At 39.8% G+C, this 127,272-nt stretch overlaps 1 protein-coding gene across 1 annotated transcript; it reads left to right on the top strand.

Moving 5' to 3' along the window:
* The first annotated feature begins 19,269 nt into the window (after nucleotides 1-19,269).
* Nucleotides 19,270-113,633, top strand: DCHS2 (dachsous cadherin-related 2). Its single transcript, XM_056490751.1, is given in 21 exon segments — nucleotides 19,270-21,984; nucleotides 49,783-49,974; nucleotides 55,672-55,903; nucleotides 71,577-71,813; nucleotides 73,150-74,169; nucleotides 75,524-75,699; nucleotides 76,016-76,115; nucleotides 81,498-81,655; nucleotides 82,769-83,603; nucleotides 84,519-84,758; nucleotides 88,486-88,620; nucleotides 88,842-89,051; nucleotides 90,951-91,808; nucleotides 96,450-96,554; nucleotides 99,341-99,552; nucleotides 101,044-101,195; nucleotides 103,968-104,098; nucleotides 105,548-105,834; nucleotides 108,673-108,811; nucleotides 110,184-112,781; nucleotides 112,784-113,633. Coding segments are annotated over 21 exon segments (9,855 nt in total). The 5' UTR covers nucleotides 19,270-20,172; the 3' UTR covers nucleotides 112,810-113,633.
* Nucleotides 113,634-127,272: the final 13,639 nt, after the last annotated feature.

Here is a 127,272-nt window from a genome sequence, read left to right as displayed (position 1 = left end):
GATACTATTGTGATAAGTAAGAATGTAGCTTGTGCAATCAGAAAAACCTTTGTGCTGCATCCAGAAGTGCTTTTTTTAGCTGGGAAAAGCTACCAAAAAACCCATTATAAATCATTAACATGACTTAACTACTTCCAAGTAAATTGCCTTGACAAGCAAACTTCCTGCATTAACAACTAGGGATCTGTCTCAATAAAGCAGCAATGTACACAATTGCTGCAAAAATTCCATACAAAAATTTGAGTATGGCTTTACCTGCCAAATTTCATGTCCTGTAGATATATTAATTCTTTCCTCCTCATTCAATTACTTTTCTTCCCATGCAAGATGCTAATGAGCATGTTTGTTTTAAAGAAAGCTTGCCAATCCAAACAGACCAGAATCTATTAATTCTATTAATGACTTTTTTCTATTTGGAACTGAAAATCCCAGTGAAGGAGTTTTGTGTTGCTCTAAATCAAACTTTAACAGGAAATTCGAAAGTAACTAGCAATCAATCACAGTAGATAAATGAAAGCATAGATAATATTACTTGCTGCATACATAAATTAATGAAGTTCATTAATAAAATTAATTAATTTAAATTAATGCATATATAAATTAATTAAGTGCATGCATTAATGAGGTGTGCTGTTTGTCTTCCTGGACAAACCCTATTAATTATTTTTGGTTTTGTGATTTTTTTGTTGGTTTGTTACATTTTGTTTGTTTTTTAATATGTAGGTGAGGTTGTAAATGTCCTTTAATTATATAAGAGGAAATAAAATAGCTCCTGGTGTTTCTGCAGTTTTTTTTTGCCATGCAGTTGCCAGTTCAGTGATGCAGTTTTTCTGGAGTGATTAAAATAGAAAGACTCTGCTTAAAATGGCACAGTGAGTTTCAAAGATTCACATGCTAAAGAGAAGGTCCACACCCTTCGTGTAACATAACCCTGTGGCAGTGCAATTTTAGTTTTGTATTCTCTCACAGGTGTCAATTACTCAGTTTTTGTTCTTGGGAAACTTCAATAGTAAAAACACTGATAAGAAATTGGAAGCTATCTCTAGCTTGTATCTCCAGCCTGATTAATTACGATCTGGTAATTCCTTTAGTTTTTCCCTTTCCCCCAAACTTCTCCAGGCCTTCTTCCATCAACAACATCCCTAAGGAGCCTGTGAGATCCTCAGCTGTTCTGGAGAGTTTCATGTTGTCCAGGTGCAGTGTGCAGTGCTATCGATCACTCTTTCAGGTCCCTGTGTTGTTTGGCCTTGCTGCATCAAACCCTCTGACAGAACTATGTGGTGGGTGTGTTTTGTGGTGAGAAGTTGTTCTTGGAAACAGAAAATACTGACTGGATAACCTGCTATGCAACCTGATGTCAATAGATAATTGTTCTGCCTCCATTGTCCCAGTTCCTCTCACCCTACTTGATTTTTCTTGAGAAATCATAGTAATACAGCACACTGTGTATAAGATGCACCACTGGTTGTTAACAATGCCCCACACTGATTTTAATAACAAAATCTGCCAACAGTTTTCACCTTCTTGACAGAAATAGGAAAACGGTAAAGCCTGAGATTGAATGAGGCACATACAAAGGAATCATAAGCCAAAATGAAGATGTTAAAGTAAGTAACGTTTTTTGTCTTTTTTTAACGTGTTCAGCTCAGCACTGAAACCTCAGCATTCCACTAGGAGACGTTCAGGCCAACCTGGCTGAGTGTCATTGCAAATGCTGAAGCTGAGGAAGGGATATTCTGGTGAACTTGTATCATGTATCAGGAGATACATGAGACTCTTATGTCCTGGAATATTTTTGAGTTCAAAATTTCAAGACAATTTAGAAGTTTGATGACAATTTAAAGGTCTTTATTACCTGCAATACTAGATCTGTTTACTGTTCATAGTAACTATTTATGGGGTTTAAGAAACTGTATGTCAAGGATTTAGCGTTGGCCAAATTACCTGTGCACTCATTAGAATTATTTACTCATTTCCTGCTGTGAGATAGGATTAGGAGAAAGTCAAAATAGGCTCAAACTTTTAAAGGGTACAAAAAAACCCCTTTATTACTAAAAACTATAAGAAAAAAAAAAAAAGAATAAAACTCAGAATAAAATTTTCAGAACACTTCTCTCCCCACAACTTCTTTTCTGTCACACACTGACCACGTACAGATACAAATCAGTCTACCATCTCTAAAAATAGTCTTTCACCAATTTACTTGGGAGAGGCGACTTCTGTCTATGGAGATTTCCTCAACAAGAAACAGTTTTCTCATGGCCTCGAAGTCACAGTGATCAGCCACCCCAAGAGAATGGAAATCTGATCACTATGTAAAAATCCCTTCCTCAACTAACAGTCTTCCCACAATCATTATTGAGGACCATATCAATTTATAGGGGACACTTTTAAGGATTATAACAGTTCAAACAAAAACTATCTTCATCTTTGAAAACAGAGGTCTTTCATTTTCTTCTTCCCTGGGGGGGGGCAACAAGAATCTTCATCTCCTCTCTATTCAAACTTTTGGGATCACAGCCACTTCAGCATCTACTTACTTCAGCACCAATGCCTTTGCTCATATCTACAGTTAAAACACTCACCCACCCCATAATGCATTTCTATGAGTTATAGGGAAACAAGTTCTCCACAGTTAAAAAAAAAAGAGAAATTTCAGTCTACGACTCTCCTCTTTCCCTCATCTGGGACCTGACTCTTCACTTTGTCTGACCTCGGTGTTTTCGTGCTGTTTCTGTGCATATCTTCATCTTGGTCCTTTTCTTTTGTTCAGGACAGAGAACAAGGTGTCTGCAAGTCTCATTCTGGGCAGTGAAAGAGTTAATATCTTGCCCGGGCAGTGGATAGTCTCTTCAGGTGGCAACCAGAGCTATTTACTATAAACAGTCTTTCAAAGCCGTGCTGGGGCTGGGCTAGAATCATAAGGGCCCAGCCTTTTTAAAAGTGGCGGTGGTTGTTCTGGCTCCGCGGCATTTGCCACATTCAGTTCCAACCGCGGGCTGATGGTATTCCCTGCCCTGTGCCCAGCAGGCAAGGGAGAAGCAGGGGGCCTTGCTGGGCCCAGCTGTCTCTCCCCCAGGCCGCGCGGGTGCCACGACAGGTGGGCCTGGCCCCAGAGCCGCTCCGGGCCAGTGGCCGAGCAAGGCTCTGACGAGCCGTGGGCTCCCTGGCCGCAGCGAGGGTGGGGGACAAGTAGGATTTTAGCAGCCATGCAAGCCGCCTCCCCGTTTCCATCGGGGGCCCCGGCCGAAAACGGGGGCCTGCCCCCAGCCCGGCCAGGCCCCTGGGCCCAGGCTGGTGTTACCTGTACCGACGCTGGAAGTGAAAGAGAGCTTTCCTTGGCTTTTTTCGTCTTTAGATGTGTGTTTGTTCACACAGATGCATAAACTTTCTCATTGGTGTAACAATGTGTCAATATTGAAAAATCAGGCAGTGATTGGTCCTTGTCCGATCCAAAGGAGGCTGCCCAGGTCCTGGCAGGGAAAAAATTCAGGAAATCTTTACAAACCACCGTATTGTGAAACAGTAAAAAGTTGGACTGAACATTTCTTAGTGGAATGCTGAGGTTTAGCAGCCTGTTACTGGGCACGGTCCTGAGCTGAACACGTTAAAAAAGAGAAAAAATATTGTTGACTTGAACATGGTGCCTATAGAGAAATGAAAGAAAAATCACAGACAAAGAGGAAATGGGAGAACTTTCTACTCTGGAGAATATTGCATCTCCATACACGTCTTCCATAAAGAAAAGCCTAAATTTTGTTACTCTCTTCAAAGGGAAGACAAAAGGATTGGTGAGGTGAGGTGAGGTGTGTTAATAAAATAAATGGCCGGAACATAAATGTCTGTGTGCTGTTCTGCAGGTGTGTGCCTTACATCCTGCTTATACTGTAGCAGTTAATTTGAAACAACTCTGGTGGTAACTGATACCTGTGTGGAGAGATGTGTTGGATGTGGCAAACAAAGCTGGGAACACACCTCACACTTAACCACTAGGAGAAGGCATGTTTTAAAATAACACAGCTGTTATCACTCCTACCTCAGGGCAATACTGTGTTTTCACTGTTTTCACACTGTTTTCCTTGCTTTAAGACATGTCTGTTCTCACTTTTTTTAACATGGTGCTTTTCTCTGGTGTAGACAGGACCAGAGTAGTATGTGGTTGAATTTAGAAATGTTCCTGTATAAAGAATACACTTTGCTTATCTTCTTTCCTTTTCTTTCTCCCTTTTTTTATTTATCTTTTTGAAGGTCTTCCTAGTATATTCTCACACGCAGTTCATGTAAACTCACTTCTCTCTTTCAGTAGAAGGGGAACATAATTTGTATTATGCAAGGGAGAATAAAGGTAATGTTCCCTGAGAACCTTACCTTGGAAGAAAATAAAATGTCTTAGCCTCACATTTTGATGATAAGTAGGTATAGTCAGCTAAGCCTCTTTCAAAACTGCGTTTGATTCTCAGCTTTTAAAATTCATTTTCAGTGCTTTTAGTTTTCCTTAGGCTGCTGTAATTTCCCTCTGTGCTGAGACTGATTAGGTCAGTGGTCAGCATAGTGAGACGCTGCTTTCTTCCTTCCCGTGCACACCCTGTCCTTCCTCATTCTCAGCCTGCCCCTTCCAGAATGGAGGGAGATGGTAGGCAGAGACACAGCCACAACACTGTTCTCCCAATCCAGAGCTCCAGAGCTCTGCCCATTCTTCCACTCCTACCAAAAGCTTCTTTTGGCTCATGAGCAGGATAAAGTAAAAAGCACCAGAGACCATCAGAGAAGTGAGTATATTATAGAGGAAGAAGAAATGGGTTTATTTTCTTCCCCTTGATGCCTAGAGGTTAGAAAGGGATCACCTGCTAGAAACACTAGAGTTGTGTTTATAGGGTCATGTCTTCTAAAATTCACTGTGGAGTTTGTAGAGATTCTAAAGTTATTTTGCTGAAAACTTTGTTGTTTCTCCTGTCTGAAAGCATCACAACAATAAAAATAATGGTTGTGATCTATAATTTGCCACAATGGCACACTGAGCATGGAGTTGTATTTTCACATTTTCCTCCAAATACTTTTGTGTGTGTGTATATATATATATATATATATATTTTTTTTTATTTTTTTTTTTTTTTTTTTTTTTTTTTTGAAATGTGACTGAGAAGCATCACTGATTCACTCCATTGGATTTCTAAATTTTGTTTGGCAAGGTCAGTGCCAGTGTTTGGGAAACAGAAATTCTACAGCTGCTTTGCTCATTACCTCCCTGCAGTGATCATAGTCCCTAATAAATATACAGCCTGAGCAGTAACTAAGCATAGCACAGAAATTGATCCTGCCCCATGGTGCTTCACCTAGTTCTGTTCAGGGGCTTGACGACTGTAGTTACTTGCAAAGCTTGTTTCTTACAAATCTCTGGAGGTTGCTAAAATTGTTTTGCATCCAGGTCATTGGTCCAAATATTAGTATTGAAGCATTTTTTGGTACTAAAACCCAAAATGTTTCTTACAGGGCTCAAGTCTACCAGCTGTGGAGGCCATGTCCCAGTTTGGAGGTTTTCTCACAGGTACTGAGTTAGATCGCTGTGCTGCTCCATACGTGTCCCAGCTCGTGCCATCTTTTCCTAGGAACTAGTGGCAGTGACAGCAGCTTGAGCAGGACAGTGTCAACTATTTGGAAATGTGACCAGCTCTTTGGGCTGTTTGTTGCCTGATCATCCATCCCTGCCAAGACACTCTACCAAAACCTGGCCATGCAAACCCCACACAACCATCTGCTTTTCACCCTGGATATTAAACTTGGAGAAAATAAAGCATATGCACATTCCTGAGGAAATAAATTTTGGGAAGCTAAATTTGCTGTTCCTATTTCACATTCTTTTAAATCAAGACATGATTGTTGTGATATGCACTCTGTGTGTATGGTGATCTTTGCTGTTGCATCCCATAACAGGAGAAGGGAGGGGAAGTGTTCTTGTATTTGCTCTGCTCTGAAGTCTTCTTTGTCTTGCCAAAATTTCTTCTTTGGCATTTTTTCCCTATCTGGCTCACTGAAGCCATGCATTTGTTTTCCATTAGTTGCCTCAGTTAATATGATGAGTTTCTTTATTATTCTTTTTAAATACTACATTTTCAATGAAAAAACACTCATTCAATGCTGAGATAAACTGGTTCTTCTCACTCATTTTCCTTCTTTTTCTCTTTGATTCACCTCTTTGAGCCAACTTTGCTCACGCATACATCATTCACTGTGTTTTCATGTGTGTGGTACTGCACACAGAAACCCCCAGTGTGAGCCCAAGTCTGCTGTGAGCTCTGCCCAGCTCATCTGTGTGCTGGGAACAGGTCACTGGAGGTACAGGGACAAGATGGTGAAAAGAGCAAGGTGTGGTTAAGAAGCACTAACATTTTTTAAATATCTGTCTTGGCTGGTTGATTGACTCACTTTCCATCTATCTACGTTTTCCACTTCTGTTCTGGGCTTTTTCTTCTCTGACAGAAGGAAGTAGAAGTAAAAAAGCGCACATGAGAACAAGTATTGAGAAGTAACACTGAAGTGGGATTTTTCATGTGCTTTTTGTGTCCTGTAAACCCACCACAGAAGTAGGGCCATAGGATCAAACCTCCCAAACTTCATATTATAATGCTTCCTCTGTCAAACCCCTATTTTTTCGTCTTTTCCCTTTGTAAATATTTAAGCAAACTGGTAAGTCTTGAGTCTTGCCTCATAGACCAAAGGTAAATAAATCCACCCAGCATACACTGGCAAAGAAATTTAAAAGTTACATTGTCCTTATGGCTGCATTTTCTAAAATGTCTTCTCTGCCAGCACTTCTGGTCATAAGCTCTCTTAAGCAAATTCTAGAGTCACATTTGTGCCTTGAATCTGTACTAGTCATAACAGGGGAGGTGATTTCTACCACACTGAGTGGTTTTGTATGTCAAAGTATAATCAGATACAATCAGTAAATATTTATTGGGGTGAGATAGCCAGAGAAACTATGCTGGGCGTGCTGGGATGAGTGTTTCAATTAATTCTGAAATGTTCTAATTGCATTAATGTACTTCTTTCTTTTGTGTCCTTTCCCACCTCAGAAATCAAGGGAACCGAGGGATTTGTTCTGTCTAAACACCTGTTTAAAATTCCAGTATGAACCATTTTCGCATTTTTGTACCTTTGTCTTTTCTCTGTGTTTCTTCAAAGAGGGAAAGAATCCTCAGGCTGAGATATTAGCCAAAGAGTTTTGTCTCTCTAACAGAGAGATCAAAAAAATGTGAAGTGGCTTCTGTACTTGGGCATACAAAAGCTCCCTGCATTGAATGGCTACTTTAGGTGTAGGTTTTGAAGAGGGAATTGCATCTCCCAGCACTCTGGTGAGGCTTTTTAATACATTAATTGATGGGCAGAGGGAAAGCCAGGCATGAGTTCACAGAGGAGTAATTTAGTAGGAAATCAAAGTCTCCCAAGAAAGAATTTTAACACTCTTTATCCTCCCCTCAAAGATACTTACTTTTCCAGTTATCTTCAACTCTTGGGGAGTTATTTACCTGTGATCAGTAGCAGTTTGATGTCCTTGGATATGCGCCATGTTGCTTCCCGTGACTTGACTCCATGGGAGAACTGGCTGCAATCCCCCAATAATCACCCCTGTACTTGCCTGTCCTCAATGAACAGAGGCAGCTCCTGGCAGAAGCCTGCCTATGTCCCAGCCTGTTGTGATTCACTGCTCAGTTTATTGCTGTAAATTGAGGCAATTGAGGTTAACTCAGGAAGCATGGAGCAGATGAAATGCTGGTCTGTATCTTGTCCTGTGGCTGCAGGACAGCAATCCATGTGGAGGAGCAGCAGAAAGCTGTGAGAGGCAAGGCATGCACTGCTGCCAGGATGGTTAGGCGTCCTCTCTGAACACATTTTTCTGCTCTAGTTTAATCTTCATTGTGCCTCATTGCCCTTTTAATCACTGAGAGGAATTTCGATGCATTTCCTCATCCTCAACCTTTCCACTTTGTTGTTTATTCCTTGCTTCATGATTAACTGTGTTTGAAATTGGACACAGACACATGTATGAGTGGAAAACCAAACGAGAAGTCCCAAACTGTGCTGTTACTATTAATGGCGGGACTAGGAGCCAGCGAGTTCACTTGGTTATGCCAAATCCAGATTAGATGGTACAAACCCAAAATTTTCAGAAGAAATTATTCAAGGTCTATTTTCTATTGGGGAGACAAGACAGGATTTTGCATGAAAAGAATAATTTTCTCTAACTGTTGAGCAAACACAGAGCATCTGTCTAATATATATATATCCAAGAAAATGTAAGCAGAAAGTGTTAATTTTGGAACTTGGATGAAATTTTGTCCCTTTAGAGTAAATGGGAGATTTGCCATTGACTCCAGTCAGGCAGACGTTTTACCCAATACTTTTTACATATGTTTTTATATATTATGATAATTAATGAATGAGCTAAAATAGCCCTGTAGAGAATATATGAGGATTGCTCTTCTCTGGCTTAGGGGGAGCAATCTTCATTTATGCTGGGGTCCTTGGAAAGAAATATGGATGGGAGAGTCTTTCCTACATTAACAATACATAATATTTTGTGTAATCCATCAACAGCAGCAATGCACAGAGTTACCTGAGAAAGGAACACAGATGGGAAGAAAATGTTTGAAACCAAATCTGAAGGAGGCTGAGGTGATGTTGTCCGGATGAGGGTTGTAATCAGCAGAGAAAGCAGAGTATCTTGCCCTTTGAGGGTGTCTGTCTTTGTTCCAAAGGCCTAGTTGGGCTTCTAATCTCATTCTGGCTGGATTTCTAAATGCTCAAGAAATCATTAGTAACCAGAAGCACTTTGGGGGGTTTATTTGTTTGTTACCTGGCATGGGGAGATTCTGAAGAATCCTTGTGGACACAGACCTTGTCATTTCAGTCAGGCTTCTGCCTCCCTGCATCAGGTTCTTTCAGCACCCTCCTTATGAAGATGCGTCTTCTACCTGATGAGAAACAACACCCATGGGCATTATGACCAGATTTATCCCCTGTGAATGCATGATGTCTGTGCTCCACAGTCTGCTTTGGCCACCTCTTGCCTTGATTGGGAAGTTCTAGCAGTCCGAGGGAGCTTGTCCTTTCCTTGCTCAGCCACCAGTTGTTACTGGCTCTTGGTCTGGAAGGCTGCTAATGTAAGAGAGAAAAGGGTTAGCTGGAGAGCCATTTTCTGTTCAAGATGAACAGAAACTTTGACAACTTTGACTTGGAAACTTCCATTCTTGTCCTGGTCAGAACATCTCCAGGGAATGAATAAGTGGTTTGGAACTTAGGGGAAGAAGAGAAAGAGGATGACAATGCCATAATATTTTCTGTTGCAGGACTGTGGTTGGCAGGTAACTGGGAGAATCCTCCATTATTGTAACTGCATTTAGCTTAAATATGCAGTGAAGTGACCACCTAGAGAAAATAGAACCATAGCCCATATAAAGCCCATGTAAATCAGAGCATAAGAAGATATTACAAATAATTGGTAGGATAGAAATGCTGGTGATGCTGTTGACTGCAGAGTAGAGAAGTCCTAAACTTTTACTGACAGATCTGCTTTGCTCAGCTCAGATGTGAAAGCAGTAGTCCCGTTTGGATAGTATTGTGTGCAAGTAAATAAGCTTGTCTTTTCGGTGCAACCTGGGTGTCTTCCTGTTGCTGTGGTATGACTAATCCCAGCCATGATAATTTGCTTCTATGTAGTTGAGAGGCATCTGTATTTCCAAGTGGATCTTGCAATTATGACAATAATTGTATATAATTCTGTGCTTGGGACTGAAAAGTACACATTCTGCTTACCCCTCCAAGATTACTGTAAAGTTTCATTCATTCATTCACATCTGTAGAGAGCTTTAGGACTTGTAAATGAATGCCACTTTCTAAAGTACAAACTATTATTTCGATGTGGATGAATTCATTTTACCATCCCACCAGCTGCCAACAATGTTTAGTGCAATGAAATTCAGACAGCCTGTGCCAACAACTGAAAGCAGCTCATTTATGACAGACAGAAAAAAGAAGAAAATGCAGACCTGAACTCTTCCCCTAGCAGAGAATGGCTTTGTGTAAGAAAATAAAAATTTTGTCTGTCATTTCAAAAGACCCTCTCATAAAAGAAATACACGTTAAATTAAAACTGATGTTATTTTTTCATTCCATTGCACTACAGCCTCCTCCTGGTTCTTGATGAAGAGTGAGGTGAAATGTCACACGACTGAGCTACAGAGAAAACAGCAAGCTGTTCCAAGTGCATAAGCCAAAATGAGCATTCAGAGAGAGATCACCCTGCATGAGCTCATGCTGGCAATATGTTTTTTTCTATGGGTGTAAACTGACATTTGAGCCTGAGAGAGACTCCGTATTCAGCCCTGCAGGAGCACTTTTGTGTGTGTTGTTTTCTTTAGAATAAGTGAGGAAGTTGTGAACTGCTCCCAGACCTAGGAAAATACCTACAGCCACAGCGAGTTTGGCCTCCTCCCCTTCCCTTTCCACCATGCAGCAATAAACTGAAAATGGAGTCGGAGAGAAAGCATGCATGTTTTACTGAAGGCACAATTTCATTTTGCCCTTTGTGATTACTTGGGTTTGTGTGGGGGTCTGAGCATTTTGCCTGCTTTCTTTTGGGAGGTGATGGGCAGATGTAGGTTTGTGGTAGACAGAGGCAGGGATATGGTGGTCAGGGCTGGTAAGCTTAAAGGCAGAGTGAGTCCCTATGTGAGACAGGCATGATATGGAGCCTGATGTCCCTGCCTCTTTGTGGCAGTGGGAAGCCCATCTGTATCATCCCAGCAACAGCTCTTCCCAGGCAAATTGGGGCTGTGGGGTAGCTGTGACATCCCTGAGGGAGGCCCTCTCCTACAGACCAGCCCAGAGGCTAGCTGTAGATAGGGTCCTTCCCCGGTTCGTGTAAAAGGAAAATAATGATCTTGTCAAAGCCTAAAGTCAGCAGAATATGCAGTTTCTCTGTTCTTTGAATTTTCAATTAAGTAAGTATTGTGCTGTAAAGTAAAAATGTATTTTGAATTCACAAGGATATTTTATGCCGTTCACAGTGCTGGTTTGTTTTTGCTAGATCCCCAGCACTGAGATTTCTGGTATAAACTGCCCCTTCCAGGCAGTCATATTTCCCTTTGCATGAGGACTACTCTCAGCACAGTGTGATCTGTTGCACATCCTGTTGTAGAGCTAAACACTTCACAATTCCTTTCAAGACTGTCATATCATTCTTATTTGTAAAGCCTGAAAAGCATGGCTGTTGGGAAGGAAATAGAAAAATCTTATGAATATGAGTGCCTAGCAAGTAGTTCTGAAATAATAGGTAGAATAGAAATGTTAGCATTTTTCGACTTAGAGGCTGAAAACGGCCAGGTGAAGGTTTAGGGCCTCTTCCTTTGTTTAGATGATGCCAAATGCCACAAATACCAAAGAACCAACAAACATCCTGTTCCAAGTATGGCAGGAAAGGTCTGAAGATAAGGGTTACAGATAAGAAAGCCATAAAACATGGTAATTTACTGATTCCTATAGGTAGCATGCAAATATTAGGAAATAAGTATATTGTATTAGACTGGTTAATGGAAATTACAATATTCATCATAGAAGAATACTTATTGTATTGTAAACGGGAAATCGCTCTCTTAATCTCTTACTTCTCTTACTCTTACCCTTCTTATATTCTCTCTACTCTCCATGTTCTACTCTCTCTCTTACACTCTCTCTTATGCCCACGCCCTTATAATAAACTACAAACCTGAAGAACAGAAAATAGAGAGCTCCTGAGTCTGTCCAGCGACCATCCACCCGACAATAAAAACCCCACACATAGCATTAATTCTTTTTCTGAAAAGAAAAAGGCTAGTAACTTTTGTTAGGAAAATAATGTATTTAAAAATAAATGCACTCTTCTAATCCTCAAAGTGCTGGCACCCAGTTTTGGAGTGTGACTGTGCCTGGGGACATCTGGCACTGGGAGAGGCCATGCCAGCTGTGCTATACCCAAGACACCTACTCTAATGAACAAGTTTAGGAATCCTGTTTCATTTTCCTGATCGCATTTTTCAGAGCAGTTCAGAGATTGGATGCATTTTGAAAGAATTAAAATTAAAATTTTGAAAGTTTAAAAGAAGCAGCCACAAACCCTTTGATGCAGGAATTCAGAAACAATCTGGTCAAGTCAGGACTGAACACATGACAAATGTAATTGAAATTGTAAGCTGGGCCTAGAGATAGTTCTTGCCTAAAAGTAGCTGTAGGAATTGTCTTCCTATTATATTTTCGTTCCTGTTGTTATATTCTAGTGCAAGAAAGTAAATGGTTTTAGAAGTCCTGCATTCCTTTTACAGATGCCTATCAGTCCTTCTTTTTCCTCTAAATACATTATAGAAGTTTATCTTATGCCTTACTTAAAGGCTTAAGAAACTTCTCCTTCATATCCTTTTTGGCTGAGTTCACTCTGAAATACACTGATTTCTGTATTTACTCCAGTATGATACATGGAAGTATTGCAACCCATATGTAGATTTATGTTAAAGTTAACATAGTCAAAGATGTAAATATTCATGAATATTTTAGGAATGATGAAAAAAATTTAGAAATATATTTTTGTGGACTATTTTGTGGTGGGGAACAATGCTGTGGACAACAGTGTGATGTCCATATTTGAAGCTTTAAAACCACTACTCTGATGCTGTGATCTCAAACATCTTATAGTTGACGTTCCTGACACCAGAGCAGAAAATACACAACTAAAATTGGTTAAAGCCTGTATTATTTTATTCTTGAACATACATGCACGTGCACACACACACACACACACACACAAAACAAAACAAAAAACAACAACAACAAAAAAAACCCCAAACCAAATCAAACCAAACCAAACCAAACCAAACCAAACCAAACCAAACCAAACCAAACCAAACCAAACCAAACCAAACCAAACCAAAAAGTCAGCAGTGAAATACAGCTAGAAACCTAGAACAGGCTGGAAAAAAGCAAGCAGGGAAAAGCAAGCAGGGAAAAACAAGCCCAAAGCCACTGCCTTGGGATGCTCTCTATGACTGCGCACATGGAGTGAGGGCTCCCCAACCCTACGCATTCACTGGCCGTGAACACTGTCGTTGCAAACTGCAAAGACTGTTTGGCACTAGAAACTGTGATGGTGAGATAGTTGGGGCTTTTCCAGCGTATAATCCCACCCTGGGTCTGTTATTTCAAGCTGGGGCCCCCTTAGGGTGGTGCTGTGACACCTCCAGCTGAAGAGCAGGTTCAGTTTTAACTCAGGGGTCTCTGTCCATTGCAGGATGAAAATGTGCCCTATCTTAGTATCTGCCTGCAGTCCTCTGTGGAATGGTGATTATAAGCCTTCTCAGCCCCATAAAGATTCTGTAGTGAAAAACTCTATTAAAAAAATTATAAGATCTTGGATAATTCTGACAGCACTATAAAAGTAGGATTTTCCCCTGCTGACATGGAGAGGCTCAAGGAAGCTGTCAGAACTGCTTTTAGACACAGCTTATATGACCTAAATTAAAAAAGGCAATCAACCTCTGTCTCAGCGCTCAGTCTGGCTTACTTTCAATCAAATAGGATTAATTAATTAAGATTTGTACAAATTTGTTTTCACATCTAGTAAAAATGAGTGCCTATCAAGAAGGTGCTAGATGCTTCACTGAATAAAATAACATAAGCAGAATTACCCAGCACCAGTTTACTGACAGCTGCCAATACAAACAAACCTGCTGCAGGAAGTAACACAAACATCTGGTCCTCTATGGCTTCTGGGGGGTTTTCACCCCATCCAGCCACACCTCCAGCTGTCACCTCCCCAAAGAAATACATGGTACTGCCTAATACTGTGTGCCCTGAAAATCAGCAGGTCGGTATTTTTACTGGGACTGGGAAGATTGCTTTGTTCTTGTGTCTTTATAGCTTTGTCTTAATAGACTATTTAAGAAAATGTGAATCTTTCAGGAATGTAAATGTGGTAGTGTTAGTTGTAGCACAGCAGCCAAAACTCAGGCATCAAAACTCTTTATGAAATTATCATCTGAAAGAAGAATGCAAAGGCTCAAAAACTGCTGTTAATTCATTACTTTTAGTGTTTGGACATGTGGGAGAGAGAAAATAGCCAGGAGCATTAATTTACACGTGGGTTATGGTATAGTTCACTTTTAAAAGCAAAGATCTTTTCTGATTTACAGCTATTTAAAATAATTACTTAGCTCAGTGCAGGAAGGGAATCAGCTGGCAGAGTGGCTTAGCATATTAAGATACAGCTTTATGTTTAGACCCTCCCTTCTCTCAGTACCATAACCCTGAGTCCTCAGCAGGGACCTCAGCTGATGAAGTGATAGCAGCAGGTTTCCAGTCTCAAGCACACTGTGTGGGATGCTTTTCTGTGATCAGGGCAGCTGCCCTGGGAAGCTGGATTTTCATAGATGTAACAGCCAGAAAGGAACAGCCTAATCGTTTAGCCTGACTTCATTTTACTTGTTAATTCCTGCCTAAAGTCCTGTCATTTGTGGCCAAAATAGAACATGTCTGTTAGCTATCTAACCTTGATTTAAAGACTGCAAGTGACAGAAAATGCATCCTATCCCATAGCATGCCATTGCAATCGTTCTTGCTATTTGCATCTTGTTTGCAGCTTGAACTCTATTAACAGACTTGTAACTTCCAACTACTGTATTTTGGCTTGCTGGCATCACTAGTGCTGTGCACAGTGCTGGACAACGTTAACATCAGCTGACTTAACATCACTGAAGGAAAATCTGAGAAGAGTTAATTCAGAGCAATCCTCTGCTGACTTCTGTGTCTTCAGATGTGGTTGTAATGGTTTTGTTTTGCATGCTCTAAGCCAGTTCTTGATTTTCAAAGCTTCAAAGCTTGGAGTTAGATTGGGAAGCATAGGAAATCTAGGATATCATATCCTGTAGATTTGGAATAACTCCTATGATGTTGCATTCACATCTCTGATTTAAGAGGCTGCATTCAGATGAAGATTATCGGCATTTGGAGCTCCTGCAAATGTGTTTGATCATTGCATACCTTCAGTATCACCTGCAGTTCAGGCAAACACATCAGATAACAGGTTTTGGTCCCATTTTGTTCCTCACATCTGCGTCTTTTTTCACTCTTCTACACATATAGAATTTGACTACTGGATCTGATTGCAGGTTGTGATCTATTATTGTGTGAGAAAAGTTGATTATGTAGATAATCTCACAAATTATATGTGAAAATTCAACATTGTAGTCAAGGGAGATATTATATCCAAGGAATATTAAATCCAGCCTGGGATATATTTTTTCGCACTTTCTGGAGCTACACTTCAGGTTTTAGAGAGGCCACTAAGGTCTGGATTCAGCAGTGGCAAGCAGGTGGCAAAAGACAGCTTTATGTGGAATGCAACACATTTAGTGGGAAGCTGGCCTGTAAGGGTGAACCCTTTGCCATCCTAAAGAGATTGCTTCAAATCTGCATCAGCTTGTTGGAATAACAGATATCTAAAGAAAGAAGCCTTTCTTCTTTTTAAAAGATAACCTCATATCATGTTAATTACAAATGAGGCAATGAACAGCGATCAAATATGGGATCTTTTACTTAGATTTTACTAGATTAAATCTGTGACCAAGTTTATAAAGTAAATATAGGTATAGATATAAAATTGGTTAGGATGTCAAAATCTGAATGAACACCTATCTAGTAGAATCAAATTTAATTATGCTAATATTTATTTTAATATTTTATTTTATATTTTCTATAAACTTTGTTCATAATAAAGGATCAGTGATACATATTGTGCATAAACAAGAAATGTCTTCATCCTGCAGCAGACAATAGGATAAATTTAACACATAGGACACAGCCAATTTTTTCAGGCAAATCTAAGTATATTTGAGCAATCATCTTGACAAGTGATGTGACACTTGGATTTGCAGCTGGGATTGACAGCAAAGAGATTAATGAAAATCCATAAAATGGAAACATGAAATTGGGACAGACAATTAAGTCTGGTTGACAGCATATGAGATAAATGGACTAGAAATAAAGTTAATGTGAAAATATTGATCTGAGTAATCCTACTTAGATAGTTATATCTGAGTGACAAATTCTAAAGTAACTGCCCACAGGAGACAGCAGCAACATGTTCTACAGGCAGAGCAAAGGCATTGTGGTATATTTGGAATGATACTGAAAAACCCTACTACTACTATCTGTAGTACAAACAGAGAGTCCTTCCTACCTTTGAAGACAGACTCAGGTATATTATTTCCAATCAGATTCTGACAACTACATGATTTTTCATCAAAGAAGGCAAAGCATCTATTATTTCATAGCAAAAGGAGTTTGGTAAATTAGCTTGTGATTAAGAGTTAAATGATGGCTGCCAGAGAAAAACAACCTCTTAATTACATTTTTCTGCATATATAAGGAGAGCAGTCCCTACATAGCTTTTTATTATAGTAACCATGACCAGCCTCCATGTGGTCACCAACAAATCTTTTGTGCAGCTGACACTCCTTCAAGGAGGAGTTGCTGAAATCAATATATGTGTGCCTAGAGAGCCATAAATAATGAAACTCTTGATGGTCTGCAAAGTTAACGCTTTCTCCATATATCACATATTATAGGGTGAATATCCATAATGAATCCAGCCAGTGAGGCTAGAAACAAACTTCCTTTCTTAGATCCAGCTGCAATAGCTGAAGATGTAAGTGCTTCCCCAAGCCACAATTTTGCTCGAAAGCTGATTTATATGGGTGTTCTGTAACCCAGCGTAGAAAAAAAAATCACTGGTGTTAATGGAAGTCATTGTCTCAGCATTGCTTAAACTAACCTCTGTCCTTAAACTAAACCTACAGAGGATCAGGGAACACCACCTGGTAGGCAGAAATGGAAGCATGGTGCCCACAGGCTGAAAGGCAGTAACAAGCAGTTGAGACCATGCTATCTTCAAACAGCAGGAAATAGCTTCATGGAAAATTTTTCACGTTTTATTTGCTTCAGCTCTGTCAGGAGCAGTTCAGCCATGCTCTGCCCTCAGCTGGCCACTACCACCCATCTAATGAGCGCTGGAATGGATCCTGCAGTGCTCCCACCCTGCATCAGCCCCGAATCAGGTGGTTTGGCTTAAACTACTGCTGCTGCTGAAGATGGTTTGCAGTGAGCCAGCGAGCGTCAGAAAAAGAAGTGGTCATACTGCTTTACCACCTCAGCCATGTCTTCAGCATGGGAGGGTCACATCTTTGGCTGCCACAGCTGTTGTGTGGGCGAGGCAATATTAGTATGTGGAATTAACTCTGTTATTGGTAGACTTTCATGGTTGTAACACGATCTCTGTTTCAGTGATCTTTTGCACCCTAGTGTCATACCCAGCTTTAGTTTGCTATAGTATAATTCTACTTTAAGGAAAAGGAATTTCCAATTAATCCACAGAGGACTAAGCTATAGTAAAATGTGATTTGCAAATATGGGCAGATTAAATTTGAGCAGCTGATACAGCTATCACCTTCCAAGTTTCCTTCCTTGCTCCTTTCCTCGAGGTTGGGTCCCTGCCACACTACAGCTGAATTTAGCATATGTAGCTGCTCGGGAGCACCAGAGTTCACTGCCTTGCATAGTGGATTAGACGGATGATCATGTAGGGTTGCCTGAAAACACAGGGTTTGAAACTTCTGTGGCTTGAAAGTGGATATCTATGCTGTTCATCTGCCTACAAAGTCAGAGGTGGCTACCTCCAGGGATGGAATGGGAGAACAGCAGAAATAACTTCCTGCTATTTAACTGAGCTGGCTGGCTCACCAACGGACAGTCCCTTCTTAACTGAAATGCTCAGGCATTTTTTGTACTCTAACCCATCTTGTGAACATCCCCCATCTTCAAATAATATGCTTATCCTCCTGTCCACTTTTTACACTGGAAGGCTTTGTAGATCTGAGGGGCTGAGAAGTGTCTTCACTATGAGAGTTATCTGTTGAGGATGTAGGAGGTGGCTAGTGCACTAAAACTTTGACACCCTGCTTCCTTTGGGATAATGTCATTGTGGCAGCTTCCCTCCAAGTCTTAGAAATGTCATTTCTCTTTTTTGTGTAGGTCAGTATGTCACTGAGAAGATGGGGAACAGCAGGGGCAGCTAAATATATCCAGGAGATGGCAAACATCTCAATATTTAGAAACTTCTGTTTGTGATTTGTGGAAGAATGAGGTTATGAACATGGCAAAAGAAAGGAAGAGAAAATGTTTAAGAAAGGAATGGAGGAAGGAATAGACTCAGAGAAGGCAGAAACACAAAGAAGGTGGAAGAACACTTAAGAGGTAAAGCTCATGCTCACAGTAGGCCAAATATCTATACTGTACCAAAGATGTAGTATTTCTGGAAACATGCTGTAGTTGGGCAGTGCTTTCACATGACTTTACTTCATATAAAACTGTTAAAGTGCCCTGGTTTCACAAAATACATGAATACTGCCAGAACCACAGATAACTACATCAGTCTTATTTTTCCCCTGCTATCTTTATGCATGCTGTATCTGAGTACAGAATTTTGCTCCTTAGGCAGTGCCTGACCATGTCAACAGCAGGTTTTGTTTAGTTTTTCAGTGAATGCGCCTGATTGAATATGATTCCCATGTTTTCTTAGTAACAGCATGGGCTGCAGGGGACATGGCTGTTTTTCCAAACTTGCTTAAGTGGATTGATTAAGTGGAATTCAGGCATTTTCATATTGAATATCTGTGACTTGGGGAGGATCCATGTGTTTTCTCAATGAATACGAACCAAGCTGGCAAGGATGCCTGCATTTCCTTCTTGCTTCTATGCTTGTAATTATCACAGTGTATAAATATACAGAGACTTTCTCAGATTCTGCTTAAGATCTGACAAGATCTAGCTTTGCTCTGCCCTTTTTCTCTGTGTAAGGAGTCAAGTCAGATACAGTGGATGTGATCTCGTGTTCCTCCACCTCCATGCAACCACACACATGCAGTAGGACTTCTAAACTTACTTTAGAACCTAGTTCTTCCTCTTTACCTGGATATGTGGTATTGTGTAGGTGTCAAAAATGTTGGAAAAAAAAAAATCCTCTTCTCCTCACTGTTGCAGTGAGTTTGCTCCCTCCTCAGAGTGCTCTGGCAGTGTACTTGGGTAGCTCTTTCATGACTTGGAAAAGAGGCAAATAGTAAAACAGCTGCCTTCTCAAATGCCTCTTCATAGGAGATGAATGAGGTACAGTAACTCCTGCTACTTACTGTCTTTGCCTTGATTTTATTTGTTTGGCCTAGGATGAAGTTTGTTTTCTTTGAACAGGTGTTAGATTCTTACTAGAAAGGTGAAGTTAAGTTTGTAAAGTATCACTGAGAACCGCAAGAGACTGGTAACCACTGAAGTATTGTACTTGGCTTTCATGGATAGATGGATAATTATTTAGGATTTATATGTTGCTGTGTATTCTCAGTGTCATTGAAGAAACACTTATTCATTCTTAAAGCATTCTGAGATAGATATAGAAGTCAGGAGTGGTGGTAAAGGAAACAAGTTCTGGTCTTTCTGAAACTGACTGAAGTTTCTATTTAAAGCTTACTTCTGGTAAATGCTTTTTTGCAATGCTGAGTTTCTATTTACTGACCTAATGCTAGGATAGCAAGCAAGGCTTTTAATGGAAAATGAGTACCAGAATATTAAGGCGAGTCAAATCTTTGTTGAATTGTGCAAACTCATTTATCCTCGTAGATTACTCTTTCATTTAAATTCTTCTCCTTCACGAGGACTGTGTGCTAGTCACACTTTGCCCCATCAGCAGGAAGCCAGCTGACTCCCCGAGTAATGAATTTCGGCGAAGACTTCTCCGAATTCTGGACGGCACCGGAGCAGCGTCACACCATCCCGACCCAGCGCGACACGTCCGTGCGTGGGGGACACGGCTGCCGCCCCCCCCAATCCGCGCTGGCTGGGTAGGTGGGCGGGCGGTGACACCCAGGGCTAAGGGAGGGGGGGGCGGTGGGAGGCGTTCTTCCGCCCCCTCGCAGACGCTTGTCCTTCCTATCACCGGCGGCTGCTGTTGGGAGTTGCTCCCGCGGCGGCGAGTCGGAGGCACCTGCGTGGCGGCGGCGAGTAGCAGGGCGCAGGCTGCCCGTGATGCTGGCTTAGCGGCCAGGCATGGCGCGGCGGCTGCGGGCCGGCAGGTGCTGGGGTGGGCAGGGCGGCTCTGCCCCGACGGGACGGGCGCTAGCGCTGCTGCTGCCGTTGTGGCTGTGCGCGGCGGGCGGCGGCGCGGCACCGGTCTATAACCTCAGCCTGGCAGTCGATGAGGGGCTGCCCGCCGAGACGCTGGTGGGCGACATCCGCGCGGGACTGCCGACGGGCGCGGACACGCCGGGGGGCTTCCTGCTGTCGGAAGGGAGCGGTGAGTCGGCGGTGCTGGCAGACTTCCACGTCCAGCCGGAGACGGGCATCATCCGCACGGCGCGGCGGCTGGACCGGGAGCGGCGGGCGCGCTACAGCTTCGCGGCGGCCACGTTGCGCGGCGAGGTGGTGCAGGTGGAGATCGCTGTCACCGACGTGAACGACCACTCGCCACGCTTCCCGAAGGACAGTCTGCAGCTCAACATCTCCGAGCTCAGCCCTCCCGGCATCGCTTTCCGCCTGCCGGCTGCCATCGACCCCGACGCCGGCAGCTTCGGCACGCAGGGCTACGCGCTGTTGGAGGAGAGCGGCGCGGCGGGGGAGCTGCCGCTCTTCCACCTGCGCTATGTGCGGCCGGAGCCTCTGGAGCTGGTGTTGCTTCGGCGTCTGGACCGAGAACGGGCAGACGTCCACCGGCTGGTGGTGGAGGCGTGGGACGGCGGCAGCCCGCAGCTACGCGGCCGCCTGCGGGTGTCCGTGCGGGTGCTGGACGAGAACGACAATGCGCCTGCATTCAGCCTCGGCGAGTACCGGGTGCGGCTGCGGGAGGACGCGCTGCCGGGCACAGCCGTCTGCCGCCTGCGGGCCACCGACCCCGACCTGGGCGCCAACGGCGAGGTGCGGTACGCCATCAATCGCCGGCAGAGCGACCCCGACGGCTACTTCGCGGTGGAGGAGCGCAGCGGCGTCCTGCGCCTCCGCCGCCCGCTGGACCGCGAGGCGCGGGCCCTACACCGCCTTGTCGTGGAGGCACGGGACGGCGGCACCCAGCCCGAGGTCTCCAGCGTCCTCGTCTCCGTGGCCGTGCTGGACGTGAACGACAACCGGCCCTCCATCCATCTGCTCTACCTCACCGAGACCGGCGGCCCGCGCATCTCCGAAGGGGCGCAGCCCGGCGACTACGTGGCCCGAGTGTCCATCTCGGACGCCGACGAGGGCGGCGGCGCGGAGGGCCGCGACGGCATCACGCTGGCCCTGCTGGGCGGCGACGGCGCCTTCGCGTTGCGGGCGGCCGGGGCCGGCGTCTTCTTCCTCTGCGTGGCGGGGGCGCTGGACCGCGAGAGCCGCGACCTGTACGAGCTGCGGCTGGTCGCCACGGACGACGGCACGCCGCCGCTCTCCGCCGAGGAGCCGCTGCTGCTGCGCGTCGCCGACCTCAACGACGAGACGCCCGCTTTCCCGCAGCCCCACTACCGCGCCGCCATCTCGGAGGCAGCCTCCCCTGGCACCGCCGTGCTCCACCTCAGCGCTTTCGACGCCGATGAGCCGGGCTCGCCCAACTCCGAGGTGCGGTACGCGCTGGAGGGCGACGCGGCCGCCCTGGCCCTGCTGCGCATCGACGCGCGGAGCGGCGCCGTCAGCACCCGCGCGCGTCTGGACCGGGAGCGGCAGGCGGCGCTGGAACTGCGCGTGGTGGCGCGGGACGGCGGGGTCCCGCCGCGCGCCGCCGCGTGCCGCCTCAGCGTGCGCGTGGAGGACGCCAACGACAACGAGCCGCGCTTCGAGCGCGCCGTGTACCGCGGGCGCCTGCCCGAGCACGCCCCGCCGGGCCGCCGCCTCCTCCAGGTGAGCTCCGCACGGCTCCGCACGGCCCGGCCGCCGGGGCCGCTGCCCTTGGAACGCTGCGGTCCAGGGCACCGCCGCCGCGCTCCCGCACTGCCGGGAAGCAGGGAGCGCGGCAGGTGGAGTTCAGATAGCCAGAGCAGTCCTCGTACCGCCACATCCTCACAAGTGCCCTGAGAAATTTGTTCCTTGTCCCATAACACTTGTAGCGTGGGTAATGAGCACAGAAGCTCAGGTCTTCAGAAGGAATCATGTATCAGCTCTGGTTAAACCTCAGAAGGGAGTTAACTGTGATACTTCTGAGGACTTGAGATGGTCTTCTGAGAGCCAGTAGGACCCTACCAGAGGGCAGCAGGGTGCAAACTGAACCAGAGAGAAGGGCAGACAGTGTAAAACACAGTGACTTGAAATTAAAAAGCACTTCAGGGTCTTTGTGATGATTCCCGAGCTTTCTGCTAACGATGTGAATCAACTCACCCTGCCTTTGCAGAAAGTAATTAGTCCTAATAGAGAAAAATATTCTACTTGTCCATAAAACCCCTTTTACTCTTTGCAGGGGAGGCTGAATGGAGGCTTTGGAGGGCCAGAAGTTAACAAGAGAGTCCTTTTGCTTTTAGCTTGGAAAAGCATTGCAGAATGTATACCTTTGACTTGAAGAAAGCCTTTTATATTAGAAGAAAATTCACAGCAGTTGGACCTGAGTGAATGTAGACATGTTTCTGAGTTTGTGCAGAACTTACATGAATTTGGGAAAAACCATTACAAGAGGAGACCTAGGGAAAACTGCAATGTGTTTCCTCAGTATATTTGATGAAAAATCAATCTGTCTTTATCTTCAGGAAACGTACTAAATTAATTATTTAATTATTTTTTCTTTCCAAATCAGGAGTCACTGATGATATTTTGGGTCTGATCACCATTGACTGGAACAAAAAACATTTTCTCCTCTTGTAATTTTCCCCCTTTTTTCCTAATTGCACTCTGGAGCTGAAAAAGTACACAATTTGTACATCACTAATACAATTTAATCTATAAAAACTTCGGGAAGGTTGAGCTAATGGAGCTTTTCATTTTTTATCCCAAGCCAAAAAGAAAATTCCATCGCTGCCCTTTCTTTTTCTTTCAACACCATGGGAAAAAAAAAAAAAAAAAAAAAAAAAAAAAGGTACCGTGCACCGATGGCCTTAGGAATGCCCTGGAGAAAACTGTTACCGTGAGGGGTTTAGGGGTTGGCCATGTCCCGGGGAGGAGTGAGAGGCGTCGCGGCAGCCATGGCCTCAGACCCTGGTCGCGGGCGTCTGTGGTGCTGAAAGGCAGCGGAGCCGTCGCCGTCAGGGAGCGCTGCCGCAGTCTGACGCCGTGGCGGGGCTGACGCATAGCTGTTGTTTGCCTCTGATTGAAACGGATAAAAGCCTCCTGAAGGGTTCCTGAGTATTTTAAATAAAATAACCTGTGATTGTGTTTTTACTATTTTTTTTTTTTCTTGTAGGTTTTGATGCATTAATAGTGCAGATTTTCCAGGGCCACAGGTGCACTGTGATGTCATGGGCGTGGATATCACTCACGGTGCATTGAATTTTGAAAGTGTCACCATGCTGCCATAATTCTGTTTGGAGAGTAGAAAGAAATAGTCATGTCCTGGTAATGGTTGAACCTGGGATAATAAAGCCAAACATGAATGAGAAGGAGGAGGAATGAGAGACATGCGCAGGAGGAATAGCAGATAAGAATCCTATGCTCTGCCAGGAAAGGAAGGTGCTTCTACTTGCAGATTAATCCAGGATCATTGTGATGTCCAAGTTTCATATTATATGGTGTAGCAGGCTTAAACTTTAAACATGTCCACCTTTTACAATTATCCTCTTATCTTTTCCCCCAGGAAAGGAAACCTTCTACTCAAAGATTGTGAGAAGGGAAGGGCTATCATGAAGTAGGCAGTTTTGTTTATGTTGCTGTAGGAGTTGCAGCGAGTGATGATAATGCAGAAAATAGGTTTTGGTTTGGCCAAACTGTTTTTCAGGTTCTGTGGTATAAGTCTCGGCTCCAGGTAGGTTCTTGAACTTCAAAGCTAGCATGAAAAGGAGGCAACCATGGACTCTGTTATTGCTGCTCCTGGAGAATAGGAAACTGTCCTGGTTTGAAGACAGGTATTTGCCAAGAAAGGTAGGAGCTCCTCCCTGAGATGGAGAGTGCAGACCCCCCTCCCTCCTGATTATTATAATTTTGGATTCAGGGGCTCTCAGGCAGAGATAACAGAATAATAGTTCTTTACTGGTGTGTGTATGTATATGTATATGTATATGTATATGTATATGTATATGTATATGTATATGTATATGTATATAACAAGGCAAAGAAAACAACAACAGCTAGGAAATTAACAATAAACGGAACAGGAACCTAGTACCAGTTCTTTCGGTGGTGGACACCTTTCCCTTCGGTGCAGTTACCGTCCCAGCTAGCAGGCAGCGCTGGCCAGCTCCCGGTGAGCAGTGGAGGTGCGGTGATTACACGCGGCTGGAGGGGCGCTGGGGGTGATGGCGGCTGTGTCCCGGATGGGAAGGGTGGAGGAGAGACGCTGCTCATGGATCTCGGGGCAGTGTTGGTCCTGGTGCTCCAACAGGATGCGTGGAGTGGAGGTGGAGGTGGGAGGGCGTCCGAGCAGGGGGCTGCGGCGTCCTCCAGCCGAGGAAAGCAGTTCCCGGCGTCGGTGTGGAAGAGCGGGGTTTTTCCAGCGACCCTTCTCCTCCGAGCCAGATGAGTGAGAGAGAGTGTAGCTACCCTCACCTACTTTACCTGCCCGGCCCCCATCCGTGCTAGGGTGTAGCCAACAAGTTAGCATCACAATGAGAAAAATTCCACAGAGAGAAAAGGGAAACAAAACCCAACTCCCAACAGAAACAAACCAAGATATTGAAGGAGGCTACTCATGTCACATTTTCCTCTGCTCCACAACTTGGGAGGTGGTGATAAACATTTGTTTTATGTTTGAGTAACAATCATGATACCCGGAAGTCTTCTAAACCCTCTAGCCTTTTCCCTCTGCAAGCAGAGGGGCCCTTGCAGTAGGTCATTACTGAAGTAGTCATGTTCATGGTTCATCAGTAATCTTTGCTTGGGGACCAGCTGGTGACAAACCATTGCCTTGAACACTGTTTGTCTAGAGCCTTCTACCTTAGTGCTTTGCTGTGCTTCTGCTCAGCCACTAAATTACTCACTAAAATCAGGTAGGTCAATCAATAAGGCAATTTATTAGTTTGTTGATAAGGAACAGGCAGGCAGCGCTGGGGATGTGGGGAGTCTGCGCTCTACCAGCATGTCCATCTCACCTTTGGTCACTGCCCTTTTATAGGCAGTTTCTTGGTGGGCTGTGATATGCCCCTGTGCTGGGGTACAAGTCTGAGAAAGCCTGAACATGTTGGCTAGGACTCAAGCAGCAGTGGCCACAAGCCCCTGCCAGGTCTGGACAAGGCTCAAACACATTGTCAGGTTACACTCCTAGCAAGAAGGCAACAGCAGGGACAAGCCTGTTCCTGCTCGCACAACCCCGCGTTTCTTTATACATAAAAACTGGAAACAATTCATGATTACAGTGACAAAGTAAAAAAATACATAAAACCAAAAAGCACAGCAAAGTGATTTTAACAAACATAATGAAATCATTATATTTTCCTGTGTCTCATGTCCATGCTTTCCTTTGAATTCAGTATTTTTGTTTATATTGATCCTATGGTGTATTTATATAATGACACGATTCACTATGTAACACGTCACAACTGGACAACTTGTTCCCATATATTCTTGACTTCTTGTTGATAATGGGGAATTTCTTTCCTTCTGGGAAATCTTTAACTCCTACTGTCATTATTCATTTTCATTTCCCCCTTACTCTCTACAGAGGTACCCCATAATATGGGCTAGTCTTATGAAATGGATCAACGTGCATATAAATCTGTATTAGTGGTCCCTCCTAGTCTGTAGGAATTCACCAATTAGAAGGATTAGCCATGTACTTAAAAGACATAATTTTCACTTCTGGAAATTCTGCTTTGTTCCATGTATATGTCTGGGCTTTCCTTGTGGACAAAATAGTCTTCCTTCCAGTGCAGATTGACCAGTAAGGGAGAATCTGAATCCTGAAAAATAAATGGAATTTTTTTGCATTGGCTAATATAAGAAAGAAATATGGCGATGTAATGATTGCATCTTCAGGGTAGATAATGCAGGTGGAGGTCAGAAATCTGAGCAGACAAAAGAGAGAAAGTTAAATGAAGAGAATAAAAATCAGTGGGAAAGTAGTGGGTTTTCAGACATTAGAAAGTAGAGCAGAATTATGCAGAAATAGTAAATAGAATGTGGACATATTTCACAGCATTTATTTAACTTTGGCCTATTTTTTGATACTGAACTTCTGGTTTGTTATCAGTTGTTATAGACACGCCTTTGTTAAAATTTAAGCATTACTGGTGGCATGCCAAAAAAAAAAAAAAAGGTACAGGAAGGTAAAAGTGAACACAACCGGAGATAAATTGTAGATTAATGCAATTTGCAGAAACTAAAAGGGAAGCAACAGAAGCACTCTTGGTGTGATGTGATGTCTGCGGACATCTTAGTAATGCTTTGATTTTTGCAGATGTATCAACATCCTGGTTTCTTCATGCATGTTAATTTTGAATGGTCATTTGCCTTAGGGATGACATCAGTTATGATGATGATCTTTCAGCATAATATGAATCTATTTTCCTGAAGATCTTCAGCATGGCCTAGAAATGGAGTAACATGGAGGAATGAGTGAGAACTCCTTGGGTGCTCTCCTGTCTTTCTTACTATACTTTTTCAAGGATCAATATGGTTACAAATGTCCATCTATGACCTCTGGTGCTCTAGGCACCAACTTTGCTTCTAAAATGAGCGAAGCAGCTAATAGTTGCTAAAAGGTTGATATTGCAGAAGCACATTAGTCTCAAAAGGCACAGCCACAGACATCAAAGTCCATGCTAAGTTTTAATTTAGAGTCCCAAATAGAAGCAGGGGCTTTTCCTGGAGGTCTCTGTGGGGCCGATCTTGCTGTAGTAGCTCATATCTTCTTTTTGAGTGTTGAAGTTGACGGTGAACAAAAGCAAAAGGGCAATGGCAGAAAGAGCAGAAAAGTCAATAGCAAAAAAGCAATGGCAAAAGCACCAACTCTTCCCAATACATACTCTTACATAGAATCTTCCCAACAAGCTAAGACACAAACTCGTACCACCACTCCTTAACTTGTTAGAATTCTAGTTTCCTAACACACTAAGTTATGTGTAGACTAATCATACAACCTATCATGTTCTATCTGCAAAATGTAAGCAGTATTCTTACTATAGCCCTATTATGTCTAAGCACTGTCAACAACCACGGTCCTGAAGCTTCTACTGAAAACATTAGTATGTTTTTCAACCTTCATTAGAACTCACACTTCTACTTTGGTATCTAAACCTTTTACTTACTAAAAGCATTAGAGCTCATACTAAAACTTACTGATTTACTTACTTATCATAAAACTTAAACTTACACCTCTACCTTATGTGTGAGTAGCTTAATATACTTCAATCCATCCACAGGCTTTAATTCAATCCCTGCACTCTGATTTCTCTCTTAAGAATTCAGAGAATCCCCCGACTCATTGACTCCAATATCCATCAACTATTGAGTGATGGTGGTGATGATATCCTATTTCTGTTCTCTTTGGTGTCAGCTTGGCAGTTTTAGGTAGATTTAACCTCTGATAATGTGTAATTCTTTTATAACTATATCTCTGTGACCTCAGGGTAAGGGGTGTGCCAAAGTGTCTCTCTTCTGAGCCATTCACTTACCCTGTGAATGAATTAAGAAATAAAGTTTTGTCATACATCTGCCTTGATTACAGACGTTTAATTCTGATTACAAATTTTATTTTCAAGCTTTTTTTGGTGATTGTAATACTTCTCAATACTCATTGTTATGGTTATGTTTAGCACAATATATCTCCAAATTATAGTACTGTATCACCAGATATGTCAGGATTTCCTTCTTCTAGCTGAAGTCGAGTATTGAAAGACAATATTCTTTCTCTCTCTTTCTGTCTCTGAGCAGGCTAAAACTTTATCTGAATTAGGAAAAATCAGCACATCATGTTGGCATCAGTTTGCCTGGTGTTTTTTACCTCGATGTGATGGAAACACCACATTCTCTTTCTTATTCTCCATGGACTCCTGCATAAAAGAGTATTTCCCTTACTGGCTTCTGCAAAGCTCAAAGATTTGGTGATGGTGACAGCTCTCAGTTCAACTCATATTTTGAACTTAATGAAAGTGGGTTTTTTGTGTTTTACAGCACAGTACATTCTGTATATGTTTGGGGCTTGTAGATTAAACTTGCTTCCACAGCCAGAGCATGCCGTAGCTTGTAGGATATAAATGTGTGACGTAAATGTCATTCTCCTGTAGTGCACATGCATTCTTAAGAAAAGTCTAACAACTTATGTATGTGTAATTGCATATTGAAGAGAACATTGTCATGACTTTGTAACAGTCATGTCAGTAGTTTTTTAGTAAATTTATTTTCTTATATGGTTTATTAGAAAATTCATGCTTATTGGCTGTAGAGTCATCTCTGAAAGAGCAGAGGAAGAGGAAATCTGCCAAATGACAGAACCATATGCATTCCAGTGTTATGACAACTTGCACTTTTCTGGTCCATTAAGGATGTCCATTAAGGAGGACTGTTTCAACTTACTGGGTAGTGCTTCTCTGTTCCTTTCATTTAAAAATAATAGACTTTCTGATGCTGAGATTGTGGGAGGTTTGTAAATGCAATAATAGCAAAGAAAGATTTCGTTCAAAGGTCTTAAAGCTAATCTAGGTATGCCAGGAATTATGGAGTAATAAATCTGTGAGATTTTAGAAAATACTATTTAAAGTTATAATATGTGTAAGAAGGATGCATGTGATTTGAGGATTTTTTAAGTGCTTAGAACATATGAGAGTTTTTACTTTCTTGAAATACACATTTCCAAGAGCTACTTGCAGAAAGAGAGAGTTCTAAAAAAGACATTACGGCATGCGTCTTCTCTAATTTTTCTCTGCCTTCTGAAAAATTAAAAAGAAAACTATGAGGACAAAAAGTAATGGAGGATACATCCCTGCTTTGAGGGATGGAGACTTAGACTGTAATCTGTCACTGAGATGCTAAGCAGGTAGCACCAGCATTGGCTGCAAACCACATTTTTCTTCTTTTCCTTCCCTGAATGTTGAAACAGGGAAAAGGATAGTCCTTTCCCTCATGGTTTTGGTTCTGGATCATTACAATTACCGAAAGCAGAAATGAAACCCCAAAGAAGGTTCATGTAAATTCTAAGGAGTTATGAAATCCAACTCATCCCTGTTAGAGATAAACCAGAAAGAAGCTAAAGATGTCATGCTATTCATCCCTCTGTTTGCTTCTTGAGCTTTCCAGGTCTTATTTTACTGTATTCAATTTTAAGTCAGCTGCAGAAAAGACAGATTTTGCTTTTTGACTTGAAATGCCACTGTGTTTTAGAACTAGTACAATTGACAACAGAGAGCCCAAACCCCAGACTAAGCTGCAGTAACAGCAAAGAAATTTGTCATCTAATCTGTAACTATAATGCAAAACTATTTTTAGGTTCATCCAATTTCTGTTCTTATACTGAGTCTGAATTTCTGTCATAATTTCTGTTCGATGTGTAATTTTGTAGCAATTATTTATTTCTATATTCACAACAAGTATCTCATCGCACTCCAGAAGCTGTTCAGTAGATTCTCAGTATATCATCATAGCTTTGTGGGTATAAAATTGGTTTTCATGGCTATGCACAACTTTTTGTGATCTATTAATATGTAGCTTTAGGAAGTGTGGGTGATCTGGGTTCAAAGATATATATATATATATGTATATGCTTCTTTGAATCTGTGCAGTTGCAGTAGACGGCCATGCTGAGCTTATTGCAGGAAGGAAGAAATATAATAAAAAGAATCAGCCCCCAAAATACATCATTTTAATCATTAGGTAATTTCAGGTGAATGGGAACTCTCCAGATGCTTTTGCTTAAGAATTTTTTTATGGTGGCCTTTTAGCATTTTAAAAATAGAAAAACTGTTCCATTTAATAATTAAAGCATTTGTAAGAATGAGACTCTGTTCCTTGATGCAGTCTTTTCAATCTAGTATCCGGCACTGAATGTGTGCTTTGGAAGCTCCGATCCTGGGAAATCGAAATTGGAAGCCTTTCACTTTTGCTTCTCTTAGTTTGTGGTTACTCTTAAATGTGGAAAGTGTTAAATTTTTAGTGTCTAATACCTGCAAAAAAAAAATTAAAATCCAAAGGTAGTTGCTGCCATCTGTGTAATAAATTTACAGCTGTTTGCTACCTGAATCCATGATTTAGAGAACATATGAGATACTGAAACATCAAAAACACATTGTCATAGAGATGTTTGGATTTTATTTGAGAACTAAAAATTATGTTAAAGTTTAAGAACAAAAATATTTTAAAATTATCGCAGTAAATTACCTTTTCTTCCCAGTTCTCAGCAAGCTAGGTCTGGGAAGACGGAAGTTTTGAAAGCTCATGTGTGACTAATTCCAAAATTTCCTGCATACTTCAGTCTATAGCTGTAATAAGAAAAGAAGCACATGTGATAAAGATATTCTTGTTGGAGAAATTGTATGTGTCCATAACTGTGGAAAAGGAGTAATGATATTAAAAAGTCTTAATTGTAGAGTTTATATTGCAGAGAGCTGTGTATTAAAATATTAGCTAATAGACTACTCAGAGCACCACTGGCAAAGATAGAGTCCTTGAATAACTTTGGCCGCTAATTTTTTAGATTTTTATGAAGCATAATGAATAACATTTAAGTTAAGAGTCCAGCAAGAGTTCATTCATAGCCACTGACCTTCTGGAGTAGTGGTCATGAACTACTTTTTTAGATGGAAGTCATCCCAATTCAGAAACAGATGAGTTTTGATGGTGTTCACTTTTATACAAAGAATTGGCATCAGCAGTTGTCTTACAGTACACTAGACCAAGTTATTAATAAGCTGAAAAGGATGGGTATGGTTGGTCTGTCCATTTATCAAATACTAATGGCATTTCATCATCCTTACAGATTTTCATTAATTGCTGGGTCAGCAGAAGGCTTAATCTTTCCTGGAAGGCTTTAAAGCATTGGGAGAGAGATGAATTAGGAATCCCTTAAATTCCATTTTACTATGCAAGCAGATACATGCAGAATAAACCTTTTTATTTTACTTCACAGCTCAGTTCATTCTTGAAAACAAACTTCTAGTTGCATGCTGAAAAAAAGATAAAATCAATGATTTCCAGAGTCTGCATTTTTCTTTTAAAGTGCATGAGTTTGATTTACAATCTTAGGAGCTTCAGCATCCATATAGATATCCATATAGATAGCTTGGAGAAACTTGCTTTGCAGTGTTTTAATGATAAGAATTTGTCTGAGCAATCTATTCCACACTGAGTGTCAAACTATTGTGAACACTTCTGCAGTGATGAGTGGGGCTCTCTGTCCAACTGATTGTTCAAATCCTGCTGCAGGTGTGAACAGCGCAGAAGCAGAGATATCAGCTAACAAAACCCCTGGGGGAAAAATATCACCCAGCTCATTTGGGACAGGTGTTCTGTGCAAGTGTCAGTGTATGTATTGTATTAGACCAATGTCCCATCTAACTCCATATCCTTCTTCTCTTAGAAGCTAAAAGCATACACCCTGGATAAGTGTTAGAGCAGGGCAAATGTGAAACTTTCCCTCATGGATACTTGGTGTTCAACTATTTTCAGCTTGGGGACATCCCAGGCAAGGTAGTTTCTGCACATTTGTAACCTTGAATGGATTTTTTTTCTTGTGAAAATTACCTCATCTCAGCTTTTCCCAAGTATCATTGGCCCTAATATGCTGTGGTAGTGGGTGTGTCAATCAGCTGCCTATTCCAGATAAAGCACCTTTTGCTCTCAACCTGGAGACAAAGAGTTGGTTGGTCCCAACTCCTTATGATTTCACAGATCTGCTGTAGCACCTCTCCATTTATTTCAAGTACTCATTCTTGTGAGCTGCAAAAGCAAAACAGAACAGAACAAAACAAAACAAAAAGACCCCAAACCCAAACCAAACCAACCAACCAAACAAAACAAAAAAAAAAAAAAAAACAAAAAAAAAAAAAGAAAAAAAAAAAAAAGAAAAAAGGCATTTGGCCAGCAGCTACTCTTTAACACCAAATACTGAAATGTGCCACTGGTGAAAATATGAAATTAAGCCTTGTTTACAAAGGAAATATAGCAGAAGAAAGATCACATTTTATAGAATTGATAGAATATAGTGCCCATGCTCTCAGTCTATGAGAAAAGCATACTAATCTCTGTAAAAAGGCACTTCTTTCAGGAGGAGTAATGAATTTTTAAAATTATACTCATAAATCACAGCTCATTCAATAGTTCTAAGCTCTTTGAGACAACTATATAAGAAGCTGTACAAAATCATTAATTTCATTGGAACTTAAGTGAAATAATTCTTTTCAGAATATTGAATTGCAAGCGATTTCTGTCATGCCTGGAGAGCAGTGGTATATTTAGCATTTCAGATGTGCAGATACTTCTCACCTCTTTGTACTGAACTACTCTCCTATATAAACTTGTAAATATAATTTTATGTTCTATAGAAATAAATGTGCAGCTGATTAATTAGCTCTAGCTTATCTAACACATACGTGACCAAATGTAGTAACTGTAAGCATCTACAGTAACTACTAGTGCACTCTAATGCAGAAGGCATGTTTGTAAGGACCTGTGTGCTGTCTGGCTATGCTTGGATATAAAATCTGCTGATTCCTCTGAATAAATAATACTGTTAAGGATTTTTAGGGGAGCAGGAAATATGTACCAAAGTAGGTGGATTACCGATTAAATTGTGTTATGTATAGAATCAATTAATATTCCTCAGCCAGGCCCATTTAAATGAAATAGTGTAAAGAAAATTTTAACTGGGCTTGCTTTCTGTGGGTGAACTTGACAGTACAACCCAGGCTTCATTGTAGCATCTGATAGGGAGAGTTAGCAGAACGTGTTTTAAGGGACAGTACTCATGTTGCAGTCTCTTTTTGTGCCTATTTCCTCACTTCACAAGCTTCCCATTGATAACTTGGGTTACTCTAGATGGGTCAAATCTATGGACTTTGAAATGTTTTGTTTTGTTTAGAAGTGGGTTTTCATTCTATAACTGAAAGTACATTAGAGATGCAGCTCTAGAGCCTCTCCCTGTTGTCTGTACTAAATGAAAACAAGCATTACATTTATGCCAGACTTTACTAGTTACATTTCCTATGGGATATGACTTAAAATAAAAATCAGGATAGTCATGCCTATTTATTTGTGCTCATGGGCTGCACTGCTTTAAGCATAAACTGTCATAAACTGTTGCAAGTACTGACATTATTTGCTGTAATAAAAGCAAATGTGCTAACTTCCAGCCCTGACAGATGTCTCAATCTCCTGCACTGACCTTGTGTAAAGTGTTTATGTCTTCCCTTCCCCCTCCTTGTCCCCAGCTACTTCCTTCATGCAGGGAATTAGGTTGTCATGCCTGTGTCTGCGCCACTTCCACTGACTTCTGCCTTCGTCTGGTACTGGGAAAGGGGCAACAGGAAGGGCAGTTTTTAGCTAATGTCCAGCTAAACATATGCAAGACAAACAACTTGTGTACGCTCTTTTTTTAACAGTTATAAGGAAACACATATGGTTTAAGGCAGTGTCCAAGGAACTGGATGTATCTTACTAATCAAGGAAACTGCTAGGGATGACTGCACTCTGCTTCTGGTCCATTACCTTCTATATGACCTTTTGTTTTCAGTTGCATAAAACCTCAATAAATAGAATTTTATTCTACACATTCAGTTTTTCCTGCTTTGAACTTTGAGCTCATGTCCAGACAGATCAGAGTAATGATTTACCAAAGCCTTTTCTTCCATGTGTCCTTCTGCATTGTGGCATTATTAGACCTTTCATTTGTATGAAACTGTTTGCTCACAGGCTGTTATCACTCACAGATATATTGATATCTTTAGCTCTGCTTCTTTACATCAGTAAGGTCACATATTAAACACTGCATAGATACATAGACATCTAATTATTTTTACTTAAGGTTATTTCACTAATCATTGGATAGGCTATTGCATTTATATTAATTAGGAAATTTTATGAATACATTTCAGTTTGGTACTTTGATCACTATGATGCTTAAGTGACATTTCTGTAGGATCAATGTGCATTTACATGGATATGGACTCAATAAAGCATGTCTGTTATTCTTTTCTGCAAAGATTGTCTTAAAATGCTCACAAATGGAGAAGAATAATCTCAGAGAGGATTATCCTTCTGTTAATGCTTAAGGCAGACAAGAGACTGCAAATACGTGTTGTAAAGGTAGGGTTTTTGGTGTACTAGTAGAAAATACATTCATCTCAAGATTGTACCAACTCAGAATTTGCAGTTAAATTCAGTGGAAGGGAAGCAGTAACCTTAAAGCAGTAACTCAGCACTTGCTCAGTACAGTACACAAAACACTCAAAACCTGTTTTGAGAGTTTTGTGTACTATGCTGCTACTGCTGCTCAAGAAGATATCCAACACAACCTGATTTACAGCATTTTGAGAAATTAAATCATTGAAGGCCATTCAGATGTTATGGAGCATGCTGTGCTTACACTCGTGGTTATTCTAGTGAGGCTCTGGGGTAGCTGTTCAGCACGAGTAGTACCAAGGCTTACTTGGTGTTTGGAGCCCCACCAGGATCTAGTCTCCAGCTCATGGTGCAAAGGTAGGATGGGGCAAAAAATACCCAAATTGAACACTGTCAATTTAATCAGAGCACAAAATGTGGTAATGATGGGTTTTAAAACAGACAAAACCTAGTGTTTCCTGCCTCTGCCTCATGCTTGTATAGGTCTATAGTAATACTATACAACAACGTAAATCCAGTTGGTGGCTGGACAAGTTGAGAGACAGTGGGGAGAACTGGGAAGGTCTTTTCAAAAAACTTTTGTTGTTCAAACATACAGGGAGCTCAGGAACACAAGCTGCAATGAAATCAGCCACAGCTTGTTCTTTGGGGGTGTTGGGAGTTGAGTGTTTTTCTATTACTGTGTCAATTTAAAGAATTTTTCCCATTATCATGCCAATGGAGCTGGCCAGGTTACACCTAGGACCTTTGATGACTCTAGACAAAAGGGATAGGTGGGAGCTGGGCTTCATGAGGGGCTCTCCTGCTTCTGGAGGGAACTCGTGTTTCTGGGGAGCTCAGAGGAGGATTTCCCGTCTGGAGCCATGCGGCCGAACGCAGGGGAGCCAGACCCTCTGCGATCACCTGCCCTGCATCTGCCCCGCTGCAGCCTCCTGCCTCTGCGGACACAGCTGACCACCAAAACCCAAATGGTGAGCGAGGAGCTGCCCGCTCCAGCTGCTCCCCCCTGAGACCAGCGTGGCCGCTGCTGCCCCCTCCTGCCTCTGCTCCCGCCTGCTCTCTGCAGCTGCCAGGCTTTGCCCATCTGCAGCACCGGGACCGAGTGCAGAGAGAGTGTGCCTGCACCTAAAGAAAGGACTGGAACTGAGTTATCTGTTCTGTTTTGTTGGTAATTTTAACAACTGCTGTTGTCTCTGCTTGTACGGTTAGACATATTAGCAAAAGAGCTGTTATTCCTACCCCCTTATCTCTGCCTCAGAGTCCTTGATTCAAACAATTATAATACTTGGAGGGAGTGGAATTAAAGTCTCTATTTCAAAGGAAAACTTCTGCCTTTATTGGCAGACACCTGTCCTTCAAACCAGGACAAGGGGGATTTTCAGATTCTCTGTATTTTGAAAATCCTAGCTAATTTAATTGTGTCTGTAGGTTTCTGAGGGGAAGAGAGTGCCATGTGCATGACACTGTAGGAGCAAGGGGATGAAACAAACTAATACTAAATAAACTAAATGTGACCTGCTTTCTCAGAGCACAGAACTTCTTAATGTAACACGTTTTAAAACAATGTGTGCTGCTGTCACTCGTAACAGTAGAATAGTTATTTTCCCCAAAAGTTTAATTTGAAAATGAAGTCACAAGTTAGAAAATTCTTTTTCCTTTAGTTTTAGATTTGTATAACTTTTAAAGATTGAAGAAAAAGGATTTCATTTTGGGTTTCAAAAGAAAGAAGAATGGCAACCTCCCATGTATTTGGCCCTTGTTTGTTTGTTTGCTCCCTTTTGTTACTGTGAAAGTAAAATTCCATATCCAGGAATTGGGGTTTTTTTTTGTTTTTTTGGTTTTTTAGCTGTCTTTAAAGTTGGTGTCTTTAGCAATAATTTTGGCAGGGGTACAATTTTGTAATGGTTTTGCTGTAATACCAGGCTGCTTTTTTTGTGTTCTCTTTCCATTTATTAAAAAAAAAGCAACTACAAGTCTCTTAGGTTTGTAATATTCAATTAAGGAAGGAATGTTTACATTTTCTCAAAACTAATAAATTTTGTTTTGTTTTTTAATTTTAAAATCCACTTGTGCATGTATCTGAGGATGGGGGAAAGACCTGACAGCTGAAACAGCTTTTTTGAAAGGCTTACTGCCTTTAATTTTCAGAAATTTTGTCTGAAGGGAGGACCCTAGCCAATATTTGAGAGTTAGACTAGACCATGTATTACATTTCCAGAACCCCGTGGTTGTGGGATACAAATTATCCCTCAGTTTCTAAAACTTCATTGTTGAAATGCCACGTTCAGAAATCACTAGGCAATACAAATGTTTTCCATGTCTATTGCATCTTATTGGAGACCATTTCTAGTGCACTTTTTCAGACTTTGATTTTATCCTATGCCATCATTCTTGCTAATTGCTTCTAATGGAAACTATGTTTTAGGCCTATGAGCAGGCACTAATCATGATAATTTTTCCTAGAAAGTATGGATGAAAGTAAGAAACATTGTTAGGGAGTATCAGGTGAAAATCTGTGTCCTCACTATAGTTATGCTGGCCACAATCACTGCTGTTAGCAGAAGTGGGGAAGGTACTCCTTCAGTTCGAGTACAATGGCCAATTTTAACAGCATGCTCTCATTTCATCTTAGTACACACATTTCTCTTTATTTTCTTTTGACCAGGAATGTCTATAATTTTTTATTTTGATTAACTTAAGTCCTAGACTTTTCTCATATCCAGCCCTTCATTTTTTTGGGTCTGTGTTAACTGTGCATTTGAGCATTATATATTTATCACATAAACTTTGAGATACAGGCTAACTGTTGTTCATTCCTCCATTTAATTTAAACTTAAGGATAGTTACATGATCTGAAACATTCAAGTCCAATGGCTTTGCTATTTTCATTGGTTTATGAGTCTCTGAGAAATCAAAACTCCTTATAAAGAAATTATTCCTGATGATATTCTTTCTCCAATAATATGGTAATTCCCTCTGTGTATCTTCATGTCTAGCCCTGGGGCCAAGCAGTCCTAGAGCAGATATTCAGCTTTATTCCATATGATGCTGGGGGAAAGAATCCACTGAGCAGCAGAATATCCTCTGAGCATTAGTTCAACACTTTGCAGCTGTTAAAATTTCATCTTCTTGCTCCGAGGACTAACAATCTATGTGTCCTAGTTTGAAGGACAGGTGTCTGCCAAGAAAGGCAGAAGTTTTCCTTTGAAGCAGAGACCCAAATTCCCCTCCCCCCAAATATTATAAATGTTTGAATCAAGGACTCTGAGGCAGAGATAAAGGGATAGGAATAACAGCTCTTTTACTAATATATCTAACTGTACCAGCAGAAACAACAGCAGTTGTTAAAATTACTAACAAAACAAACAGATTACTCGGTTCCAGTCCTTTCTTTAGCTGTGAGCACGCTCTCTCTTGGCGGGAGCGGAGGCGGGAAGGGGCGGCCGCAGCCGCGCCGGTCTCGGGTGGGAGCGGGCTGGAGCGGACAGCTCCTCGCTCACCGTTGGTGCCTGGGTGATTCACTGTGTCCGTAGAGGCAGAAGGCTGTAGCAGGGCAGATGCAGGGCAGGTGATCGCAGAGGGTCTGGCTCTCCTGCCTTCGGCCGCGTGGCTCCAAGACCGGGGTGGGGCTCCTCCTCCCAGCTCGCCGGAAACACACGTCTCCCTCCGGAAGCACGAGAGCTCCTCTCCAAGCCGACCCCACCTACCCCTTTTGTCCAGAGCCATCAAAGATCCGCGGTGTAACCAGCAGCTCCGTTGGCATGACAATGGGAAAAATTCTTTAAATTGACACAGTAATAGGAAAACAGTCAACCCCCAACATTATCCACCCCGAATTTTTTCCATGCCAACATGCTACAGCAAAGTAAAACTTTTATATCATATACATACATGCAGTTACAGGCACAGTATCATAGATAGCTTACCCTAGAACAAGGTCTCCTTGGGGTATGCATCAGGTCTGTCCATCCTTTTGCATCACCCACCAGGTGCAACCTGGTCCTTGAGCGAAAACCACCCCATGAACAGGACTGTCTTTGCTGGAGGGAGAGTTCACCCAAACAGTTTTTCCTAACATGCCTCTCAGGTGTACCACTGGGACCTTATCTCCATCTGGTGTTCCCAAGGGCTCAGATTGGGCAGGACCTGCTCCGTTAGTGGAACCTCAGATATTCACTAACCATGTGGCCTTTGGTAAATTGATCTCCCAGTTTTTGAAAGTCCCCCCACCAAGTACCTTTAAGGTGGTTTTAAGCAGGCCATTGCACCGTTCGACTTTCCCAGCTGCTGGTGCATGGTAGGGAATATGTATCACTCAATGCCATGTTCTCTAGCCCAGGTGCTTATAAGGCTATTTTTGAAATGAGTCCCGTTGTCTGATTCAATTCTCTCAGGGGTACCATGCCTCCAGAGGACTTGTTTTTCCAGGCCCAGGATGGTGTTCCGAGCAGTGGCATGAGGCACAGGGTAGGTCTCCAACCACCCGGTGGTGGCTTCCACCATGGTCAGGGACGTAGCGCTTGCCTTGGCAGGTCTGAGGCAGTGTGATGTTGTCAATCTGCCAGGCCTCTCCATACTTTTACTTGGACCACCGCCCCCCATACCAGAGGGGCTTTAACCGCTTGGCTTGCTTGATGGCAGCGCACGTGTCACAGTCGTGGATAACCTGGGAGATGCTGTCCATGGTTAGATCCACCCGTCGGTCTCGTGCCCACTTGTAGGTGGCATCTCTGCCCTGATGACCTGAGGCATCATGGGCCCATCGAGCTAGGAACAATTCTCCCTTGTGTTCCCAATCTAAGTCTATCTTTGAGACCTTTATTTGTGCAGCCTGATCTACCTGCTCGTTATGCCGGTGTTCTTCATTAGCCCGACTCTTGGGAACATGGGCATCCACATGACGGACTTTCACGGGTAGCTTCTCTACCCGAGTGGCAATGTCTTTCTACTCATCAGCAGCCCAGATTGGTTTTCCTCTATGTTGCCAGTCAGTCTTTTTCCACCTCTCCAGCCACCCCCACAGAGCATTGGCTACCATCCAGGAGTCAGTGTAAAGGTAGAGCTTTGGCCATTTCTCTCTCTCAGCAATGTGCAAGGCCAGCTGAACAGCTTTGAGTTCAGCAAGTTGACTTGATCCACCTTCTCCTTCAGTAGCTTGTGCAACCTGTCGTGTGGGGCTCCATACAGCTGCTTTCCACTTCCGGTTCATCCCCACGATGCGACAGGAACCGTCGGTGAAAAGGGCGTAGCATTTTTCATCTGCTGGCAGTTGGTTGTATGGTGGGGCTTCTTCAGCCCGGGTCACTTGTTTCTGCTCCTCTTCGTCAGCGAGACCAAAATCTTCACCTTCTGGCCAGTTTGTAATTATCTCCAAATTCCCAGGGCGATTCGGGTTGCCAATACGGGCACGCTGCGTGATGAGGGCAATCCACTTGCTCCATGTGGCGTCGGTGGCGTGGTGGGTAGAGGGAACCTTTCCTTTGAACATCCACCCCAGCACTGGGAGTCGGGGTGCCAGGAGGAGTTGTGTTTCTGTGCCAGTCACCTCTGAGGCAGCTTGATGTTTCCACAAATGCTTGTAAATGTTCAGATTTAGCCTATTTTAAGACCATGCCACTGTTTAAAAGAGGGTTTAAGCTCTACCTGGACTGAACTTTTCCTGTCACTTCCTTACCATTTGTCTAAGGTCAGCTGCATCAGGAACTGACTTGGCTGAAATCTAATGTTGCACCAATAACAAAGTTTTTATGATGAACTTTTATTGGATCCTGTTCTTGATCTGACTCAAAATCCATTTGCGCAAAACTGTGCCAAAAGGAAAGCAGCTGGGTGTAAGGTTGCTTTTCTACTCAGAGTTCTTCTTTTTCTCCATTGTAGCATCCTCCTGCAATCTGTTTATCAGAGATATGAATATAATCATAAGACTTTTTTTGTCATTAGTATTCTAAGATCACACACATACTCTGAATTCAGGATACGTACTTTGATCATTTAGTCTCTGTTAAATAATCTATCACATTACAGCTTTATAGGTATAGTAATGATGTTAATTGATCTAAGCAAAAAAAAAAAGGAATTATACTACCAATTTTTAATACTATATTACATGCTACTAATAAAAGTTACATTATTGATTTGTTTTTTTATAGTAAGTTGCCCTAAACAATATAGCTAGTACTTTAAGCTGTGCTTTCCAAAACAACTTACTAAATATAATTCTAAAATACTCCTGCCACTAAAAGTCAAACTATGCTCCAGTGTCATTAAAATAACATGTTCAGTATGAATATTTATTTGTGAGATAGATATTCTCAGTTATTAAACCCATCACTCCTTGCTTTATGCAACTAGCACAGAACAGGGAAATTCTTGTGCTCTGCTGTTGCTTTGCAGAGGTATTCAGTCTTGGAGCTCTGTAGCTTGCTAATGAATAAAAATGCATTTATATTTAAACCCTGAATTGTTCATAGCAAGGTTTTAGCATGTTATAAAATATGAAATTATAGCAGAGTATGTAAAAAGCATTAAGAAATGGATGGAGATGCTTTCACTGAAAAGTAGAGAGGTTGACTTAGATTAAATAAGGCTTTAGTCATGCAAATATTTGCTAGTTTCTGTTAATTCCTTTTTCTTTCCTCAGAAATACATTCTCTTTTAATTTCTGTTCTTTCAGTTTATATAGATAATAAAATTAGATTATTTTCTAATTGATTATATTTGCACAATAAGAAGAAAGGCAGTGTAGATCAAACAGACTGACAGAGTAGATGGTCCTTTTAGCAGACGTTTTCAGTGTGGGAACTCAAGCTTTGTACTGCCAAAAAGCCATGTGTTAATCCCTGCTCTATCATGTGTTAAGTAAGCATTTTGCAGTACAACTACTTCCTATGAATTCAGATATTGACAATTGTATTTTGTAGTGGTCCAGATCCTATCTGTGTAATAAGAGTGATAAGGTCAGTCATTCCAGGTTGAACTTGCCTCCCACACCTCTGGATCCTAGCTCACCTCAGTGGGATCTAGCTGCTTGTACTGTTTTGCAGGAGGCATGGTAGCAAAATATAAGGCATGTCAGGAAGTGCTTCATTAAATTGGAGTGAATTCAAGCTCTGACTAGCATCAGAACAGGAATTGCAGATTACAATACAGACTGAAACACCTAGTTCTTCCTGAATCTGGACTTGGCTTGCTGAATGGTGTCTGGTGTTCAGAATGAAAGTGTGATGCTGTAGTGTACTTAGGCTGTTTTCTCCTCCAGTGATTTTCATTTTTTTTTGCTTTTTGTAGACTAACTTAAAGCAGTATATCAAAGATCTGTCAATATTTTTTATTGGCAGGTTTGTTCACAGTTATCAGTTAGATACACAGAAAAGCAAAGAAGGCAAAAAGCTAAGACCTCATAATTATTCATCATGTAAATTAAGTTTCTTTTAATTTGTTTGTTGTGGGGAGGATAGAGAATGTTGTAAAAATCAGTGTATTATAAAGAAGATAAAAATCAGTATCATCTTTTATGAGAGATTCATATGTAAATTGGGATTACCTATTTTAAAAACATGTAGGTGATTGGAATTTCTGTACAACTCATGAAGGCACAAGTGGGAGGGAAAAAAAAAAAACCAATCATATGTATTTGTTTGAAAAACTAAAACCAAAAGCCTTATAATAATTAAGAAATGTAATGTTTAGTTGAGGCAACTGTGAATACTGTGCTTCACATGCTGTCTTTGAGCAGAGAGGGTGTCTGGCCTCTGTCCCTGCTTGCATTTAGGCTTTTCTCTTTTCACTTGAAAGGTTGTTTAGAATTAATTATTGAATGTTTTGATGGGACTTGCTTCTTATTAGCACCTTCACAAAACTAATGGCAATTTCTGGAGTGAATCAGAAATCAGCCGGGGGGAATCAGCATCAGCTTCAGTACAGATCAGCAAGATCATGTCTGTGTAGTGTTTATTGTCAGTTGTCCAGCTGTAGTAGTTTACATCCTATAGCAGATCAAAAGAATGCAGAAAGATTGACATTAGTCAAGTCCATTGACCTCTGCAGCACAGTGGAGATATTTTGCATCAGGGAAAGGATGAGGACTAAGAATTTTCTTATTAACTGGGGATTTATTTGGTATCTGGTAACTGTGGTGGTTGACAAAATAAGCGTCAATGACAGTTGAATGATCAGCTTTAATTCCAGTTGTTATTTTGATTTGTGGCTTTCCAGATGCAGCCCAGTTTGAGAATGAATAATGGGGCTTTTTCTGCTGTCATTGCAATTGTTAAGGACCAGCTGTTAAGTCCTCAGGCAAACAGTTCCTGTTCTTGAAGTCAAGGATCATATTTTTAGGGCTTCAAGTGGATCTGTAGCTTTATACCCATTTCCATGTATTAAACCTGCTGCACAAGGGACATGAGGGTTAATCATAGCTGCTGAGGCAGATAAATAAAATTCCAAAGTAATATATTTATTACACTCTTTAGATTTGGTGTCAGCATTATTTTCTGCCCCAGGCAGCTGTGAGGTAGAGATCATTGGTTTGTATTTGATAATGCTATCTTCTTTCTAACCAGGTTGTAAGTCAGAGCACTGATTTGAAGACATTTGATGATATGTGTTTATGGCAGATGACATGTTAATCTATTGTACAGATACACCCAAGCGACTTGAAAAATATCTTCTGCTGTTGCATCTCTTTCTAGCTTGGGGTGACGACATGTAAGGTAGCAGGAAAGGCCTTTGGGGGGGTTTTACAGAGATGTTTATTTCAGCCACGCATGCATTGTCCAAGGTTCAGGGAACAAAGGCACAAAGGCTTGTGAGGGTGCAAGTTTAGTACATGGAATGAGCAGGTGGGGAAATCCTTAGGGACCAATTATCAGGGGACACGGGGTGCCACAAGGGTGGGGTTAGGGTGGAAAGGCCAACAGTGGAACAGAGTGGGAGGGACCGAAAGGCTGACGGACAGGGAGAGGGTCCAGGACTTGTTCTAATTGGAAACTGGGTCTCCACATTCTGCCAGTAATTTCACTGCCAATATTTCTAGTGTCATGTTTTGCTGACAGCATGTCTCCAGCTCAGACTGCTCCTCTCCTTCCCTGTGGCTGTAGACTTGGCATGAAGGTCTGGCAGAGCAGAAGCTTCCACATAGTTAACCATTCCAGTGGTGCTTGGGTTGTCTATATGAGGAATTAAAACACTTGCCTGGTGAAGGTCTGCTGTCAGGTACTGCCATACTGCCTGGAACAGGCTGCTGTCCTTCAATAGGTCAAATGTAAGGACGCTGGATTTTGAACTGTTGATGACTGCAGGACAGAACCATGCTTATATCATTGGTCAGCAACTTAACTGCTCCCTGGTAGTCTCCTCTGTTGTTTTTTTTAGTTTAGGAGTAGTTTTCGCTGTGTTGTCTATTATGTCCTGAATTACAGTTCGATGATGAATATTGGGGAGTACAGTCATATAGAATCACTAAGGGTGGAGAAGGCCTCCAAAATCATCAAGGTGAACATTTGACCAAACACTACCGTATCAACTAAGCCATAGCACTAAGTGCTACACCCAGTCATTTCTCGAAGACTTCCAGGGATGGTGACTCTACCCCTTCCCTGGGCAGGCTTAACTTTGCTTAACATTGCTTAACTACCTCTTCAGTGAAGAAATTCTTCCTGATTTCCAGCCTGAACTTCCCCTGGTGCAGCTTGAGGCTATGTCCTCTTGTTCTGTCACTTGTTATCTGGGAGAAGAGGCCAACCCCCACCAGGCTACAGCCTCCTTTCAGGCAATTATAGAGAGAAGTAAGGTCACCCCTAAACTTCCTTTTCTCCAGATGCCTCAGTTGCTCCTCATACAATTTACTCTCTAGATTCTTCACCAGCTCTCTTGCTCTTCTCTGGACATGCTCCAGCATCATGATGTCTTTCCTGTAGTAAGGGGCCCAGAACTGGACAGAGGATTCAAGGTGTGCCCTCACCACTGAGTGGAGCTGACAGTCACTGCCCTGCTCCTGCTGGCCATGCTCTTCCTGATACAGGCCAGGATACCATTGGCCTTCTTGGCCACCTGAGCACATGCTGGTTCATTTTGGCTGCTGTTGGCCAGCACCCCCAGGTCCTTTTCTATTGGGCAGCTTTCCAGCCTTACACCTGCACAGAGTTGTTGTGACCCAAGTGTCCGACCCACCACTTTCCCTTATTGAACCTCATACAATTGGCCTCAGTCCATCAATCCAGTCTGTCTAGATTTCTCTGCAGAGCCTTCCAGCCCTCCATCAGATCCACCCTCCCACTCAATTTGGTGTTGTCTGCAAACTGACTGAGGATGCACTCAGTCCCATTGACCAAATTATTGATAAAGACATGGAACAGGGGCAGCCCCACCCAACTGGTTGTGGCACATTTCCCACCACTCTCTGGGCCTGGCCATCCAGCAGGTAATTAACCCAGTGAAGAGTGCACCTGTCCAAACCATAGGCTGCCAGCTTGTCCAGGAGAATGCTGTGGAAGGCAGTATCAAAGGCTTTAATTGAAGTTGAGATAGACATCCACAGCTTTTCCCCTCAATTGCTTGGCGGGTCACTTGCCATAAAAAGAGGTCAGGTTAGTCGAGTAAAACCTGTCTTTCCTAAACCTATGCTGGCTGGGCCTGATCCTCAGTAGTGTAGTATGCTTTTATTTACCCCATATTCTGATTTTCTGTAAACTTGGCTGGTGGCAATTAACTTGCTTTTCATTATTTCAGTAGAACTAAATAAATTAAACAAACTTTTTATGCCCAAAATAAATGCACAAAATATGTCTTGTGCTCTGATATTGAGTCCACCAAACAGATTTTAACAGCTATGAAATCTGTATCTTGGTTAGCTGAAATCAAGTAAAGTAAACTTGACAGAATATGTGGAAGGAGAAAAATTCTTATGCTGTGAAGAACTGATTTAATGTTTCTTAGTCTCATTTAATTGCTATCACAGATGACCACAGTGATGACTTATTTGACTGAATGGCCTGGTCTTTCCAGTGCTCTGGTCTACTTTTAGTCTGTCTATCTGAAAGCATTTCCAGTCAGTCATCTTTAAGGCTGCATACTCTAAATCCTACAAATTATTTTTATATAGGTTCTGAATTTTTGATCTGCAAGTAATAGGATTGTCATTTCTGTTGTTTTTTGTGCACATGACATTTCCTCCATTTGCATATAACGTAAAATATTTACTCTGCTTTTCAAAATATGTTTAGTCATTAGGAAATATCTAGGAAGAAAAATAAAGAAAGCTAAATATAACCACAGGGATGCTATTTTAATGTGTTGAGGATAAAAAGGAGTGGAAATTTAAAACAACAACAACAACAACAAAAACCACGGGAGTTTTTTCTTAAAATGACTTTGGGTTTAAAGCAATGTGGAACTTAGTAGCAGATCTATTTCTCTATAATCTTGTTTGCAAGTAGTTTATTAGTTACACTATTGAATGCCTGTAAAATATGGGGACATATGGTCGGTTACCATGAATTAGCATCATTCTACTGAAATGAATGGAAGCAGCTGAAGATCTGCCAAATGTTTGCTTTCTATAAGCTCTGGAGTCTCTTCATTCTCAGCATAGCACTAAAAATGGTTTGTTTCCTCTTATTTAAGTGTACTGCTATCATTTTTTTTTCCATTTAAACCTGGATATATGTTACAGGATTGAAGTTCACATGTGGGTGAGGAAATTAGGGTAATTGCCCATAAAATCACAGATTCTTTGAGATCATCCTCTCTTTCCATACACAAATATAAGATTATTTCTGCACTTCTGACACTGTTGAATTTTGTTTATCGTCTTACACCCTTTTGTGTCTATTTATTATCCTCTTGCACTAGTCTGTCTGAATATCACACAGGTGGGTCAGATTTTTTTACTTATTCTTCACAACGTTTTTCTAGGTGCCCCTGTTTTAACCTCCTGAGAGGATATTTGAAGTCTGACCACTTTATTGGTAGTGTCAACAGGACAGAAGAAACTCTTTTTCTCTGAAAGATTTTTAGTCTAAATTGTACAAGCTGACCAAAGAATGTAGGCTACAGGAAGCATGACTGACGGGAGAAGTCCAGCCAGGAGCTATCCATACAATGACTCTTGTTGGCTTTAAAAAAATGTTTATTGGGGAAATACTTTGTCCTGAACTTATTCTCAAGTTTACACTCCTTAAAAAAACTTGGATGTTCAACTTCCTGTATTGAAAACATATTTAGTGAAAGGAGAAAGAACTTGGGGGCATAGCCCTTCCTTTTCTTCCCCTTTCTTTTTCTCCAAGATTCCAGTCTTGTGTTAGGCTTGTCAGAGGTGTTACATATTTGGTAGTCTCTTGACTCCCACATTCAGCTCTATCACCTTTTTGATACTGCCAACATACAACACTCTTGATCAGTCCACTGTGAAGATTCCTGCTGCTGCCTTCATTTCCTCCTGTTTGGGCTGCTGTAACTCACAGCTCTTGGGCAGTTAACTGCTGCAATACTCTGTAGGATTGGTACTCATACTATGCTATCTCAACCCAATGTGTTTTGGACAGTAACTACTGTGTGCTTGCATTCCTAAAATTTTCAATAACTTGATCTCTTAATTGTGTCAAAAACCTTGGATTTATTAGAATGTTTTCACTGAATTCCTCCTTCTAAATCAGCCTCCATTTAGTTATAATCTTAAGGGTCTTTTTTCAGCCTAAATGATTTTATGATTATAGTTAATATAATAGCTCCGCTGACCTCAAGTGTAGTGCTATTCAATGTCAGATCTGTCTGCTACAGGAAACTTTTCATTAATTTTTAATTCTAGATCTTCCCTCTTTGGATCAGAGGTTCCATGGTGAGTGATTAAAAAAAGGACTATTAAGTGGGTAAAAATTGAATGGATGTGAAGTACTTGAACAGAGAGAAAGATTATATTTTTCTGCAAAATGCATGCCACTTAGTTCTGCTGCCTGAGAGATGATTATAGTAATTAAAGTTGATCACAGTTAGACCTTTAAATTTTCATTGCCTTTTTTTTTGAAGCATTTTTATTTTAATTCATCACTCATTATGCCTTTACATGTACTGTTCAAATTCTGAGGACTGCATAATTTACAATAAAGAAAACAAGTCACTGAATGTAATGAGCTAAATTTCTAACAATACCCTCAATTTTTACCTCTAATTAATCACTCATGCTCAGTTGCAGACAAAAAACTTAGCATTTACACATGTAACTGCATTTAGGCACAGACAGAGTCTTTCAGTACTGTCACCCCTGTTGGATTCCAGGCAAAAGAAATAAATTTAAATAATTTAATTCTTATAAGAGCCAAATGAATTATTGTTCCATAACATTAGGGTGGTAGATTACTGAGACCATACTAGACATATATTCTGTTCTTATTTTTATGACAGAAATAACAAACTGCAAGGCTGGACGAACATGCATGTTCTAGACTTAATTTACATATAGCTGTAAAGCATTTTTAGGACTGGATCTTTGTTTAGCTGTGCGTGATTGTGAGTTTTGCCTTTAAATTGCCCAGAATGAGTGGCCAAGGCCAGGAGTGGCCACACGGTGCAACTGTGCTGCAGCTCTGAGATGCGAACAGCAAGGGCATGAAAAGGACATGAAGGGCTCTGTGAGCACAGGACTCCTCTAAAGGAGCTTTTTTTTTTAAAGAAACTCTGGAATAATGGCCTTTGGCGCTGTGAAAAACCTTCTTATGGGAGGAAAAATGTTATGGGGTATGTGGTGCAGTCACAGTGATAGTTCTGAAATACAAAAAATCTTGAGTTTCCATGAAGAAGTGGGAAAGTCTGAAAAACAAGCAAAAACCAAACCAACAAGCAAAAATTAATAGTTGAAATAACATGTGTATCTTTCGGGCTGTCATTTTAAAATTCTGATTGATGTTACTTGTCTAGAATAATTTTCAATTTCATAATTTGAATTGGCACTTTTTATGTGGTTTCCCTTTCCCCACTTCCATGCTTTTCAGCCTTCCTGAGACATATTTTCTTCCTTTGGTTTTAATTCACTCCCAGTTAACTCTCTTAGTGCCAAAACAATTCCTGTATGGGCAAAGAAGCGAGCTTTCGATGCAGACATCAACTAGTCTTTATGGCTACATTTGTTCTGGTGGGAGCAGCAGCCAAAAGCTGTTCTGGGTCTCAAGGCCAAATGAACTGGCACAGCTTGAGTCCATGCAACTGAATTAATTTATATCACCCAAACAGTTTGGATTTATATAATCCAAAGTTACTTCTAGGAATACTCCCTGGCCTGGACTGTTTCTTTTGAAACTCTACCTAAAACTGTGCCAGATGATTTTCTGTACAGGCAAGCATGTGCAGATCTCCACTTTTGCCCTGTCTGTGGTTGGTGGCTGTGGGTCTCACCTTATCAGCCCGTGTCAGGTGCAGGCAGTGACTGGCACAGGTCTCTATAAGCTCCCACCAATTCTAACTCCTAGGCTTTGTGATACTAAAATTTCCAAAGCTCTGTTAAGGTCTTCAGGTATTGTGCTTGTACAGATGGGCTGATGGAAAATCCACAGAATTTATAATTTTCAAAGAAAAAGTAGAAAAAGAAAACAATTGTGAAGGAGAAATTATGTATCTCCAATAATGACAAATTAGATAACTGAAAATACTGGCTTTCTTAATTCATACATATTTGTATAAATTATCATCTACTAAAATATTTCTAAATTTAAGTGAAAACTATCACAATGGAATGTGCCAGAGAAGAACCAAACTCAGCACAAAATACTCGTTATCAAAGATCTTAGGGGAATAAAATTGAAGGAGCAATGTACAGAACTTTTGTGTTTATCATATACATTTTAAGTCAACCCACCTGTCAATGCATGAGTGCCACCAAGCCCTTTTTCAAGTGAAAACTAAATTAAGATTTGGGGAACTTCTTATGGAATACATTAGGTAAGGATGTCCTGCAGCACTTTTCTGATCTACCTGGGACATAAGGGCTTTCTGATCTTTCATAAGACCTACCTCCACTGGTAAAAAAAATCATAAAGGGAAAATAGTTTAAGGTATGGCCTACTGACATGGCTTAATGAGCCTGGTTTTTCCAGTCATGGGAAAGGAAGAAAATTGATAATTATACTCTCTGGAGCTGAGATATTTTACAAACTGCAGGCAGCCAGTTTAGATAGCAGAACATGTTTGTATTTATTGTGTGTATACACATTTGTTTTTACAACAAACAGGTTTAAAAATCACAGACACTTTGTTTTAATAAGCAATAGTTTCACTGGCTTAATTTTTATCTCTGTTTTCTCCCTGCAGGTCAAAGCAACAGATGCAGATGATGACCAGTTTGGAGAAATTGAGTATTCTCTTTACGATGGATTTAATTTTTATGAAAAATCCAAAGCTTTCCAGATTGACCCACGCACTGGCCAGATCTTTGTGTCTCAAGACATTGACAGAGAGGGAGATCCAACCACTTATGATCTCTTAGTAAAAGCTACAGATGGGGTAAGTTTCAGCTTTCTACTCTGCCAGATTTGTGAATGCATTTGCAAATTTAGATGTCTGGTATACTTTTGAATGAGAATATAGTGACCATGTAAAAATTGCATGAATTTGAATAAAATGTCTTATCCTTAAAGAGATCATTATTATATTCATGAACTGTGAATTTTTACCCAAATAAAATTGGCTGTGAAATACCAATGACTTCTAAATAAGGTTTGGGAAAATGTTTCTAAGATATGTTAGCCCTTGCTAATTTTCCTCCTCCTATTGGAACCAATGGGCTCCCAAGTTACTTCTGCTCTCTTCTTTCAAGATCATTGCAGCAGTAATAAGATAATACCATGGGCTAGAGCTGCATGGTTACTCTGGGTGACAGTGACTTTCCTGGGAAAATTCCTTGTCCTTTCTAGCTGTCTGATGCCATTGCTGATACTGTGGCTGGGTGCAGCCTCCCTGCAGCTGCATGTCTGAAAGTTTTCCCACTTTACAAGATCTGGTGCTTGGAAGTATTCGTGGTACAATAAGGGCAGCGTAGTTGTATGTGCCTGAGATAGTTCATTGCAGATCCTGGCAGGGAAGTGAGGAAACATTTGTTGTGGTGGGAACACAGATAGCTTGCCTACCTGATGCCATGTAACAAAAAAATTTGCTAGTAAGCTCCAGAAAAATAATGGAATAAAATGATTCATTATATTATTTTCATTACAAAATATTCATTTTATGGTTTGCATTGTGATTTGCAGTCTGAAGTGGTTTGCATTATGAGGCCCCGTTCTTACTTCTCTTTACCTTCTTCAACTTAATAGTGAATTGTGAAGAAGCTGAAGAAAAGATTATTGGTTGCCATCAAATGTTAATTTTAACATAAGGACACTTTTCAAATGTTACTCAGGTCACATTTTGCAGTACAATTTGTCCTGAAAAACACTGAAATTCAATTGTTTCAGGAAGTTTTTATGTCTTACTTTGAATACTAAACTTGCATTTAAGATAATGTCGTAAGTGTATCTACTATAATTTTTTTAAAATGCAGTTGTGCTAGAAATGCTGTATTTTTCATTTAAATGCCTGTAGTTTTTGTTATTGAACACTGAAGAAACTTAGTGAACTATGATTTCCATATTCATGAGTAGATGAACTTAAATAGCTGCAGTTGATGGTTGTATTATTTCGTTTTAAGGATGTAGCTGTTGAGGGTATATCTCTGATTTGTTGAATTAATATATTTGTGTAATAGCTAAATAATCTGGTTTTTTTCTTTAACTGTCACAATTCAGTCTTCATTTCAGAGGCTACGGAAATATTCTTTTATTAATATTGCCTTTAGCAGTGTGCTTTTTCTCCCTCTTAGATTTCTTTAGAGGAACAAAAATGACATAAATATATTTGTATATTTATTTCCATACTCATCTGATTTGAATTCCTAATAACTTGACTCTGCTCATTGCAGGAGGCTTGGACTGGACAACCTTTGAAAGGTCTCTTCCTACTCAAACAATTCTATGATTGTAGTATAAGAATATGAGTGGATTTTTCCAGGACAGTGCCTGTAATGTCTATAGCAGAGGTAGTTCTATCTGACCATTTTGAATTTTCACTTCTATGTGATTCCTGTCTTCAAAATTTATACTTGAGTACAGATATCCAAACTTGGAAGAGTAAAGCAGTCTGTATTGGAATGTGTAACAGCAGAAAATTATGTGTTCTGCTATACTTTGTAATTTCATTTTTCCTCTCATTCACATGTTTTGAAGCTGTATAAATGAGAAGTGTCTGGAATATCAAGATTAGTCATTAATAAAGGGTATGTGAGAGCTGGACAATAGCAATAAAATTCTGAAAAGTTTCTAAGATATTCAGTCTGGTCCAAAAAATTATTTTGAAAATCTGAAGGAAAATATGTTTGTGTGAAAAAAGCTTAATTTTTTTAGTTAAATTACTGCTCTATTGATAAATCTTACCTCAAGTTAAAGAAAAATAGCCAATGCATTGAAACTATAGAGTACTTAATTTTTAAATTGCTCTGTCATTTATCTCCATTTATGGACCTTACGTTTTCAGAAGCTCAGTAATGGGGAGAAAGGTTCAGTTTCTTATTGGCTTGTTTGTGATGGGCAAGGCTTGATCTACTTTACTGAAAGTCAGCACATTGTAGAAGTTTGTCCATCTGACACCTAAACACTAAAACACCTAAATTCAATATTAACTTTTCAAAATTTTCAGTGTACTTGAACTTGTGTAGACCAACTCTCTACCTTTAAAGCAGAATTGTACTAGGATATTTATTTGATTTCCTGGCATTCTGCTGCTGATTTTGGTTGAATAAAGATATTAGGTGTGGGGCTCAAATTAGAGGCTGTGATCAGGGGAGAAATGTGCACAGAAAAGAGAGAGGAAGAATGAAAGGTCATTTGTGACAAAGGAGGGTAGAGAGATGAAAAGGAAAGAAAATAACACAGTTAATTAGAAATGAGGAGGAAAATAAAATATTTTCCAGGTGGTGTGCAGTTTATCTTACAGCAAAACTATCAGTTTTCTCCACCTGTTCCTGGCTACTCCATTACATGGCTTTAAAACTTGTCAGTCATGTCTTTTATGCATTGTGTAGCAAATGTAAGGAGTGAACTTAAGTTGCACACAAGAGCCAATGGAGAGGCAGGTGGAAAACAGCTTTTGTTAAACTGGTTTTAAATAAACATCCTGTGGGAGCTTGTGGGAGTCTTCTTACTGATTAAGCAAAGATGAAAAAAAGTATCCTTGTCTCTTCTATATGAAATGGTAGGTCTTCAATTTTTCAGCTGCTTCATCATCACTGGAAAAGGTTCAGTAAGCCATCAGCAAGTGTGTTAGTGACTCTCTTACTGCCTTTCTGCATAGAGAGACATTTTGTCTCTTGCATTTTGGTAATCCACCCTGCCTATCCAATTTTGTCTTTTACACTGGAGCAATTGAAACCTAGATATAAACACTTGACACCCACAGGCAAAGCTTCTGAAGAACTTAAGGCTTTTGAGATAATTGGAGACATCTCTCCACTTTGATAGAGATGACATATCCTTTAGGTTTACAAAAAAACCAAAAACCCCAGCCTTTATGTCAAGATTCTGTATCTAACAATTCAGTTTGGAACAAAACATTGACAGCATGGTTCACTGACAAAACTTTGGAGGCTGTGATGAAAATCTTGACGGAGTTAAGCATTTTATGGTGCCAAGATGAAGAAATACAGCTGCTCAAAATAGCATCACTTCTACTTATTAAGACAAAGAGTTTCCCCTGCCAAAGACAGGGCATTTTTTTTAAGACTTCATAAAGATATCTACTAATAGCTTTAGCTAGTCACACAAATTTAATATTTCTGAAGTAATGAAAATAGTCCTTGTTTTGACTTGATGGTAGTTTATGTCTGTGTTTTCTTCCACAAAGGACATAACCCTCAGGACTCTGAAGTTGTTGTAATTGTGACTTTTTGTTGCACCAGAGCGCAACAGTACTTAAAAATACTTGAACATTTGGGATAAGGGATTTTAAAATTAATAGCTGTGGCTTCCTGGTGCTTGTTAACATGTTTTGACAAATGAAATTTTCTGTCAACAATTGACTTTATCTAAAGGTAGCATTCATATTTTCATAAGACCTATGTTTTGCTTGTTTCTGAGTAGATGAAGTTATGTCCATATTGTTGGAAATAGAAGGAATTTTAGTTCCTTCTCAATTGGAATGATACTTTTTTTTCAGTTGTCAGAGCAAGAATGGGCCATAACCAGTTAATATCATAAGTTATTAAGGAAAGAATGGCATTTGGCATGTGAAGGTATATATGGCTTCTTCAGGAAAGGAAGATTCTGTCACCATTGTGAAATTTAGTCATTCTTCTTAGAGAACAGATTTTCTTACATACTAGCTCAGCATAGTTTGTCATGTGTATGCATGAACATTTGATCTGTGTCAGCAGCTTCTCTAAGTGACTGCTACAGGCACAGCGTGCTCAATGTGACTTTGAAGAGCTCAGGATTCTTTTTTCATCTGTATTTCATTGTATTGTATAAAGCACATGAAGACTGTACATACCTGTGCTGCCTCGTGCCTCTGAACATGCCAGTGCCCCAGTATTCACTGTTATTTCTGCCACAGTGGACCTGCTTTCTTTTAAAAATACTTGTGCTTCCTATGGCTGTAAAATAATCTTGGAAATATGAACCCCTTGAAAATCATAGGAGTCCTCTGAGAAGTAAATTGCCATTAGTTTCACTCATTTGTCTGTGGGGTCTACACTTCAGCACCCACAGAACTGTCACAAAATTCAATGCTTTGTCATAGCAAATTAATATTTTTCTGTAGCACAGTCTGATAAGCTAGCTTGCAGTTGCTCCTTTCTCCTTCAGTTTCACTCTGGAGGAAGGCTAAATGTGGTCCTATGTGGTATTTTAGTGGGCTTTTGTAGGTCATCTGTCAGTAAACTGAGGATAGGTCTCATAGACAGCAGCCTGACAGGTCAGCTTTTGACTGTCCTGCACTCCTTTCAGTGTGTATCCCTAGCTGAAAAAGCCTCATATTCACCATTATGATGGTCCTGCTTTTGCATCTGGAAGTCTCATAGAGAAAAGTTATTCCTGCTTTACTGGAGCACCACAGTTGTCACAGCCTGAGGTGTCTCCTTAGACTTGAGGTCACCTCAGGAGGACATGCAGGTGGTCTGGAACCCTGCTCTTTCCAATGCCCGCCAATGAGAGACTGAAGGAGGCTGTTCTTAGAGGTTTTCATGGTTGTTTATTATTTCTTATCTCAGGAATGCTTTGTCCAGCGAACAGCGGTCTGCTCTCCAGACATCCAGGGCAGAATCTGCCTGGTAGAGGCAGGACTTATCTTTTATACTCTAAATTACGTACGAGGTATTTACAATTATTTTCCAATACACCACAACCTTATTGTAATGTCTAGTTTTGTCCCCATCCCATCCAATCAAAGGATGCCAAGGTGGCATGAAGAAGAAGGAGGAAGGAGCATACCACACCCCAAATCCTCCATCTTAACCTCAAACCCCCTAATATAAACATTTCTAAAAATTCACTTTTCTATCTTTTAACAGTCTAATTTATACTCTACTTATTTTTTGTGACTTGTAATTCTTCCTGCAATGTTGGCAAATTTCTCCAGGGACCCAAGTCCAGCCAGCCCCCAGGACCCCTGGGCACCATGCCAGGGTCTCTGACTTCCCTGCCAGGGGGTCTAGAAGCACCCAGGGAAGCCAGGGGAACACCCTGGACTCCAACACACAGTCACAGAGGGGCATGTCTTTATGGGGTGTAAAGCCCTGACTTTTATCTGTGAAGGAATAAGTGGGGTGTTGATGACATTGGCAGAAGCACAGGAGGTTAGACTAGCAAGGGTTTTATGTGTGATGCTCACTAGCATAAGCAAAACTTTGTGTTCAGGCCTCACTGTTGTAGAGAAACTGAATTTCTTTATGTACTCAATCAGCCCTTGGTGTTGTGCTGAGCACGTAGCTTGCTTATGTGCAGTGTTTTGGGGTATTGCTGATACTGTGAGTTTGCTTTTAATGGACATTTTCATTGATCAATATTGTTGCAGCATGTTCCATTTCCAAATGATGGACTGAAGCCAGTTGTCTACCAGCCTATTTTAAAAACTGATCTTGTTTTGTTTTTTTTTTTTTTTTTCTTATTTATACAACAGGGTGGTCTGAGTGCTCAAGCTTTTCTTCATATTGAGATAGAAGATATTAATGACAATCAACCTGTTTTTGAACAAGACGTGTATGTGACAAATATCAGCAGTCACACACAGCCAGGAACAGAAATCATCAATGTTGTTGCCACAGACAGAGATTCAGGAATATTTGGCATTGTCACATACGAACTGGTTCCAGGAGAATTTTCTTCTTTTTTCACAGTGGATGCATCTACAGGTACTGTATGAGTCTATGATCCAGAAAGGTGATAATTATACAAGATTCCTTGTTGATGCTTTTTGTCTTTAGAGTCATGTCATACAGATGAAACTTAGATTCTGATGGAAGATAATTCTAGAAGTAGATGGAGTATTTAGGTTTAACATGAAACCTTTGCATTCACTGGAACAAGCAGAAGCATGGAATACATCATACATTCCAGCAAAATGAAGGACAAGCAGCATGCTACTTAACCACTATTTTCAGCCCTAAATCTATTGTAAGAAATAATAAAACATTACTTTTTTACAAAAATATCTGCATTTCTGAAATTTTAGGGCTTACTCTTGAAGAGCAATAAAACACCCTTCAAGATGCTCGTCCTTTCATTTCTTCTCTGTTTCTGTTCTAATCTTCCTTTGTACTGTGCTAGGACAAGTCCTCATTCTCCTCAGTCTCACAAGGCATATTTGCCTCCCTGTTTGACTCAATGTTTGGCTTTGTAAGTGTCTTTTTCTGCCTTTTACTTTCTGATATGACACCTCATCCTTCTGGAGAGAGGTTCAATGAAGGAGTGATGATGAGAGCAGAAACCCAAATATGGCAAAGCCAAATCTGTGTGAATTTTTTTGAAGACAGGTTGAATTTCACTGATTGAATTACTCTTCCTGTTGCTACAAAGCAGCCTCTGTACTCAGCATTCTAACCTTAAAATAGTTGTCAACATCAGCTGAAGAGGACATGAGCATTGCAGCTACAACTGGCCATGGTGCTTTTCAGTAAGTGGTTGATTAAACTGAATTTGCCATTTTTCTTGAGGGCCAGCCCTTGCATGTGAATGTCTCCTGATCAACAGATGATCATGGCACAGATTATTCTATATGTTTTAAGATATTTTTAGACTGTGGTACATGTGTATATATATTAGCTCTTTGACATACAAGATCTTGCAAGGTTCTATTATTTCAAAATGGTGTCTGTTTTACACAGTTCCCAAAACATTCTGATGAACAGAAGAAACTAATCTTCAGGCTGCTCATTTTGGCTATTTCAGAATTTATTTAACTGTGGACTTTTAACTACCTGTCAAGTCAGGTTCTTAGGGGTGTAACTGATGTCAAAAATATATAGGACAGTCAATAATTAGGGAGCTAGATCTCCACAGGAATTTAACTGGTCGTTTTAAAACTGTCCCATCAGGCTTGTTGAAGAGAGCCCCTGTGGATTGCATTATCAGCACTGGCTTTGCAGCAGCCCTCTGCTGAAAGAAAGCCTTTTGAAAGGCTTCTTCCTTGGACTGTTGCCTTTCGGCCTCACTTTCCAGTTTGGCACTTTGTATAGGAAAAAATGTCATGCTTAATGGTGAAGACTATAAGCTTGTAAGTTACTATTACCTCGTGGATCTATCATGGTATTTTATCAAAGGCAGACCGAATTCAGGGTGAAGTTGCTTGAGGTCATTATTGCTGACATTTCATGATGAGAAAAGCTCTTAGGTCAGACACTATTCCTAGCATTATAGTGATTGGAATCTGATTGCATTTAATCAGATCTCCTGGGTAATTCACAAGGTCAGACTGTGTCTAATTTAAACTTATTAATATTAATGCTGTGGGCTTTTTTTTTCTGAATACACTTTTTCCATTTATATTCTTCCACATCCATTGACAATAGTGCTTATGCTCAGTCACTGGTGAGGAGAATGATTTTTAAACTATTAGAAAAAATGAGCATTTAAACAACAACAAAAAATCTATTAATATTGCCAATTTATCACACAGAAGTTTTGCAATCTTTGAGCTCCAAAACCTGTTCAGTGTTCAGAGAGAGATGAAACAAGTGGCTCACTGTTAGGGCACAGAGATTTTGAGCTCTTCCTCCTTATTTTTGTTACAATAGAGACATTTTCCAGTGTTTGTGGTGCTAAAGCTATCTGCATATGCTCTGATACATGGCCTAATTTATCTGTGCTTCTCTGAAGGTTATGCGAAGGACTTCATCTAGTTAGCTGGGCTGCATTTTTGTGAACAGAGGGCAATGGATAAGTATGTGAAGGAACAGACATTCTCCAGGAGAAGGATGCTCAAGCCAAAAAGCCAAATGAGATTATATTACAGTTTGTTTTTCTGATCTTATGGATGTGTAGTCTGTTACTGACGTGTTTTGCAGTTTTTCCAATTTACAGTATGGCATACTGTAGATTTTATTAGTTGTATTTGTTTGCTATTTTAGTTTTTAGACACTGCATTTATTGTTTGTGATATGCTCTTGTACTCATAAATAACATTTATTGTGTTTTCAATTTTGAAAAAGTTGAAGTGTTTTTCATTTGATTGATGATAGACTTTCCACAAGAAAAACCACTTTAAGCACTGTGTAACTAGAAAAATATATGGGTAGGAAACTGTAAACCATCTCCTCTGCTGGTTCGTGACTATTGCCATCATTTGTTTCTAGGGTAGGTGTGAACAACATCTTGGTTTCATTATGTTGCCTTTTGTAGATATCTGATCCATGCATGATCTATGAACAGTACTCATGAATTTATTACAACAGGGCAAGTTGAAGAGCTCTTCTGGCTAAGAAACTGTTTGAGCTATGTTTGTTTATGTCCCCATTGTTACCTAACAAGCTATTTGAAAGACAGTATTTATAATTATGGCTGAGCTAGAAATTAAAACTGTAAGTCACAGGACGCAATCATTAATGTGGCAGAAAACCTATGCAGTGCTTAACGTTAAGACCCTAGGATTAAAAATGAATTTGTAAACTTCCATTACAATAACAGGATTAATACTTACCTTCACCCAAGGGCATGTCATTAATTTTTCTATTGGTATTAGTGATTCCCTTTTTGAGAGACGGGTAAAAAGATGATTATCATCATCATAGCTCTGGGTCAGGGAAGTTGTTTCAAACCAACAAAACTAATAATAGTCCTTGAAATTGTTCTGGACCACTGTGACTTCATGTGTCAGTCTTCAGGTAAACGGTCTGTTCTAGCCTTTGAACAAATTTCTACCTAGTCCCTGTGTGCAGAGAAAACTTCCATGAAGGCTAATCAAAAGGCAGCAGCCACTGGTGTGTCTTCATGTGAATGTATCAGTTATTTAAACCTATCATGAAAATGATGTAGAGAAAGTATCATTCACTCAGCGTATGTTACAGCAGCATAAGCATTTAGTTTAGCTTTTGTTTCTTTCAACTCTGCTAAGATGTTTAGGCTTGTGTTTCTCTGATTCCTACCTAAATTAGATGCCTTGAACAAAGGCTATGTCCTTTCTTTTGTGTACTTTATTGAGACTATTTCTGTGAAAACGATGGATAGAACTGGGCTGGATGCGCCACCAAAGTCACTCAATTACTCCCCTCCTCAGTTGTGCAGGGGAAGAAAATGATGACAAAAGGCTTTTGGGTCAAAAAAAGGGCAGGGAGGAATCTCTCAGGAATTACTGTCATGGGCAAAAGAGACTCAATTTGAGAAAATTACTTTTATTTGTTGCCAATCAAATCAGAGGAGAGTAATGAGAAATAAAAACTACATCATAAAAGACATTCCCTCCACCCCTCCCTTTTCCTGCACTTCACTCCCAATTTTCTCTATCTCCTCTGGCCCTGGAAGTGCAGGAGGATGGGGAATGTGATGAACTGTGCAGTTCATCACAGGTTATCTCTGCTTCCTCCTCCTCACACTCTTCTTCTGCTCCAGCACAGATCATTTCAACAGGGTCAGTCCTTCAGAAACAGAATGATCCAGTGTGAGTTTCCTATGTGGTCACAAATCCTTCCAGCAAACCTTAACCAGTACGAGCTTCCCATGGGATCACAGCCTTCTTTGGGCATCTGAGTGCTCCAGCGAAGGGTCTTCCATAGGCTGGAGGGGGATCTCTGCTCCACTGTGGACCTCCATAGGCTGCAGGGGACTGCTGCCTTACCATTGTCTGCACCACAGAATCCACTCCTGTAGCCCCCACTCAGCCAAACCCTTGCCCCATAAACACAGTACACTGAGATATTTGGAAATCACTCCATTGACTTGAAGATACTTGGATCACTCTTTTGTTATAATACTTCCTGTTATTTATTTACACCAAAAGCACATTTTGGGAACAATTTGTTGTAAGAGCTGGTTAGTAGTTGAACATTAAAAAAAAATTCTGCACAGAAGTACAGTCCTGCAAAATGAAGATTCTTTTGAGGAAATTTTGACTTGCTAAAAACCCGCTGCCTTTAGATGCTCTCTGATTTCTTTATAACAGAAGAGCAAAGGGCATCATGTGACTAAAATGTCCTGTAAAAGATGTCAAGCAGTCTAGGAGTTTAGTCTGTTGGCGAAGAATAAAAGGATGAATACACCTAAAGATCATGTGAATTTAAGAATATAAGAAGTACCTTAACCAAAAGCCAAATTTAATTCCAGCATCTTATCACTTTAACAGTACCTAGTAATGGATACAAGAGGAATTGTGTAGAGCTTGTACAGAACAGTGCCTCACTGGTATGTTTCTTGTGGCAGTGTGTGTTTTAGTGCTGTACTACTTTCATTACTGCACTATGGAACCACATGTAAATGCAATTTAATGGCAAACTAACTTACAATAAACTTTGATTTGGTTCAGAATAGATTCATTTCAGTTAAGGATGCTGACAAATTATTAAAAAAATAGAACTGTTTTTTAACAGATGCATCTTAGGAAATGTTAATTGCATGAAAAAGTTTTGTTCTATTCTTATTGCAATACAGGTTGAAAAGTAATGTTGAAATACCAACATTTCTTTTATGGAGGAAAAAACTCCAAAACTTTGCTTAACTCCATGTATTATGCAGTTTTTAATATATAGCAGATTGTACTAGGCATCAAAGTAAAATCTCTTTCTAAAGAAAACAAGGCCATATTTATGATGATTGATGATGTTTTCATATAGTATTGTAGGAAAAATTGTTTATTTTTAAACTACTTTTGGCGTTTTCCTACAGCATGTAGTACATTTGCTAAATATATGAAGAGCTTCACATAAATAACATTTAAAATTAGGAGTGTTTTATTTTGGAACATTTTGAGGCCACTTCTTTTTTTAAACTGCAGTTTCTTTAATTACTGTCTTTCTGATCTGCCATATGATATTGATAGTGTATTTGGAATGCGGCAAATCAGAAGAATGTGTCTGAGACATTGTTTTAGCACAGTATGTTTTCACCTTTGAAGAATTTTGTTTGAGTTAAAATAGAAAAATTGATGGTCTCAGCTGAGTTATTTGTGGACATTTACCTTCACTGAGATCTCATCTAATGAGAAAATTACCATAAAGAATGCTGAAAATAGTATACTGTCCTAGAAGCACATGAAACTTGCTGTAGTTAGTGTAAGGATGCAGATTTTGGCCCTGAAAGAGTTGTGTAGAAGAACAGCATATCCATATTGCTAGCTCCTAATGTATCTCTTTTTTTTTTTTTTTAATGTATAAAATCCAATAGAATCAATCATCTACAAAACAAAATATTCCTACAAGCTGTGTGCTGAAATCTTAACCATGCAATAGTGGGGTGTACATGAGATTATTGCACATGAAGGAATGCAAAGTATTAACAAATAGTCTAGCCCACCCTCCTTTCTCCTAGTTAAGCCAATGTCAGATCTCAGAAATAGAAGAACCTACCAGAAGAGGCTAAGAGTGAACTTCCATGGCATTGCACAGATGAAGTGGACTGATAAAATAAATGGTGAAAAAGAAAAAATGATGCTCAAACCTCACATTTTAGAGGAGAGGAATGGTGTGATATTTATACATTGAAAATCAGACAAGCAGCCCTTTTCTTTGCTAGAGACTGTGTGGGTACAGGATGTATTTACTTTGTGTTCTCAGTTAACCTAAAGAAAAGAAGAAAGTGGCAGGTTACACCAAGGGAGCTGACAGCTGTGGTACAGTTAGAATGAATGTAGCAGGGAAGTGTGTGCAGCAGAAAATCAGTTCATGTAAATGAAGGGCAGAATCTGGAATGTTTTGTAATGCTCTTAATATAAGAACAGCCAATATATCTTCTTTGGCTTATAGCAGGCTTCATCCTGTATCTGTCTTGATATATTTTTTTATACAGTGACTTCAAAGAAATATCATCCCTGGTTACCATGACAGTCGAGCTTAGTTACCAGGTTGTGCACTGAGCTATTTTTGGATAGAGGCTGGCAGCTTGATTGAAAAGGTCCTTGACTGAGAAGGTCCTTGATTAAAAAGACGTTTTTGGAAAACTTTGATAAGCTAAGTAAGGAAAGGTGACCTGTTGAGAAGCTGGGGCAGGGCTAGAGCAGTTCAGATTGTGGGGGCAGGTCTCTGCTTTTGCTTTAGAAAATACAGCAATTCACCAGGCCAAAATCCTGCCTGCTTTCTGGTATAAGCTTTGATTTCTGGATGGACTTGTGTTCATATGATGTATAAATGTTTGCTTTGTACACAATCAGCAAACATACTCTAAGTTACTATTAAGTCAGATTAAAGGAAATAAACCAGAGCAGAAACAAAGGAAATCTCCTTGTAACAGCAAATAATATCTCTTCAATTATCTGTTTTACTGAAAAGTTAGAATTTTGTTGGGGTTTTCGTTGTGTTGCTTATTTGTTTGTTTGTGATTTTTTTAGGGAATAATTATTTAAACATGTAAGAGTACAAAATAGAAAAAGCTAGGAGGCACCTGATCTTCTAAATTGGCAAACTATAGTCTCTAGGTACACAAAATTTTGCATCCCAAATTGCAAGACTTTGTCTGAAAAGCACTTGTCTAAGAGAAACTAAGCCTAGATGATACAAAACCATTCTAGTATTATCCTCATGCCCTCTTTTGCTCAACATAAGAGACTAATGCTCAGGTGGGTACTCTCTTTGCAAATAATGGAACTGCTGTAATTAGAAATTCATATTTTATGTGTTGATGAATACTTCTTAGCTCACTAAAACTCTCTGTAACCTATAGTATTTGAAATAGTAGTGTCATGCACTGTTAAAACTGCTTATGTTACTTTATAGATCCGAATACTGGTTTGTTACGTGCAGACTCCCAACAGAGTCTGATGAAGTACTCTGGAACAGACTTCCACGTGCTAAGCAAATTCTTGTAATTAAACACAGTATATTTATATAGTATTGACTAAGTATAGACACTAAGTCCTTTTATGTTTATTTCTCTTTCTAAGAGGAAAACTATGAATTGAGCACAAGAATTTGCTACAGAGGGGCCGGTGTTGGAAGCATCTCCAGTGCAGAGGTATAAGGCCTGTAAAATACAAATGTAGCTAGAAGATTGGTATGGGTTCAACCAACTATTTACTACAAAAACATTCAAACACTGAATATTATCAAACTGAAGAAGTTCTCTTTGCTGAAATGCAGACCAGTGTTTGTGCCATCAAAAGTAAGCTTTTTAAAGACTTTTCGTGTGAGCTGAAGATGTGTGTGTTGCAGCAGATAGACTGTAAATAACAACATAATTCCTTATTAATTCCTTCCTTCCTCTGGCAGTTATTAAACCAGCTATTCAGTGTATTTGGCAGAGTGTTGCTATGGTTACCATGAAGAATGCAGCTTCACAAAAAAAGGTGCATTTTAAATACAGGTAAAATGCTAAAGCTGGAACACATATGCAGTGCCAAGTGACAGCATAGGCAATGGGTTGGATAACTTCAATAGAAATGTCAAGCAGAAACGGTACCTTTCTTCCTTAAGGCAATGCTAATTTTAATGTTAATGCAAAATGCACACCTCTTAACTGCATCCATCTCCTGGAGGATCACCCTGTATGTGCTCATCTTGAAGTTTATTCTGACACATAAAGAACAAAGCTGTGCAGGTACCTGTGGGAGTTATTGTCAGGAGGACAGTTGTCAGGACAAACTCAGGAGCTCTCCATATTCTGGTTCTTGAAGTTTGTAGTTTATTGTTAGGGTGTAGGTATAAGGGTCCTGCTAAGAGCTGCCAGCCACAACTCAGAGCAGGACAGAGAGAGAAGTATGACAGGGAGAGAGAGTAAGAGAGAATAAGAGAGCAAGAGAGAATGAGAGCGAGAGAAGAATAGAATAGAGGGCGATTTTCCATTTACAATACAACAAGTCTTCTTCTATGTTGAATATTCTAATTTCCACTAACAAATCTACTACAAGACACTAATTTTCTAATATTTGCATGCAACCTATAGGAATCGCTATATTACCATGTTTTATTGCTTTCTTACCTATAAACCTTATCTCTAAACCTTTCCTGCCATACTTGGAACAGGATGTCTGCTGGCTCTTTGGTATTTGTGGCATTTGGCATTACCTAAACAAAGGAAGAGGCCTCAAACATTTACTTTGTTGTTCTCAGCTCCACAGTTGAAAACTGCTATTATTTCACTTATGGTTTCAAATTCTTTCGCTAAGCACTCATATTTATAAGGTTTTCCTATTTCCTCATTCCCAACAGGCACCCTGCACTGGGAAGCTGCTGAGCTAGAGTGGGTGCTCTGGGCAGATCAGTGGGTCAGCTCTGACCTGCACAGCAGTGAACAGCAGGTCCGGTGGTCAGCTTTGAAGGTCAGATGGGGTGAGGAACCATATGGACCTTTTGACCATCTGCTTGTTGTCTGAGCTGTGTGAGGTGATGCCAGCTGGCCCATCCTAGGTTATTTGCTAAGAAATAGTGCCATCATTTAAAGTTTGTTAGAGTATTTGTTTCAAAGGCTTAGGTTATACCACTGGTAACTGTTGATTTCATTCCTCTTGCCATGTTCTAAAGTTACTTTTTTATTTCATAAACAATAATGTAATATTAGAAACCATTTAAGTATGCATACCTATGCAATCCAGACTTTGTTACTGAAGTTAGTGCATCCTGATTTTTATCTTTGCTGCACTTGACTAGTGGAAAACATTTGATTTACCTACAAATGGCTATAAATGAAGGGCTGATTTTTATTTTGCTTATGGGAGAACTCTGTGCAAAAACAGATTTTCAAAGTGCTCAGATGGAGATGTTTGCGGAATTCCTACTGGGTTAACCAGTATGATTTTTTCCCACGCAAAAAGTTATTTTAGTGAGTGAACCTACTTTGGTGCTTGGTTTGAAAGACAGGTATTTGCCAAGAAAGGCAGGAGCTCCTCCCCGAGTTGTAGAATGCAGACCCCTCCTCCCTCCTGATTGTTATAATTTTGGAATTAGGGGCTCTCAGGCAGAAATATGGGGGTAGAAACAACAGCTCTTTACTAATACATAAAACCAGACAAACAAAAGCAGCAACAGCTGTGAAAATTAACAACAGAACAGTAACTCAGTTCCAGTCCTTTTCAGCCGCAGACACACTTTTTCTGTGCTTGGTACTGGTGGTGGAGGCAGGGCATGTTCTGCACAGCTGCAGAGGGCTGGGATGATGTCAGTGGCATCTCAGATGGGAGAAGGTGTAATGGAAAATAAAGAGATTCAGCTGAATTAAGTATAATCAAAATAAGAAATAATTTATTTAGCGACCGAGATACGGTCCACAACAGCCACAATCACAAAGAACAATGCCAAGCCTGGGATCGGCGCCAGGTGAACACGCTCTGATCTGAACTCTACCGCTTCAGATTCTCCAATGTTCACAAAACTGCCTTGGTCAGTCCAGTTTTTATACAGTTTTTCCTAGCCCGGGGCAGAGGTCTTTGTTTCTTTTCGTCTCCCACATATTCATGTGGTTTTATTTCTCTGTGTTGGGCTGGACAAAACCATATTCTGGGAGACGATGAATTCTGATGAGGGCAGGTCTTGGTTTACGGTAAGCCAGTATTGAGATGTATCTTTCCCGAAGGCTCTGGTTATCTTAATCATCAGTACTTGTCGGGTGCTCATCGTTTGGGTGTTCCCTGGACAGTTTCCAGAGAGTCATCTCTGTTGAGGCTACATCTATTTACTTGTTAATCTGGGCTGTCCTGCTTTTGTTGGTGGTCACAATGCTGCGGTGAAGCAATCTGTGTCCCTTCGTCTGCGGTTTTCTTTTTGGTTTCCGAGTTTTATTATTTTATTCATACAAACATTATTTATTCCACATTAATTTACAAATTAACACAAATTACATCATATAATACATTACAAAGGGATGGAGAAAGGACTCACCGCGTGGATCGCGGCGCTCGGCTGCGTGCTCGGAGGTAGCAGGCTGGAGCGGGGAAGTCAGCAGTGCACTGTCCCACAGCAGAGAACCTGGCTCCCAGCGTTGGGATGGCGGGGGTTGGAAGGGAGCAGCACTGGACGTCTTCCTCCGACCCCACTGGCGAGCGAGAGAGACAGAGCCCTCGCAGATACCACCCCCCCACCCCCCACCTCTTTTGTCACTAACCATCATGAGCAAGGGTGTAGCCCAACAGGTTTTCTTAGTATCACAATCGGGAAAATTCCACAGAGAGAAAAAGGGAACAAACTCCAACCCCCAACAGTGCTGTATGCTGTTGCAAGATTAGGACTGAACGCAGGATCATGAATGTAATAAAAAATACATTTTAGAAGAATCATTACATGCGGATTCCTGTCTCCTGCCTTTAACTGTTGAGAAACAGCAGTTAACCCACTTGTGGGACAGGGTCCACTTGCACAAAAATAAGAACAGCAAAATCCCATGAGAAATTTTGCCATTACTAGAGGATGGTATCCTCTGACACGGAGTCCTGTCCTTCATTAGTGTATTTGCACTTTCTGGGCGAATAGGCACAAAGCAAAGAGCAAGACTTCTTGGAAGTTCATGCCCTACTGTGTACAGTGAGTGAGGAAGTATGAAGCAGATGAAAGAGTTGGCAGTCATGATTTTACCTTCAATAATACTACTTCTCCCCATGCATTCAATAGTCCAAACTATTGTAACAATTTCTGCTAGCCCTTAAGCATGGATTGTTCTGAAGCAAAACATCTGTAAGTTCCAGCACGCCTGTGTGTGTTGGTTTCACGTGCTAGGGAGGAGGAGTGGATTCGCCTCAGGGCAAGCCTCATGAGGCTGGGGAGTGGGAGTGGCTCTCCAGTCTCTGGGAACTTCCTCTGTGAGCTGCTGGCACCACTCAGAGAGCTGATTTGGTGATGGACAGCTCGGGAAACCAATTAAAAGTTATTTTGCTTTCACAAATCACAGTGGATCAAGTTAATCGTCCTCTCTTTTGGTTTCCGGCCTCCTGAGGTGCAGTGGTCCCTGGCTGGGGCTCCGGCCCGGCTCCCAGCTCCCGGCTCGACCTGGGGCTGGGCCCGGCATCCCAGCCCCGACTCTGCAGGGCCCGGCTCGGGACCCTGGCCCCAGCTTGGTGGGGGGCCTGGCCTGGCCGCATGGCTCCGGGTGGCCCCATGCGGCCCGGGCTGGACTCTCCACGTGGCATGGCCAAGTGGGGGGGATTGGGGAGCCACCAGAGGCTCTCCCTTCCCCCCTCTCCTCCCCGTTCTGAGGGAAAAGGCTTCCAACTGCCCACATGGCTTCTTCACGATCTGGATACAATTTTGACTTCTTTATGCCTGGATAAGATACTCGATCTCCTGGGCTCTCCTGAATGAGAGGGAATGAAGCATGGAGTCCAGAGAGGTCAGCAGAATGGAGATAAAGTTCCTGATGGGAAGAGATTGAAAAGATGCAACTGATAAGTAGCTGAAAACCTCTTTTGTGGGGCTATGAGGGGATTGTGACTTCACTAAAATTCCTTTAAACTGTGAAATATACTTGGGGAGGTTTGGGGTGCTTGAGAAGAAGACTTTTTGCCTCGGGGAAATTGAGCTTTCTGTTTTGGAACTGGAATATGAACAGCGATATTTGATAGAGAAGGAGATGAAGAGAATTTTGTTTTTCAGCAGCCTGCCTTTAAAAGTAGTACCCCATGTGTGAATCGTAACCCATAATACGGCTCTGGAAGGACTGTGTAAATGGGAGGAAAATTCATGGTTCTGTAGGTCCTGGGCGGATGCAGACTGTGAAGGTGAAGACACCCCCTAAGCGATAACTAAAAAAAGGGACTTTTCTCTCTTAAGTGAACTGAAATGATTATTTGGGTGGATAACTGACTGAAGTGTTCTCTGTATGTTGTTAAGGAATGTGGAATGAAGGGAAGGGGAAGAGGGAATAATCTAGGAATCTTATTCTGAATTCTCGTTGTGTTATTAATAAATTTCTTCTTGTATTTTTGTAAGTTTTAAGCCTGCATTGTCTTTACTCCTAAATCCTATGTCTGAAAGAAATTAAATATATTAAAATTGGCAAAACCCAAGTCACACCGTGACACTGTGCTGACCTGCCTTGGAGCAGAGCTGTTCCCAGGCTACAGCCTGTAGTGGCAGTTGCTAGCATGCATCCAGCATGAAATCTGTATCCAGATCGTATCCAGACAGCAGGTAGTTTGTATGTCATGCTTTTGATTTATAAGGGCTCAGATCTGCAATCCATTACACCCATGCAGATCTAGTCAAGAAAATGAGATTGCCAAGATGTGAATGAGGCTGTATGTTAATGCTTCATCTAGTGTGTAATTATAAGATTGTTCACCTGTGAAGCAGAATTGATTAGAGCTCTCTCTCATGCAGAATAAGGAATTAACCAGAGGTAAAATCTTCAAAGCACTTCAGTGATATAAATATTAATTTGAAAAATAAGAATTAAATGTTTTTAAAGGCAGCAGATAAGACCATTTATATGGTGAGTCAAGCTGTAAGAAAGGTGGCACTTTTCTTAAAGTGGACCCACACTTGTGTCTTTGTGATCTCCCATTGGGAGCTTCGGTAAAACATTCCTTGCAGATGAGCTGTCTCATTATTCCCTTTTCATTGTCAATGTTTATAGAAACTGTTTTTCAGAATGGAAGAATATATTCTGTACCACAGGAACCGATTTGTCTTTTAAGTTCTCCGAAGCCTTAAATAACAGGCTGTAAAGGATTGTGGTAATAACAATAATAAGCCCCAATCTTAATTAAATTGCAGAATGGAGAAGAAAGGAAAGTCATGGTTCATCTTCAGCCTTTTTCTTAGTGAGAAATGCCTCTGTTGAGCTTCACACACTGAACCTATGATTTTGACAGTTCCTGCTCCTTGCAATTTCCTGTGTTTCTGCCTGTGCAGTGTAGTACTTGGGCACCTCCTGCACCCTGCTGCAGCAAATGAAATGCACCCAGCCAGCCTGCTTTGAGATGTTCTGGCAGCTGCTTTTAGCCCAAGTGGTCCTGACTATCCATTTTAGTCACAGTCCACTGTTTTACCTAATCATACAGAAAGTGAAATCCCAGATGCTGCTTTCTTCTACGGCTTCTTTCCTGTCAGTTGGTGCCATAATAGAGCCTAATGAGCCATGTTCACCAACATATGGCAGACCTATCTCAAATGTCTTTATAGATTATGTATCACCAGATGCAAAGCTAATGCCCAGAACTACAAGAGATGAAAGAAATAAAATGTGCACAGTTAAAAGTCAAAATGGGTTATTAAATTTCTGCATACTATCATTTTGGAGGTTGAAGGGAACTATATAGAAAACACATACTTTTTATTTGGATTCTACAATTGTTCTTATGGTATCCTGCAAGAGAGATGAGTAGGCAAGATATACTTGCCTATTCCCCTTTTCCCCTATGACACAGCAAAAGAAGGAAGGGAGAAAACAAAATCTTTTACTAACTTTCTTTTTGCTTCCTGTAACTGGAGTGGCATGGAGTGTGCTGCAATGTGTCTAGGTCAGCAGAGAAGGAGCTTTGGTTCTGAAATATTTCTGTTCCATCAGGTCTTCGGAGCTCCTGGAGTGGAGCACTGCTTGCTCCACCTTTTGCAAAAGGATGTTCCAGAATCTTTAGTTACTACTCTAAGAGTGAGATTTTTCAGTCTGGTGCTTCTGTAGAAGTTTTCCAGTTCTCCACATACCTCTTGAAGTCTCTAAAATTAGAAGGACATATTTATATCCTTGTCAGTAGAAAAATATAGAAAAGTTGGTCAAATTAATAACATACAGTCCATTTGATTGATTTAAATTAATTTGACAGAAATGATGCTACAAAATCTATGTATGCATCTGTATTCCATGTATATTTGTATACAAATCTATGTGTATAAAAAATAGTTAAATCCTTTTTTCCTTCAAGCTGCAATTCCTCAGATTACCTCAGCAAATGCCAAAAATTTATGTCCTTGAAGGACTATTTTGTTGAGCTGCTTAAGTAATCCTATAACTCAACCATTAGAAGAAAAAAAAAAAAAAACAAAATAGGGTTGTTTCTTAGAATTGCATCAATTATTAGCAAAGGAGCTGGATCAGTACTGAACCCTGGATCTGTCTGTATCACTGTTGAGATTGAGTGTGATTTGTCACACTGGAAGAAGAGTCCCTTTTTTTGTTAGTGAAAAACATTTTTTCTTGATCCTAAAAACCCTTTTACTGCATTTTAAGCATGTCAAGACACAGTTTATTATAGTGTCTTGGCAGTATATTTTGAAAATATACTGCATGCACATTCGAATATTTATAAGGATTTTATGTATTTTCCATTATTCTGCTTAAAAATGGGTTGTAGAAAATTAGTGTTGTGACTTCACCCTAAATCCTGAGAAGGTATATTCTCACTTAATCATGCATTGATTCTCCTAAGACACTTTGAGCTGACATGAGTTTTACCCAGTCTAACCACTAAATGTCCAACTTGAATGGCAGACATCATCCCTACTAAACTTGTCTTGACAGCCAGGAAATTATAAAGGTAGCCCAACGTTTAAAAGGTGTGGTTTTACTGAACTGCCGGAAGTTCTGTGTCTTCACCAGCTTCTACAAAAAGCTAGGTGATTTCTTAAAAATATCTGTTGGTATGTAAAAAGTTGTCCCTATTAGTTGAATCACTTGAGTTTGCTGCAATTTTACTATTTAGCACACTGTGATTTTAGCATTTAGTGTATATTTAGTTAAACACACTCATTGCTAGGAAAATTTTCCTGCATTTGGTCACCTTTTATCTTCATTTTCAAGTTGAAAAGCTTACTTCACAAGTAGTTTATCTTGAGGAATGTACATCCAAAGTGCTATATTTTGGGACTGAACATTGTATTTTCTTTTCAAATAATTACTTCATACAGTTAATATAAAATGTAATTGTTAGCAGCTTGCAAATTTAATGGACCTTATAATTCACTATTAAAGGGTATTTTGACAGAAGCTTGTGATCAGACAGCAGGTGATTGCTTCCCAGATACTTTCCACAGAGCTCCCTGCTCTGAAGATCTGTATTTTGAGGCTTTGGCTCCATTTTTGTGGATGTTTTGTTTCAGGAATTACTTAAGCAGAATGTCTCCGCAGCCTGCCTGAAATAACATTATCTTTACCATTTGCGAAAATAAATTAACCTTTTGTAACAATACTTTTTTTCCACCCCGTTGCATTTCCAAATTGCCATAGACTAGCAGTAGTAGTAAATATAGCATTGTTAAAGATTTAACTGAATCTGTATTTCTAAAATCAGAATTATAGATACTGTGTTTTGAAACAGAACGTGTGTTTCAGTGGCTCTGTGAATGGTAAAGATCATATATTTTGAATAGAACTTGGCTCTCAGAAATTGAATTGGGAGTGCTGATTTTTGTCCACATGATCTGAACGTCTCTTAGAGTAGTGATACATGTTGAAACTATTTTGACAGCCTGCTGAATTTTATCTTGCACCTCTCTTAACTGCTATTTTATTTCTGTGTACTTTCAGGAATTATTTACCTGACCTCAGCTTTTGGCCACCTGGCACATTCTGCACTCTTCCTGATTGTTTCTGCACAGGATGGGGGTGGTCTTCCCTCTGCTAGCAATGCAGCTGTCACAGTAAACATCCTTCAGACTGTTTTGGTCCCTGCCATATTTGAGAGATCCTGGTATAGCTTTTCTGTTCCAGAAGATGCACCTGAAGGCAGCGTGATTGGCACTGTGAAGGCCAGAAAGCCCCCAGGTAAGTCACATTCTTAGTCAGAGATTATGCTGCATTTTTGTTGTGATCATTAACTGGAAATAGCTATAGATGATTTTTTTTCCCATAAATGTCTGTGTTATTCATTCAGTCTGTCAAGCATTAAATAGAATTTACTGTTGGTATTTCCAGCAATTGGTGTAATGGCTGGTTTATCAGGATGCTCTTTAGAACAGTTGGAGATTCATGATACTCTCCTTGGTGGTCCATGGAGATTGGCAATAGCCTCCGTTTTCTTTCTGGTGGATTTCTATAATTGTAAATGGGGAGATAGGAAGCATAATATGAAACTTTAAATAAGTGTGACAGTCTGGCTCATATTAGTATTAGCCAAGCAAAGCAAATCTCAGAGCAATACTTAGAGAGTATTCAGAAGTTTCAGAGGATCTTCAAGAAGTGCTCCTGGCCCCTCAAAAAACCAAGCCAAAACCAACCAACCAAACAAAACCCTACATTGTCTCAAATTAAATGGAGAAGTCCAGGTGAATGTTTGTGGGACCTTCTGAAAATATATTTAATCCATCTGGTTTTGTTATTATTTGTAAAGGGTAATGGATTAGCTCCTAACGGTCCTTGGTCATAAAAAGCCCTGAGAGCCGTACGTATTTGGTTCCTATGCAGAGCAGTGGGATCTGTGAGTCCACATAACAGCCTGATGATGGATCTGTGCATGTAAAGTGGCACATGACAAGGTTTCATACAAGATTGATTAGTCAGGTCCTCCCATTTCCTTCTTTTGGGAAGGACTGTCCTCAGGGTGAAAATAGTACCCGCCAGGTGGCCTTATAGTAAGCCTGAATCTTTAGACAGCTTGTGCTTTTAGTAGTATCTGATGTATAAATGTTACAACAGTGGTCACCCATGAACAGTAAGTTTATTAAAAAACATTTTTTTTTTCAGGGAACTGCCACCTGTTTCATTCCTTGCTATAGTGAATGCCTGTGTGTAGTGAAATTGCTCCCACAAGAGTAATTTTTAGGAGTGTTGTTCCTGTATTTTAGATCAGGGAAAAACAAGAGGCTATTATGCGGTTTTCTCTATAGAGTTATGTAATACCAGTGTGACGAAAATCAAACAATGCAGAAGTGGACCAACTGTATGCATTCATATTTTACTGAAGGGCTCCAGGGTTGGGGAGAAGGAAGCATAAAAAACCCAAGAATGTCAAACATCTGTGTAGCTCACATTTATTCAATTGAATGTAACAATTTAACAGCATGCATTCTCCCCAGACATTTTTGCCAATGTTTGTTATTGCTTCCTTTTTTTTTTTTTCTTTTTTTTTTTAAACATTTTTTGTTGTTGTTTCCATTTCTAGATTCGTTAGAGGTGGTTTCTTACAGAATTTGCTCTGGTGATCCGCATGGAAAGTTCTCTGTCGACTCCCAGTTTGGCATTATCCGCACCAAGAAACAGCTTGACCATGAAGCTCAGTCTGTTGTGGTGCTCACTGTTCAGTCACAGCTGGGTAATTATCCCATCTACACCAGCACTCAAGTCAACATATCTGTGACAGACATTAATGACAACCCTCCTGTATTTCCTACCAAATCTGATAAGGTAACCATCTCACACACCCAGCCTCCTGGTACTGCTGTCTACATTGCTCGTGCTGAAGACAAAGACAGTCACCTAAATGGGGCAATCAAATACAGTATTGCAAGCAAGCAGTCAGATGCATTTAACATTGATCCAAGTCTTGGAGTGGTAAACCTTACCAGGACAGTGTTTGCGGAAAAGCAGCAGGAATATACTCTACACATAGCAGCTGAAGACTGTGGAAGTCCTCCTCTGGCTTCTTTGCTGATGTTGACAGTGGTAATTGAAGAGCAGAAGATGGGCCCTACTTTGGTTTTCCAAAGCTTGATGTATCAAGTAGAAATCAGTGAAGCTACCTCTCTAGGTGCCCAAATTCTTCAGGTTCAAGCCCAGTCACATAATTCACAGAGCGTTGCCTCCAATCTGACGTATTCCTTAGAGCCTAGCACTGATTCTGTTGCATTTGGAATCAGCTTTGATACTGGCTGGATTTATCTTCGGAAACATTTGAACTATGAATGCACACAGATGCTGAGTTTTAGAGCTTTGGTCAGCACATCTGAGGACAAAAACCTTAGGCAAAATGCAAGTACAACTGTAATAGTGAATGTCCTGGATGAAAATGACCATTCTCCCATGTTTATGCATAAGACCTACTTCTTTGAGATTGAGGAAAATCCAATTCCCAGTGGTGTGATTGGCACCATTACAGCTGTTGACAAAGACTCAGGAAGAAATGGACAGCTTTCCTATTTCCTGTTGTCTGATGGAAAGTACTTCAAGATGAATTCTAACACAGGTAGCATTTTATGATTTGTAATCTGCCTAATATTGCTTTTGGAATGCAGCCTTCCCTGAGGGCATGTAAGTAAAGTATAAAGCTATCAGAAACTGCTGTGAATCTTTTGGGTTGATATATGAATATTTTAACTCAGAGTTTCACAATTTGGAGAACGAAATAAACCAAATACATTTTCATGAAGAATGGACTAGCCTTTAGGATTTTATTTTTTTCATGAGTTTGTTCAGATCACTTAGTCACAAGTTTTGCTGTTTGGCTGAAACAAATTAAGGACGTTTTAAGTTATAGCTTCAGTAGTTCATATGAGAAATTTTTTTGCCTCTGTTTACATAGAGTTGAAAAGTACAGATCAGCCATAAGTAACTATAAAGGTACATGTGAAGTTAGACAAAAATTATTAGACAAAAAATGATTTAAAATACTTGCGAATGCTTTTGTAACTGACATCAAAACTGAGTTCATGTTGTACATGGCATGACAGGAAACAAACTGGCTGAGAGAAAATTTTCACTGTATAGGGTGTACTCTACAATGAATCCCAAATGCCTCAAGTAATAGGGGTTATATCTACACAGTATAACACCAGAGGCCAGAGCATGGAGAGTCTAGAGGAAGGGAATCCTTTCAAGGGACACTGGCACTGTAAATAATCCAGTTTAGCCAAATGATATGTAGACAGCAGAGATCTGCTGTTTAAAATTCCTGTTTCCAGATGTCCAGTCCCCATGGGGAGTGAATAGGCTTTCTCAGAATTTCTCTGTATGAATCTCAAAATAAAAGCTGGTTTCTTTTGTGTACACTTACAGAAGTTTACAGGCAAACAGAGTATTAGGAGTTAAACAAGAAGATTTAAAAAAAACCATGTGGTTATCTGTGTTATGAGCTTTGGTCAACCACAAATCTCCAGCTATATTGGGTATGGCTAAGCAAATAGAGAGAAAATTGGTCAGATTTATTTGCTGGGTTTACCAGAATATATGGGAGACATAAGGGTTTATGATTAATGTATATAATTAAAAAAGACTCCCTGTCCTGGAGTGTGGTGTAGGCCAGATGGATTTCTTTGGAAGGTCACCACTTTGGTTCATACAGTTTTATACCTTGCTCTGGGACACCTAGCATATAATAAAAGATGTCACAGGGCACTAAAGTGCATATATAAAACTGTGGTTGACGGAATGTTTTTGCAGAATGGGGTTTGGAAAGCTGAGGTTTTCATGTCAGTGATCAGGTGTATCAGAGGGCACATATCATTATTTCACATGAAATTAAATGAATAATTGCACGTGCTGAGTGCTAGCATACAGTAAACGCCTAACTCCATTTCTCCCCCCTTTTCCTTGGCCGTCAGGTGAAATCATAAACTGGGCGGCGCTGGACCGCGAGGAGCGGGCGCAGTACACGCTGCGGGTGCTGGTGACAGACGCGGGCTGGCCCCGGCGCAGCGCCACGGCCGCCGTGCGCATCTCTGTGCGCGACCGCAATGACCACGCGCCGCGCTTTCCGCAGGGGGCGCTGCGCCGACAGGTGGGCGGGGAACAGCGAGCGCCGCGCCCCGGGAGCTGCGGGTCCGCCCAAACCGGGGCGCTGCACCCTGCCAGATCTAAAGGATAACAGGAGCATTATTCTGTTCGTGTGTGCAGTGGGGTCCCTTCTGATTTCCGACCTCCGCACCATGGAGGGTTGCTATAACTCTGTTGTTTAACCATTACACTCGCTATAAATATTACTAAAATGGAAAATGGACCAGCAGCTAAACTCTTGTGTTATGGCAAGGGATTTATTTTAAGAGTGGCTTTATCCATGTATAATTGCAAATCATTTATAAACTGCTTGGTGACAGGTTTTGGAAGGGCAGCCATCAGGGACACTTGTTACCACCATCTTTGCAAAAGACTTCGATTCCGGAAACAACAGTGTTGTATTATATTCGGTAGAATCAGGTAAGAATTTAAAGGGTTATTAATAGCAAAAGATATATTAAAATAACTAGCATTTTAGAAAAGCTGTGTATCATACAAGGTTTTGTGTTCATTTTGTGCCTGGTAGAATAAAGCTGCCTTTGTAAATAGAAATCAGTACCATCATGTGTCTCACAAAGTATCTAAGAAAGTGCAAGGAGTTGTCTTTCCTTCCTTCACTCTTTTCCCCATCTTTCACAGGGTTTAGTTGCCTCTGTGGCTGGCCAGAGAGTGTTCAACCAGCATTCAGAAAAGATTAGGACCATGATCTTGTACCCTACAGTTTTGTATTTCAATCAACTGTTTAACATCTTAAAGGAAAAATTATCTCCCTTTCCCATGACTGGTTGAAAATTTTCCTGCTAGAATAAGAGTTTGTGACAGTCTGAGGCAGGGATCCGAGAGATCAGCAGATAATCTGGGCAAACAATGAGGTTTGTGATTTTAGTTCAGGTTTCACCCTTTGTTTAGCACTGTGTTAACCTGACATAGTGTGGCCGCTTAAAAACACTTCTCTTTAGTTTTCCCCATAATTCCTACATGTAATAGTTCACTTCTGGGGTAAGCTGCAGGATCCAGTTTTATTTGCAGTGAAATTAATAACAGAGCAGTCCTAAATTAGAACTTGAGTGGGACCTGGGGCATTAATACCAGTAGGAGACATAGATGAGATATCTGATTTTGCTGCATACCACTTGCACTTTCATGAAAGTGAGAACTCCATCTGTAAACAGGAAGGAAAACAGGTCTGTTCCTCCTGCTTTCCTTCACTATTGCTTCAAAACAGTAAGAGCTACCAGGAACAGAACTATTTCTTTTTTGTTTGGTTTCTGTTCTATTCTACCAGTTTAATGTAATCAATACTTTTTAAGCTTGTAATTTGTAATCTCTAGTAATTTCCATGTAGAGTTTAGTGTTTCATCAGAGCAAGAAAACATTATTCCCTTAATTTGGATATAAATGACTATATATCCCAGAGGGATTTGGATCCTATCTTAGACTTCTGCACTGTGAATAAGAATATTCTGCACAAAAAGATTCCCTTTGTGAAAAAGGGAATGAGTAGTGTGCAACCCTTTGTTTGAAGACTGATGGCTAGGAAGTACAGGAATTGTTTTCCAGGGGTCTCTGCCTGTTCATATATGTAACTATATCCCCTTCTTCAAACAGCACATTGGATTTTCTACTGGCTTTACTGTAGAGCCCCAGAGGGGAGTAAGTAAAAGTTCAAATTATAAAAATTACTAGCAACACCAAATATGACTCGTCTTGCAAAAGCTGTCTCTGGAAAGAGCAAAAGGATAAAAACAGCAGCAAACACACCCCCATCTCCCCCGCTTTTAAAATGTAAAAACCACTAAAAAATCTCTCCCAGCCTTGGAACTAGATATTTTCCTGATAAACAAATCCAGAAACAGCTGAGCTTCTCTGATAGTAATTTTTGTTGTTGTTAGTTGGCTCACAGCCTTTAACATCTGGTCTTCTGTTTCATGGTGAAGTTTTTGCTTGGTTTATATTTAAAATAGTATTTTCTAGCTCTGGGACATTATTTGGTACTTAAATATGAAGAAGAAATATGATCTAATTTACAGCCGTATTTTTTAAACAGAGAGATAGCAGGTTAACTGGAGAACTCCATGCAGACCAATGCTTTCTTCTTCAGTCATGGGACTGCCACAAGATCAAGGGCTGCAAGTGTCGGTGTCAACTGTTAAGCTTGTAAATGTTGCTGTGTAATTTTTAATGTTTTTGAGATCTTAAGGAAATGTCAAGGTAGGAGCAATATATTATGCTACTCAGGAATGTTAATGACAAATGCCAACAAAGTGCATGAGGGAAAACCTGTAAAAGAACTATGAGGTTTGCACACCAGATGAATTTTAGGTTCCAGGGAAGTGTTTCCTTCAAAATGCCCTTTCCTTTTCCTAGAAAATCAATGCACATTGCCCTTTAAAAATGTATGTGTATGGAAGTGGGTGGTCACATGATCCTACCTCCACTTCTGTGTCATCATTAGTTCAGAGGGAGGTTAATCCCAGCTGTGTGTACTATTTGTTCATTAGTGGTGCTGGCAGTTAGAAAGACCAGATTTGCTTGGTCTTCTTTATGACTGTCAGTAGGATAGACTATAGCATTTATAACAGAAATTAGTGTGTATTTATAGGGCATCTGGAACTACTGCTTTGTGTATTAAGACTAGCACTGAAAGAGGCTTTTACAGTTATGTTTGGAGCAGTTCCGTGAATGCAACATTAGCCGTTTTCCACATAAGTGCCAAGAGAAGCCTAGTTATACTGTTAACATGCACAAATTGGCATGCACCAGTGTGTCCATCTGTCTGTGAAAAAGTCCTTGTTCTCTAGAATGAGTAGCAAGCAGCGTGCAAGGGAACATTCCTAGGCTTGCAGAGGGCTACATTTCTGCAGAAGCCCTCATCATGTTCAGGTTCCTTCAGAGCCATGACATTGCCTTCCTCTTTTTTGTTAAGGGAAACGACTTTTACATCGTCTCAAAGGAGGAGGGCGTGGTCAGGCCACTAAGTATTTTCATACCTAGGAAAGAAACAGTTGTTCAGGGAATTAGGTAAAAATACATAGCTAACTATCACTGTGTGCTGAGGTCACTGATCTCTGAGAAATCTCTAGCATTACTTTGTATTCTGCTTTCTGGGCCATTTTGCCTAAATGCCAGTTTCTGTAAGGCCTGAATGTTCAGCCAGCCAAAGTTCACATGCTTGGTGTTTCTCAGGCCACCTTTTTTTTTTTTTTTTTTTTTTAACTTCAGTTTCTGTGATCATCTTTGAGAGCACAGAGCTGAGAGAGTGTCTGAGTTTTGGAAAACCTCATGTAAATGAAAATGAAATTCATGTAAATTAAAAATTTAATTATAAAACCCTATGTATTTATTGGCAGGTTACTTTTGCAGGTTACTCAAGAAGAGATTGGGGCCCTTACAGTCTAGTTATTGAAAGATTAAATTTTTTTCCTGTTCCATGCTTCAACTGCTCTTTCCTGTTTCCTTATTTCTTATCCATTTCTCCTATACTTTCTTCCTTTTCTCCTCAGATACAAAGGGACATATTTAGGGTGTATGATATAAGCAGCAGTTGTCTGATTAGATGACTTATGGAGATGAGAGCCAAGGAAATGTTTTTGGAAATGCAGCAAGAATGAGCTCTTAGAACAATAACTGACATGCTGTTAAACTTATTTATCAGTATAAAAGTTTTTTCTGACTTTCAATCAAATGGCTACACTTGGAATACATTTCAAAAATAGATTGATAAAAATACCAGAAAAATAGACATGGGGCATTTCAGTTTTGACTGCTTTTATAGTGTGGTATTAGATAAAGAAATGAAAATGTGAAACACTTACTAAATGGAAGTCCCAAGGGATTTTTCTTCTATACAATGTCTCTTTCCAATATTTTCAGACTTGTTTGTTATTTTCATTGCCACCAAAGTATGCACAAAACTATTTCATGCAATATTTGAATTAATTTGCAATATTTGAAAAATTTGAATATTTTAAGTATAGGTTTTAGCAAAATACTGAATATATATGCATGCAATTCACATTATGTGTTTTGTTTCTTGTATCTCCTGTGAATTTTACTTAGCTGGGATTTTGTGTCATGAAATATTATATGAAACAAAATAGCAGATCTGTGACTGTAGACATGCTGTTGGGACCTACACCAGGGAAGTAAACCAAAAGCTATTTATGAAAACAGTAATATAGCAGCATTAACATTTCAAAACTACCATGAAAAAATGCAAAATGCAAGACTATCTCATTCAATATAACTGTCTCTATATATTGTTTCTTTTTGTTTGCAGTTTCCTTGTTAGTGTTCCAGACAGCAAGACTCTACTCAGAAGGATCTGATTGAGAATTAGAAAGCTATATTCACGCAAAAAATAGCAGACCAATGTTTTCTAACTATTTCGCTAAGTGCTTTTTCCTTCAAATGTTACAGGTGCAAATATTTTACAGTTGCAGATGATATAATTGGATACAGAAGTAAATGTCTATATGTGCAGTTAACTAATTTGAATGTGCAGATTTGGAGAATGTAAACAGCTTCATGCTCACTTAGGTGCCAATGCAAATATAGTTCTTTATGTGTGTTTTGTCTACTACATCTGCACTGAATTTATTCTTACCGTGGTTGCTTGCTGCAATAGCAGCTGTTATGCTGCATGACTTTATTTAACCCGCTAGCACACCTTATTAAAAATTCACTTAACAGAAGGCTGTTTGGATAGTATTCTAAGAGAGAAGTACTTATAACAATTGTGATTTTTTCAGTTTCTGGTGATGTATACAAAGTAATAGATACTTTCCCATTTTACTAAAATTTGAAAGTAATTTGTATTCCATTTCCTGAAAATGGGGGAGCTATGCATCAATCTCTTTTCCCAGGGCAGGTTTAGGTTGGATATTAGGAAAAATTTCTTTACTTAATGGTTTGTCAAGCATTGGAACAGGCTGCCCAGGAGGTGATGGAGTTACCATCCCCAGAGGCATTTAAAAGATGTGCAGACATGGTGCATAGAGACATGGTTTAGTGAACTTGGCAGTGTTGGGTTAAAGGTTCCACTTGATGATCGTAAGGATACTTTTCAACTTAAATGATTCTATAATTCTAAGTCACAAAGAGCTATTTATTCATCTGTTGTAAAATTATTATTTGCAACTCTCAAATAAATGATGTGGCTGCAAGTAATAACTTTAAATAAAATCCATTTATTATTAGAGTGCCACCAGTCGTTGATGAAAGATACAAGCATAATTTCCAATATTCACATGTTGTTCTGCAACAGCTTGCTTTAAGATTCTAGCTGCCCTCAACTGGCTTCTGGTACTGAGCACAAGCAGGGCAGGTGGCATCACTGCAGTCCCAGTGTATCATAGTTGTCAACAGTGCTCTTTGCTGACCCCGTAATCTGTGAGTCACAGGAGATACTTGACCCTTTGTGCCAGTTTGGAGACTAAGACTTAATTCTTTCTTTGGCCCTGTCTGCCTAGATTAGAAGTAGGAGGACCAGTTCTGGGCTATCTATTGCCCTCCTAATGCACACAGCATTTGTGTGAGTAAAGTTGGTACAAAACTGGACAGTTGCTTTAGTACTATATGGAGTTTCTCTCCATATTTTTCTAAATTCACATTAAGTGATTTATAGTAACTGTGTACTCAGTGGAGGAAGAGGAGGTAAACCAAACCAGAGAGATCCAAATGAGTGCAGCAGGTTCCTTTCCTCAGGGTCCTGCTCTTTTTCGCTGTACATTACAATGTTCAGTACTATGGTGGCAAGCTGTTGCTGCTTTGCAATAACACATATCCATTTTTACCACACAGAAGAGGATATAGGATACTTCCAGATTGATGCTGTCAGTGGAGAATTAAGAACAACCCGGCCTCTGTCACATGCTGAGAGATCCGACTACAGATTGATGATCACAGCCAAAGACCAGGGGATGCCTTCACTTCAAGGATGTGCTGCTATTTACATCCAGGTATTTATTTATGTTGTACAGATAGAGCGATTATGTTAAATGCTTAGTTTCTTTGAAGAAAAAAAAAAAATTGTAAGATTGGGAAATAAACTGGAAAAAGGAAGGAGTTCAAAACTGTAAGCACCTTGTCTTATGATAATTTTCCTTAGCCGTTTTTCTCATGAGGGAGGAAATGAGACAGCAGACTTATTTTGATTTGTTAAGAATGTGTAACAGCATCCTGGATCACCTTGCAGGTAGATGATGCTTGTGATTTAGTAGGAGATCATGGAAACACTGGAAATAGGAGGAAAATATCCAGGTAGGCAGAAAAAAACCCCAAATATCAAGTAGGAGTGAAAATGAGGAAGACAACAGACTTTTTTATTTTCTCCATTAAGTTGCTTTCTTTTCTAAATTCTGTCTCTATAACCTTGTATAAAGATATCTCATTTATTTGTGCTGGTTTATACAGAGCTGCTCTTCACGGGAGTGTGATATGCAGCATGTTCTCATTCCATAGCCAGCCACCTGCTGTTCATCAAGCTACAGTGGGGCTGCTTTTTCCAGTCTTTGTCAGAGGCTGAATGTCATTGAGGCTGCTATTTTCAAGTCACCCTAAAGATGGTTAATTTTGGATTGATTGTAGTAGCATACATCAATACAGGCAAGGCAAATGCTGTTCCCACAGTTAAAGAGTATTAAAAGACTCCTCTCCCTGAGCAATGGGAGTAACAACAGGTGATGAACTGACCGTAACCCCCATTCCCTGTCTCCCTGCACCCTTGGAGATGGAGGTAGAGCTGGGAAGGAGGGAGGAGTGGGGCGAAGGTGTGTTTTTAAGGTCTTATTTTACCTCTTATTATTCTGCTCTGATTTTGTTAGCAATAAGTTCACTTAATATCTCTAATTCTAGTCTGTTTTGGCTGTGATGGTATTTGCCGAGTGATCTCTCCTGGTTCTTATCTTGGCTCATGAACTTTCATTATGTTTTCTGTCCTCAGTCCAGTGGCAGAGGGGAGTGATAAAGCAGCTTTGCTGGTACCTGGCATCCAGATAGGGCCAGCCCACTACACATTACAATATTCATAATAACAGTGGGAAAATATTGCAGTCTTTGTGTTTTGGTTGCAGGTGATCCCACTTCCCAATGGGAGATCTGGCTTCTCACAAGACTTCAAGCACTTTGTTGTACCTGAAAATTTTAAACCTACACAAGTGTTGGATTCTCTGAAGGCACCAAGTAACCATCTAGCACTTAACAGGAAACTGCATTTCAGTATTGTTGAAGATGATAATGTTCATTTTGAAATAGACAGCTTGACAGGAGAACTTTATCTTTCCAAGGAGCTTGACTATGAGACAGATTCACACTTTCTTTTGCAAGTTATTATAAAGGATTATAATAATCCCCCTCAAAATAGCACTCTCTTCCTAAGTATTGATGTAGAAGATAAGAATGATCATTCTCCATATTTTCAAGATGACTTTGTAGTGATTGGCATAGAAGAAAATGTACCTGTTGGCACTCTAGTTTACACATTCAATGCAAAGGATGGAGATGGCAGTTTTCTGAACAGCAAAATAGAGTATTCCTTAGAAATTAGTAACATGAGTGAAAATCAATTTCTTATTCACCCTTTGTATGGCACCTTGACCACAGCTTCTTCGCTAGACAGGGAGATTACTTGTTCTGTGATCTTGACAGTGTTTGCAGAAGACCAGGCAATAAACCTGACTGATCGTCGGCTGGATTCCCTGGCTGTGAAAATTGTTATTTTAGATACCAATGACAACAGTCCCAGTTTTATGTCTTCACCTCTTTCCTATGTCATGGAGAATGTGGAGGTGGGCTTCCTTGTACACCATGTAATTGCAAAGGATCCTGATGAGGGAAGAAATGGACAAGTTACTTATCACATTCTTTCAGGCAATGAAAACAAAGCATTTGTACTGGATAAAATCACAGGTACTGTAACTTCTCTTCTCTGGGGTTTCTCATGTTGTGATTCTCACAGTAACTTTGGGAGTGCATACCGTGCAATAGTGAAATACCACATTAGTGTGGCACTCTGCCCAGGTAACTGTCCTCAGGGGTGATTGCCTTGGGCAGAGCAGCACACAAGCAGGGAAGTACAGCACAGAGTGGTCAAGCTCTGTGAGACTCAGCTCAGAAATTTTGGCATAACACTGTTACTGTGTTGTGTAGATGTACTGGGGCATTGCACTAAGGAAGGCAGGAAGAAAACACTTGCAATGAAATACTTCATTCTGATTTGCCATAATGCATACTTAAAGCATGTGCACACATGTATGTTATGATATGTACACATGAGGAAAGGCAAAGTTGAGATCGAGGAATCTGCATTACACTGTGGGTGCAGTGTGTGCAGTGGAGGCTCAAAGTGCTGATGAATTTAATTCTTCAGCCCTCTGAAATTTTCTAGTTTCTAACTATCATACGATTTTCTCACAAATGCAAATATCACCTTACTATCTGGTTCTTAATCTGGTTCTTATTCTGATTTTGAATTCATTAGATGATGCAGCTGACACTAATTGTAGAGGTCTTAATTGAATATGAGTTACATGCAAAAGAAGACAAATATATGAGTTAAATAAAGTTTAGAAGTTAAACCCAAAGTTAGATAAAAAGCAATCTCTCAACTTCACTTGAATTTTCCATGAATCTCAATTTCCCTGGATGCCAAAGGCAGTATTTCTGGGCCAATTAGCACTGTAGAGGGAATCACAGGTAATGAGTGACTGCAAAGTCCATAAGCCTTGTAGCAGGTGATGCTACACTGAAGCTGTGAGTGCTGGAGCAACTAGGATCCTAACCTGGACCAGGATACTTTTAAAAAACCTTTTCTCTTTAAATTAGGACTCTTAACTACAGCCCAATTTCTAGATCGTGAGGTTCAGGAGCACTACAGTTTGACAGTCATAGCTCTTGATGACGGCAGCCCAGCTCTCTCTGCCACACAAGTTCTAACCATCACTGTTCTTGATGTGAATGATGAGACCCCAGTATTTCTGAAGCAAGTTTATGAGACTGCAGTTCTTGAAAACCAAGATCCAGGGGAGTTTGTCGTTAGAGTGGAGGCTGTGGACCGAGATGCAGGTAATTTGTGGCCTTTTGCTCATAATTTACTTTTGGACCAATCCAATCTTGATGCCTTGTGTGTACAGCTGTTGCACTTTTCCCAAGGTAATGTATGACTTTTGAGCTTCAAAATACAAGTTTTGGTTCAGATTCCCAATCTTTTATTGGAGCTTGGAGATATTCTGACTTGCAGCTCTGATGGATATATTAAATATAAAATGTGTTCTTGGCAACGCAGCATATTGTATGTTTCTCATGAAGAGAGCCAACGTGTTCTGGTTATAAACAAACGTACAGTATTTAACTCAAAGGTAATATCTAAGCATTTTGTTGCTCTCAATCAGAGCATTTTGGATAGTTTTAATGCAGTTCACTAGTCAAGAGTCTTGGATTTGTAACAGAACCAGCAAATATGCACTCATCTTTTCTGACCAGAGAGGGGCACTGTCATCCAAGATTTTCCAGTTGGTTGAGATGTGAAGGGCTTGTGGAAGCTGCCCGGGATTTTAAGTAGGCTTTTATATGCTAGAGTGTTAATGCATTGCTTTTCAAAAATACACAGAATGGATGAATAAGATGTGGGGATGGTTTGTCTCCTCAGTCAATCACATGTAAGGACTAAACCTGAGAAAGTGTGCTAAGCAACAGAAGATTCCCTCCAGTTCTTCAACTACCTGCTCTTTTGAACTGTCTAAAATGCATAGCATATGATGTTTCAGGTATAACTGCTGGAGTAGTTATACAAGATCTGTGTGATAAATAATAAAATCTGGAAAGAGAGTTAAATATTACAATACTGCCATCTTTGGCCCAAAGGTAGTCTCAACTCTGTGACTGACTTCATTTTTACTGTGACTTCACTTTCTGTACTTTCTTTAGAATTGTGTAAGATTGTGCTATCCTAATAGCAGATAATGGAACTTGTTAGCAGAATAATCTTCTGTATTCAGTAAGATTTGTAATTTTAATGTAGAGCACATATTGATTAGAAAAGGCTGATGTGAGCTCAATAGAGTTATTATATAGAAAAGACATTTCCCCACAAGTATGTAAAGTATTTAGAAATTAGGAATGGATATGTTATGTCTGTTATGATCCCCATAACAGCTGAGCTGTACTGCAGTCTGCCTCTGTATCTTACTTTTCAAATATTTTCTTTCTTTTGTGGATCGCTAAAAAGATGATACTTGAAGAAAGGTTTGCAAGATAAAGGAGACAACTGAGAATTTACTTGAATCTTGCTCCCTCCTTTTCCATCACTTGTATTTTTTTCACGTGCTGTGGGAAATACAGCAGAAAGGAAAAGTCCAGAGCAGTTAGTGGGAGGGAGTCAGGGTGGATTGGAAGGGCATTCCAAGTCTACTGAGAGGCACAGTGTGTGCCTGCCTGTGCAGACACTTTGGGCTGGAGCACTGTTGCAGTTGATGGTTCCTTCCTGTTATTTTTTTTAAAGTACATTTTCCAGTAACCACAGTCCTTCTGTTGGGTCTTTTTCTCCCATGTACATGGTTTGGCCCCAAGTCATGGGTGTGTAATAGCATTGTTTCAAATTAATATTGAAATGATGTTCATAATGTAAGAAAATTCGATTTATATAGGAGTCATAAATATAATGCTACTCTCTTATGGTTTTGGAACATAATTTTTGAATCAGATGACTCCTGTCATGGTGTTCTTTTTTTTTTTTTTTTTTTTTTGTTCTTACATATATTTATTTTCACACACTCTTTAAATTGCAGTTCACATCCCAGTAATATATGCACAGTCTCAGTGGAGGACTTTCTCCCCTCACACTTTTTTGTTCACTTCATATGTTCCTTGAGTCACCACTGGGAGGAACCAGTTATTATCAACCTTTTGTTTTATTTTCCTTTCTATTTCCTTCTCTGTGACTGGAAGAGTGTCTTTTTGGGGGGAAATCACAAGCAAAATCACTGACTTCAGAATGGCTTTCTTTCAAATGAATATCCCTGAAACCATTTGTTCAGCCACCTCTCTCCTCCACATTACGACCCCTGCACTTACTGCATCTCTATATTGCCTGACTTTGGGAGCCTTTAGGGAGCCCTCCATGGCCCTCACCCCACCCAGGTTACATCTGACAGCTCATCATCAGTAAATGCAAGTGTAAAAGATGTTAACATTGGAAAATATGCATGTTGGAAAAATATGCATGGGAAAGCAAAGATAAAAGCAGCGTATTTAAGGTAAGTCAAGATTTTTTCTTGAGGTAGATGAGATGAGACTTGAATCTGGATTTGGGACAGGGGGGATATTTTTTATTTCAGTTTGTAATTTCAGCCCCTAAAATGTGATCAGTGCTATTGAATAATTAACCAGCAGGTTGGATTGAGTGAAAATGTGCTAGCTGCTCTGCTCTGATGTGTGAATGTGTAGAGTCAGCATGCTCCTCTCCTGGACACGGCATGCAGCTTTTTCCTAATTCTGCTTTACAATCCTAGCAGTTGCATATAGGAAAGGAGTCAGTAAATGCTTGGTAAATAAATGTAATTAAGATGTCAAATATCTGTGTTCTTTAAGGTTTCAAAGTTTTAACTTCAGCGTTGTGTGAATAGTCAACTTGGATGGCACCCATTCTTTTTCAGCACTGGTTGGGAATAGTGTCCATTGTGGAATCTGCCAGAGAAGGCACTGGGCTGAAGAAGCTCAATTGCAGGAGGCAAGAAACTAATAGTATCAGACCTGCAGCTTTGTGTGGGTTTTTTTTTTTCCTGTTTTTTTTTTTTTTCATCTGTAGCATACTGGTGATAAAGGATAGATAAATGCAGACAGAACTGTGAACAGCTTTTAAAATGTAGTTGAATGTTATCTGATATGGGCAGATCAGATAAATATATGCTTGTAGCCTTTGAAAGTGTTCACCTTGATTTGTCTTCACTGATGTGATTTTTCTTCCTTCTTCTGTAAGGCTGAAAGGATTTCTGTAAGTTGTTTTTCTTCCTGCTGTTATTGTATGAATATGGCCTTCCTTTGACTTAATTTAGGTGAAAATGCATTAACAGTAGTAATTATCTTAATCAAATTTCTGTAGCTCTGTCAGCCACTTAACAAAGCTATTCAAAGGCAAATGAAGTCAAGTAAGTTAAAAACTGTAAGCTCTGTTTTTCCTCTTGCATGGATGTTTCTGCACCTACTCTAGTGCAGATTGTCTTGTGCTTGACTGCAGCAGATTAGAACAAGCAGGCAGTGTTTGACATTTAATAGGAGTTTTCAACTGACTAGATGTGTCATGTAAATTGTCCCTGCCCTACTAAAGGACTAATTCTGGGTGGGAAGAACACAGAAGGGTTAAATGAGGGCACAACATTCAAATCTTTTAGGTATAATGTAGGTTTAAAGGTAATGAAAGGCTAATTAAAGATAATAATATGTGTGATAGAGATGACATTATATTTTCCTAGAGAGGATGTTAAAACTAGAAGAAATGTGGGAGGAATTATCTTACAACCATAATAGGTAAGAATGTTGAGTCTCATTTCCTGTTCAACTAAGGTGAGCAACTTTGAAAGAAAGGTTTCTAAAAACTTTTACAGTTTTAGCCTGTTTCCTAGAGAAAGATGGGAAGGCTGATACCCCTGCATTATATACAAATGGTAGGTCTGATCAGGAACAGTATGGAATTGTCATTTAGAAGAACTCGGAGGGAGAAGAAATATACAAATAAGTAGACCTGAATGTGAGGAGTGAGACTGTGTTTTACTAAGACTGCTGTTCTGTTTTTAAGGGCTGAATTCCTTCCTTCAGTATGAAATCTTACCCGGAGCTGGTTATGAGAAATTCAAGATGAACTCGGACAGTGGAGAACTCACAACAGCTGCATCACTGGATAGGGAAGCCCAGGAGGTTTTCAGTATTAAAGGTAGTAGTGTGAGATATCTATGAATGCCTCTAGAGTGGGAAGTGAGTGAGGTGTTACTATCAACATTACTTTTTTCAAGCCTTCTGAATTAAATGCAATTGAGAAGACTTTCCAGCACAGAAGCATAGCGCATAACTCTCCTACTCTGATATTATTAAAGAACATCTATTATTGCACCCACAACCACTGAATGAAATTTGCTTTCTTTTTATTGATCTTAGTTTTGGTTCGGGACAGTGGAACCCCATCACTGTCAAGCACAGTGACAGTAATCTTCACAGTACTGGATGAAAATGACCACTCTCCTACATTTCTTCTTCCTCCCTCTGAGATCTTTATTCCAGAGAACCAACAGCCTTCTGTTATTTACATTATTCGGGCTGTAGATATGGATGCTGGCAAAAATGGAGCTCTACGATACAAAATAATTGGTAAGTTATATTCCATCATTTTGTTAGTATAAATCAGGGAATATATAAGCAGCAGCATCCAAGTTTGAGACTAGTCTTGACTTTACTAGGCCTCCCTAGTTCCTATTTTGTCCACGTTTCTTTTGTGGGGAAAAGAGATCTTTCACCCTTTTGTCAGCACTAATAAGCACTCGCCAGGCATACTTTCATTCTGCTTTCTGGATTTGGAATAGTGCAGAAGAGAAAAACAAAAAAAATACCGAATGCTGGAATGAGGCATTAACCTTGAAGGTATAATTTTGTCCTTTTTGTTATAGTTGTAGAATTCTGAATGTAAATATACCCTTGAAAATATACCCAAGAATTAATTGAATTTTATTTATTTAATGCTATTTATTAAATTTTATTTTGTGAGAACTTCTTTCACCCAGCAATTAGCAGTGTCATACTTGGCTTCCATCTTGCCAAACTCTCCCTGTGTCCATTATGCCAATGTAAGCTCCATAGCTGTTCAAAGCCTGTACAAGTTTGCTGTGCTTACTCTGGTTTGTGGCTCTCAGCAATAACTCAAGTGTAGGCAGAGGTGAAAAATCAACACTTTTTTCTTTGAAGAAACAGTTACGAATTCCTTTCTTTTCTTGGTTTTAATGTAGAGATCTTCTATGCCATTTAATTTAGTTACCTTTGGTCTTTCTGCATGTGTCCAAGTTTGGACAAACTTAGGGAAAAAAACCCCCAGAAGAGCTCCCCAGGAAATAAACCCCCAATTCTTTATCCCACTGGACTTAAGAAAAAAATATTTCACTCAGGGGGAAAAGTGGAAAAAACCTATTTATTAACACATACAAGAGAAACACTTCCCAGCATAGACCCAGATGACAAAAAAAGTTTTCACCGAGAGAGAGAGAGAAACTTGGACGCTTCGATCTTCACTAGAAGGGCGAAACGCTTCTCTGGCCGGTGTCCAGAGGCAGGCCGCAGGGTCCCTCCGGAGCTGGTGCTGATCCTCGGGAGGTGAGGGGGAGAAGGGAGAGGGGGAGAGAGAGAAAAAGAAAAAAAACCAGCCGGAATAGCCAGCAAGCCTTAAACAGCAGCGAGCTAAACCAAATAATTAAAGCAATATAAAGCCAAAAAATCAAGCGAAAAACAGCTAACTAACAAACCAGGCCAGGAGCCACCACCACAGCAGCAATAGCCACAAGCAGCAGCAGCCAGAGCCAAGCAAGAAGCCGCGCCCCGCCCGAGCCCCACCCCCTCCCCTCCCCCCCCCCCCCAAGCGAAGCCCTTAAGCCAAGCCTGTGGCAAACCAAGGCCAGTCCACAGAGCAGAGCCCAGGCGGCCCCTCCCCCGGGAGCAGACAGCTTCATGGCCAAGGGGGGGCAGGGTGAGGAGTCAGTCAAAACACCAACCCAGGACAGCATGTTATAAAGTTTGTATGCCATTCACTGCTACTAAAAATGCTGACTTTTCAGTTTTCTGCTTCTTATTTATTCCCAGTGCCCCTAAATCATGACCTTGCACAACTCTTGAATTCCAAGAGATGGAAGGAAAGAGAACAAGGAGCAAGCAATTACAGTTGTCAGCAATGCTTTATAGGTTGGGAAGAGGTCACTTCATGCAGCAGCATAGATGCATGAGCTTTTATAAGGTGGGCTGGTTTGGGAAAAAGGATATGCATTTGGCCAATTAGCCAGTCTGTAAATTGATATGACATTCTGCATTTGCTCTCCTTGCCACTGACTGATTATAATGAAATACAGGTTTTAATTTGTATGAGAAATGAAATATGTGAAAGACACATGAGCACACCAGCTGTATGAACAATTGGACCTTGTTATTGCAATTAGCAGAGAGTATTCACAAGGGTTATTTTTTAAAAGTAGTTGTTTGTGATATTTTCATTTTTTATGTGTTTGAAAGGTGAAAATGTTGGAGAACACTTCACTCTAAATAATACGTCAGGCAAGCTGCTGGTCACTCGTAGCTTAGACAGAGAAGACATCAGCAATTTCACTCTTGTAATTGAGTGCCATGACCTAGGCAGTCCCTCAAGAAGCTCCACTGCACAGCTCTGTGTAACAGTGTTGGATGAAAATGACCACAGCCCGTTGTTTGCAGAGACCCAGTATCAAATCTCAGTGACAGAAGACCTGGAGGAAGGCTCAGCCATCCTGGACCTCTCTGCTTCTGACAAAGATGCTGGTCTGAATGGTGAAGTTATGTACTCCATCATTGATGACACCTATGGAGCATTCGCAATCGACAGTGTCACAGGATCCGTCATTACTACAAAGGCACTGGACCGGGAGACCAAGTCCCAGTACACATTTAGGGTTGTGGCAAGTGACTGTAGCACCTATTTTCCAAGGAGCACCACTGTCAGTGTTGTGGTGCTTGTTGATGATGTCAATGACAATGATCCCATTTTTTCACAGAATCCTATCAGGATCTTTGTGCCTGCTGAAACTGCTGTGAATGAGACAGTAGCCACTGTGAGAGCAGAGGATGCAGATCTGGGATCAAATGGAGCTATTATTTTTAATTTGATGATGGCAGAAACTCTATTTCAGATTAATGTGAAGACAGGTGACATCATTCTTCGGGAGCCTTTGGCTTCCAAGGACTTCAGTACCCAGCTGCTAGTGACAGCATCAGATCGAGGCATCGCACCTCGAACAGCCACAGCTGTGGTCATTGTCTTTACAGAAGAGCAAGAGGAGGTGATCTCATTCAGTCACAGCCTGTATGAAGCACATGTGCCTGAGAACAGTGCAGCAGGTGGGCATGAAATCCCTCTTCTTGGAGTTGCTAATCTCCCCTCCTTTTGGAATGGTAATTGTAATGAATAGTATAGGGAAACCTTTTTTTTCTGTGCAGCAGCAGGGAAAAGCTAATGTGTATGTAGCCAATATCCATTTGTCCCTTTTCAGTGCACCAGCATGAAAAAGATGCAGTGGAGGAGACATTGTCTTCAGTGGGTTCATTCATTCAGCAAAATTACGTTAATGATGGGTGGACAGCATTTACTTGTTTCACTGGGCAGTGCACACAAGCTCAGATGAGTTGAGTGTTGGGAGCCAGTTGCAACCTGGCATTTCTTGTTTTCAAAATACCCTTCACAAGCTGTAGTAGCTTTCAAAAATACCTTACTGAAGTTTTGGACTTTGCAGAGTAAGAAGAAAGGGCAGTAAGAGAAGGTCAAAGGTATTGGTACATGGTCACTTGGACAGGCTTCCAGGCTTCTACAGTGTCTCTCTAGGTAGAGGCTGCACTATGTAATTCTACCTGTAGACACACCAGATTCAGTCACAAGGTGCTTACAGATTTATTTGGATTTGTTCTGGATATTTATGAGAATTACTGCTCTACTTTTTATCATTCAAAAAACATTAGTGTCTATCCCTCCAACCAATTAGATGTTGTATTTTCTGCAGGGATTGGTTTTGTCCTGATGAGGGGCAGAAAGGAATGCCATTCCCATATTTCTGTCCACGAATCTCACTATTTAATTGGCCAAATGTATATAGAGATCTGACCTGCACTATATTCTCAATTCAAACAGCTCATGAGGTTCACCTTGAACAAGTTATCTTTGTTATAATTCAAACTTCCCTCAGTAAAACAAAAGCAGTATTCCTTTATATCCTAATGGGTTTGTGAGACTAGTGAATTCATAGACACTGAGTAACAACCTGTGTATTAGATTATGAATTAGTAAATAAGAAATGTGTTAGTAATTTTGGAAAACCAATCAATATTCTTGGATGATTGCAAACAGGAGAGAGAACGAAGGATGAGGATGGCTGTTGAAGTAATTATGGCTGTGGTTATTCAGAAATTCCCTTGTGCTTGTTTGGGACTACAACCCAAATTTTCAAACTGTCTCATTTAACAAAATTAATAAAGATCAGAGCTTTATATCAATAGATAAACTACTCTGATTGTAGATTTTTTTAAGTGTAGATCTGTTCCTTGGTCAGGCTAGAAAAGCCAGCCCGAAATTACAGAAATGCCCCAAGGAACTATGGTATCAGAATGCTATTGTGTTCTCCCATTCATTCTATAGAAATATAATTAAGATTCAATTTAAGTTGTTTTGATTAAAGGAAATTTAGCAAAGCTTCAGGGTAAACAGGAGGGTTTGATTGCAAAATGTTAGTTTGTGTTTAATAATACTTCTATTTGCTAAGAAGATCAAATTATTTTAAGACTATAAGAGATTTTACCAAATACTAGTACGGTTTGTCTCTGTTTATACTATGTTCCTTTTTCCATAAGCATAAATAAATATAAAATATTTTACATTTCAGTGGGGAAGAAAAGCACGATTGTAATTAAAACTCTCATAGAAGTTAGCCTATAGGATAGATGTGATCCTGAGACCCCCTATGAATGTGAATGGTACCAGTGTATTCTGTCCAGGGAAGATTTACATTACATACTGATTATTTGTAGAGCTGGTACTAATAAATGTGGCTTTTCTTCATAATTTTATTTCTTCCTTAACTGATGGATGGGAAAAATGCTATGTTTATTTTTAAAATAATAAAAAATGTGAATAATATAAATGATAAAAAACCAAAGCCAAGGGTGCTTAGATTTAATTTAGTCTAAACCCATTAAATGGGTAAGTGCCTCAGGAACTGGTCCTTGTGGTCACATTTTCTTTACGTGTTTGACCTTCATGTTTAATGACCTTCAGAAAACCCCATTTTTCTATTTTTTAAAATTTAATATTGAATATTTAATTTCTTTAAATATTATGAACTGTATTACAGCAGGCACTTAGAAGCTAGTCAATAAATTATCAAGTGACTATGCTCTTCAGAGGGTAAGAAACCTTTATTATTTACCCAACTTTTAGCTGAAGGGTTGTTTGCATAATAGTTCCTTGGAGACAGATTCACCAGTAAAACTTCTTGACTCCTCTTTTTCTGTTTCTCTTAGGTATCAGATATCTATCCCCTCATTCTTTAAGTCACAGAATCATAGAATGAGTGAGATTGGAAGGGACCAAAAGGGTCATCTAGTCCCACTTCCCTGCTCAAGCAGGGTCATCAGAGAGCACACGGCACAGGATTGTGATCAGACAGTTCTTGAATCATTATCTCTGTGCTCAGCTTTTCCTTTCTTGATAATTAAGACGTCTGAAAAAATAATGGCAGGGATGAACACAGGTTAGATGGTAGAGGATGGGTAAAAGAGACTACTATAATGAGGACTGAAGTAAGAAGAAAATGCTACAGTGATACAGAAGCTCAGTATGATGCTGGTATTAGGACATATATATATAAAAACCCCCACATATATAAAACATATGTGTCCTAACACAGAATTCAGCAAATGTTTTGAGTCTGCAGGTGTAATGTTGGGATCTAGGCTGTATAAACAAGTTGGAGATACTTCTATATGCAGTCAAACTGTCTGTGATTAAACGGAAAAAACCCTGCATTTACATATTTTACATCACTCTTCATGTCTTTCAGTATTTTTAACTAATTCAGAAATGCTGAGCATTTCAAGCCAATCTGCTTTCTGCTTTTAACCTGATCTCCCTGCTGCCTTGCTCTATATTCAGTGCTGATATCAGCCTCAATGTGTTTTGCAGGGAGAAAGCTCCATTTCCCTGATTTTTCTCTCTTTTAAGAGCTACATAATGTGACCTCTGCTTGAGGCAGCATCTGAATTGCATGTGATCGAAATGGCGAGCTCCAGCAGAGGGGCATTTTCTGTTGCTCTTTATCCATGTAGCACCTGTATAAGTCACAACTGACCTCACACTTTGGTCATATTTTTTTGACATTGTACTTCAAACTTCACTGTTTGGAGAAATCATTTTCTGTGAAAGGTATCAGAACACAAGAGATTTGTTCTCTGTTAAAAAGAAGTAAACAATTCTATCTGTGTGAAAAATGTGGAGCTTAAAGGATTAGGATTTGAAGACTCAGAACAACAGTGTATTAACCTTACGTCTGAACAATAAGGATTCAAGTAGAAATGCTGATGCTTACTTTATTTCTGGTAGTTTTTCTTTTTAAACAAGCAAACAAACAAAAAGATGCAGACTGTGTAAAAAGATAAATGGGATATTCTTCAGACCTTGGTTTTTTTCCTTATCTTTAACTCTGCTCTGAGAATATTGTGAATGATTGTCCTTGCAGTTAACTGTAGCAAATCAAAGTTGCTTGGCAATGAAAATTCAGCCTACAGCCCCTTATTTTAGTTCCTAAAAAACTCAGTATTCATATATCTGTCTTTATATATTGGACAGATGGATATTGATTCCAGAGTTTTCTAGTAAATATCTTAGAAGTATATTGACAAGGACAGAAAATCGCATGTCAAATTGGCATACTTTTGCTATTGACAGACAGATTTTGAGAGCAAATAGTAAACCCTTAATAGAAACCCTTAATAGAAAAAGTCTGTTTTTAAAGAAGTAATATATAACTGCTAAAATAAAAAAGGTATTGGATCGTTGCAATAGCAATGTTTCTCTCATTTTTCATACTAAAGTATTTTCCTGTGGCATCCAGGACACTGAGTATGAGCAGTATGTCCTTTGTGATATAATAAAATAACTAGTTGCCTCTAGTGCTGTTTGAAAGAGCTCAGGTTGCCCCATTCCATCACAGCTGCATGGAATCAATTGCAATTTAATTAAAAAATTAAAAAATCAAAATCATTGTCCATATATGCTAGACAATTTCCTAAGTCACTTGAAAAGAATAATTATTTGGAGGTTTTGATAATGCCTTTTAAACTTGCTATATTTTTGTTAAATGTTTTGATTCTGAGCAGGATAATTTATTGAGTTCCACATTTTCCCTTTTTTTTATTCCAAACAGGATATTTATTTCATGTCTCCTGCATTCTATATTAAATTATTGGTCTTTTCATAGAATTTGAATTCTAGGTGAATTGACACATAGCTATGCACATAGTTTCATCTTTTCTTTCTCTTTGTCAAAAGATGGCTAATTATAATTCTGAAGGATATTTAATTTAAAATACTGTTCAAAAACTCGAATCCTGATAAATGGAGAAAAAAGAAACTCTTTCTGTTCATTGGTGGGTGACATGATACACCAAAAATCAAAAAAATTAGATACGATTTCAGGTAAGAGAGGATTCCAATGATTCCTGTGAGTTTGCCACTAGGAAAAGTTAAATCTCATAATATTATTTAGGCAGGTAAAGTTGTTATCAGATATGTAATTTACTGAGGAAGGAAGGATATACAGTTCTTTGTCTATGAATTTGAAATATAGGAAAAAATAATGGAGAATTATTGTCTACTAAACTAATGAGCATCTAACCTAGTATACTGCTGTGCATCTGCTATTAATACCAATACTATTAAATTAGAACAGAACCTTCTTGGGTGGACATGATGAAAATGTCTTATTGATTCCATAGGAAAATCACTTCTAACAGTAGAAGCCTATGAACACAAATTTACAGAAGACATAAAATACAGCATCTTCAGTGACCAGGGAATATTCTCCATACACCCTGTTACAGGTACATTTTATAATTTTTTTCAAGTGTCTGTGTGTGTATTTTGGAGCATTAGAAAGTTCCTCCCACAAGAACAAGGGCTAGATATCTTAAGAGTATCCCAGAGTAATAATTCTGTTCCAATGAGCAAGTAATTAGTAAATCTGCGCACTGTCATAAACCTGAAGTAAAAAGAAGTTGAATACCAGTATATCTGTTTAAAACACTCAGTTCTTATTTACTATTAATCATCAGGTGTTGGGGATTGATAAACTACTGCTTTGTGATCCAAGGTGAGATTCCATCTTGTTTCTCATCGTATAGTTTCCCAAAAACTCAGTAAACACTTCTAATGTAGATGCATTAGACTCTTGTTGATTTTAATGCTTTTTGTTTCAACCAAACTTCAACACATTTTAAAGTCGTCTGTTTTTTGGTTTGGTTTTTTTTTTTGTGATTGTATTTGTGCTCTGCAGCAGTTCTTCTTTCACCTGCTCTTCAGTCAGGAATTCCAGGTGCAGAAAAGTGTTCCCTGTGAACATTTACATGCTCTCCACTAAGGCTTGTGAGAGAGCACAGCTGCTCTGGTTACCTCTCAGCTCCTAAACATCTGCCATAAGTTTGCCTTCTGAATAGCTCCAGTCTCTCTTTTAGGGATAGCATCTAGACAGTGTAAGCAGTTTTCTTCAGAAACAGTGTAAATAATTTTTACCCTTAATAAATAGCTTTATCCCTGAGTTTCTGAAGGCTTTAACCTCTGATTACCCTGATGTCTCCAGGCATCAAATGGCATACTACTAAAATAATTTTTTTAGATGAGGGGCGCTTGAAGTGCCTACTTTGGATTTTCAAGTTCTTCTTATTTCACTGAAATAAAACTAGAGAGATTAGCCTTAGAAAATGTCTTAGACCTAGACAGGTTTTTTGCTAAGAAAGTGAACCTGCTCCAATATCACCTTCAAAAAAAAAAAAAAAAAAAAAAAAAAAGAAAATTCGAATGGGATTTTATTTTGTATTTTTTTATCAAGCTAGGCTGAAAAATGATGCTTTGAAGAGTCTGGTAAATGCTGTCTTCACAAACATGAGTGGAATTTCTATAGCAGTAAACATGTCACAAGTCTTCTTTTGAGACATTTGATCCATTGTGGTTTCTTCTCTTTCCTTTCCTCTGAAGCCTTTCTTCTGTTTCTTAGAAAACATTAATTGAAGTCCAGCCATTAATGACTTTTTAAGAGCAGTGCATACATAAGCATAATTTTGACACCAGTAATTCTCCACCCGTTGCAGAAGTATTTTGAGCTGTATCAATGCTATGTCTGTAATATATGTTCTGAACAGCTGAAGGTCAGCTCTGCTTGCCTTTTCAAGCACTGATGTTAATTAACCACACTTTGGAGAAGACTTTCTACCTCTGTAATTTTTTATTATACTGTAGAATTGTAGAAAGTAGAGTAGGAGGTGGCTCAAAGACATGAGCTAGTCTGTCCTCCGATGCAGGAGGGGAATCAATTGTGCCAAAATCTGACAGAAATTTGTCCTGTCCTTAAAAACAATGAGGGACAGCGATTCTGCAAATCCTCTCAAAAGTCTGTGGAAGTCTTGGCAGTTGGAAGGTTTTTATTCATATTTAACTGAATGTTTGGTGAAATGTTTTCAACTCATTATTTCTTAATCTAACAAGAATAGACAAGATAAAGGCAACCCCCCTATTATTTGCAGATTTGAAGACTGTTACCCTGTTTTCTCTTCAAGGGCGCTTCTTAAGAATGAGCACCTCTGGTTCTTTCACGTGTTCCTCCTAGGTGGTGTATCTCAAACTTGATTATTTGTTTCACTCTACACTAGAGCCTTTCCATTTGCTCTCTGTCATCTGGAAGTGCATTTCTTCTGCCACTGTCTGTTTTCTGTGTAAAAGGAATGTGATGTTTAAGGTGTGCTGAAAATAAAATACCTTTGAAATCTTTATCTTCAAGACACAGTCCATTAAGAGTAGTTAATGTTTGCTCATCCTAGAAAGTAAAAAATTAAAAGCAGTGGTTAGGAGAACCACAGTTGATAAGTTCTTGCGATAGCCCAAGTTTGGGATAACAAGATTCATGACATCATTACTAAAAATTCCAAATGAAATGGAATTCAAATTCTAGTGAAAATTAATGTGCAAATCAAGTATGTTTTATGCTTAGGTGTAATGGAGAATTATGAATATAGTCCTAGAGCATTGAATGACTACAGATTTCCAAGGACATTTCATGTTCAATGTGGAGGTGGCCATTTGTGCCTGTCATCTCAATAAGTCTCATTATTTGCTTATTTTTGATAGAATAACAGCTCAGGGGAGAGGACTCGCTGCATCAGAAGGAGTGAGTGTTTTGCCTGTGTGTGAATCAGATATAGGAATTGCTGCAGCTGTTGCCTGATGTGGATTTTGATGGAGGGGTAGATGTAGCCACTGTCAGATGAGGGACAAGAGTCTCTTCCAGCATGGCTGTCTCACTATCATGTGCCAAGGAGGAAACATCATGCAGACACTTTGTCTCTATTCCTCTGCTAGTAAATTGGTTTAGTTTTAGGAAATTGCCAGTGTAGTGGTGGTTGGTGAAAACTTAGCCTTCCAAGATTTATTCAGTAACTAGCATGTTGAGGTGATGGTAGGTAGAAAAAGGACACAATGGTGAGCTTGCTGTAATTTTGTCATGTTCAATGGAGGTGACCATATATGTTAGGAATTTCATAACTGCAATTGTACATGTCTTTTCCTGAATGGGTGTGTCATATCTTGAGATTTATTTTTTTTTCTTGTAATAAACCAGGCACAATCACAGTAAAAGAGCCGAATTACCTTGATTATGAGGTTAAGTGTAAAGTGCAACTTACAGTTGTGGCTGAAAATAGCTTCAATTCAGCGTTCTGTGGAGTGACAGTTTTGATTCAAGATGTGAATGACAATGCACCTAAATTTGAGCAAAGCTATTACAAAGCATCAGTATGGGAAGGTCAGAGTCCTAAAACAGGCGTCATACAGGTAAGTGGAAGTATATCTTCCCAAGTACAGTGCTGTAGTTAAAAAGGTGTTTGGCTGATCTGTCCATCACTACAATCCTGCTAGGTCTGTCTTAAAAACTGGGAGTGGGTTTCTTGGTGTTGCTACTACTCTGCTTGGATATCTAAAATATGAAATTTTTTTTTTTCTAAACCACATTTCAGATGAGATCATTCAATCAGGTCTGTTAAGTTGAAAGAGAATTCTGTGTCTTAATAACTTTGTACCTGGAATTTAAATTATCTATTTAAAAAAAAATTCTATTTCTGTCTTTAAGCAATTGAAAAATGGCATTCAAATCTGTGGTTCTGGTTGCAGTATAGGCTGGGTCTTGTATTAATGCCACTACAGAAAGGACTGTAGGAATAAAAAGAATACTTTCTACTAGTCAGACTGGTAGAGTCTAACCCAAGTGTTCAATTTAAAATTGGATGCCTAAAGAGCAGCTTGTCTTAATTTAAATGTGCAAACACTTCTTCCTCTGAATGGATTCATTCTCCCAAAATGATTCCAGCTGCCCATATTAGAGCAAAAGAAGACATCAGCTGGACTAGAAGAACACATAATTTCCTCAGTACATGTTCTTGCATTGCAAGTCAGGTCTCGGTGAGGGTCATGTTAGATACAAAATATATTCCCTCTCTAGAGAATAACGAAATGAAAAGCTACGACTGCTTCCAGGGCAAAGTGATTAGAAACTGATGGACATTGTATTTAGAGAAACACATGTCCAGGAATGGAGAAAAATCACAAGGCAGTCAAGCCAGATGTGTAATCAAAATTTTATGACAGAATACATTCTGTTATGTTTCCTTTATTCAGTCTGACTAGTTACCTCTGCTATGTTTTGAATCCCAGACTCATGATAATGCTTGTTCAGCAACCAAAAAAATACAAAGACGACTCTTCAAACAGTAAGAGGGCTCTTTGAGAAACCTGTTCACTGCTGCTGAATGTTCCTTATTTTGTTGGCAAATTTTTACAGATTGTCTCTGCCCTTTTTACATTTTCTGTTTGGTATTTTTAAAAGGTTGGTATTTTTAATTAATGAACTCTTCCATGAAAGCTCTGAAAGCCTAGTAGTTTAATTATTTTATCCTTTGTCTGTTTGTACAGCAGCAATACTTTAAAGGTCAATCCTGTACCACTGAGAAAGTGCATTTTTATGTGCTCAACAAGGAGAGCATTTGAACAGCAATCTAATAGTAAAATTATTACATTCAGCCCTAATGCTTTATGTAGCTGAATTTCAAATTATTCTTTCATGTGCAGCCCATTGTAGTTCACTGCAGTTCATGAGCAGAATTTGTGACCTTATCTGACACTCAAGCTGGGAGCAATGACAATGATTTCTTTAAATATCTGCATTCGAAGGGAAAGTAATCGAACAGTATCTGACTGTAGTATTAGGGTTTTCTTTCTGAAATCACATTCTACTGTTTTTAATTAAGCCTCAGGTTTGCTCACAAACAGGTATTTGCAACTGACCTTGACAGTGGGCTGAATGGAGAAATTGAATATTCAGTTTTATCTGGTAATGAAAATGCAACATTTCTAATTGATTCAGAACGAGGAATTCTAGCAACTAATACAGGCCTAGATTATGAAAACACTTCATCTTACAGGTTTGTATGTAAGCTTCTCATAAAAATGTATTCTTTTTGTCCTGTTTAACTTGAGAATATTCATGTTACACATTTCATTGTTTCCTGTTGATATCCATTACCCACAGAACATGGATGCAAGCCAGACAGCAATGAGAACAGCACTAAAGCTGCTGATTTGTACTGTAGATTATTGTGTATTTATCAAATTTAGAAAAAGAAATATAGTCTAGTTTAAGCAATGACAACTCTTAATTGATATAAGTGTGATTATTCACTATAGGAACAATGTCAATTCCTGGATTTTAGTTTATTAATAACTGTACAGTCATTCCCTCTCAGGAAACGTTCTTTATAAAGACAGAGTGAAAACCCTCAAATCAAATAAATAGAGATATGTTCTAATTTTTAATTGGTAGGTAGTTCAAAGTTTCTACTCAGTAATGTGATAAAGACTCTTTTAAAACTGTTTCCATCTGTAAGCTGTCTTGCATAAGAATTAATTTTTTCCTGTGTTTCAGAAACTCTGAATAAATGTGGTCAAGTGGACATGGCAATTTTTCTTTATGGGTCATGCCATAGTTGGAATTAGAAAGTAAATAAATAATGCCTTGAAAAGAAAATGCATTCATTAATAGACCCATTTTAAGTACTGCAATCTCCACAAAAAGTATTATTTCTGTGTATGTGTCAGTAAAAATTACTTTTTTTTTTCCCCATTAGTTAAAATATTTGCCAGTTTTCCTGTCCTGTGGGACTCAAAGTTTTGAACATCCAATAAGAATTCTTATATAGGAGAATAACTTGTACAAAACCACATCCAAGAATTTTGGCAGAACATGTGTGGGTTTTTTTATATCATGCTGATTTGATAATAATGTCCCCCAAATACTTTATTTTAACTTAATACATGGGACACTTAATTTGGAGGAGATTTTTTTAAATTTTTAACTGAATCAAAAAACATCAATTCTGATTTTCAACAATTTAAATAGCATAATGCATTTTTTTTGTAACTAGTACTTTTAAAAACACCTGGAATAAGTCCTTCGAAGGAAGGATGGTTGCTGTTGACGAAATGTTGAACACGGGAGCACAATAATTCTCATATCTCTCTTTAACCAGGAGTCTGATTTATTTCAATATCTATGTTTGAATTCTAGACTTTCAGTTTTACGGTTTCTTCAGGCAATCTGTAGCTACATATTCCTTCTCTCTAAAATAAGTTATTAATCTGTACATTGTTAGGCAAAAAGTGAATAGCAAAAGAAGCTTTCAAAATTATTTTCCTGTTTGATGTCAAAATGTTACTGTTGTTTTTTTCCAATTTGCAAAGAATTGTTTATAAGTATGAATTGAACATTTTCATCCCCAGAAGTTGTAAGTCCCTTACAACAGGGTTTATAATGAAAGTGTTGACAGAACCTTAATTTTAATGCCTTAGCCAAAGTGTTTTTATGAGAGGGATTTTTTTCCTGAAACCTTAGAAAGTGATTATTTTTAATAAAATATTTCCATATGTATACCTTACCAATATTAATTCTAGAAAAAATACACTTTATATATGGAATTATGCATGGTCGCTGATTGAATATCAATCTGCAAATTAAATAGTCTTCTGTTGGATCAAAAATCACAAAGATACCCAGAGTAGAGCTGGTGTGGTTAAGGAATGGAAATGCTGCAAGCCACAGCTTGAGTTAGAGATTTGGTATTCCATACTGTCAAGTGAATATTTAGGAAGTAATATCTATTTGACACTTTTTAACTGTTACTTAGAAGAAAGAGGGAGAAATGAAGTGATTAGAAGATCTTCAGGGAGGCAAAAAAAATAAAAATATGGTGCAACATGAAAACAGATGTTAGTACATAAAACATTTCATTGAGATGCTCAGCTTTAACTTTTTTTAAAGATCACCTGTTGAGTTAGATTTAATTTTGAATTCCTGTCTGGAATCTTCCCTACTGGAAAGTGGTGAAGTCTTCCAAATAATCACAGCTTACATTTGCTTTTCATTGTTCAGAAGCTGCTTCCCATGAAGAGTAAAACTTTTATCCATGTTTATCATGTTGCTGCTTACCGTTTTCTTTGCTACATTGTTTGTGGAAATGAAAAGATTGTTTACAGAATTTACAACCCATCTTTATGCAGATGTGAAATGGAAATGTAGAATTAAAACTCATCTAATCTGATAGCAAGATTCTGATCCCACTAAAATCAGTGAAAACTTTGCCATTGTCAAATGGCACATGTATTCAGGATTTTCACTTTGTCACTTGTATTTATAATGTAACAGAAGGGCTACTCTGTGTCTGCAGGCATTCTAGTTGAATACCATTTTGGATGTTTTTGTATTTTCTGAGTTCCACATCCCTTTTGTCCCTTTATAAACAATGAGGAGAGTCAGGCTCCTGGAAATGATCATTTAATACTAGAGTTTTAATTCCTGCTCTGAATTATCAACAGAACTCTCTCTTATTTGAAAGAGTTGTTTAACCACTTACATTTGGTATGAAACGAGATGAAATGAGTACAGATTAACACTTCCTTTTCTTTGTATGATTTTACTATTCTTTTGCCATGTAGAATCTCTTGGATATCTTTCCTGCAAAACCAAAAAGTAAAACTGTGCACAGTCAACCTTACAGAAAGAGAGATGGAATTCTTGAGTTGCAATGAGAAACAGAAATGGTTAATCTTTGTGGATTTAAAACTTCCCTCGCTTATAATAGTAGTGTATAATTTAGTGATTTCTGATCGAAAGTGACAATTAGTTCCTCCTTTAATTGTAGGTTGGTTGTACAAGCTGCTGATAAAGGAAACCCCAGACTCTCTGCTACAAGTGTTGTGAGGATACAAGTGTTAGATGTTAATGACAATGCTCCAGTTGTCAAACCACTAGGTGAAGTGGAGGTCCCAGAAAGTAAGTGTGTTAAGCTAAGTTTTGTTAAGGCTAGGAATTCTTTGATAATGATTTAGCGCTTTTGGTGATTTGTGTAACCGAACAACTGTAGTAAAAGCTATAATGGATAGCATTAAAGCTGAAATATCAAAGTAAGTTGTGATCTTTTATTCTCAGAGGCATTATTTTTGCTCTTTTAGACATTGTGTTTAAGAATAGTTTGGAATAAAACCACAGGCAATTCAGAAGGAGGGAAAAAAATCTGTAGAAGTACAATTTTAATCTTTTCATTTTCAATATTGTACTCTTCATATGTCTTCGACTTGTGCTTTTCTCCAGTAAAAATGTTTGGTGCTAAAACAGACATTGCTAGAAATGAGACATTTTGAACTTCATTGTGATGAAAGAAATACTTCCTATAAATTTGAATGAAGTGTTAATCAAACTCTATAGCTAGATCCAGTTGATGATCATTAAGAGAAGGACTCAGGACCTCCTGAGTTCTCATCCCAGCATACATCTTGTGTATTATGTGACATTAGCTCAATATTTGCATAGCTTGAGTTCTAAGGCTGTATTTTTCAAATGCAGGCATGATAAATGTGAAGGCATTAAGGTATACAGCAGAAAAATTATAAATACCAGTATTCCTGTTAACAAAAGATAATCAAGTTGGTCTTTTCTGATATGTTTTAGTCTTTCCTAAATTTACCTGCCACTGATAAGTACAGAATTCATAGATGCACAGCAGACTGGTTACTTAATTAGTTTTTTGTATTCCATTTAAGAACACTTGCTTTAGGACATGGCACAGTATTTTTGAGCCTTCATGCCCCAGGCATGCAAACAAGAAATGGTTTAGATTCTGTTAGTTCCAGACTTTGTAAAATGATCACTGATAGGTTCAGTTTGCAATCTCTGGTACTTTCGACTTGGCCCATGACAACTGTCTGTATCCAGTTTCTTGATTTAATAGGCTTATACCTTGATCTCTTCATATTTTTCTGCCATGTAGGTCTGTCTGAAGGCCTTGTTTATCTTTAGTGGCCTTCTCCTCCTTTGGAAAAGCTCCAGAATTTCATTTGCTGGTTCTGCACAGATTGGGGCCTCTGCCTCAGTTAAATATTCTTGTGGCATTGTTCAGTAAATACATGTCTCCTAAATGCTTCTGGAAAACCATGTAAGTTCCTGCTGCTGTTGAAGAAACTGTTATGACTACACTGGATCTGGGAAAGTCTAAAGAAAATCCAAATTAAAATTGGGGTACAGCACATACCTTTGAAGAAATCCAGTACTGTTTCCATAGTTTATCTGAATATTGTGATTATTTTAAAACACAACATTTAAATACATCAAAACTATACAGAAAGATTATGTATATCCAAGATCCTATATTACAAAATAGGCAAAACCTTCAGAAATTGTAGTATTATCTTTTAACTCTCAAAATTCTCAAAATTATTGTTTCAGATGCTCTGCCTGGTTTTATAGTGACTCAAGTGTCAGCAAGTGATGCAGACTCCAGACCAGCCCTTCAGTTTGGTTTTATTTATGATAATAGTCCTGAAATGAAATTTGCCATTGATCAACACACTGGTGTCATCATAGTGGTGGAACCATTAGATTTTGAAGAAACTGCGGTGTATATGCTGCATATCATAGTTTCAGATTCTGTCCATCAAACAGAAGCAGAACTCACCATCCTTATTTTGGACATCAATGATAACCCTCCAGTGTTTACTCAAGATTTTTATCAGGTGGGAACATGGCAAATGGACAATCAGCTTGTGGTATCTTTCCATGTAGGATGATAAATAGTAGGAGTGCTTGTTCATATTTAAATTGAAATCATTTGAGCACTGAGAAGAAAGGTCTCTGCAAGCTATTATTGAGCAGAAACAGAGCAGGCCTCTTCTGGGATCCTCCAGCCCCTTCCTAAGAATTCTGTTAAAAGGACTGAGGAAACTATCCAGTTTCAATGTTTGTGGTTTCTGTCTTCAGAAGACAATTGGTGTGATTGGTAGCTGTATTCCATAAATGATAGATTCATCACTAGGGGTTACTGGATACAATCCAATCCAGTTTGGGGAGCAGGGTCCAGTGTTCAGAACTTGTTTTTTCTGAAAGAATGCTAAGCAAGTTGGTACCTTTATACTGACCCAGTTACTATGGCATGAAATTCTTCATTTTCAGTTACACAGCTCCACAAAGGTGTAATGGATGCCCCTGTGGTAGATGATGCACATGAAGTTTGTGATGTGTAATACTGCCTTATGGCAATGGCACTCACCTAGGGAGTGAAGGATATGAGTTTTCACGTCCCCAACATCCCCTGAGACTGAGAAGGGTACAGAGCTCAGCTTTTGGACTCCTGGACAAGCATTTGAACTGCTGTGTTGTTGTAGAAATGAAGTTGTCCAATACTGAAAACAAATCTTTTCTAGTCACTATGGGCAGCTGTGGGACATGAAGAAAAATGGAGATTAAAAGAAGTGAAGCATATAAAAATAGAATCATTGAATCATAGAACAGTTTGACTTGCATGGGGTCTACAAACATCATCTAGACCAAGTGCCTGACCACTTCAGAACTGACCTAAAGCTAATGCATGTTGTTAAGGGCGTTGCCAAATGCCTCTTAAACATGAAAAGGCTTGGAGCATTGACCACCTCTTGAGGAAACCTGTTCCTGTGTTTGACCACCCTCTACATAAAGAAATGCTTCTGAATGTGCAGTCTGAGCCTTAATAAAATTGCCACAGGAAAAGTAAGTTGCCAGAGGTTTTGTTTCCTTAGGTCTTGTTAGTGTGGGGTTATACGGCTTTGGGCTAAGGCCCAGGAGAGTCTACAGCATGGATATTTCAGCCTGAGAAAGAGAAGGCTCAGTCCTACCAATCAGTGTAAATACTAGTGTGAGCAAGTAGAGGTGGGCAAAACAAAGAAGTCTTCTCTGTTGTGTCCAGTGACAGGACAGGAGGCAGTGGGCAAAAAGGAATGTACAAGAAATTCTGTTTAAACATTAGGGAACACTTTTTTTTTTCCTCCTTCAAACTCTAACAGATACTAAGTATTGGCACAGGTTGTCCAGAGAGGTTGGGTAGTCTCTGTCTCTGGAGACATTCAAAAGTCAACAGTATGCAGTCATGGCACTCTGTTTTAGGGTGACCAAGGATTGCACCTTGGAGGTGCCGAACAGCTGCAGCCATTCTGCAATCCTGTGAACTGAGCTGTTTGACTTGACTTTTGGTGTGTGGTAGATGTCCTCAGAGCTAAAAATATGAGACACCACAGAAGACTTGCATTTAGTAATACTCCATTTGTAAGTCTCAGACAGTTTTAGTAAAGAAATAAGTCTAAACATTTGGCTTACTAAAGAATTTTCCACCTTTGAGCATGTGCAGGCACAGTAGTTTAGTCACTTGGATACCTCTAAGACAAGCTGTAGGCACCTGTGAAACTTTTGGGTGCCTGAGTGGACAGAATTTGTGTAAATTTCCCACTTAAAATCATAAATCTACATTCTGGAAAAAAAATGCACTATTAATACTTAAGTGATTTTTAGACTTTAATTTTCCTCAACCCTCATACATGTCTGACTTTGGAGAGTAGTTTAGGCAAGTACTTGCATGTGCAAGTGCTATATTTTTTTTGTAGATTGGAGCAGACATTATAGAAACTTTATTAATGTATTCAAAACAGTATAGCTTTATTTGCTATTTTAATGTAAACAGCTGAGTTTCTCTTTCCACAGTCCTGATGTTTTGATGTGTTCCTTGGCAAGACATACTGCTTCTTTTTGGTTGATGATATGTATAATTCCTTATTCATCATCCTTAATTTTTACCCTTTTATTGTTCCTTCAATTGTTTTCATATTTATGCTCCTTGTATATAGTTTAATACATGTATGCAGTTATTATAAACATATAATCTCTCTGTTTAGATTACTTAAACTAACACTTCAAGTTATGACAGAGGTAGCTGCTATTTCATACTGTTCATTTGAAATTGAATTTATAAATGGAAGGAAACTTTGGTCACAAAAGTGCCGTACCTGGACTTGAAACAATGAAAATTCCTAAAAAGGAAATGGACTTTCTTGGTTTCCTAGAAGAAAAAATGGGAGCATTTTGAAAAGTTAAATTTAGGAGTAACTCAGTAGTGATTAAGTATCCTAGTGCTGGAATTTTCAGGGTGCATATATTGGCATTTTTAGTGTTCACATACTCCAGACAGAGACTGCAGACTGTATTCCATGTATGGAAATGAAGGGGTTTATGAAAGCAAGAGGAAAAGCCTTTAGTTGCAGTCCATAAGTGTACTCTTGAAAAAAGTGATTTACGTATTCTCTAAGCTTGCTATCATAATGAACTATATGGATTTTACTACTGTTTAAAGCTTAGTATGAATTTTGGCCATATTGAAGGCATAGTTTTCAATATCTCAACTCTTTCTGGTTTTGTCCCAGAATAAAATGGGTAGGTAAAACTTTTTCCAAAGCTGGGAATTGTGTGGGTTTTACTTATAAGATCAAATAAAGGTAAATTTTTTAATGTCTAAAATCTTTTATTAAGCTCTATTTTGCTTTATATGTCAGGTGAACTTGCCAGAGCTCATTTTTATGGATACCAGTATTCTGACACTCTCTGCCATAGACCGGGATTCTGAACATAATGGAATGATTTCCTACAAAATCATCTCTTCCTCTGAGGGATTTTCCATAGATCACAAGAATGGTAAGTTTCTATGTTTTTTTTATTTCAGCTTTTTAAGTATAAAGTGAAGAGTTCTATTGCTTTCTCACCTTTTGCCGGTGATTACTTGAGTTCTGTAAATTTGTGATGGCCAGAGTCCATCATGTTTTCTCTAGATCTGCCATTATCAGTGAGGAACTATCGCATTAAAGACAGGAGTTCTCAGTTTGTCCCAAACCACACATATTTTTTCTGGTCTAAGTGCAGTATGTGTATTTGATACTGCATCATTGAGGGGAGGTCTTGCCTTCACAGTATTAACCATGTTTCTTAGAATCATGGAATAATTTGATGGCATCTTTAATGGTCATCTAGTCCAACCCCTCTGCAGTGAGCAGAGACATATTCAAACAGGTCAAGTTGCTGTGTTCAGTCCAGCCTGACCTTGAATGTTTCTGGGGATAGGGCATCCACCACCTTTCTGGGCAATGTGTTCCAGTGTTTCACCACCCTCATTGTAAAAATTGTTCCTCATATCTGATCTGAGTTTACCCTCTTTTGGTTGAAAACCATTACCCCTTTTCCTATCACAAAAGGCCTTACTAAAATGTCTGTCCCCATCCTTTAGTGCCGAAATAAGGTCTCCCTGTAGCCTTCTCTGGACTGAGCTATCTCAGCCTCCAATCCTCTGATCAATTTTATGGCTCTCCTCTGGATTCACTCCAACAGGTCCATGTGTTTTCTTTGTTGGGAACTCCAGAGCTGGATGGGGCACTCCAGGTGGGCTCTAACAAGAGCAGAAGGAGTGAATAATGTCCCTCTCTCTGCTGCCCATGCTGCTTTTAGTGCAGCCCAGGATACAATTGACTTTCTGGGCTTTAAGTGCACATTGATTGGTCATGTCAAATTTTTCATCTACTGGTACCCCCAAGTCCTTCTCTACATGGCTGCTCTTGATCCCTTCCTCCCCCACCCTCTATTATATCAAAAGTTGTCCTGATTCATGTGCAGGAGCTTGCACTCATCTTTGTTAAGTTTCATGAGATTCCCATGGACCCACTTCTTGATCTTGTCCAGGTCTACCTGGATGGCATCCCATCCAGGGATGGGATGACCCATTGGTGTCATCTGCAAACTTGCTGAGGATGCACTAGATCCTCGATCCCGCCATCTATGTCACTGAGGAAGGTATTAAACAGTACTGGTCTCAGTACTGGTCCCTGGGAGATGCTACCTGTTACCTGCTGTCCATCCAGACATTGGCCTACTACTCTCCAGGTGCAGGAGAATTATTTGTTGTGTACAGCCATTACAGCTGGGTCATTTTCAAATGCAACTGTTTAAAATCAGCTTTTGGAATCACATTTACTTGCCTGTGAAATGTGTACTTTCGTTAATTTTGCTCTATTTTCAGGTTCACTGTTTGCCACGGAACCAGTTATACAGCTGAAAAATATTTCCACTATTCATCTCCTGATAGAGGCCACAGATGGTGGCAGTCCCCCTCTGAGTGCAGTTACCTCCATAGTGGTGCATGTAGAAGATGTAAATAACTGTGCCCCTCGCTTCACAAACCTTCTGTATGATCTCAGTGTGAGTGAGGATGCCTCAGTTGGAGAAGGCGTCCTCCTATTCTCAGCCATTGACTGTGATTGGACGCGTGAAAACACATTTATTGAATACTCTATTATTGGTGGCAATGCTGAGAATTTATTTTCCTTAGAAACAAGTGTCATGGGGTCAGAAACATCCTACAAACTTGTTGGCAGCCTTGTTTTGAGCAGTGCTCTTGACAGGGAAACAGCTACTTCTTACCAGTTGGTTCTCCTTGCCTCTGATCATGGAATGCCCTCCTTGAATTCAACTGCTACAGTACTAATAACTGTGCTGGATGTTAATGATAATCCTCCACTATTTAGCAGCCCAGAGTATCACGTTCATGTCAAAGAAAGCATCCCCATAGGCAGTCACATCACTGAAGTTTCAGCAAAAGACTGTGATGCAGGCACTAATGCAGAGATCACTTATGCTATCATCTCTGGAAATGACAGAGGGCATTTTTGCTTGGATGGTAAAGCAGGATCTGTAAATGTGACAAAAATACTGGATTATGAGGATACTATGAAATTCACTTTGGTTATCCAAGCCACAGATGGCGGAACTGATGTAAAAAATACGGCTTTTGCTGTTGTTCTTGTTAGTGTCCTAGATGACAATGATTATGCCCCACTTTTTTTGTTTCCCAGTCTGAGCTGCACTGTCAGTGAAAATCTGCCTACCTTTTCTTTTGTGTGTGCTGTTTGTGCATTGGATTTTGATAAAGACTCTTATGGGCAGCTCACCTACTCCATTCAGTCTTCATGTTTGGCTCATCATGAAGCTGCTAGAGACCATGACATGTTCTTCATCGATCCTTTAACAGGAGATATTCATACAAAGCAAATATTTGACTATGAAAGTCAAAATAGGTACTGTCTCATAATCCAAGCAAAAGACAAAGGTGATTCACTGGCTACCACTAGAGTTCAGGTAGATATTGAGGGGAAAGATGAATTTGACCCAGTGTTTACACAAGAACATTATTTCTTTAATCTCCCTGAGAATAATAAAGCAGATGAATTGATTGGCAGAGTGACAGCATCAGACAGTGATGGTGGACTGGATGGAGTTGTTCATTACTCACTTCTAAAACCTTCTCCATTCTTTTCTGTGAATCAAACCAGTGGCAATATTTATTTGACTCAGACTGTTCACAGAAGGAAAAATGGCATCAAAAGGACTGATGATACTCTGAAATTGTTGGTAAGAGCTCATAGCCCCAAAATTATGTCAAGGTTCACAGTATGCACTGTTTTTGTGAATGTTTCTAATTCTCCTGAGAGTTTTCCCACAGTGTCAGCACACAGCCTGAAAGTGAGTGTTTCCATCTCACTGACAGTGTTTCTGCTGCTTGCCCTCAGTCTTATCTCACTTATTCTGAGACTTAGGCAGAAAGATCTGATGAATGCTTGTGTGAAAAAAACCCCAGTATCCTCCTCAGCTGCTGATGTGAATTCAATAAGCGAAGATGAGGATTGCCATAAAATCCAAATTACTGAGAGCAGAATGCTTCCCATAGGTGCTATAGCAAAATGGCTGAGCCTAGCAGGACTTGGAGAGGGGAAGGATGATGATGTCTCCTGCAGTCATTCAGACTCCAGTGGCCATGGTTCTGCTGAAGGAGAGGCTGCAGAGGATGAGGAAATCAAACAGATCTATGAGTATCCTTGCAGAAAAAGCATTGGCTCAGCACTGAGAAAGCACGGCTTGCAAATGCCAGATTCAGGGATCCCAGGAGAGTCTGATCAGTTCTCCTATCAGTCTGGAGAAACAGATGTCACAGCTACCATGCAAAGCATGGAAAATGTGCAGACCATTAAAGAAGAAAGCAGAGAAAAAGCCTGTGACACAGCCTATGCACATAAAATTTTGTCTCAAACACTTACAGAACTTGAAATAAAAGAGGATGGCATAATGACAGACTTCACAAGAGACTATGTCCTGTTGGCAGATTGGAAAGACTCCAGATATGATTTGCTTGCAACTGTTGGCACCTCTGATGAGGATCTCAGAGGTGATTATAACTGGGCTTTTGTGCTCAGCTGCGAACCCAGATTTCAACCTCTTGCCTCAGTGTTTAATGATATTGCAGAACTGAAAGATTAAAGTGTTCACATTCACAGCTTCACTAAGGAGAAGAAATCTCTTGTTTTCCCTCCTCCCTTGATAACATCAGTAGCACAGCCTGGCATAAGGACAGTGCCACCAAGAATACCAAATATAACATCAGGGCAAGCTTTTAATAAATGCTTTTATCCTCCCATTATCCATAATAATGGATACCCTCCACCAATCATTACCTCCAGATTTTCTCCTACTCTCTCTTTACTTACCATGCAGACACCTTTTGCTTTTCCAGTAGTGTCTGATGGGAAAATGATAGGAACATGTCGTATTGATCCAAGCTATGAACTTCAACAGAGGAAGAAATTCAGGTCTAGGTTATTAGCTGACAGTATTTCATGGTAAAAAAAAATATGGCTTAAAATGTATTTTGTTACTTCTTAACAGAAAAATATGCCTGTCAAAGCTGTATCACCAGTATTCTTTGTTTTCATAAGCCTAAAAAGTTAAAATATAATATAGGCAGAAATTTGGTAACTATACTGTGGAGGTTGATAAGCCCTCAGCACAGGAACACCCTGTGCTCCCATGAAGGACCCTGAGGGCCAAAAGGATGTAAAAGACTTCCCAGAGATAGGGCTCCCAAGTGAGTCCCCTTATAGTTGGTGGTGAGAAGAGAGCTACCCCCCCATAGTGCTCTGTTTCTTCTTGTTAATAGCCTTTACCCTGTGAGTCTCTTTCCCTTGTTTTGGTTTTGAGCCTCAGACTCAGACTATTTGCCCTGTTGCTTAACTCTGACCCCTGCCTTCCCCATATAATCCCCTGCTTCTCCCCAGTTCAGGGGAGCTCTTGCCCCTGGCACCCTTCACAGAGTGGCCTCCTATAATAAAGGCTTTGCTTTCTGTGGAATGCAGAGGCTCCTGTCCTTTATCTCCATGTCACCTGAGAGTGACTTTGCAGAAAAGCTAAAAATCACTAGAGCTGAAATCACTCACTTCTAAGGGATGTGCCTGTGCTCCTTGGGACTTCCCCTGCTGGACGCCTCTCCAGGAATGTTGTGGCATCTTGGGAAGACCAACACCAGATCCCCAGACTACGACTCTACCCCTCTTCTTTTTTCCAGAATACAGTGGGAGCATGAGGCTTCTCTTTCAGCTCACAACTGTGGTTTCCTATGTAAAATATACAGCCAAGTGCCAGATAGCCAATTTGACCAATTTTACCATTTTTCTTATAAAATACATTAATAGCAAATAAATTGAAGTAATTCTTCATTGTGGAAAACATTCGTTAGCATACTGGTGGGTTCTGACGGCTTCTATGGTGGTATTAGAAGAGGGTACTGAAGGGATGTGTAAGTACAGCAGGTTTGGGAGCAGGCAAAGGATAAAACAAGGATTCCTACTGAGCTCCTTCTGTTTACCCAGGTTCCCCACATCTCAGCCCCCATTCCCAATGATCTGTTTGGCCTGGTGTGGTGCTATCATCTGCAATGGCTCATCAGTGGGCTTTCTTAGCTATCTTTGTGCTGTGGAACCCACTCAGCAGGTTCTGTGCACCTTTTGTTTGTCTCCCATTTTAAAGCCAGCATGTCACAATAATCTGAATAATGGACAACCTTTGGAAAACAGAATAACCAGTGGTAAGATAAAAGCAACCATCTTCTCTACTACTAGATATCGATATCAAGTAGATGTCTATTGTCTATATGTCGTATTAAAGAGGCTACCCTGGTGCTCAGGCAGATGTAAGAACGGACAGTGTCACAGTTCTGAAGATCATGTATGCCTCCACCCTAGTCTTTGGTTCTGTGCTGGACCAAAGATCTCTGCAAGACCAGATAATCTAGCCTTATTTGTTGTATGTGTCATACACATGGCATTTTGTGTACGTATGTATATCCAGACACATACACATGCTGTATATGCTTGTATATTGATCAATAAAATACACAGAAAATACATCTAGAATAACTGTTTTTTCTTCAATGTATTAAAAGTTTAAAATTTTTTTGCATCACATGTATTAAAACTGGGCTATAAGGAAATTTCTAATTGGTACCTAGGAATCTGCTACAAGTTGGATGTGTACAGAGGCATGTATTTACAGGTGGAGGGATAGCATATAGTGTGGTTAGGCTGAGTGATTTTGTGGGATCAGTAGCACGTGTGTAGTGGCTGCTTTTCCTCAGGCATGCATGTCAACCATTGCAACCTGTGGACTCATAACCAGTCTTTTAATAAGATTCTGTTTCTGAGGCTACACCGACACTGTACACCCTGCAAATGCAAGAGTGCTTCTCTGAAAGCTGCCATGGAGTTGGAAATGGAGCATAGCTTAGGTATTCATTGGGACAGAAAAATTTTACTAACAAGGAAGATGGGATGGAAACTTTTGTAGTCAGGGAAAAACTGTGCCAGAGAGGAGAAAGCAAGAAAAAGGAGTCATTCTCAGCTCATATCTGACCACAGAGATTCAGCTTAGGGACACTGTTTCAAAATGAATGTTATTATCTGCCTGTTGGCATTGTCATATCCAGCCTGATTTGCTTTAACTTGTATGTCTGAAGTTATAAAGTAATTTCTAATACAGTGAAAAGTATTCTTTGGGTTGTTGGGGGTTGAGTGTTTTTCCTATTGCTGTGTCAATTTAAAGAATTTTTCCCATTGTCATGCCAATGGAGCTGCCGGGTACACCGCGGATCTTTGCGGGCTCTGGACAAAAGGGGTAGGTGGGATCGGCTTGGAGAGGGGCTCTCATGCTTCCGGAGGGGACTCGTGTTTCCGGGGGCTGGGAGGAGGATCCTCTCGGTTTTGGAGCCACGCGGCCGGACGCACGAGAGCCAGACCCTCTGCAATCACCTGCCCTGCATCTGCCCTGCTCCAGCCTCCAGTCTCTGCGGACACAGCTGAGCACCAGAACCCAACGGTGAGCGAGGAGCTGCCCGCTCCAGCCGCTCCCCCTGAGACCGGCGCGGCCGCAGCCGCCCCTTCCCGCCTCCGCTCCCGCCGAGAGAGAGCGTGCTCACAGCTAAAGAAAGGACTGGAACCGAGTCATCTGTTCTGTTTTGTTAGTAATTTTAACAACTGCTGTTGTTTCTGCTGGTACAGTTGGATATATTAGTAAAAGAGCTGTTATTCCTACCCCCTTATCTCTGCCTCAGAGTCCTTGATTCAAACATTTATAATATTTTGGGGGGAGTGGAATTCGAGTCTCTGTTTAAAAGGAAAATTTCTGCCTTTCTTAGCAGACCCCTGTCCTTCAAACTAGGACATGGGTGTTCACTTCTGTACAGTTATAGTATCAGAAGGCACACAGAGCTACCTTTTCTGTGAAGTCAATGACTTTGCTAATTTGATTTTAGTTTCAGATGGTCATGGACAAGTAGCAGCTATTGCTCTGTTGGGCAGTGAGCACATGCCATCCTTGGTGGGGGTCAACTTTTCAGCATGGAATCAGTGGAAGAATTAATGCTTTACACAGCAAAATGGTTTCGTCCTTCATATTGATTGATATGAAGCAGGTAACAAGGCCTTCATTTTGTGCACAGAGTCTAGGCTAATGGATAACTAGGGGTTTTTTTTGCTGATATGGCTGTAACAAATGTTCTAATGCTATTAGCATTAGATATCATTAGAAAGCATCAGTAATCATATTAAGGACAATATTTGGACCTCACCTTGTTAATGGGTGCCCATGTCCTAGAGTTCTTGAAAAACAAGAAAACAGTTTCTGTTTGTGCATTTTTAGCTCACTTCAAATTCAGCTTGTTTCTGATGCCTTTCTAAGACGCTTAGATATGATTTCCCTCCTATTTATCAAGCACATGATATAACCAATGCACACTTTGTGCTCCTATTGTTACAAAAATATTTTCCTTGTCTCTTACGTATTTATTGATTTTTTTATCAAATGGGAAACAACACTTAGCTGATATATTGTTGTGTCATATGTGGTCAAGCTCAAAATCTTAAATATTGAAACAAGTGCCTGCAATAAATCATGCACAGTTCTTTTAACCTTGCTGTTTTTTCCCCTAGGTAAATAGTGTAACTTCTGTAATTTACCATGACTTTAATATTAGCTTGCCTTGAAGAGGCTGTGTTACTTTGCAATTCTGCACACCAGTTTTAGCACTTTGGAGAAGGTACAGGACTTGTTAGTTGAAAATCATATTAAGCTCAAAAAGCATAAGGTATAAAATAAAAGAGAGTTGTCTCTTCTGGAATTTTGGCTGCCTGCCTTCTGGATTTGCTTGTTGGCAGCCTTGAAAACACTGGTGTAAATTGCTACCAAATGGATATAAAAATTCCATCTACCAGTAGTAATTGTTATACTGGCATTCAAGCAGATTTCTGTGCAAAGAGAAAAAACCTTCGTATTTTTGGGGAACCCATTATTTACAGATTATAACATTGTATGCCTGCTTTCTAAAATTATATTAAAAACACTAGTTACCTACACAAGTCCATATTTCATTTGTATTTTATCTTCAGCTGAAGACAAATATTATTCCTAAAGCACTTTTAGTAAAACTATTTGTGATAAAAATGAACCCTTGTTGCTAAGTGTATTGCACTGACAATTTCTAGTATTGTTTACATTTGGTAGCCATCTATCCTCTGTGCTCTATGTCATTTGTTTTCTATAACTGACATGCATCTTCCTAAAAACTATATTTAACTGTTCTCTTTCAGACATCTATAAACTGTAAACATGCTGCCCCGACAAAAAAAAAAAAAAAAAAAAGTTACCAACATCAGCTAGCACCAGACTGTCAGTTGTGCCCATATGGGTTTACACTTCTCCAGCTCAAAGGCCAATTGCCAATCCAGTTGGCAACCATAGGCATGTGAGGCCATTGGGATTAGACCTCCTCCCAATGGTGATGCCTGCATTGCTTCTTGAAAACCAACCCTCTGGGGGTGAAGAACACAGAGGAATTGAATCCTTGCATGAAGGGAATCGCACTGGTTGGCTGCGAATATGTTCCCCAAAATCCTGTATAAACACTAATTGGAATAGGAGGCAGTTGTGACTTCATATTTGAATATATAGTGGTGGGAGGTTTATATTTTGGATTTGGCTTGCTTGGCAAGTGAAATCGCTTTGCAGCTTCTTGTTCTTAATGTCTGTCACAACAGAACCAACTCACCACGGCAAAATGTGGCTTAGATGCTTGTAGATTATCTGGTTGCAATAACTAAAATGCTGTAGTATTGAAGTGAATATAGTTTTGGGTGCCTCATAGTTTCTAGTTCTGTTAGCTTTTTGCTAGCATGTATGGAAAGCCTAATGTATATTCAGTCTGTGCATGGATTTGTAAGTTCAGAACTCATTCAAAAAGCTGCAGTCTGACATCAAAATCCTCTTGGTGGCTTTGAAGTTCTTCCATAAAAACATACAACATTTAAAAAACATTGGAAAAAATGTGGATGCCTAAGCAAAAGAAAAGGGGCCTTATAAAAGAGAAAAAATGAAGATCTAAAACTTTCTAGTTAAGACTTGCACTTTACATTGCTGCTAGGGCTATTCCTCATAAAACATCAGATACTTTTCTCCTAAAATGTGTAAAAAGTAATAGAAGAGCATCTGTAAGGAATACTGAGAGGCAGCAGGGTTGGCTAGAATTGCAAAATTATTCTATTTCTTGACATGTATGAGTTACTTGAGCAATAAAGTACCAAATCCTTTAGCTGGTGATAGTCACAAAAATCACAACTGCTGCCTTGTTACTATATAAATGCTTGACTGACCCTAATAAGTCTTGTACTGGATGAAGCATTAGGAGCCATACCATATGCCTGAAAATGCAGATGTCATTGTAAAAGACTGAAGGAATTTATCATGGTTTTCAAAACTTCAAATGAAAATCGCATTACAATTAGAAAACTTCGATTTCTTGACTATCATGTTTAAAACAAGGGATTTCTGCCCTGCAAACTAAATTGTCAGTCACATCTGTGTAACCTTATCCTCTTTGACACTTTCTTTGAAAGTATTTACATAATACTGGTCACCTTCCCATAGGCATGTTAATTGCCTATGAAAAGCTCTCAGAAAACTCAGAAAATGGAAGGTAAGCTGTTTGGCTGCCAGTAGCTCTTGTATAGAAGTGACATTTCAGAGTCGCTGGGACTAGATGGTGCTACTCACTAGTTCAACCTGGGGGCATACCTGGCCATTGCCTGTATCCACCTCAACCATTTTGTTGGAAACTTTCAAATGGGAAACTCAAAAGAGTTTCTAAAATGGTGTTACTGGTGCCATAACCAAAAGAGACAAGTAGCAAATCAAACTTGTTTGCCTTGACCTCTGAAAGTTTTGTCTCAAACTCTATGTTGCTGGGCGCAGACTACTTTCCAGCATCTTCTTTAACAAACTGTGGGCTTTATTTAATTTCAAGGTTTTTTTAAAACTACTGGATTCTGATCCAACGTCCCAGGACTTCTTCCACTGATTTCAGTGAGACTTGAATAAAAAATGCACCAAGAAATGGGCAACACACATATTGCTGATGTTCCCGCAAGAGTCAGTGGCAGTGGAGAGCTGGCTCCAGTGTGCAGGGCTGTAAACTAGCAGGAGGGAGCATTAAGAGACGAGAAATTGAGAGCCTAGGAAAGAGTAGAACCAGCGTGGGGCAGGGGGCTGGGATTTGGAGTGAAGATTCCTATGTGCTTCCAGGTGATTGATGCAAACTTTGCTTTATATACTTATTTTGGAGCGAATTATTCTGGGAAGTCTGGAAAGGTCTGTAAGGGAAAGGCCACATAGTGTTTTCTTATTTTATGTAAACTAAAGTTAGCTGCCTGATTTGCTACAGCTTTTACTGAATGCACAGAATAATCACACCTTCAGGCAAGGATTTCTCTACTTGTCTTCTCTACTTGTGTACCTGAAGTCAAGTGCAGGGTAGAATTAATCTTCAAAATTATCCTAGCAACCATTAGGGTAATCAGGAAGGATTTGAGAATTGTTGAGCGGTTGTTGGGGTTTGGGGGTTTTTTTGGGTTCTGGGAGATTTTGTTACATTGGTTTTTAATTTGGTTTTTTTTTGAGACAAGCATGTGTTTTTTCAGTTGTAGGCTGAAATCCACAGTCATGTAGGTTTTGAACTTTGAAATCTGTCTTCTACAACACTAATGGAGGAGCATCTTGTGCTATTAGCACGTATTCACATATTCAGTGGGTAGAGATTGGTAAATTTTAGCACCTGTTCTTTTCTCTGGCAAAAGATTTGCTGTAAACAGTATTTAATTTTGTTGCCAAATAACTCAAACTCTAGGCTTGATCGCTGATATCTTTGTCTGATATGAACTCTCCACTTTTCCTTCCGATCTTTTCCCTATATAGTTAAAATATTTCGCTGTCCATCATTTTCATCCTTCACATACTTCTTTTAACTTAGTTTTAATAACTGAAAATTAGGCATTCTGATCCCTAAGCACTTAAGGTGTGAAGACGAGTTGTGAATATTTCCTGTTAAAATAATGTGGTGTGTTCTATCTTTATAATTAGAGATAAGATAGGGTTTAAGCCTGCTCTTACCAATAGCTTTTGTGTGGGATTTAATGAGGTCTTCTGTAATTTACAGAGTTAAGTAGTGATGTTTATAGCACAAAGACAACAAGCAATGGGAAATTTGATTACTGCAACTAGTGCAAAGGTGAAATGATGAAGCAAGGTAGATGAAGACATCTTGATAACTGAATTTTAAAACATGACAGTGAGTAAAAGGCCCATCCAGTTTATTCACATGCTTGAGACCTTCACTCCTTAGGAGGATCTTGTGTCAATCAGTACTGCAAGGTAGTACTTTGGAGAGTGCAGGCCTGTGAGTCCTTTGTTACAGTTATTTTGTTTTGTAGCAATGACAGTTCTCATATAGATAAACAGAAGTTCCTGATACTGTATCCCATGAATATACAGAATAAGGGGTGCCGTATTATCTCGGCCAGAGGTCCACGATGGTCTAACCCGGAATGCTGTGACTTTCCTAGAGAGATGTCTCGCTAGAGACAGCCGTCTGGGGAGCTCACCAGCACTTCTTTGGCTGCTGGGTAACCTCAGCAAGGGGGCAGGAGTCAGCCTGTGGCTGCAAGCGATCAGGTCTTATCAGTGAATTTCAGCCTTGTGATTTTAGCTATGCTTGTGAGGTTATCCCAGCCGACTCAGGGACAGAGAGACAGAAGTGTCATATAGCAGTTTCACAGAGGTAGCCTTTACTGTCAGCAGCTCTGTGAAGGGGGCCAGGGACAATGGCTCCCTGGGTGAACTGGGAAAAAACAGGTTTTTATGGGGAAAGCAAGGGTGGTACCAAAGGGGGAAAGATTGATGGGTTACAAAAAATCACCATGGGCACCAAAGCATGGTGGGATAGATGAAGCCCTTGGGATAGCTCACCATGGCATGGGAGGATGTGCTCATCTAAGGGGTATCTCTCCAGAGGAGGGTTGAAGTAAGCTTATTGGCCTCTACAGCTCATTCAAGGGACATCCCTCCACAGTGGAGCTGTGGCAAGCTTATCACATGTTATGGCAATGGTGGGGACTGAAACAACACCATCAAACCTGTCACTCATTGAGCTTTTTAGTTTACAAAAAACCTGCCTAAAATAAATAATAAAAAGACAGATTTGGGAGTATTTTTCATAAGAGAGAAATTAATTATGAATCTGAGTAGAATCTTTCTAGTAACTACTGATCACATTCTTTTGAAATGTATATATATATTTGTTTACTTGGTGGCTCTCCTAAGCAGAGATGTTGTGAGTCTCAGCAATGGAGAGATGAAGGTTTATGATGGAGAAGACGGGATAAATTGCAGTTGAAAGGAAGAGCAAAGATACATAAGATACATAAGAGTATATCTCTGTTGGTGAGGATTCCCTGTTAAAAAGAACTGAGTACTTGACAGCTCAGCTGTTTCAGAAAATAATGTTGTAGTGCCTGCTAGGGACAGAATTACATGCTAAAGACCTGACACAGAAGTAATCTCTGAGGAACAAAAAAGCTTCTTTGCTCACCTACAGTTTCATGACAAAAGAAACTATCTGCTGGAGTCTGTCAAGGATAGTGATGAAAATTTTGGGTTCAGGACCTTGCAGTCTAGATGACTGTTCTGGTTCTAGCCAGGACAAGGCTAACTTTGGCAGCAGCCAGGAGGGACCATGGGCTATTCTATACCATGTGATGTCATTGCTGAGGGCAGGGAAAGGGAAGAAAGGGAACTGTCTTCTGGGGAACAGGAGTTCCTTCCATGTAATGTTGACTGGTGCCAGGTCGGAGACAAACAACACGACACTCTGTTTTTCATGTGACAAAGACTAAGCACTTAATTCTTGCGACCTCTCCTTAAATAGAGAATTTGAATTTCCTGGGCACACACGTGATTGATTATAGTCTCAGTCCTCATTTCCTTGGCCAATGATACATCTGCACTTAGGGTCCAATAGGTTGGCTGGGTTCCTCTGTATTTGTTCAAATCTATCCTGTCATTACTCACTGAGGTGCCTGCCTGCTTACAGGCTGGTTGGGTTTCAGACTGCAGCACTTAAACCAACTGCAATATGCAGTGTGACTCTTCCATTCGTGGGGAGCAATCTATTATTTTCTATTTCAGGTGCTTTTTTTTCTCATGTGAGCAGTTTCTTTTCTTATACCCTTTGTTGTTAGTAGTGTTACTGTTACTGTTCATTTTCTTGTCTTATTGTTCTTTCCAGTAAATTGTCCTTATCTCGACCTGTGATTTTTGCCTTTAGTTCCTCCAGTTCTCCTCTCCATCCCAATAGAGGAGTGAGGGTGGAGAGGGGAAGCAAGAAGAAGTGTGAGAGCGCTAAATTGGAGAACACCATGACAATGAACTTCAGCAGAGTTTTGCTGGTCAGACAAGAAGAGGGAAAGAATTGGGGAAGACAGTGTGGAGAAGGTCAGAGAAGACACATGATTGCTCAAGCCTGGTTGGGTTACATGGAAGAGAAAATTCAGGTGAGGAGATGAGATGAGTTTGAACTGTAATTACTTAATTTAAAAGGCAGAACAGAGTAGTTACAGAGCCTGCTGTAGCCTCTAAGTTTGGCTTAGGCACAGGTATATGTGTACATGTAGGATTTTCTATAACTGTACTGCTGGGGAGTTTTCTGTAGTAATATATATATGGCTGGTAAACAGATACTGCTAATTATATAGAGCTAACATACTTATTCACAGAGTTATTGACAAATGATGATTTGTATTAATTTTTATTTTCATAAAAAAATTAGCCTGCTATAGAAAACTTTACTGGAGAAAACAAGCTTGTATCTGCAATCAAAAGTCACTTTTGTTAAAATAAAATTTAAAAAAAGCTTGTTGCAAAGAAAGGAAGAAATAGATCTGTAACTAAGAATTATGTCTACATGATATTATCTATCCAGCAAGGAGAACCAAATTACTTCTGAATGGGCTGATTTGAATATCTGAAGCTGTACTGCCACATTCTTTGTTCCAGCTAACAGACTCAAAGTTCACTAGCTCAAGTGGAACATCACACTGACACAGCTACACTACCCAAGAAGGCTTTGATCGTATTCCCTACTGTGCCGCATAAGCTAAATTCTAGGATTACTGACTTCAAAGAACAAACCCATAAATATAGAAGAGGAGGCATTGGGACACAGCAGTCTGAATGCTGGAGAGGTTTAGAATTGTATCAAGCCAAAAATGTGGACATTAGCTGGAACTGTCTGGATAGCAAAGATTATTCAGGGCAAAAAAACCCTGCGGGGTATGGATTGCCCAGTAAGAAATGCTTAAGTTTAAAAGAGGACAAAGTGTAACAATTGCAAAAAGTCAGTGAATAGACTTAAGAATATTGCTGCAAACTGCTAAAGGCTTTTTGCTCATAAAAAGAAAGAAGTAGGAATCCTGATAATTGAGGTAGAGGTTAAAAATAATCTCTAGCTTCTAGCTAAACTGAAGGCATTTTTAACCCTTAATTTGCAGTAAAGATAATGATGATCCTGGGATTAATGAAAGGACAAAGGGAAGGAAAAGAGACCACACCTAAGGTGAAGACAATGTGCTCAAATAGGAGGGAAATAACAATCCTTGTCCTAAGGCTGAAAAAGAGTATGTGAGTGCGGTGTTAGCTTGCCCAACAGCATGGTATGGTATGGCATGAAATGGTGTGGCTTTTTATTACATTAGAGTCATGGCTGGAGACAGGCATGACAAAAACACATGCTGAGATCATGCGACAAACAGCCTAGTTTATTGTTGAAAGTTCCTTTTAATGGGTTCAAAGTTCCCGTGCCTGAGCTCATGGTTATTTAAGATTTATTCACTGCCCACCTCTCTGGCTAATAATATGTCTGCATTTAGGATAGAATGGGATTGGCAGAGGTCTCCTGTTTGGGTTTGAATCTAACCTATCATTGCTTTACCTGGGGACTTGTTTACTTCTTTAACGAACTAGGCTAGCTGAATTGGGTTTTCTGTTATGGCCAGATTTATCTGTTCATCTACAGACCAGCTGTACTGTGACAATTTTTCTTTTTTGGTTTAATAAGTGTGAATTGTTCTTTTGTTATCTTCTTGCAGGGCTTTTTGCAGACAGAATGACAAAGACAGTGTGAGCTTAATTTGAAATAAGCCTTTTTACTCAACTTGATAAACTTAACTCCCCCCCTCCCCCAACCAATGATGGATCTTATGTGTATCACTGGAGTTGCAGCACTCAAGTCTAGGAGCTGTCAGGCAGGATATAATATTTCAGGCTAGCATGTCAAAGCTTAGAATTTATAAGTTACAATTTAACACTACAAATAAGAAACTATTCAACTTTTAGCACTGTTAGAAAACTAACTAGCAGAAGACACCATTTGTGAAAAAATAAAATATCTAAAATAATTTGTTACTTCAAGAGTCTCAGATTTCTATGAGGTAGATGCACAAGCTGTTTTAATCGCTGCTTCACACATGGCTCTATGACATCTGCTGAGGAGCCAACAGGAGGGTACTGCTTGTGGTTCCAGGAAGGAGACAGAGCAGGGCAGACACACTTGGCAGGTATCTACTGCATTCTAGTGTCCGTGGAAATACAAGCATATCCATGTCTTTAGATAATAAGATCTCAAGGACCTCCCCATTTATTTGTGATAAGGTTTTGCACCATTACTTTGGGTTTGGGTGCGTGGGCATTACTGAATGATTGCAATGATAAAAAGTGATTTAAAATGACTGGATTCTGGGAGTTTTCTAATACTGTTAAATGGTTTAGAGTATAGCTAGCCTTAGCTACTCTACTCTGTGGAGTCTCATGACACATTTTCCCCCTCTGTTTTTTAAGAATATATTTTCAGTGCCATGTGTGCAGTCTGTGATGGCTTGTCTTGTTGCTGAGTGGGGAATACTAGTGTGGTGTGACATATCTTAGAGCTGTAGGAATTATGTCATGTTTTGTGAAATGTATGCAGGGCTATTGTCTGTTTTGATGGTATGGGGAATACCTAAGGTAGCAAAGGGTGATCACCACTATGCGATGGTATCCCGACTTCTTTCTCCTGTGTTTACTGAAGCTCATATGGCTGATTAAAAGGTATCAAATGATACGTGCACATATTTCAGACAGCTGAATTCAGGGATACGTGTGATATCAATTTGCCAGATTTGCAAACCATGTAGATTACGAGAATTTACCCACATCTGCAAGTGGTGCAGTGTGGTCTTGGTAGTCAGCATAGGTGTTAAGTAACAGCCTCTGTGTTTGACAGCTGGAATTATTGATGAAAGGCTCTCATAGCTTGATGGAAAAAATCGTGTGATTCTTTTGCTTGTGCCAGCATGTCTGGTTGTGGTGCTGTCCAAGAGCTAGCTAGTCTGCTTGAGCATTGCCCTTTGCAATGAAACCTGTTAAATTTGTATGACTTCTGATGTGTAAGATGTAATAAGGGGAAGTTCTGACTTGGATAGTATGGGACAGAATTTTAGTGAGTCAAATAGTGGTGCATTTTTAATTTTTCTTAATAGTGCCTGGTTTAATCTCTGAGTAATATCAGCTACATAGACTGAGTTAGTCACAACATTTAGAGGAATATGGGGAAAATAGTGGAAAGCCATAGCTATAAATAATGGAAAGCCATAGCATGTAGCTCTACTAACTGAGGTGATCTCTTCTCACAACCTTCCAAAATTTTCTACCCATCTTTCTTGTTTTTTCTTGTTTTTTCTTGTTTTTCCAGAACCATTGATAAAGACTGTAACACCCTTTAGGGATCTGTGGCTATTCAGAGGTTTTAGAGATAGTAAAGAAACTTCACTCTTAACTGCTGTAATTTATGGCTTGGTAGGTGGTAAGTAACTTGCCCTGAGAAATTTCGCAAGGCGCTTTGTAAAGCTGTGCTATTGGCAAAGCACCATTCAAGGTGTTCTTGTGTCACAAGTATAATAATTTTTGAAGGATCTCTAGCATTTAATTGTAAACACATCTGGCGGCATTTGATAATTAATTGTGCAATCAGTTCAAAGAATGTAGGTGCCATCTTTTTAGGTTGAGGAGGTAGAAACATCCATTCTAGAATGTACAAAGGGTCAGGCTAGTAAGTATTTCACTGTCCAATAATACCTGAAGGGTAAAAGTTAACAATAAGAATAAATATAGTGATATACACCTTTGGCCATATCTGGTGAACTTGTCTGTTTGTGATAGCCTTTTTTGATATTGGCTTTTGCTTCTGGGGTTAATTTTCTGGGGGAAGTTAACTCAGGATCACTTTTTAGGAGCTTAAATAATGGTGTTAATTGGGAGTTGGTTAATCCCCTAGATAGGTTCTAATCTAATTGATGGTACCAAATAATTTTCGTGCATTGTCTGGAGTTTGAATTTTGGTTGAAAGTTGAATCATTTGTGGCTGTATAGTTTGATCCATTATTTTGATTCTTAAGTATTTCTATGGTGTCTGCTGCTGCACTTTTTCTAGTGCTACCTGCAGCCCAGATCTTTTCAATGGTTGTAACAGGATTGGCTGAATCTGTGAAAGGCCCTTTTTGGTTGCTATTAAAATATTGTCCATATAGTGATAATAGTATGCCCCTGGAAATTGTTCTCTCATGTCTAAGAGTGCCTGTGCAATGTACCACTGACAAATTGTGGGGCTGTTTTTCATACCTTTTGGTAAACTCTCTATTGATAATACTCTGCTGGTGCTGCGGTACTAATGGAGGACACCGTGAAAGCAAACTTTGGGGTATCATTTGGGTGTAATGAAATAATGAAAAAACAGTTCTTTAAGTCTACAATTAGAATGTCCTAGGTGATAGGTATTATGGTAGGAGATGGCATACCAGGTTGCAAAGCACCCATGCTTTCCATTACAGCATTGATTTTCTCAAGTTATGGAGTAATCTTCATTTAAAAGATTTCTCTTTTATAACAAATACTGGGGTGTTCCAAGGGCTCATGGATGGTTCTATGTGCCCCTGAGCTGGTTGTTTTTGTATTAGGGATTTTAGAGTGTCCAGTTTCTCTTTCTCAAGGGACTACTGTGGTACCCACACAGGCTGAGTAGTGAAGCCATTTTAAAGCTAATGGCCTCTAGTACAGTGGTCCCTGTTAAAAATCTGTCCCTACCCATGTCCCTACCCTATCTGCCCATGCTGATAGTACATCTCTCCCCCACAGGTTAAGTGGTGCAGCAGTGATATATATGGCTGAATTGTAGCTCTTTGACCTTTCAGATTTTTAACCAACACAGGTTTGCTACTCAAGCAGCTCTGTGTGGTCCTTCGGAGACCAACAACATCAGATCCCACAGGTATGGTGGGCTAGGAGGTAGGCCAAGTGTTGGCAGAGATGATAGTGAA

The sequence above is a fragment of the Oenanthe melanoleuca genome, chromosome 4, assembly GCF_029582105.1.
Source record: "Oenanthe melanoleuca isolate GR-GAL-2019-014 chromosome 4, OMel1.0, whole genome shotgun sequence".
Taxonomy (NCBI): domain Eukaryota; kingdom Metazoa; phylum Chordata; class Aves; order Passeriformes; family Muscicapidae; genus Oenanthe; species Oenanthe melanoleuca.
This window is presented reverse-complemented; position numbering and strand designations above follow the sequence as displayed.